The sequence below is a fragment of the Melanotaenia boesemani genome, chromosome 24 (genome assembly GCF_017639745.1).
Source record: "Melanotaenia boesemani isolate fMelBoe1 chromosome 24, fMelBoe1.pri, whole genome shotgun sequence".
Lineage (NCBI taxonomy): Eukaryota > Metazoa > Chordata > Actinopteri > Atheriniformes > Melanotaeniidae > Melanotaenia > Melanotaenia boesemani.
Window position 1 is genome coordinate 17,823,335 of NC_055705.1, and position 140,703 is coordinate 17,964,037.

The 140,703-nt window shown below is 37.8% G+C and overlaps 1 protein-coding gene across 3 annotated transcripts; it reads left to right on the forward strand.

Annotated features, from left to right (window-relative positions):
- Nucleotides 1-3,566: 3,566 nt before the first annotated feature.
- LOC121635201 (rho GTPase-activating protein 6-like) lies at nt 3,567-102,001 on the forward strand. Of its 3 annotated transcripts, none has more exons than XM_041978287.1 (14): nt 3,567-4,227; nt 81,819-81,978; nt 85,956-86,027; nt 90,422-90,570; nt 91,154-91,282; nt 91,398-91,593; nt 91,684-91,739; nt 93,445-93,595; nt 93,688-93,836; nt 96,612-96,791; nt 97,542-97,633; nt 97,716-97,966; nt 98,092-98,163; nt 98,501-102,001. In XM_041978287.1, the coding sequence occupies exons 1-14, from the start codon at nt 3,736-3,738 to the stop codon at nt 99,052-99,054; spliced, it is 2,703 nt and encodes a 900-aa protein (XP_041834221.1). In that variant the 5' UTR covers nt 3,567-3,735; the 3' UTR covers nt 99,055-102,001. The 3 variants fall into 3 exon arrangements, with proteins under 3 accessions (XP_041834221.1, XP_041834222.1, XP_041834223.1); XM_041978289.1 differs by lacking the exon at nt 3,567-4,227 and adding an exon at nt 50,665-50,993; XM_041978288.1 differs by lacking the exon at nt 98,092-98,163.
- Nucleotides 102,002-140,703: the final 38,702 nt, after the last annotated feature.

The following is a 140,703-nucleotide window of genomic DNA, read 5'->3' on the forward strand; positions in this document are numbered from 1 at the left end:
ACAAAAGCGACTTTGTGAAGTACAAAGATTTTAAAATTTTCCACACATCACAAACCTGAAAGCACCATGACAAGCACAATTATAGGTAAATAGAAATGGCCTTTCACGGATACCGTAATAGTGCAATATTAAACATGAGCCAATAGATGTCAGGATAATCAAATGGAGTTGACATAAAACCCTAGTTAATGCTAAATCACTTATCTGGTTCATTTTGTTTAATTCATTTTCATTCAACCTGAAAAGTTAAATATCATGTTATAGTACTGTGCCACACTAAAACAATATATAACTTGAAATTAATGGCACAGTATGCCTGTATGGATCACATAGCTTATTTATATACATTTTTGCTTTGGTTAACTGATTCTAGTAATACATTTACCGTCTTCCCTTAAAAAGCCAAAACTACATGTGTTTATCTCTGGTTCTATTATACAAAAAGACAAAAAGTGCAAACAGCTCGAGCTATAACTTTTAGCACTTTTTACTCGATATCTGCACATTAAATAACCTGGGGATTATGTATCCTGTAGCTCAGAGGCTCAAACACATTGTGTTGATATTCACAACTATGGGAAAGTCCTTTTCCTTAAGGCAAAGTAAAGTGAAAAAAAAAATTCACCATGTCTCAACTATCTAATCTTTGCCTATTTGAACAATATGGTGACCACATAGTGCAGCATGGGGATGCAGTTAGACAGATACATTGCTGAGGGGTAAATAAAAATTCCAAATGGATGTAAAGCCTCGCATGCATTTGTAGACATTTTCCTTTAATCTTATAATTTAATCTCTTAAAGGGATCAAATTTGTTTGCAGAAGTAAGAAAGCTGGACATATATTCTGTTTTCAATATTAAAAGGTTGAGTGTTCTTCACAGATAAAAATAGACCGTCACTTTTGTGTTGTTTACAAGTCCAGGTGTGGGCTTTCGAGTGATTTAATTTCTTTTGTTCTTGGCCTTGCAACCTTTTCATTTCGGCCTGTATTTGTCTGACAGGCTTGAACAATGAAATGCACACTGATCCCCAGCAGGAAACTACATCTCTGCAGCTGAAGTTGAATCTGGACTCATTTTGCTTAAAATGGTTTAAGGCACCCCTGCTCTACTATTGTATACCAAATATGGACAGTGTGTAAATAACCCTGAACATGACTGGCTAAAGAGTAGCTCTGTTGATTTACTCTCCTTCCATTTGACTCTGAATGAATCTTAGATGCTGTGACACTCATATCAAATTACTTTTGCTTTAAACATTTTTCTAATCATTCTTTTCAAATGTGACTATTTAGGTATTATATCTTCAAGGATGCATTAACCACTGTTGCTTTTGGCTTTTTCCTCAGATTTCAAAGAAGCGTGTGCTTAGCTAAAGGCATTAATTCCTCAGTTGCAAAGTGCAATGTTTGCTTATGTTGTGGCTTTTGTATTCCACCTTTCTCCTCTCATTCTCTCCCCCCTCAGACTGTTTTTAGAAGGGTCAAATCTATCTCAGCTGTTATCAGTGTCGTGTCATGCTGTGTTGTTTGTGTGAGAGTGTGTCATGCAGTGCAGCTTCATAAACTCCTTTATAAGCCAACCAGTACCCCTCTCTCCGGGATCCTGCTGTTTCTTTTCATTTTTACCATGCGTTCGCACACGAGACCACACGTGCTTCTGCTTTGTCTTCTGTCTCAGTGTCTCTCTCGCTCACATGTGCTCTTTCCAACAAATTCATAGTGCTGGACTCCTTGACTGCGAGAGCATCTGTGTAAACTTATGTCTGGCTCACAGCCTTGCAGACAGGTGTATAAAGAAAAGTCAGAGCTATTAATCCTATGGCACACTTATTGTTTGGCTAAAAATAGAGCACAGCGGGCAGCACTGATAGGCCGATCCCAGGCAGACAGGTGGATTAATGGGAGAGGAGGATTAATATGACTCTTTTCATCCATTGCTAACTCATTCCTGTCTATGGGCATGGCCTACTGTTGGTCTGATTATTATATCTGTCCTTGGCTAATAAGCCCTATATAAATGTTATTAGCTGCAGAAATCTAAAGCATTTTGAGGAGTTAAGTTTTTAATATGGTGACCTTGAAGTTAAAGACACAACAGAGAAAACATAAAAAAAAAATTAAAAAAAAAATACACACACACACACACACACAAAATACAATGACATTTTATGGAAAAAAGGTAGCTACACTAGTTTTTGTTTTGGCCTAAACCACCTCAAGTAAAAACCATGCGACTTAAGAGTGATCAAATCTGCACTTATTCAACAAAGTTTGTAATTTTGTAAAACTTTTATTCTGTTAAAGTACAAAAAAGTCAACCAGTCAAAATATTGTGGGTTTTCATTCAGTCTGGTCTCAAGTGCTCTGTAATCCAAGAAACAACAACAACAAAAAAGGGATTCAGAGATTCCTTTTTGGGTAGATTTTGAGAGTGCGTATCAGGGGCAGAGTCAGAGGGGTGAACAGGGTGGCACTGACCTCTAAAATCTGATTGGACACCCTGGATGCCACTTCAGTGTGATTGACAGGTCACTGAAGGAGGAGGGTAGAAATGTCTTTCCAAACACACATGGATCACCAGTGTCACACAAGTCTAAAGTAAATGTAGTCATCCAAAAATATTTACATTTAGACTCACATTTCTAGAGGAGATTTTGTTCCTGTGTAAGGATAACTACCTGACCTGCTGTTAGCATGAAGCTACATAGCAGTGCTAATCTAGTTGTATGGTAGCATTAGATTAGTTTTAAGAAACCAAGTCAGTATTCAAGGACTACACATCAACTCAAATTAATCAAGATTTTTTGTTGGAGCTGAAAAGAATGCTCAACAAGTCCTTCACTATTCAAGTTACTTAGCACGAACTAAGCTAGATCTACGTGATCCAGTTTAGTTTGAACAGGACGCTAGCAAGATTGCTAGTTGATTTTAAAGTTGCTACATCATGAAAAATGTGAAGAAATATTGATATCATTGTGGTTAGACACACCACCACTACCAGAGAGTAAACCAGAACTAAGGGGAGAAGCCATTGATCCCCTTAGCACAACTTCAAGAGCCACATACTGAACCTCAACACATTTAACTTATCTTTCTGGTACTTTCTGAGCTTGTTGCAAATATTAGCACATGGTTATACAGATTATTGATGTAGTCTAAAGATGTTTCATTTACCATCTCTTTAATGTGACCACAGTTATCACAACACTATGTGAGTGTGTGTCTTAGAGTGGAACACAATCATTTCCTTTTTTCGTATATGGCCCCCCTGCTGCCCCCCATGTTCAAAAGTCTAGCTGTGCCACTGGTGGGGCCCACTAATGATAATCTTCACACAAAAAAAGTCTTGGACATTTAATGCAAGTGTATGCTTGAGCTTAAATAAATTAGCATCACACTAAATTGGCTATTAAACAAACAAATAAAAAAGTCCTTTTCTGAACCCCCACCCCTTTAAAACACAAGTGCGCGCACACGAACGCGCTCACTTCCTCACACCTCTCCTTGCTCCACACCAGTATGGGATTGATCAACATGCAGAAGCAGAGAGAGGACTAGGAGGATTTGAGGCGTCCCAACTTTACGCAACGTCTCCAGATTTTCACCAGCTTATATTTAGAGGATTCGTTTCCTTTTTAATGGGGCATCCTTAAACTCAGGCGTTCTTATCCGTTTGGAGGAGATTTAGACCGAAGTTTTGAGCGGAGCTGATGTGAGATCCAAAAAGGAGACATGTCAGCCGCACAAGGACTTCTCAACAGCGTGTTCTCTTGCTCATCTCCTGCCTCCAAAGCCATAGCCAAGCGGCGGCTGCGCCAGACCCGCAGTCTGGACCCTGCTATCATTAGACACTGCGGCACCGGTACCGATGGCGTGAGTGGCGCACAATTTTTAGCGGCAGCAGCGGCGGCGGAGGACGCAGGTGCGTCTCCGGAGCGCTTAGCTGTAAAACCAGCTTTACGCACCAAGATCCCGACGCTTAAGGAACCCATTACGCCTTCAATCTCCACTCCTTCCATACCATTGGATGTCTCTCCATCCTCCAACTTCCACTTTGACTATGATATAGTGAAACATGCTAAAAGGAATACCGCCGGGGATTTACCGTTTATGGTGAGGGGAGCAGCGTCCGGAAGCACCGGCACGCTCTTTTCTCCACGGAGATGGCTCCAGAGGAAAGTGCAACCAACCTGCCCTCACGCTTACGTTGTTTGGAAATCAGAGGTAAATTCTGATTGTAATTCAGTTACATTATCTGGAACCATGTCACCGTAATGCACTAAAAAGACGTCTAGATGCCCAAAATTATGATTATTTTCTTTAATAAGATTCTTACTAATTAACTGTCTGGTCCAAGAACACGTTTAATTAAGTGGGCACTGAGATAGGAAGCAGCTTTTATTAACTTCTGCCATCTGGGATTTTATTCCTGTCTGGTTCACCCCTCAATTGTGGGAAACAAAAGAAAATCTTAGAGCTTTTAAGGATTAAATACCAACAAAAGGTGCAATGAAGTGCAGATTCCCCCCCTGTGCAGCCATCACTGGCTTGATTGGACTTTTGCCTTCATATAAACTTCAAACCAAGTGTGAACTAGGAGCAGGCAAGTATGAAATCCCAACCAAAACATACTTGGGAGACTTATTTTAAGTGGAGGAGGAAGAGAGGGGTGCATTATAGGCTGCATACTTGGCATGAGTCCACATGCACTGGTGGAAAGGTATGATAATTTTCCAGCTTCTTTTGAGGAATTAGTCTCTTTCTCTGCTTATGTTTTTATTATTCTTGTGCTGAGTGTGAGGGTGCATGGGTATACGTGCAGCAGCCCATGTGTGTGCAGATGCAAAGGTCTTAAGGACATATGGCTGTGGAGTCAGTTCTCACGACTGGGAGCGGTCACAGGGTCAAAACCACACGGCCCCCGAACAGCTCTCCCATCATTTCCCATTAGAAAGAACAGCTCCAGCTTTTTCTTTTTCTTTTTCACTTTTTTTGCAGTGTGTCTCTCTTTCCTTCTTACATGCACACAGGAACAAAACCATATTTTCTGTTCTTCCATTCTAAGATCTCTACAAGCTCTCTCTCTCTAAGCAGAGTTTCCCACAGCTTTAACTTTAGTTTCCATGCAGTTTTTTTCCCCGTGATAAGGCCTGCTGAGTCTAGCATGAGGCCATCAGTCTGGAGTCATTAGCACAATCTGGACCGTGAAGTTATTGCACCTCCGAGTCTTTGTAAAAAGACAGAGCCAAACTGTGTTGTTGGCGTGCTGGGTGTTGTCTCCCACAGCTGGGTGTGAAGTAGAACCCAGAAATTTAGAATGAAAAAAGACAAAATCAGGCAGGGAATTAGGAAATGAAGGAAAAGTTGAAGCTGACTTGATGTATTTCTACATACAACCTTTTTTTTTCTCTTTTTTTTTTTTTTTTTTGCTCATTTTCTGTCAGAAAAAGAACATCCTCTCATTCAGCTGTAACAGGAGCTGTCAAAAATAACTCCGTCTTGATGAAGGTTCATTTTGTTAAAACTCTTATACACCAAACTGATTTCATGTGCCCCCAAGTTGTTGGCATCAGGGAGAAAAAACATTTGAACACACTGCAAAGAGCATACAACCTAGGATGTACAGTATGGTCTAGCTGGGAGTCAAACTAACAAATGGATTGTTTCATACATTTATCAAATACCACTTTAATGTATTGACTTTATTCATAACACTAAGTGGACTCTGAGGGTGCTGATACTATTAAAACATGTTCATTTAGATTCCGTAAGTTAGATTGGATGAAAAAGGGGGAAAAAAACAAAACAAAACGAAATACAGAGTGACTCCAAAATGACTTTTAAAGACTAAAAAAAGACATTCACTGATGTTTCTGATGTTCCTGACAACTAGCTGTTGGCTTGATGTCTTAGTGCGATTATATGTGCTTGGTTTTAATTATATGAATGCACATTTATAATGGCTGCCTTGCGTATGTTGCATGTGTTTCAAGTGTTGTTTATATATGCAAGCTGCAATATGCAAATAACTGCTAGAGGCAGTAGAGACCATTGTACTGGATGTAAGATCTGAGGATTAAAATGACAGAAAGCTACGAAGACAAGACATGTGTGCGTTTTAACATATTTATCATTTAACATCATATACTTGCCTTCTCTAATGTTGCCATGTTTGTTTGTTTTTTCATTTTGTTTTCACTTTACAAATTAAGGCTAGTTTTTTGCGGTATGTGTATATGCCTACATTTGTTTTCGCATGGCTGTTATGCACCTCATCCACTAGAGGGCAGTGCAGAGTTCAAAATTCACTTCCAAGTTGTCAGATTTTAGCGGAGGACATGATGATGTTGTACATTCTCATAAAGACGTAAAAAGAGGCAGCACAATAGATGTTGGTGGCGGTCATTTATTTATTTATTTATTTGTGTATTTGTTTTGAGTTAGTCTACTACTATACACCCAGTGGTTTTCTATGTTTGTACATTAAACATTGAAGGCTAGCCATTCTCCTAACTATAACAAAGTAGTTTAAAGTGACTAAACCTAACCAAACAACAATTATAAGCTGAGGTAAACAGTGGAAAAGCAAAGAAGCCAAGTTTCAAACTGACGTCATAGGAAGCAAGTTTACTACAGCTTTCCCGTCGTGTACACCACCGAGTGTTTATACACGTGTGTGTGGGGCAACCCGCTCAAATTGATATCTTGCTATGCCTTTTTAAGGATGGAAACATGGATAGAGAGGTAGAGACAAATAATAGAAAGCAGAAACAAAGAGATGTGTGGACAGTTTTACTGGCTATGACTGCTTAAAGTCTGCTGTTTTTTTTTTTTTTTTTAAGACCAGTGATTTGGGAACTCATTAGAAAAGGACCGCTTGTGTAATCACAGTAGATGAGTAAAGGACTGGATTTGGCTGTTATGAAGGGGGTTTGCTCTAAATCTGGACATCGTATCAACACTTACAAAATACAATGAAATTAAAAATGGCATGAGTTTTTTTTTTACAAGGACTTTGACATAACAGAATTCATAACTTAAGTCTGTGAAGGATAAACTGAACTTGTAAAGTGCTTCTGACTTCTTAACAATACTTTGCTAAGATACGCACATGCAGGCTCAGCAAGGAAACAGTTGTCACCTAATTTGACCCTGGTTGTTTATGGACTACCACAATGTTGACATTATACTCCTATTTTTAGATCCACTTATCCTAATGCTTTAGTGGAATGACTAAGCGATGAAAATGATCCCAAAAAGAGATCTCACCCATTTTGAAAACTGCTACTGAAGGATTGATAACAGAGTTTTTTAAAAAAATCAACAGCATGGGTCTTTTTGGGTGAATGCTTCCTGGTGTGTGCATACGTTTACAGCCACTTAATAAATGTTAACTGAGCTGTTGGCATCCTGTACAAAAGTGGAATAGTGTTTCATCTAATGAAAGAAGATGATATTTATCGTACGAGGGTGAAAAATGGGTTGTTAGCTTTCAAAAAGTGATTTTAACATGAATAAATGGTTAAATTCAAACTTATATTCACTGCTAAACTAAACATTCATGACAACTTGCAGATAATTTTGAGGAATTTTGAGAAAAATGGAAACAGGCTTTTCAGATTTTTTTAAGAGATACTCAAAACAATCCAGAATATTGCACATAGTTTCATTATTTATCAATGTGCCACTTTATTTAAACCCTTGATCTTCTACTGGAAACAACATTTAAAGTTATGCTTGCCTACATGCTGATTTATGTTTATGCACCATTGCTGAACCTACGTCAAGGTACTTAGTGCTCAGAGAAGCAGCAGAGGGACACTTTGAAAAAGTTCAAACAGTTGATTGCTGCTTTCTAAATGTCAGTTTATGTTTTCTTCTCTTCTCTATTTATTACCTTGAAGCTATAGCTTTATATTATGTGGCTTCCTCAGGTAGTCAACCACATTGGTCCAGATGGATTCGTCTAAACAGCAGATGGTAAAGTTTTGTGCAGACGTTCCACATTGTCTGATCGTGGTTTATTTGTCCCAATCCTTTAAATGCTACAGAGATCTAATATACAGGGTTACATTTCATAAAGGACCAGACAATTTCCACTATAGTAAACGTATACATTGGAACAATAGAGTCAAACAGTCTCTCAGATTAATTTTTATATTCTGTTGAGTTGGGGCTTTTGCCTTAAAACATTTAGCACGTTTTGAGTTATTTGGACCCAAACAAGCCAAACACACCTCCACAGTGAGGTTCAGAGGTTAAATATCTCGCACATATATACTCAGCTAGACTCAAATGGACCTGCCTAAACAGCAAAGCTGTAAAGTCCATAGTAAATGTTTAAAAAACACCAGCAACTGACTGTAAGACTTAGTGTCAACATCCCTCTGCTTTAATGAAATCCTGATTTTAAAACAGAAGCTTTATCTGACAAAATTAGCTTTTAGCTAATTAAAGGCAACATCTATCCAATAACGTATGTGTGCAAGTTAGAAGTGGCAGAATAGCTTAAACCCCTTTGTTGTCCCATCCATCCACCCCAACCTCTTCTATATGCAACCTTCCTGGCACAATAACTAAACGTAGCACAAAAAGCAATTACATTTGTGTTTGGAAGGTTATTTCTCCCCTTTAATTACACCAATCGATGTATTATTATACATTGTTGGAAAGCCTGATGCTTAAAATACATATTAGTTTGCAGTTCTTAACTTACTCAAGTTTATGATAGAATATGTTTCGTCGTGTGGCAGAATTACCATATAAAGAGGACTTTTCAAGATAGAATTAATTGAACTTTTTGTAACAAACAGGTAGAAGGGTGATGACATTATTTCCTTTAATGGTAACATTCACGAATGGTAATCTTTAGACCCAACTATCACCAGAAGCCCAAACCTACTTGAGAAAGCTTGTTGGCTTCGATGAAAGGAAGATTTTCCTGTTTATTGTTACTACATTATGATTTAAACTAACCCCCCATGAGGTATGTAAAATATCTAATGAAAAGCCTTTTTGCTGCTTGCTTTCTGAAGTGTTCTGAGGTTGAATCGCTACACATGTTTGCCATTGCTTATGCTGTGAACCATACAGACTGGGGAGTTGACCTGGGCCATGGCTCTGTGCCAGGAACCTGCAGTGGTACTTTCTCCTCCCCTGAAAGTGGTTCACATTGAAATGTTTATAATAATAATAATAAGCCATCTAAAAATCAACGGCTTTATACAGGAACAAAATAAGAGATTTAACCTTTTTCTTTTACCTTATAGGTGCAAACTGCCTGAAAGCTAAAGACTGTAGGAAGACCAGACTATCCATAATCCTAAAACAAATACTCAACCAAAGACATTTGGAGTACAAAAACATTCATGGAGGACGGCAGCTCAGTTCACCTTGGATACATAATCAAAACCACATTTTCTAGGAAAGATTCCAAGGAAAATACCCTATGTCATAATAAGTAGCTGTGTCATCAATCAAACTTTCACAATTCTGGATCATGTAAATTAGACCAACAACCAAGATGAAAATGTAAACCGAAACTACGCTGAGGGTACATTTACAAGCCGTTGATCCTCAGACATGCCCTAGGAAACAGAAATGCTTGAACTTGTGAACCTAACTGCCATCTATTTTGCCTTTCCTCCCTTATTTCCTCCCTATGTTCCCTAGAAATGATGAGGCTGCGTTGGAGGAACAAGAACTTCATGGGTTGACATCTTTGGAATGTGTGTTACAAAAATACACTTAAAAGAAAAATCACACAACTTCTGGGTAGTTCAGCCAAGTTTCGAAAAGCCTCACAAATCTGGAGGTGCAAATTTTTATGGTTTAAAGGCTTTTTATGATATCACTAAAAGAGCTATTAGATCATAATCTAGATCAGGGAGTTACATATGGGATGTCATCATGCTGTTGCAAGAACCCCCCCCCCCCCCCCCATCAAAATTTTGACAATGTGATGAAATAAAGGTTGATTTTCTTGGCTTGGAGTTGTGGGTTGTGGAACTGCTCACAGATGTCTCAAGGTTGGATCCCAAATCGGGTTTAAATAAATCCCATGTGACTATTAATGTCTATGCAGGATTTAAAGTTCATTTATTTTAAAGAGCTGAAGAATGAGATAACAATATAAATGTGGTCATACACAAGACAGTGGGTCTCAATAGCTACACAGCTAATTTCTTAAAAGATTTGCAGGAGAATACAGTTACACTCAGGGGTTAAATTGGGCCGGGGATGTCCGAGGTTGAGCCCTGGCACATAAACTGATGCTCCATCATGGACAATAATCCTCTCAGGATGTTTCGTTCTGAATAATTAAAACAATATTCTTAGCAATTAAAACAAACTTCTTTTTGGTTCTTTTTCTGCTGTGAAATAGCTGATATCAGGAAGTAGGAACTAAATAAAGGCTTGATCCATCAAACACTAACTTAATATAAGGTTAACGTTAAAGAGGTTAAGGTTAACATTACAGCAAGCTCTGTATCACACTGAAAACCAACCAGCTTTTGTCTTTATCTGCTGAAACCAGTGGCAGGTCGAGACTTTTCATGAAGGGGCGCAAACTGGGAAAAAGGGTGGCACATAAATTAGTTAATAAAACAAGGTCTAAATTATGGGAAATAATAAGCTGATTATTACAACAAAAGGGGTCATCTAATGTTAAAAGTAGGGCTTAGAATTTGATTTATTATGATTAATCAACCTTTGGAAAGTTCTGTGGCTGAAATATGGCAGTTTATACTGTACTGTACTAACAGAAAGAGAAAGCCACTCTTTTAAGCCTTACATTTAAAATTTTTTATCATCTGGTGGCCAGAAACAAAATTATTAATGGTGCTATTTCAAAAATCTGAATTTGGCTACTGCTCGTTGAGAGAAGCTGATTTCAGTCGTGTCGGCATCTTGTTACAGTACTGAACAGAATCCACCAAAAACCACTTTATCCTCCAAAGATGCTTCGTCTCTGAGTCCAGAGGTCCTCAGTTGGAACATCACAGACAGCTACCTCCGATAGTTGGCTTGTGTGTTTCATTCCCTGACTGCTAAGTTTCTTTGTGCTGCTATGACGCCATGGTTTATGTGCTGTGGTCATTGCAGTGACTGCAAAGCTAATGTTTGATTGGTGAAAACACAGCAAGTGCAACAATGTGATTAAAAGGTGAGAAAAACGCACTAAGATGCCCCCAGATGCCAACATTGATGTCAAGTAGGGTGCCACAATATACACAATAGCTAGCCTCTGGCTGGTACAGATTGAAAGTTAAACAGTGTTTTTAAATGTTAGATAAAACCACATACTTCTACATTTGAACTTCTTTTCTTAATTCTAAAAGCCGCTCCTGAGCACTTAGATGAAACTTGAGATGCGCCCCGCCATAACTCATCCCTCCCCCTCCCTCATAGCGCAGGCTAGCTCTGAGGGTACCTCAACTGCTTCGGTGAAAGAAAAACTCCTTGCAGATTGTGCAAATCACTTTTTGTCTATAGGTTGTTCCAATAATGTTCTTTTTATGTTCAAATCCATCCATAGGGCCAGCCTATATGAGGGCCAACACCCTCTGTGGGTCTTGTTTTGTTTATGCTAATTGCTATGATTTTGTATTGCAGGTCATAGTTTTGATAGCAGATCGGGTCTGGCGTTTTGTTTTGTTAAGAGTTATGTTGTTTCAGTTCTGTAATAATTTATGTTTTATGTAAATTCCCTCGAGTCTTCCCTTATTTGCTATGATCCACGAGTCAACTATAATATTATGCATTTTCAGTGTTGTAACTAGCTAAGTTGTTATAGTAATAAATAGTCTGTAAATTGTAATTACTCTACATATGAAGCCCCCACATACCAAATCCCAATTTCATACCTGCTCAGACTAATGAATAAGTTTTAAGGTAGATGTTATTTTTGCCTCTGAATGATTTACAGTTTGTGAAAATATGCTATCCATTTGAAGTCATGTCCTGCTAAATCAACAGCTTTGAAAGAATATTTCTTTTTGCCAAACATTTCTCTTTAGATGACCTCTGCAGAATCTGCCTGTACAGTTCCCCTCCTGGGAGAAGATCTGGATGTATGCGTGCGGGTCTGCAAGGGGCTGTAGTTTGATTATAGTGCTTATTAGGTTAAATGGGCCCTGTTGTAAACATGGCCCTGATGAACAGGAAGGTGGTCTGTAGTTGTTAGAGGTCACAGAAAGCTGGACAATATTTAACATTTCACTTTTGTGGGCTCTGTCTTTTTGTTGTATAATTACTAAATGATCGGTCTGGTTACTCTACTTAGATTTAGAATTTTGTTACGAATGACTAAAACCCTTCTGTCAAATCAACTTTGTTTTAAAATGCTGCAGGTTTAGTGAATCAAAGTAGCTGATTCCAATCTTCACGTATGAGTCTAAACAAACAAAGCATGAGATCTTATTTTCTCATTGACTGGTTACATTTGAAAACACTTGACACATTAACACCTCTGCTCACCAGGACAGAATTTCTTTTTTCTGTTTGTGGTTTTAACAATAAATCTTAGCCAACCACTTAGTCAGATAGCTGAGTGACAGAAAACTTGTTAAATGTAGAAAGATATACATGGTAATACCAGTATGTAAAATGTTTATATCTGTCTTAAACACAGTTTAGACTTTACTAAATTAAACTGCCAATTAGATAAAACAGAAAGGAGAGTTGTGACACCCTGTTTTATTTTAAACCTGTCAAAAATGTCCGTTAGTGTGTTGTGGAACCTCTGCTGGATGCGGATAAGTCGTTTGCAAATGTGATCTTGGGCCTGTCTTGTGTAATGTCTTGTTTCCTTGATTTCCCGTAAGCTCCTTCTCTCTCCAAACCATCACCACTTTATTTTGTTCTGGTTTTCTAGGGGTTTATGTGCAATGAACCCACTCCAGCATGAATGAAATATGGGGTCTCAGTTCAGGCAATTTTGGTAGCATATCGTTAATAAAGTTGGAGAGTGATTGTTTCCCCTCTGCTCCCTCTCATATGTCAGTGATGTTTAAGTTCTTCCTTCTTACCTGGTTCTCCATGTCATCCGTTTTAGCCTCGAAAAGAGTTTTAACTTCACAGCTGAATCCAGAGTTTCCGTCGTTTGTAGTGTCTTGGTAATGCAAGCTTTGGCTTCTTCGATGTGGGCTGCATGGGTCAATACAATACCCTGATCCCTTTACTTTCCAGTGCATCCATTGTATTTGTCATTCCTGCCAGTTGTATGTTGATTTTATCCTACTTTACTCTAAAGACAGACTGGAGTGATTTTATCTCGCTCAGCACTTCAGCTATGCTACTCATTTTAGCATCTGTGTTACTCGACGGGCTCAGCAGACTTCAAATTAGCCCTCTTTTGTTAAGGTTAAGATCTTTTTAAAATATTGAACTGATAATTACAACTGTGGTTGTCTAATGTAATGTAAAGCCAGTGATTTATTTTATTTATTTATTTTTTATTAATAAATGTGTACTTTGGGTGATGCTGCGTTGTAGGACTTTTATCACTGCTGCACAAAAACGTACACTTCAGTGATAAAAAAGGAACTTTTTTTAAAGCCACAACATCAGTTTTATCAGTTTCTTCATAAATATTTACTGTTTAACTTCAGTCGTCACATCTGGTGATTTTATAGATGTTATCACCATGGAGACGGTTGGTGAAATGATGCTGTATGAGTACCGCATTATGATCTGGAACATGACAGAGATGATGCTGAACAATTTATAGAACTACATTACATGCTGCATTTACTGACCCTTGGACATCTGATGTTTACCCAGAGGGAGGTCATTTAACAATAAATAATTGTAGGCATTGCCTCTTTCTGTAGATACAATACAGTAAAAACAGGCAGATTTAAGGCATAATTACTAATGGCGATTAATCATGATTAACTGATTTGTAAACCGTGATTAATTCAATAAATTTTTTAATAACTTGACAGCCTTATAAACAATGTGTCCTTAATGATGCTAACAGCTGAAATAAGAATTAGTGTCGAAAAAACTGTAGTTTTAGGAGCTTCCCTACTACGCTGCCATCTTGGAGATAGTTGGATTTTTAGATACACACAGGCATTTAGACAATTATATATATATATATATATATATATATATATATATATATATATATATATATATATATACTAATTTACCCCCTAGCTGGTAGTTTTATCTTACAGTGCAAAGTCAAATTTAGTCATTTCACAAGTGGCAAGGGCCAAATATAGCCTTGCTTCCACCAGTGGGGGTTGGCGTGGGGTGGGTGAAGGAGCATTTTTTTGCATTTCCACACGTGGAAACAGGGAATGAGGAAGGGTACACTAATACCCAACCTGTCCTACTTTTTTGTTCAGAAATGTCCAGTATCTGATTCATTATTACCCAGTTTAGTCTCATTCATTATGAGTGTGTTCATAGTATGACTAAGGAAATAAGTGTTTGTCGCAGTGAGTGAATATGAATATGGTCAAGGCAGTGGATGATTGCAAGGGTAATATCTTTTAAGCTAACTATAAAAAAACAATTTTGGTGTATGCACCAGATATATGGTACAAATACACTTTAGTCAAGCAATTATTCTGCCTTATAGACTACACTAGCCTCAATATGAGGCTGAGACACAAAGTTGAGCTCAGTATTCTCTTATGATAAAACAATATCTTTTACCTATGCGCCATAAACAAATCAGACAAATTAAATAGCACAGCACTCAGTATGAAATCCAGGTTAGAGGCCATAAAGGAAATTACATTATCTAGTACCTAAGAAAGAGTCTCAACATCTTTTATAAAGTTTGTGAAACTATGTTTCTGTCTTGTCTCATTTGTGTACGGAAACATGATACCTCACACGGCAATTTTTTGACAAGTTTCCATGAAATGCTGTTAAAAAGAACCATATGAAACAGCGGGGTTTGTTTGGCACTGTTTTGGTTTAGCAATCTCACATCTCCTTTGGGATGTTTTCTCAACAATGAGGGAAAAGAGAGCAGCTTGAAATAGAGACGGCTGAAAGGTAAACATTAATTTCCGTAGTCAGAATCTCTGTCTGTTGCAGATTAAACTGCTCCTTCAGTGAGAAAGCAGCAGCGTTGAGTTACTTGTTGTGTAGACGAATGTATGTTGGTATTTGTAGGAGAGAATCCAAAAACCAATAAATGGATGATCTAATTGTGCACTTTCTTGTTTAAAGGCAAAAAATGGTCATCCCCCTTGTGTATTACACTGATTCCAATGTTCACTAATGTTCACTGTAATGTGGTTTTTCATGGGCCAGAAAGGAAGCCCAGATAAGATCCGCTCAGATATGCTACAGTGTGTTAAGTTTACAACTTCCCATTTATGATGTCGTCCCAGTTGGAGTATAAACTCTTGTGATGTGATCGTCACAGCGGGAGAAGATGTTTCACAACAACTCAATACACACTTAGTCTCATCTTGAAACAGTTAAAGAAGATAGACACACAAAAAATGGTTAAAAATTTTAGTCAAGCAACAACTATTGCGTTTACTATATTCCTTATGGAAACTTTTAAGGAGTTACTTTATGATCTTTCATGAGCAAATGTAAAGCAAATCTGAGACTGGAGCTTACCTCTGCTAATATACACTCATCTGCCACTTTATTGACTTGCTGAAGTTCAAACCTAGTGTCAGAATGAGGAAGAACGGGGATTCAAGTGACTTGGTTGTTGGTGTCAGACTTTTTACACACACAAAAAAAAGAAAAATCCAGTTGGTAACAGCTGTCTGGTTGAAAACACGTTGATGTCATAGGGCAGAGAAAGGCAACAGGAACTCAAATAACCACTGGTTCTTGCCAAGTTATATAGAATAGTATCTCTGACAGTATGTCCACCCTTGAAGCAGATGGGTTACAGCACCAGAAGACCACACCAGGTGCCACTCCTGTTAGCTTGAAACAGGGAACTAAGCTACAATTTACTCAAAGTTAAACAAAATTGGACAACAGAAGATTGAAAAAACATTATCTGGTGTGATGAGTCTCCATTTCAGCTGCAACATTCAGATGGCAGGGTCAAAAACTGGTGGAAACACGAAAGCAGGGATCCAGCTTGCCTTGGATCAATGGCCTGGTTTAACCACCACAGCCTACCTGATTACCGTTGCTGACCATGTCCATCCCTTTATAACCACAGTGTACCATCTTATCATTGCTACTTCCAGCAGGATAATGCACCATGTCACGAAGCTCAGATCATCTTCAACTGGTTTCTTGAACATAATGAGTTCACTGTACAGTCACCAGATCTCTATCTAATAGCTTTGGGATGTGGTGGAACAGGAGATTCTCAGCAGCAGCCAACAAATCTACAAAAACTGTGTGTTGCTATCATGTCACTATGGAGCAAAATCTCTGAGGAACATTTCCAACATTTTGTTGAAATGAAGGTAGTTCTGAAAGCAACAGGGATTCCAACTAAATACTAACAAGGTGAACCTGAGTGTACAGCCTATTCCAGTATTGATAATTGTTGTGGTGGAGGCATGGTCAAAGCTATGACTATAATGCTCCACTTTTTTTCTTTTTACTTTTTTCATTACCAGCAGTCTGATGCATGTCTTCCTTCATCAAATAGCGAATCGCCATGTTTATGTCATACTTTGAATGTGTCTTTCAGTAGGTGTGTGTGTGCATCAATATTAAAGGTATATCAAAACAATACTATGTTCATATCCTGTCCTGTTACTAAGAAACAAGCCCAGAAGAATGGAATACAAGTATTGTTGTTTTGGTATTATTAAGCTCTGTATTTTATTTTTTAATTATTTATTTTATTTTATTTATTTATTTTTTTTATAAAAAAAAAAGCTGATTGTTAATTGTCAATTTGAAATTTGAGTAAAGAGAAAGACATCTTGCTCACAGCCCACATATTGTGTTAGTGGTCAGTCTGTTTTACCCACAGCGATATCCCATTGACTCTTCTAATCTACCTTCAGTGCATTTTAATTACTTCTATGTTCTGCAGAGCTTTTGACCCCAGTGTCATGGCTCCCTTTGCATCCCTGTTTATTAATGAATACAGCAGATTCATGCTGTGTTTGGTAAGGATCAACTGAAAGCTCCTGCTCAGTTGATGACTGAGCTTTTAGAGTCGATACCTATCCATGTGGTTGACTTTATCTTGCAGACTTATCAAGTGCTAAACAAATCAAATACTTCAAAAACTAGTTTAAATAAGCCAAACGTTTGGAAAAATGGGTAGTTTTAATTGGCATATTCCCTTCCGCTATGTGTATGAGTGTGACTGAGCTTTTTCTAGTTTGGTGTCAGGGAGGGGGTCGAGTTAGGGAATTATTTATTTGGAATTCCAGGTTAGAGTTATATGCTGATGCCTCAGGCCTGGCTACTGACTGAGTGACCCCCAGCTTCCTCTCCTCCCCTCTGTTCTTCGCCTGGTTTCATTTTTCCTCTACTGAATCTCACTCTTTCTGCTTCACTTTATTGACATACTTTTATAGACACGCTGGCAAACCTTGCCTTTTGTAGTCTGCAGCTAATGAAAAATGCAGCAACAGAAGCTAAAAATAAAATACTTTATAAGTAAACATTCAAAGTCACATATTTCAGTTACACAAATAAAGCATGCATGTTAGGTTTTTGCACGGTAGGGAACAAATGATCCACCACTAACTCTGGCACTTGATTTTTGTTTTCGTGATTTCACCAACAAAATGTGTTTGAGAGGGTAAATTCACTCTTTAGCTTCCCAAAAGATCCAGAGATCTTGGATTATTGGAAGTAGTTGGTTTTTCCTGGCTAGCAACACAGTCATAAAACAATTTTAATTTGCTTGCTGTGCTTCAATGACAACTGTTTAATTAACCACGCTAAGCGCTACATTGATCTTGCAACTCACGGCTGCTCCAACAGCAAAAGTTTGAACCTTGCATGCTTGGTCAATTTTGTTTCAGTGTCTGTGTTGACATTACCATGAAAACATGGCTTTATGAAGTGTGTTCCAGCTCAGAACAGAAGCCGATTTACAGCCCTGCAACACACACTAGCAACTAGATATCAACACACTGGCCACTGACACGCACGATAGTTAATTCAACAAAGAAATCCAAGAGGACATTATTGAAGAAGTAAGGAAACAAGAGAGAAAGTGACAGAGCAAGAAATAAGACAAGAATTAACATCGGACTGGCTTTCACTTGCTAGAGAAGGAGCTCAGAGAAGAGACAGGATGCAAGACAGATTCTGATTTAGCCTTTGTTAAGGGCAAACATCTGTCAAAGTTAAGTTGTACCACTTTAATGTGGGAGTACATGAAAAAATTTACATATACAGCCAGGAACTAAAAGAAAATTATGCTTGCAAAAGTTTTCCTTTCTTTTGAGAATTACTGCAGCATGCTGATTGGTAACTTGAGTAGTGCAAGTTCACAAGTTATTATTGCCCTCTCCCTGCCTTCTGTCAAATCCCTAGGAATTCAGCCAGGCAAAAAAAGTTACTACATATTTTTCTCATTCTTTGTAAATTAATGGGTACAAAGCTAATCTAGAAAGTATGCAAGATTGAGAAACAACTGTAATGATCATGCCATGTGGATTTAAAAAAAACATGCAGGGTTCAGATAGGAAATAAATCTTGACTTCCCCACCACGCCTTACAGCTTTCTAACATCCATCTGCAACAGGTTTCTTTTAAGGGTCAGTAGGTCAGTAATGTATTTGGATAAGACGTGATGTCATATTATGGGAAATACTCTAGAGAACTTACGCAGCCACTACTCACTAATGAATCAGTCATAAACTAAACATTTCTGTTGTCTCATCAGCCTCTATGAGTACAAATTCTTGTCATTCAAGGATCCAAATCAACACATTTTCAGTTTCTGAAAGGCAAAGTGATTTAAGCTGGAGCACCTTCACTGACCCCTCTCAACCCTCCTGCCACCCCCACAAATCTGTCAGACACTAAGGAAGCAAAACAGAATGAGACAAGCGTTTTGGAGATAGCCTGAGCTCAGTGGCTATATATAGAAAATAGCTCAGCAGAGTTATGGGTCCTCACGCTCAAGTTCCAGGAGCAGAGCAAACTGGTTGTAGGTGTGTCTGAGTGTGTTGGGGAAAGGACAATTTAGTCACAAACTAACATATAGTGAACAGTATATGTCCCACAATAACTGTGCGGTGGGTTCACACTGTCAGGAAAATTCTATAGTACAAAGTGAGGAACCATTACTGCATCAGAAAATCAGTAGCAAAGATGACTGGGAAACAGAATCAGGGTAATCTAGTGCCATCTAGTGGACAGAGTATTCCATATTATTCCATATTATTATTATTCTGTCAATCATATGTTATGCAGGGCGATGGCTGGCAACTTTTTGTGTTGCAGCTACTTGAAGAAGCCTCTGACTGAACATGGATGTTACTTACTTAGTTGTGTAGAGGGTGTGAAGAATTGTCCATTATGTTCAGCAGCTTGTGTAGCATTCTTCTCCAGATAATCAGCTCCAGATCAGTCCCCAGTACAGAACTTGCCTTCGTGAGCTTGATTTTGATTCTCGAAAGACAATATGGGCAAAAACTTGAGAGCTAACAGTTCAGCGTCCCACTTGTAGATCTTTTCCTATACCGGGACATGTCCAAGTTGAAAAGCACTGCAGGTTGTCCTTTTAGCTTTTTGCTAAAGTGTTTGCCTCCTTCCTAATTTCTTATTTTTTTTCAAGTTTGCCACACTTAAATGTTTCAGATCATCAAATAAATTTAAATATTTGTAAAAAAAAAAAAAAAAAAAAAAAAGAAGTAAACACAAAAAGCAGTTTTCTCACTTTTTGTACAGGGGGTGCTTTTTTAAACAGTTTGGAGTTTTTGTTTAATATATTTGTACATATGTTTGCCACAAATTTTTTTGTTTGCCTAATATACTTATGTTTGCTGTGCACTCTTATTAAAATTAAAAAAAAAAAAAAAATAGAAACCTTATGCACCTTTTTATTATTTGCTAGAATTACAATATCTGACACAGGAACACCTTACAAAAATTTTTAAAATGGACTAGTACAGCCAAACTTTCAAGGAAAGTCAACAAAGGACAAAAATCACTGATCACTTGCAAGGATTTTGCTGTCTTCTGCACCGTGAATGAGCATAACCTAACAATGAGGCATTTCATTTTTCAGAATTGAATTTTATTACACCAAAATATTAAAGGATAATAATTAATATGTTTGGGATTTTTGTTGTGCACTGAGCAATTCTATTCAGTGTTTTGTGGCAATTTCAGTGCAATCTGCCTTGTTAGGTGATGGCATGCTGGCAAGAAACTCTTTCCTTGTTTGTCTGAAAGAAGTCTTTAAAGAACTCCCGAAGAGCAATGCCATCAGGGGTTGACCAAGCATTGGTGACATGTGAGGGTCTAAAAGGTCCGTGTCTCCATCCACTGCCCGTCTTTATTATTCCGGAGTGGTTAGAAGATGTTTTAATTTCCTTCTCTTTTCTCTCAGCTTTGCATCCTCTTCAACATCTGTGGGACTTTGTGTTATTTTGCTCATTAATTTGGTTTTGGACAGCTTAATCAGTTGATCCCACTAGTAAACAAGTTTTCTATTGTCACATTATTACAGATCCTGAAAAAGTCCAATGTTTGTGGAGAAATTCCTTTAGCACTAAAGCCTCAGAGCCAGCGTGAATAAATCTCTTTTAAAAGTAGCTTGATAGTGGATTGTCTTAAAAAAGCAAACCCTATTTAGAAAATTAAAAAAGGTTTGATCAGATCCACTACAAGATCCAAGATAGGGTGTCAACTATTCACATATTTAAGAATGCAACCAATCTGATACCTTTCTCCCCCTTTTAAAAGAACTATTGTAGCTCAAGATTCAAGATTAAATCAAAAGTATATAAAAGCAACAGTTATCCTTTTGTTTATAAGTAAGTGTTATTATGTTTTAGACATTGAAGTCAATCACTGGTAAACCATTTGTGTATTTTGATTGGAAAAGTAAATGGAATGAACTTATTGGGTCAGCAGAGGGCAGCAGAGAGCTTCTACTAAACTTTACAGTGGGGGGACAAACTTTGGGAGTATTCAGGGGTATTCTGCCTCTCTCTCTCTCTCTCACACCCACACACACACACACACACACACACACACACACACACACAAACATTAAGACTCAAATGATGAATCACAGGAATATGTGGGTGGGCTTCATTGTGGCCAGTCACAGCTGTACACATCTGTCTTCTCAGCCTCTCTATGTCATAAGTATCTTCCAAAAACATTACAATAGCTGATACCAGCAGCAGTACGAGCATATTTTACATCACCACGGCCAAATAAAACTGTATAAAATGCAGTGGACAAGGAGCAAAACCTACCTTTTGATCTTTGTTCCTGAAGCATATTAACTTCACACACACACACACACACACACACACACACGCACACACACTAACTGTTAAAGTTATTTAACCAAAAAAAAAAAATCCTCTTGTAAATGTGGGTATGTATTGTTATGGTACACAGTTGCTTCACGTTCTCATGATGTCAGCTCCTGTAGAGCAACCCTGTTTGTACTGTCACCAGCTGACAGATATTCACACACATGCACACACACACACACACAAACATAACAATGTCTGTTTGTACTGCTTAGCAGGGAACAGCATCACTTCCAAGCAAAGATCATATTCCCTCCTGCAGCGTACCTTCCCAGAACATTTAGGTGTGTGTGTGAGTGTATATTTATTTTACTCCCATGATGGGGACCTAGCTGACTGTACATCTACTTATGGGGACTTGTGAAATTATGGGGACTACAAATAATTACAAAGTGATTTTTGAGAGTTAAGACTTGATTTTGAGGTTGGGGTTAGATTAAGTTCTGTTTAGAATCACAGCAAATGGATTTTGGAATGAGTCAATAAAAAATCCTCTTGTGCAATGTCAACCAGACATGAGTATGTGCTCATAAGATGAAAGTCTTTTCAGATGTAGTGAATATGTCTTGGAAAAAACATGCCACTTACTCAGGAAGTGCATTTGAAGCTTTAAGAAGCAGCAACAGTTATTTGTTTGCACTAAACAAAAGAAGAAGCAGGCAAGTTGGGCAAACCAAGCTCATATTCCCATTTTATAAGCCTGTTGTCATTGTGCATCATCTTTCTGCCTTATTCAGGTACTCAGCTAAATAGAACACTGAAGATAAAAGCTTCGAAGTGTGTGACAAGACTGTGCTTAATAAGACAAACAGTGAGGTGTGTCAGTGTGGTGTCCCACTGAGCGCTGCAATTTGCTTTTATTTAAACTAACTGGAGGAGGTTTTGCTGCCAGTTTTAAATAAGAGTGTGGGAAAAGGAGACTTTACCTGGGGCTTGGCTATTAAGAAGAAAGACATCAAGAGGGGTAAATACTTAAAAAAGGAAAGTGGGAAGAAAGAGAGAGGCCAAGAAAATAAGGGGACGGTGGGGGAATGAGTGGAAAACACCCACTAACACACACCTGGTTTGGATTAGTTCTGGCTAGCAGGGAGGCTGCGTGTTAATGGAGATTTAATAAGCTCTGAAATTACTCACTGCAGTCATACAGTGTGTGTTTGACAATGTGTGTGCTTAAATGTGTATTTTTATTTTACATTTCCATGCATGATTTTTGGATTCATGAAGTTATTTTGCTCTGTGATGACAGTCAGCTATTGAAAGGCCAACATGAACTCAGTTTGGTCTCTCTTTGTCAGACTGAAGGACACTGGAATACTATAAGTAAAGAGTAGAGCTGAAAGTGATGCTAGTATCTTTGTATTTGAGTTTTAAAAATGGTTTGAAAAACAAAAACATATCTGAATATTTTCCGAACAGGCTGGTTGGAGAGAATTTATTCCAAAATCTGAAGAGCATCAATTGAAAATTGACTGTGTTGAATGAAACCACTGAGCAAAAAGTTGTACAAAATATACTAAAACATGATTAATTGACCTCAGGAAAATTCAGAGGAGACAAAATTAAAGTTAAAAAAATTGGTTTTGGATGTTGTATTGACTTTAGTGAAAAATCAAATAAAAACCAATCGATTGATGTTGGGTTCACTTTCATGCATGACAGTTTTATGACCTCAAAGTAACAATTTGGGATCAATTTGTCTCAGGATCTTGATCAAGACAGGATTTGAAATTGCAACTTAAAGATTAAACCAAAGTCATACTGTTTGCAGGACAGAAATTAAATCTACATCCTGAACTAAAGCCAGTTGCCTGAAATCACACACTTCTAAGCTTACAGTGCATCCGGAAAGTATTCACAGCGCTTCACTTTTTCCACATTTTATTATGTTACAGCTTCATTCCAAATTATATTAAATTAAGTTCTTACCTCAAAATTCTACACACAATACCTCATTATGACAAGGTGAAAAAAGTTTTTTTTTTTTCAGTTTTTGAATTTATAAAAAATGGAAAACGAAGAAATCACATTTACATAAGTATTCACAGCCTTTGCTTAATACTTTGTTGATCCACCTTTGGCAGCAATTACAGCCTCAAGTCTTTTTGGATATGATGCTACAAGCTTAGCACACCTATCTTTAGGCAGTTTCGCCCATTCTTTTTTGCAGTACTTCTCAAGCTCCTTCAGGTTGGATGGGAGACGTCTATGCACAGCCATTTTCAGATCTCTCCAGAGATGTTCAATCGGATTCAAGTCTGGACTCTGGCTGGGCCACTCCAGGACATTCACAGAGTGGTTCTGAAGCCACTCCTTTGAGATCTTGGCTGTGTGCTTTGGGTCATTGTCCTGCTGAAAAATAAACCGTCGCCCCAGTCTGAGATCTCGAGCGCTCTGGAACAGGTTTTCATCCAGGATCTCTCTGTATATTTCTGCAGTCATCTTTCCTTCTATCCTGACTAGTCTGCCAGTTCCTGCTGCTGAAAAACATCCCCATAGCATGATGCTGCCACTACCATGCTTCACTGTAGGCATGGTATTGGCCTGGAGATGAGCGGTGCCTGGTTTCCTCCAAACATGACGCCTGGCATTCACACCAAAGAGTTCAAGCTTTGTCTCATCAGACCAGAGAATTTTGTTTCTCATGGTCTGAGAGTCATTCAGGTGCCTTTTGGCAAACTCAAGACGGGCTGCCATGTGCCTTTTACTAAGGAGTGGCTTTCGTCTTGCCACTCTACCATACAGTCCTGATTGGTGGATTGCTGCAGAGATGGTGGTCCTTCTGGAAGGTTCTCCTCTCTCCACAGAGGAACGCTGGAGCTCTGCCAGAGTGACCATCGGGTTCTTGGTCACCTCCCTGACTAAGGCCCTTCTCCCCCGATTGCTCAGTGTAGACGGCCGGCCAGCTCTAGGAAGAGTCCTGGTGGTTCCAAACATCTTCCATATACGAATGATGGAGGCCACTGTGCTCATTGGGACCTTCAAAGCAGCAGAAATTTTTCTGTATCCTTCCCCAGATTTGTGCCTCAAGACAATCCTGTCTCGGAGGTCTACAGACAATTCCTTCGACTTCATGCTTGGTGTTTGTGCTCTGACATGCATGCTCAACTGTGGGACCTTATATAGACAGGTGTGTGCCTTTCCAAATCATGTCCAATCAACTGAATTTACCACAGGTGGACTCCAATTAAGCTGTAGAAACATCTCAAGGCTTATCAGTGGAAAACAGGATGCATCTGAGCTCAATTTTGAGCTCCATGGCAAAGGCTGTGAATACTTATGTAAATGTGATTTCTTCGTTTTCCATTTTTAATAAATTCAATAAATCTCAAAAAAAAACTTTTTTCACCTTGTCATAATGAGGTATTGTGTGTAGAATTTTAAGGTAAGAGCTTAATTTAATATAATTTGGAATGAAGCTGTAACATAATAAAGTGTGGAAAAAGTGAAGCGCTGTGAATACTTTCCGGATTCACTGTATATCCTTGGAAAAAACAGTAGCATGTATGCATACGAGTTGTAGTGAATTACACCAAATGGCATTTTCAAAAGGAAAGGTTTACAAGGTTTGAAAACAGTGACCCCGAGGAAAAGACAAGAGGCAGAACTGCAGGAAGCAGAGACTAAAATGTTGAGGTTTTCTTTGGAAGTGACAAGGATGGACAGGATCAGGATTAAATACATCAGAGGGACAGCACATGTTAGATGTTTTGGAGACAAAATGAGGCCAGACTAAGATGGTTTTGGCAAGTGCCCATTGTGGATAGTGACTATATCAGTAGAAGGACGCTGAGGTTGAAACTACCAGGCAAGAAGCCAAGAGGAAGACCAAAAAAGTTAATGGATGCAGTGAAAAAGGCAATTAGGTTAGTTGTTGTAATAGAAGAGGATAAAGAGAATAAGGTTAGATGGAGGCAGATGATTTGCTGTGGCAGGAAAAGCCAAAAAGATAAAGATGAAGAAGACATCAATGTCACCTTAATCCATGGTTGTTATATCTTGATATTATGGATCTGCACAAACTAAAAACATTTGGATGGTTGATCAAAGAACCAATGCAAAGACTGTAAATTCAGTTTGAATGTTGATCAGTCAACATGGCAACAGAGTGAATTTGTTGAGTGTTTTAAATAGTTTTTAGGAATAAGATTGAAATGACAAAACGACTTGGTTCAAAACCCTCAAGAATCCCCAAAGACCTTTTGGGATTCTTACAGCAAACAGTGATAATCACTGTCTAAACTGATAACATGAGTCATTTTCTTTACTAATGTTTCTAAACCATAGTGCATAGATATGTACACAAGTACTAATTGTACATATTAGACTACATTCACACTGCAGGTCTTAATTTTAAAATCCGATTTTTTATTTATTTATTTATTTTTTTTTGCATGGTTGTTCATGTTATCATTTCAATGCAACCTTCATCACACTGAAATATGAACACTATGTGGTCCTAAAGTAAATGCATGCGCTGTGGATAACAAGTCACGTATGGTGTAGTATTTACAGATGTCATGGATGCTTTACGTCTGTTTATTTTGGATGTACTTGCCCACTGTGAGCTGATAAAATTTTGCCTAAATGATGAATTAAAGAAGAAGACTGAAAAAAAAGAAGAGCAGAAGTGTTACCAATGGCTTTTTGTGAAACAGTGGCTCCTACTTATGTCCAGAGGCATGAACAGACAATGTAGCCGAGTTCGAATTTGTGCAGAGTCCAGCACGGGTTCAATTTTACCAACCTGCACCCGCCCGAACCCATTAGAATGATTACCAAACCCGACCGGTGTATATCTTCTGGATACGACCTGATGATGTAGGATAATAAAATGTGATCCGACCTGCACATTAACACATTCTGATTGTAAATAAACCCCTGTCCTTCCTTTCATTGCATTACTTTTCTTAATTTGTTCATATATTTAAAGTGATGGTGTTCAATAAATAAAAAAAAAGGGAAACAACAACAACACAGTAAATATTGTGAAAAAGCAGAATTATGATGTTTGCCTGACATCTGTGACTTTAAAGTCGGATGAAATTTGACATGACCGTTCCGACTGAGCTCGCTTCCACACAGGTCTAGGGCCACATATGAAAGTGGCCTGGGTCGGATATAAGAGAAAAACAAAAAAGATTTACCTTTACCTGCATGGAATGTGCACAGTGCAGTGTTTTCATGTGCAAACTGGAATGCAAATGAAAAGGATAATGAGTTAAATTTTTATTTGCACATAAAAAAGTTTCCAATGTTGCTGGATTCTGTTCAGTTTCAGGCTCACAGTCCCAAGTTCTGCGATCACCATTGGTACCACTGTTGCCTTCACTTCCCATGTATTTTTAGCTTCCCCGGTTAGGCCTCGCGATTATAGTTAGATCAGGTGTTCACCATAACTGCTGATCCCATTCCAACTGTTGACCTTCTCTTTAACATATATTTTATTGTCAAAGAAAACCCATCTCAGAAGAAGTGGAAAAAAAGTGGTATAAAATAGTGCTGCACCAAAGTACAAAAAGAGACAAAACATCTGGTCCTAGCTAGGTCTTATGTAAGATGAATACAATTTCAAATAAGCACCAACATATAACCTGTTGGTCCATATATGTGAAAAAAAAATTAAGCTTGTGTGAAAAAGTAAGTACATCCATACTGCTTCTGTAAGAAGTAAGAGGGTAAGTAGCAGCCACTAACATTCAGGTGCACTAATGCAATACTATGGAGGAAAGATATCAGTAACCATCTTTGTTCTTCCTTTTACAATGGAAGTTTATTCACAAGTGGAAAAGATTCAAGGCAGTTGAACATCCCAACAAGTTCAGCCCAAGATCAATGCAATGCTCAGAGAAATCACAGAAAAGTCTAAAAGTTACATCTTAGTCTTTATAAGCTTCTGGTAGCATTTTCGTGTTAAAAATCATGACAATAAGAAAAACAATGCATGCATGTCTTTTTGGTTTAAAGCCTCTTCTCCATAAAAAGGAAAATGACAGCACAGCTTAGGTTTCCCAAGTTGCATCTGAATAAACCACATGACTTCTGAAACAAAGTCCTTTGGAGAGATGAGACCAAAGTGGAGATGTCTGGTAATAATTCACAGTACAAAGTGTAGAGAAAACCACACAACAAACCTCTTACCAACTGTCAAGCACAGTGGTGGGTCATTTGTGCTTGTTTTGATTCCATGGGACCTGGACACCTTGCAGCCATTGAGTCAACCATGAACTCTTCTGTATTCCAAAGTATTCTAGAAACAGATGTGGGGCCAACAATCCCAAATCCACTAGCAAATCTACAACAGGTTAGAATTGTACCCAGTCACACACAACACACCCTCATCACACTAATAATATTCAGAAAATAATTTCCTAAGTTATTGCAGCTAAAGGTGGTTATTTAAACTATTAAATCATAGGTGTCTCTTAGTTTTTTACACTTCTACATTTTGTTGAAAAAAGATGGGAAAAAAATGCTTATTTGAGGTTTTATTGACCTAATTCTAAGACCTCAAAAACCCTGCATTTGGTCCTCATATGTAAAACCCTACAATTCGTTTACTTTCAAATTCTTGCTTGTTATATTTTCTTCTGTACAGCAACATCAACAGAATATGCTTCTCCTTTGCTTTTAATTTAGCTTTCCATGTATTTCTAAATCTAAGTCTGCAGCCTCTCATGATGGTGAGGCTGTGTCTGTTGCCATAGCAACAACTCAGAGATGTAAACACTGCTGCTGACCCTGACTGCAGGCGTGAGAACAAAGAAAGCATCTTTTCTTAAATGTAAGAATTAAGAGACAGTTTATAAGTGGAAAGGGTCGGACGCAGTCAGTGACAAAGGTCAAGGCATGAAGAAGTTCAATTATATTAACACGTCATTTACTACACCTTGAACATCTTTCATACCTAAACTGAGATTATAGCAGCAAAATGTTTTACATAGGAGTGATTGAGGTCTGTACTTAAAGGAAACATTTACATTTCTGTGTAACTTAGCAGCACAGCTGCAGTTTCTATGCAAAATGTTATCCATGCAACTCAAAATAGACTGTTATGTGCTACTGTAAAAGAAAAAGAAACTAAATAGTCTGATTATTGCTTTTTTTCATATTTTGTTTACCTTTATATGACTGTATGCAAAAAGTGCTGCAAAGGTGAGAAACTAAATTAAATATATTTAAAAAATATATAAAAAAAAAACAACTATGTTATGTTATACTGAATAGATTTTAAAATTTAAACTTTAAAATCTGCCATTTTTGTTTAAGATTTTTGTTTGGGTCATAAATAAAAGACTGATGGCTTAACAGAGCTTCTATTTATGACAGCTAAAGCATCTAGCTATACATCCAACACCTTGCTAGCTAACTATAAGTCCTTTGTCCCCTAAATGCATCTTCCAAGAATGTCGGTATCGATATATTAACTTGAATTTGTTAAAATTCCTACAAAGCCATTATGAGACAGAGAAAAACCTCAATAAAAAGTCAGTTTTTATTTTATCCACCAATATTTTAACCCACATGCTACAGTTTTAAATAAAGTTAAATACCAAGTCAGTGGACTAGTGGATTCCAACTTTCACATTGACTTGTGCAGCTGTTTTCTTCCATGATGCTCATCTCTGTAGCAGCTGGGTTTTTTTTCTCTTCTTTTTTTAAATACCTCTTTTTAAATCTTTGTATGTTTAAATAAGAACTTCTCACTCAAGTGGGGTGAAATAACTAACATGCTTTTTTGTCAGCAGTTCTTATGGTGAATCCAGGTATCGGAGCTCTATTGATGATGGCTTTTTATTGAGTTTCATAACTCTGGGTAAAGATACTCAGACTTGATTGAACAAACTCAAAGCAGTTGTTCTGGAACGAAGAACTCAAGAGTTGCTCAGCTCAGGGTAAACTATTTCTGAGTTTCTTTTTAGGCTCAGAGTTAGATGAACCTCCTTTATGGAATAGGCCGGATATTCAAGAAACAACAGCAACAACAACAAAAATACCATTGGTAAGCTAGCGGTTAGCATGCACAAACAGACTAAAGTCAAAAATATTCTCTGTGTTTGCTTACAAATTGACTAGAATACTTACAGGCTGCTGCTTTCTGGCCATAAAGGAGAACATGAAAAACATCTTTACTTACTCTGGCTGAACTGACTACAGCGAGGGGACAAAACACACTGTTTTACCGCAAGAAATTCTGATAACAATGTCCTATTATACTAATGTTCAATGGAAAAATAAAATTCAATACTGAAGTTGAAAATAACACAATTGTTTACATGTTTATGTTTGTCAATATCAGGACATTCGGATTGATTTCTAAAAAAATTATAAATGAATAGAGTTCATAATTATCTGACTGACTGCATTCACTGATGAAGTAAGTAGCAATGTGCAGAAACAGAGAAAACTGAGGATAGAACACAGTGATGCATCGCTAAATCGAATCGAATCGATGTGAAGATAATCGTAATCGAATCGAATTCCGAGGCCAGTAAAGATGCACAGCCCTGAAATTTATACATGGAAACTTTCCATATATTCTCTGCAGTCTTGCAGCTCTAAAGTACAAATATGAGTGGGATATAAAGCTATATTGTTCACTGAATGCTTTAACAAATACTGGGATGCTTGAATTTAAGGTCCAAAATATTATAAATATCTTTTGCTAAGACCAATGCCCTATCTTTTATTTTTAAATAAAATCTTATACTTTTTGCCATTCTCCATGTTACACCTCACCTTTAAGTTTTGTGTTTTCATTTTGGTCTTGTAGTTCCAGACAATCAAACCAAAAGTGAGCAAATTTTACATGCTTCTGTCTCACTCTCGCATTAACTTAAATCAGCTGGACAGGTTAGAACGAAAAGTCACTCATTTCATGGCTAAAATGACCTAAATGCAGAACACACATGAGCAATGTGTTCATGTTAGGGTACTGCAGTATGATGTGATGTGCTGGGCATGTGGGTGGAGCCAACAGGGGAGGTGATCTTAGATTCCAGCTGCATTCCACAGACAGAAAAAGAGATGGGATGGATCTGTCAACCTCCTCCCCCTGTCCTCCTTCCACTTCTTTCTTCTCCATCCTGCTCCTCCACCCAAATACTGAGGTCTGAGTGCTAAAGCTCATGTTCAACCCCACGACAATACTGTCTGGGAAATTAAAAACCGTTTAGGAACATAAAACCTTGCTGTGCATTTATGTGAGTGTGCAAATAAAAGTGTTAAGTTTACTTAACATCAATACTGTAATAAATTCAGTCTACCATATTGAAAACTTTAACAACAATATGCTATAAAGGTTAAATGCTGATACGTTGTCCATGTGTAATGTAATCTGTGCAAAGGGGCTTTTTGTTGTGGCAACTGGTCCTTTCATGTGTGCAAGTTAGTGTTAGTGTGCTAAATGTGTGCTGTTAAAAAAAAAAAAAAAAAAAAAAAGTTAAATAATTTTTTTTGTTTTTTTTTTTATATTATTTCACAGTGTTTACCTGTAACTTTTAAGTATGGGGGAATACCAATAAGATTAGAAAAACAGATTGTATAATTAAATTTTACATAAAGACATCATTTATTTTCACATTTTTCATAATTTCACTATGTTAATCACTATTTTCATTTTTCAAATTTGAAAAATGACAAATATACACATTGTATATGATATTTGCAATATGATATACAAAGCTATACATTATTTAAATTGAAATCTACTTTGTTTTTATTAGATTTTTATTTCACAGTAATTTACAGTGTAAATAAACCATAGATAAATGGGGTTAATCATGTCATTTTATAATTCTTCTTTACCAAGATAATAGGCTAATATATTTAGTTGTTTAGAACTCAAAGTTAATTTTCTGTAAGCCATAAACAGTGGGATGGATAAAAGAGCACCTACTGGTTGAAGTTTAGTTTGTAAACTCTCATCTGTACTTAGTGCAGCAAACAGAATTCAATATGATTCCATAGATTACAAAGATTTGTGTAATTTGATTGTAAATTCTGCAAAGAAAAATTATCAAATGCTGATACTGAGCAGCTCGATCTCACTATCAAATGTACCATGATTAGAAAGAAAGAAAGAAATAAATGTGCCATAAAATAGTCTTTAGTTTATTGGCTGTTACTTTATTAATTATAATTAAAACAATGTCAGTGGCAGAGGGAATGATAAATTCCTCTGCTACAGTGTGAGACGTTTTAAACCAGGAAACTGCAAACTACTTTACGTGCGTTAAACATTTGATGAGACAGATGCTGATTTAGTTAAACAACTATTTAAACAGGCTTTTCTTTGTGTTCAGGATGAGACGTCGTAAAGCAGCGATGTAACTTGTTTAGCCTCACACTGTCAGATGCTGATATTTTGAGACATGGTCTCTTCATTACCCACCATTGAAGTGAAGATGTTTCTTTGAAAGAGTTGCATATGAGTCTTTGTGCCAGTATATTGCCAAAAATTAATTTATCCAAATGTACAGAATCAGATCTGTTGCAAATTTGAATAATTTAAGAAATTTGTCTTCTTATTAGGACAGTAATAAAAGCATCGATGTCTTAGCATTCCTAGATGGCCGCTGTGTTTATACTGCTGAATAAATATTTATCCCAACAGCTGAGAAGAACTTTAGCTGCTCATTTTGACTTTGGTGAAGGTTTGATAGGTTTCAGGCAAGGAGACTAACATGCAGCACATATAACACACATCCTGCTTATGCTGTGTGTACAGCTGCACAAACATACACTGCATAGTGTATCTGAAGGTTCTGTGGGTGCACAAACTCATGTAGGCATGCATACATATATAGTTGTAAAAAAGCAAATATTGGAAAAATCTGAGGAATCCAAATAGACAGAAATGCTTACACTCGCATAAACAAAAAGGAAGAGTATGTCCAAACAATGACATCTGTATGAATTTGTTTTTCTTATACCAGTTCAGCTAAGTTCGCATTTTGTTGGAGGACTGACCAAAAAATTAAGAATTTGTACTATTACTTTGCAACAAGTATATTAGACCAAATAAATGGAAACAAATTATTAATAAAATATCTGCATTCATGGAACTCACTCATGAATGATAAATTAAAAAACGGAATTAAAAATAGGTGAAGTGAGGTGAAACAGGGTTGTGTAAGGGCTTCCAAAAGCATAAAAATGTACTAAAAAATAGATACAAAAGAATGAACAGATTTAGATGTTGTACAAAGGAAGAAAGAAGAAGGTGTGGCAGAGAAAGAGATATCACTCAAGGGACAAAGCAATAAAGGACGGAACGCTCCGATCTTGTATTTCTGAATAATACCTTTTTTTTAATAAATGGTTCATGTAAAAAACAGCTGCGCAAATGCACTGTGGACAACAGCCTACATTGTAGTTCATATTAGCATCTAGAAACACCTAAAAATTCATGAGATGAGCTGATTTGCATGGGAAATAAGAGCAACTGTGGTCAGACTGAGCTGATTACAATAGAAAACAGGCAGAATAATACAAGCAGTTGAACCCATTCAGTTCCATGTCATCTTCATGTTCTTTTTTATTCATTTATTCATAACTATAAAAGGCTACAAAATACAGTTTGCCTGCAAGAAAGTGCTTCTACACACACCATCATTTATGGAAAATGAATTAGTCGCCATAAATTCAGGAGTGCTCTAATTGATCACAGTTTTATTTCAGGAATTGGGATTATTTAGATTTAAACAAATCATCTGCAGCTCCCATATTGTTTTTCAGTTGTGATGCATCTGTAGTTGGGAGAAGATGACCCAAACAGAGTTCCCACAGGCAGGTAGATGGAAAGAAAATAAAAGGAGAACATAGAATAAAACTTCCTACAAAAACAAAGCAAACCTGCTGCAGCACAGGAACATGAATATACTAAAAAAAAAAAACTGGAAAATAACAAGGGAGCAGGACTGAAAATAAATCTGTCAAAATGAAGTCACAAAGAACATATAAAACCAGGAAGTTGACACAAAACAGGAGAGTAGCAGTCTGATCAGAAACCTGGGCTGTGTTTATATTGTTTACTCATTCATTATATAATCCACTATACAGTGAGTCAGCCATTTTTATATTCAAAATATCCTCTGAAACTATTCACTATAGCATCATGTTTTTTCTTTAGTATATTTATGTTCCTGTGCAGCAGCAGGTTTGCATAGCAGGAGCTGTAGCCTATATTGGTCAAAGACCATCATAAATTGTGATCTGGAACCAGAAGCAGAAGCTATGGAGCAGACAGAGCATGCTAACAACAGCTACTGTTTGCTAGCTAATGCTAACTATGTCAGCAGGTTAAAAATGCACTACAGAATTTTTGCAAGTTTTTTCAGTGACACGCCTCCTATTAGCTAATTCAGCATCCACTTTGCATCCTACCTGTATGATGAAATCTCTCCAGCTAGTAAAATATGGGGGGTGTGCTGCTCATACTGGATAGTTTCTTGTAAAAATGTAAAATGTGTAAGTGTGTAAGTGTAGAATGTTCTTCATGGTATGTGGTCACTTCATGCAATACCTCTTCAAAGAAGTAGTATTTGTAACTGTGTAACATTGTCCAGGTGTTTTGGGCCCCTTGAGTAAAGTTCAGTCTCAAACCAAATAAAGGTGCAACATTTCTCAGCATTTCCTGCTCAAATCGAACAAAGTCCCCAAACTATTCTGATATGAATACAGCTTAAGGTCACATTCACGCCTAATAGTTTCTTGACTTGGTAAATTAGGAGACTCAGTTCTTCCTGTCCAAGTTTGCTTCCACACTGCACTTGGTCCAAAAAACTGAACCTTCTGAATGATACATTCCTTTCCTTTCCAGAGGCAGAAATGCATAAAAACAAATGACTGGGGGGGAATGAGATAAACAACGAACAAGAAAACTTGCTCATCTGTTAGTTAATGCAGAACAATTTCTGTTTCTTCCTGCATTTGGTTCACTTAAAGCAAACAGAGACCTACATATTTAGTGGAGCTCCTTGTAATCACATCACAGTTCAGTTGTGAATTAATCCTTTCCTTCCCCCAGTTGAACCAGACTTTCCAAGCAAATTAACTAGGATTTGATTCAGAGATTAAAGATTAAAACAAAATTAGCTTCTTATTTTTCTAACTTTATATTAAATTTGATCAAAGTCAGTTCAAATGTCATAAATGGATCCCAAACATTCCCATTGGTAGATTTATACGAACACACACACACACACACAGAGAAAGTCTCTTTAAAGTTTTTTTTTTGTTTTGTTTTAACTGTATCAGTGAAAAAGGAAAACTTTTGTTTTGGGGGATTTCTTGAAATATTGTTGTAGATGTGGAATTGAGATTTTTTTTTTACATGGCTTTCACTGAAACAGAACAAAAACTTACATTTTCAGGAAAACAAAAGATTAAATATGTACAACTGAATATGTGAAATGAGTTTCTTGTGTGAAATTTGATGCTTTTAAGAAATAATAAATACCCCACATCTTAGCTCATGATGAACACACATCATTTTTCTAGTTTCCCAGAATGACTCAGTTTTACTGTGGTACTATGGCAACAAGGACAGGCTATTTTCTGCTTTCCTGCCACCAGAAAATGCATCACAGGGCAGAAGAAAAATGCACAAATGTCAGTAATTATTTTCCCACGGTAGTTTGCAATGTTTTTTCAACAGATTAGCTTAATGTGGCAAAATGTCAAGGTACATTTATTCAAAGTACAGTTATCATCATCATCCTTAAGCATGAGAAAAGAAAAAAAAAACTTGTGGTTTAAGAGGATTTATAACACCTTAGCCTATTAGGTTTAAAATATACCACTGAAATAAAAATGTTGACATGTGGCTACGTTAACATATACACACAGACGCTATCATTGAGATGCACACATCCTTGGTATTGTGCTGTCCAGCACAGCGGGCGGGCTGAAACACCATGGCAACTGTTGTAGCAGAAACATTAAGAAGGCTTGGGAGGGGGAGGACAGTAGGTAGTGTGTATGTGTGCATATGTGCATCAAGATGGGGGAGCTTTCAGCTGAAAGACAAGGTATCTGATGGGGGGAAAAACATTAGACTTTATTACACTGAAAATTATTCAAAAATCAGTCACACATGAGATCCATATGAACTGCAGCATTTCTAAATATATTGATGAAAACAAATCAAAATTGTTTTTTTTAAAAAACAGCTTCATAATATAAAAAGGTACCCAAAATGTTATCAGAAGCACAAATGTCCAAAAGATTGTACTTTTTTAAAAAAGAATCAATAAATGTATTAATGGCTTCATATATATCTTTACATAACATAAGTTATTATGTTGAATCAGTATATTTATAATTTTTATTTAGTGAATTAGCTTTATACCAATAGTAAAATTTAAATAACTACATCTGGAAACTGCTAAGAATATTTTTTTATTTATGTTTTTTAATCTGTTTAAATATTGTATTTGCAATTTTCGTTGTGTCTGGGAAAAAGTGCTAATGATAAATCATAAATCATAAATCATCTGCTAATCATAAATGCAGCAAGCAGGGCTGTAGCCAGGGTTTTAGAAATACCGAGGCCCACCACCCATTATGGTCCCCACATCTCAAGAGATGAAAATTTAATCTCATTTCCTGTTTCTTTTCTCCATCTATTATGTCCTCTTCTCTTTGCTCTCTACTTCCTTCAGAACATCCTGTCTCCTTCCACATCTCTTTTGCCAAAGTGCATCAAAAACATTTAAAGTTATCTACACCTTCTTTAGTTAGTCTTTATCTGGAATAATACAATGCATCTCTTGAGGAACGTCATGGTAGGTCTGTGGAGGCTCAATGCGCACCTTTTCCAGACCTGACATGCACCTCTGCTTGCATCACGGTTATGCAGGTGTACTCCATTGTAATTGGTAGGTTTGGGATTAAGTACTTTCAGATTTTTGGAGCTTTTCGCTGAATTTCTTTGGTAACTGCAGAAGATAAATTGCAACACAACACTGTAACCATAGGCTCGAGTGTGAGAGCACATTTCACCAGTGTCAACTACGCTAGCCCTACTGTACGCAGACGCTGCTTGATTATAAATCGAGCTTAAGATTTCACCGAATCCTTTAATAATCATGTCAAGACCTTGTAAATGAGCATATTGCTTAATATAAGCCTTACTTAGCAATTCAGAAAACTTGCTACACTGTTTATAGTCTTATTTCACTTGTATTGTTCAGTATGGTGCAAATACAGCTGATAGATTCTTACAGATGACAAAATTTCAATTTGCATTCTTCCCTTTTGAGATCTTAAATCTCACAACTACAGAGGACTGATTAACGACACTTAACTTCACTCAGGCCCAGATTCGTGTGGAACGGTTTGTGGAAGAGAACTAAATCGTTATCCTCTGGGAGTTAAATGGTAAATGGACTGTACTTATATAACGCTTTTATCTAAAGCACTTTACATATTTACACACTGATGGCGGAAGCTGCCATGCAATGCTCGCAACCACGACCCATCAGGAGCAAGAAGGGGTTCAGTGTCTTGCTCAGGGACACCTCGACATAAGCTCTCCGGGCCGGGATTGAACCGGCAACCCTTGGGTTACAGGACAACCACACTATCCACTGAGCCATGCCATCCAGTCTAGATGTGTTTGTGGACTTCGAGAAGGCCTTCCTCTGGAGGTTTTTCAGGGATATCCAAATGAGAGGATACTCCAGGGCAGCCCCAGTTGACACAGGAAGGATTATTATATATCCCTCCTGGTCTGGGATCTCCTAGTGGGGGATCCAGGCAGGAGCTGAAGGGTGTTGTTGGGGAGAGGGATGTCCAAATTTTCCCTTCAAGACCCAATCTCTGATAAAAGCACGGAAATGCATTGATAGATTCAACAGCTGAATTCCAGTGGAATTAATTTGAAGTCCTGATAGACATGTCTGTACTTTTAAAGATTACAGTAATACAAGCTTCTTGTTTATGCTGCATTTATATCTTTAAAACATCACCCTCATGTGGAAAACTTACCCAGCATTACTAATGGATTCTCAGGAAGAAAGCCAGCCAGCCAAGCAAACAAGCTGACATGGTAGCATGCAGAAAGATGGATGTATGGGTAGAAGGATGGAAGGTCAGATCAACAGATCTGTACATCAGCAGATAAACAGATGACTGATGCAGATGTCAGGCATTGCATTTGCCTTGTAATAGAAAATGTTTGAGGTGTTAGCTTACACTTGCATTGCATTTTCAAAAGGACACAGTCTATTCCCCATGCATGGACATTAGCTTGAAGTTCCTTCTTGAATCTTTATGTAACTGCTATTTGAATTGCTACCCTCACATCAGTCTAAGAGGTTGTTAGACGTGAAGCACTTCATTCAGTCCACTTAGCAGGTGACAGAGTCAGCAATACTAGTTTCTAACTGAAAGTGTTTCAACTGGAACTGAACCAAGGACTCATTTATTGTCCGCAGTTCCTTGAAAAATATTTATATATATTTCTATGTTCTAATAAAGACAGCTGTTCTCTTGCTGTCACTGCTGCTTTCTCATGCAGTGCCAGGCATGTTTGGATCTTTTTTTTTTTTGTAATTCCCTTTTAATGTGCTGTTTGCCAAACTCAGTGCAGGACATGACCCAAAAAAGAAACAAAAGCATTTGTATAAGGAGAGTGAATGTTGACATGTGATAGCAAGAGGTTCATCGTGTTCAGAGGGTTTGGCGCAACAAAAAGAGCTTTACGTAAAAGAAAGTTGGGACAGCAATAAATTATACAGAGAGCTGAAGAATGTTTGAAAACCCTACATCTGAGCCTGTCAGCTAATTTACATCCATGTTGGATTACATGTTCTTCATGTGAAATCCAACTGTCACTGCTTTATCATCACAATGACATGACCTCTAAGTGCATCTAAGATCCATCAGGGATGGAACGAAACTGTATACAATTACTCCTGTACTGTTACTGAAAACTGTTTTATCACTTGAATATTTCAGTTATAAAGAGATTTTAAAGATACAATCCCAGAAGTCACATCTAACTGCTTTAAAAAAGAAGCTAAAAATGAAAAGAAATAAATTCCATAAAAATCATTAGGAGAGCCAGTCTGTTCCCCCACTGACCTAATGGTTTACATGTTCCACCTTCATGACTTTAATTTCATTTTCCAAAATTGTGCTGTGCAATAGTAAATGAATTCAATCTGGAATGTTTTTCCCTATTATTACATGAAGAGCTGCATAACATTTTTAGTGACAAAGGAATTCTTTGTTCAGTTGCAGGAGTCATTGAACAGTATTTTGCTAGGTTGATGATAGCTAAAGCTCACTTGCTAAGCTCAGTTCAAGACCATTCCAATTGCACTGGAAACCACAAACCCTATATACAAATACAATAACCAGCTATCCATTCTAAGTTTTCATTTGCACTGAAAAAATATAAACAAGGAAAGGTAATTGGAAACAGCAAAAACTGAAGGGGAAAAAAAACTTCCACCAATATATTTAAAACAAACAAACAAACATTAATACAGTAGCTTAAGGAGTTTTTTTTTTTACCTCTTTGGACAAAAACTTGAAATGGAAACAACTTTGTGAAACACATCTGACCAAAGACAAACTAACTGATCTTCTTGTGGATGTCCATCAGGGTTGTTTTTGTTTTTAATCCCCCTCAATATTAGTGTTTATTTAAGACAACTACTTCTTTTACTGAATCTTTTTTAGTTTTTTGTACTTTATGTAGCTGACATCTGGAGGTGTTGGAGTGGTCCAGTTTGCTGAACTCAGGATCTTGTCTCTACTTTTTGCAGATGATGTGCTGCTGTTTGCTTCATCAGGTTGTGATGTTAAACTCAGTGTGTGAAACGGCTGGGGTAAAAATCAGCACCTCCAAATCTGAGACTATGGTCCTCAGCTGGAAAACGGTGGAATGCTCTCTCTGAGTTGGGAATGAGATCCTGCCCCAGGTATAAAAGTTAAAGTATCTTGGGGATTGGTTCACAAATGTGGGAAGAATGGAGCAGGAGATCAAAAGTGGATTGGCGGGATGTCTGCAAAGATCCAGTCAATCCAGGTTCCTATTGTCATGTATAGTCAAGAGCTGTAGTAGTGACTAAAAGAATGAGATTGCAGATACATACTGCCAAAATGAATTTCTTCCACAGGGTATTTGGGCTCAACCTTAGAGATAGAGTGAGAAGCTTGGAGATCCAGGAGGGACTCAAAGTAGAGCTACTGCTCCTCTGCACTGAGGTGATCCAGATGAGGTGGCTCAGACATCTGGTTAGGATCCCCCTTGGATGCCTTGCTGGTGAGATGTTCCAGACACATACCACTAGGAGTAGGCCTTGGGGGAGACCAAGGACAGTCTGGAAGGACTTCATCTCTCGGCTGGCCTAAGAACATCTTGAGATCCCCCTGGATGATCTGGAAGAAGTGGCCAGGGTGAGGGAAGGCTTCCTACTTCAGCTACTTCCTCCACGTCCTGTCACTGGATATGAGGTAGAAAATGAGTAGTTGAATAGTTGTAGTAGATTTGTCACTCTTCTATATACCAGGTGGGTTTCCAATATATAGAGCACAAATCTGTTGTTATAAAGCCCTAGGAGTTAAATATTCCCCCCCTAATGGCGCTCCAACTATGTGATATCACATTTCATGTAGCATTTCATGTTGCAATGGAGGCAGTAAAAAGATGATAGCCACACAGAAATGCATAGCTAGTCCCTTGAAATCCTTACATCCCTGCCTGCTCCATTTCCCCCCTTTTCTCCGTCTATTGGCCTTCAGGACTCAGTATAGAGATTTAAGACAAGCGGGCTGGCCTGTTGATAGAAGCATCCAGATTGAATCCAGACCCATGCCGTCGTCACTTTGTGTGTCTGTAAGTGTGTATGTCTTGTATTTGGGGGATGCTGATTGATTGGTTTCTCCAAAGAAAACATCTTTTTCTGCCAGCTGAGGGTCATCTCTTAAATGTTATTGTGGTCTAAGACTCTAAAGAAGACATGATTGGTTGGTCATGTTTGTTTATACGTCCACAGTACCCTCCACAGTGCTAGGGTGAGCGTATGTTGCAGTCTTTTTTTTTCTTTCATAAACACACAGAGGCACACGCACACATTCCCCAGTTCTGAGGTCATCCCCCAGAGCTGCTTTGTGCAGCTCCTGCTGTAAATTTGTTTATGTGTGCCTCGTTTTTACCACCGACCCCCTCACTCTCTTCCCTCCATCTCATTTTTTTCTTCTTGTACACTCATTTATATGACTGTATTGTGAAACCAAGGTCAATGTTCAACATCAGAAAGAAAGACTGAAAAGACAACAAGCAAATAAGCAGGCAGATGCAAGGAATGAATGGGGTTTTTGTTTTTGCTAATCAGCATAACAAATTAATAAATTCCCACACTGAAAAGAACAGGCAACAAATATGAAAAGAAAAAAAAAATAACCCTCTATACTGTCCTCAGAATTATTCTGCATGTAGGATTTCTGTTAAACATTTGAATATTGGGATTTTGCTTGTGTTGTTTCTCCTGTTTGTTTCGATCATTGATAATCTCAGACAGGTTTGTTATTTGGTGAGTTTAATTAAAAGGAAACTAATTAAGAAGCTTGTTGCATCCCATAGAGTAAGACACACTTTCCATGCAGTCTGGGGGAAACGATGGATCTTTCTGTTAATGAAAAGACTTAAATAGTAAAATGCTTTGTGAAAGTAAAAGTCTCTATTTCAAATGGACATTCTGGATAGTTGATGGCTGACCACCATGTCCCAACAAGGTTGCGACATCAGTAAGGTGGAGGTAAAGTGATGTTTTGAGCTGGAATAGTGGGGAGTGAAATGGCGCACCACCTTTATGGTGCTTGAGGGTGTCAATAGCCCCGTTTCCACCAAGGTGTTGGGTCTGAGACAGGGACAGTTTGGTAGTGTAAATCCTGATCTGTTGCACTTCCACAGCCGACCGTGCTCCCTCCTGGTTGGCTGTGTATAAGCCAGATTGCGATAGATGCATCAGCTACATATTAGTGTGACATCATAGTGGCGCAACACCTTCCTTAAATTATAACAATGAGGTGTGAGGCTTCAAACAACAACAAATCCACAGTATACTTAAACATGATGCTGATCCCACTGGGTTCTTAGTGCCAACTCATGTACGAAGTAACGATTCTTTTGGCCAGTCAACGGATACAATGTGCCAAACTCCACCATTTAGAATTGGTAAAATTGGCATCCCAACTGAAGGGTCCCATAAAAGTAGGACCAAACAGCAACTTTGGGAGAAAATGCTGATATCTTTAAACTATCCATGGACTTCTAAGTTCAATGGAGAGAGCTGTTAAGGTGATATTAAAGAAGGACTCTAATGTAAACAGAACTGGATCAATGTTTGATTTGATTTTAGAAAAATTATCCCCTACATAATGTTAACATTTTTACAACCTATTGCAAATGGTTAAGTGCAGAATAATTTGTATTTTGAGTGATTCTTCAAAAAAGCTTTTTTTACAATAAGTGGGTTTGTTAAAAAAAAAATCCAGATTTTAATATAATGCAATATAATTTTTGATGATTATAAAGTCATATTCAGTGTAATTTACTTAAGTCATTTAGGAGAAAATAACAAAAAAGGCAAAATTTGCTTATAGAAAGTAACAAAAAGTATGAGAGCTTCACCCGTCCTCCAAACTCTCCATTTACCAATCTGATGGGATTAGTTGAGTCTGTATAAAATCAAACCCAAGCCACAAAGACCTCACCCCACAATCGTGTTCTGCTCTGTGTATTTCACATCACTACATCACTATAACCTGCAGTAAATCAACAACTACAAGATTTTAACCACAAGAAAAACAAGGGTTTCAGCAGCTAGATGCTTCATTTGTTTGGTCTGTATGCCTCAAAGAGAAACAATCATGGCTTAACAAGGACATTTTTTTGTGTTAATGTAGCTCGGCAGCTGTAGAAAAAGAGCTTGTAAAGGACTGTTTGCACAAATAATTTAAGAATTTCGTAAAATAGAAAAATATAATTAGCATATTTCACCATCTATGTCACATACTATTAATTTCTTTTGGTAAAAAAATGGATTTTGGTCATTTTAACACATCAGGGAGAGTTACATTAAATATCTATAGACTTTATTCTTTAGTGGAATTCATTGCATAGTCATTGTCAGTGAATCTTACATCAAGCAAAACTAAGAAAGCTTTGTTCAAACTTTACCAAGTTTTATCCTCACTTCCTAAACACTTAGTGTCATAAACCCAGCATCCTCTCAGGCAAGGCAAGGCAAAGCAGTGTGTATGAATGATGCACAGACTTGCAATGTTAATTTTGGAAGTGCTTAAGAAACTGATCAAAGACTTTAGCAGATTCTTCTGTCATTTTCTGGATTGTCTTAAAGTAATTTAACTAAATACTTTCCACTTGATGGAGTGACTACACAACTCAGGCATTTGGCTTTTGAAAGGAGGACGCTGCGCCTCCCTAGTAAATTATGTAAACATTAGCATTTTGCAGCTTATAAAAACCATATACCATGCTGGGCTGACCTCATGTGTTCCCTGTTATTAATGGAAATCTCAAAAGTATCTGTTTAAAAAAAGAAATGATTACAGCAGTATAGGCCACAACTATTAATATTTTGATGCATTTTGTTTGAGAATGTGTATAATACTATAAGCTAGTTAAGAGTACAGATAAGAGAGATTTAAATCTAGAGATCCAAATCTCTGAAAATACTCAACCTTCTTACTTCTCTTTACCCCGGTTCAGAATAGTAAGGAGGGGATGTGGGACTTAGCGATACTTATTTTAGTATCTATCGGTTTCAAGATGATCATAATGATCTTATCAAGAGCTGTGCTGAGTCAAGTATTGCTGTCTTTAACAAATAATTTAATCTTGTTCTGAGTAGTTTTGTCCCTGCTAAATGAAACATGCTGTCATCATACATTAACTCCCCATTTCTCAATGTTTTCTGTTTCTTTCTTGGAGTCTCTTTCTTTATCTTAAGCTCAGTTAACAAGTGTATGCAAGGTGACATATTTTGCCCATATCTGAAAGAAAAAACAATCATCTATTTCTCTGCATTTCATCCGGACACACTGGAACAAATTCCACTTTTAAACACCATCTTGTGGTGAGATGTGTTCAAACTGCCCAGGTTGCTAAAACAGTCCTGGCGACGAGTGAAAATCAATGATAGTGTTTTTTTTTAAAATATTGCTAGTTAATGTAGCCAATTTATATGATTCCAGTTTTATTCTCCTGAAAGTAATAAAAGACAAACAGTTTACTTCAAAATAGACCATAAAAAATATATATAAAAGGAGGTAAAAATGTTTACCATCTATCGGATGAGTGGCTAGATTAGCTTTAAAAAAATGATTTAAATACAGTTTTAAATAAAGCAAATAAACAGCATCTACAAGTTGTTTTTTTCTTTCATTCAAACCTCATTTAACTAGTGAAATTAGACTCTTGAGATTCAAGATATTATTTGTAATCGTACTCTGGCAAACAACTCAATCAGGCAAACAGATGTTCAGCTGAAGACAAGGTTCAGTTCACAAAAATAAATTCAGCTCATAAGTTTAGAGCTGGCAGTAAGCAATTGTCATGCAAGACCCTGAAGTGCTTTGTAGCAGCAAGGATGGGGTGGATATAATGCAGAGTCTAAGTAGTTGATGGACATCAGGTGTGCAGGCTGATTGGTAAAGGCCACAACATTCACAATTACAGACATAAATAAAGGGAGAAAATCAAGAGTAGAAGATGCAACACTGCCAAAATCACTGATTCAGATTTAAACCCAAATAATTTTTTCTCTTAATTCTAGCCAAATAGCCTAAAATTCACCAAACAAACAGCAAATAAAACTAAAATTTAATTCAATATAAAGCGAATTAAAGTAATGGTTTCATACTGGTTTTCATCCATACATAGTGGATGAAAGGTTCAGACATGGTCCACTTTTACCCTTGTATGTTGTTTATAAATGCATTTTGGAGCTTGGCAGCTGGTACCAATGTGTTGGTTTTGCTTCTTGCTCATGATCGCTCCTGCTTTGGAGAATATTCTCTCACAAGGGACTGATGCGGCTGGGATGGAAAGATATTAGTAGTAGTAGTATTCTTTATTGCGGACTCATGGTCCATAGTAAAAAAAGAAACAACAGACAGACAAACAAATAACATGTACAACATGGGCATAATACGATAAAAGGTTCCTCAATCTTTTAAAAGGCAATTATACGTTTTGGCCAACTGAAAGATGAGGGAATATGGTGGCATGTTGAGTCCAGTAATCTAGAGGTTCATTGGATGAATTTTCTGAAGATACAAAAGCCAGAACTTTGAATCGTGGATCCAGAAGGAGTTGACACCATAAGGATCCTTATAGGCTCCACCCCACATCATTCTCTCAAGTTCCTCTGAAGATTGATGCCTAACTGAGAGGCAGGTGGACTAGTTAATCTCAAACCTTCCTCATGAATCTTGTTATGAATCAGTCGGACCAATTGAATTATTTTTGAAGCAGAACCTTTTTTCTCAGATGACAATTCCACAGTTGCTTCATCGAAGGCAGCTTGGTCAGCACTGTTAAAATGGTTCAAACTGGTGTTTAGGGAGGACAAGGCTGCTGCCACAGCTTCATGCTGCTCCAGCAGATGTCGAAACATTAAATAAATGCTGTTCCATCTTGTTTCAACTTCCTGGATGAGTTTCATCTCAGGTTTTCCCCATTTGCACCTGAATGTCTGACAGCTTTTGCTTTGCTGTGGCACTAGACTTAAAGAAGCCTACTATCTGCCTTGACTGCAGACGTAATGCATGCAGCTCAGGGGTTTGCTCAATGGCTTTTTTCACTATCAAATTCAGTATGTGTGCAAAACAATGTCGTACATGTAACATCTGTGCACAGGCAGTTATATTAGGTGCATTATCAGTGATTAACCAAGTGACCTTTTTCTGTATTCCCCATGAATGCAGAACTCTTGGCCTCCTTCAGATGCTCAGCTGTGTGTGACATAGGAAATTTGGACATTTTAACAACAATGGTGGCAAGTTTGTTGCTTTCATTAACAAAGTGGCATGTCACGGCCACTTTGGTAGGCATCCATGTTAATTGAGGTCCACATATTTTTTTACTTTTTCACCTCAACCATTGCTTTGTCCTTGCTCTCAACATACCTGGACAGCATTGTTTTCAATGTATTTCTGGATGGGAGAACGAAATCAGGGTCAAGTTTCTTCACATATGTCCTGAAACTATCATCTTCCACAGTTGAAAAGGTCACAATCAGGTCAACCAGTACTTCGTCCAATTCCTGTTGTCGCCCTGTCAAGCAACAACAAAAACAGTGAGTGAGGAGGAGTGTTGACGGCGTGGCTCAGCAAGGTAGAGCGGTCGTCTTGTAACCCGAGGGTTCCCGGTTCGATCCTCGAGTTCATGCTCATGTTGGACAAGATGCCAAACCCCTAACTGCTCCTGATGGGTCGTGGTTGAGTGCCTTGCATGGCAGCTTCCGCCATCAGTGTGTGAATGTGTGTGTGAATGTGATGTATGATGTGAAGCGTTTTGGGTATCAATCCAGGTACATAAAAGCGCTATATAAATACGGACCATTTACCATTTGATATGCAACATTTGCTTTGTATTGTCACTAGTAGAATTAATCATATATGTGTGTGAACATATGTACGGCAGATGTTTAACAAATGTGCCTTTTTTTGCTCTGGGTAAATAGTAAATAGTAGGCCTAATTAAAGTCAAATGTGCACTAAAATATCATGAATTAACAGTCGCCAAGTATTTCTGATTCTGAATATATTTAACATACATACAATAAACAAAGCACTGGTTTTATTCAGCACTGGATTGTGTTGCACTGGGACTGATAGAGACATCAGTATGTTTAGTCCGTAGGTGTCTCCACTTTGTTTTGGTTTTAATGTAAAAGTCTAAATGTTAAATGCAAATGCATACATTTAACCCTTTTCTCATCAAGGAGCTTGAAGTGATCTCAGACAGCTGACCTGGGACGTTTTCTATTTCCATATAATGCAAACTTTCTAAAAGAATGCCCGGTAAAATACTCTCAGATAAATAAGGCAAGACTTCGCAAATTAAGGGCCATTAGGAGAAATTTTTTACACACATCAGGTGATTAATCAAGCAAAAGCATGAGGAATAATTAATAATATTAGAGTATTTTTACTTTGTGAAAATGTAGTAAACATTTTTCATTGTTCCATTTTGAAGGCAAGGTAAAAAGATGGCTTCACATTCAGGTGTATTTTACTGAATTTTAATTCTAAAATGGGGTGAAACAACTGTGAAGTTCTAGAAAGATTGTTGACGTAATAGGACGCGATCTGGAACAGTCAGGTGACATCCACGTCTTGATTCAGACCACGGGACATTGTTTTGCATCAAATCTTCCACATCAGCTTCAGTACAGACTGGAACACCGTTTCCATCTTCCCATCACTAATTTTTACAAATTCTGCCTGGATGCACTGGGGGGTAAAGAATCTGCGGCTTCTGTAAGAACAAAAATGTGTTTGCCTTTTATTTTAGACAAGTGGATTATGTTTCCCATTGGATGTAGTAGCCAATAAAATGGTTTGAGACTGATAGCAGACACTGCTTCACTCCACAACCTCCTTAGCTACATAACTGTATTGCTGTATGTTGCAATACTATGTCACTAAGATCATAAGCTATACATGAAACAAACCCTTTGAAGTTATCAGGAAATAAATAACTTGATGAAAATTAAACGAATCCTTATATGTTTGTGTACTAACGTTAGCAATAATGCTAAGACGACACATGTCCACCACCTGGTGAACTGCAGTATTTGCACTTCTCTCTTTGTTCATGGTATTTTCTCAGTCTAACCATGTGACACATAGAACTCAAGAGATTTTAATGTAATTAAAAATACCTTTACCTTTACTATGCATGACAAAAAAGTTATTTTTTAAGATATTTTAAAACCCATTGTATGAATTAATTAACAAAGTATGTCTTTAAAAATTCAATGTAAATCAACATAAACAACGAACCGGAATTTGAATGACTTAACATCCTAACCACAACTTCTAATGTAGTGACTTTATACCTCATTCAAACAAGATCTGATAAGCAGTAGCCTGTTCTGTTTAAAGACATGTGTGTCTTTACTGGTAACCTTATAACACTGTAGTATCTTGATGATGCCTGTATGAGATACACACAACAATACATTTCAGCGCTTGGTTTATGGCTGAGTCAGTCCTCAGGAGCCTGTCTGTTATCTCTAAGTTTCAAACTAAGCGTTCCTCTTAACTTCTCAGCATTCTTGAAATGGTTTCGGCACAATCTGATAAGCAGAGAAGAATCCAGTTCTTCTCACCCACTAACTCATTCGCACATTCTGCATATTAAATTAGAGAAAAAGAACCTGGTGTCTCGTTCAGAAGAAAAAAAGAAAGCAAAGCAGATGGTTTTTATTAACTCTGAGTGTGTGCATGTGTGTGTGTGAGGCCTTATTTCTCATCCACCATGCCCTTGATGAAACCAGGTTGTGATCTGTTTGTTTTGCTTTTTTGTAAGCGGAGTCTCTTGACACAGATTTTGCCAATGCTGATTCTACATTAAGTATTACACAAACTATGAAAGCTGCTTCCACGATTTGAATCTGTCAGTGGTTTACAGGCCATTTTAAGGGTTGTTAAAATGCTCCTTAACAAAAATGACTACTGATCTTCAGAAGAAGCATTTAACCACAGTTTCATCCTGTAATCCATGTGGTACACTCTCTCATCTATGATTTTCTTCCCCTGCAGCAGTTTGACTTACCGCATACTATTGGTTACTGTTGAAAGAAACCTTACACCACTGAAATATTCACTTCCACAACATTAGGATAAATGGATTTGTTTCTAGCTTGACTTGTGGATATTTTAAACGGGAAAAGTCCTCAAAACAGACTTTCAATCCTCTAATTTCTTCTGGAAATAAGATGAACATAATGCTCTTTTTCAGCCATTGTTAAACATGTAGTTTTAGGGCGTTGTGTTTTTCAGACTACCTGTTTTTCTTATTCAGTGAATAGGAAGGTAAATATGCTTATCTGCTCCAGCTAATATCTCTGGCCGCCACAAGATAACATTTCCTGTTTAATCAGAGTAAAGGCATCTTTATTCACCCTTACGTACATAAATAGGGACATTCGTTTCAAACATTGTCATATGTTCAAACATCCTCATACTTACATCTTTTGTGTTGCCATGGTTGTTAAATCAATTCCTCCCCAAGTGGGCAGTGCAAAGTTTAGAGTTTATTCCTGCGACCCAGTGTCAGTTTCAGACACCATTTGGTGGCGGTAATGCATCGCTATGAAGTTTTTCCAACTGCCCAAGATGCCCTAAACACTCGGATATAGTCTTTCTTCAAAAGCTCACACAATTTCTACACTTGTGCTCATCTTCGTTTTTCTGGTTTGTATCTTTTGCTAGTCGCATGTCAGCTGTTTTGCTCAGCATTGCCCCTGTGATTTCCGGTGGTATCGTCTTCTGCGTCAAGCGACGGCTTGTCAAAACTGACATAATTACATGCATAACAAATGCAGGAGATGGACGAAACTGTCCATCTGTCTGCGTATCCGTCTTTTGCATCGAGCATAAATGGGCCTAATCATTCTACCTTGTTTTAGAAGAGGAAGCTAACTTTTACAGAGCTATACAGTATCAGAATGCCAGCACATTCACATTTTTTTAGAAAAAAAATATTAGAAAGCCACTAGATAGCATCTAGGGTAGTTAACAGTTAAGCCTGGTTCCTAGATGCAACATTCACTTCTTGACTTTGCATTCACAGCTAGTCTTGCAATACACACTAACCTAGAAGCTAGGGTAGTATGCTTAACAAATGCTGGCTGTTATACATGCTGCAGCCACTAGCATTCACAGCTAGGCTTGCCATATGTAGATGATAGGTGGCTGCTAGCAGTCGCTACCAGGTCTAAAGCCATAGATGCTAACTGCCATAGCTATTTCACAAGCTAGCTAGCTAAGTAGCAGGCAACTGGCAAGTGTCAGGCTGTAGCTATGGCTTCTGATTGCTGTTATTTTATTTGATTAATGAGTAGCAATGAATTTCTAACACTGACAGTAACATAAAGTAAATACACAACCTTCTGACACCAACATTTTCATGTCATTGAGTATTGTTTTGTGTTTACAGTCAATGATTTAGCAGCTAGGAATGCTAGTGGCATGGACTAGATCACACTGTTCTCAAGTTCCTTTATCAGCTCCTCATGTACTTTATGTCTATAAGCTGTAAAGCTCCACTGCTAGAATGAAAAATGAGTTGTTAGATATGTGCTGTGACTTAGAAGAAACTCTATGCACACATCAGTAATGTTAAAAATCATTATTTATTAAAGTAGGACTGAGCGTTTTAATACCACGTATAACATGACAGAAACATTATGATAAGCAGGATTGTGTCAGTCCTCCTGCTGTTCCCCCCTCCCCTCCTGCAGTAACAGTTACTGCTCTGCACCATAAACTATCCACAAACTAAATAATCTCCCTGTATAGAGTTTCTCCAGTCAAATCTTATCAAGTGTGGAGCCCCATTTGTGGGTCACTGACATGAAAACATTCGAGCAGCTCTGCTGCTGATAATCAAAAGCTTCTTCCACTGCTGGTCCTCCTCCTTCTTCAGTGCCCCGCCCATCCTTCGCTCCTTCTCTCCGCTTTTTTTTTTTTTTTTTTTGCTTTGTCAAAAGCCGATAAACACGTTAAATAAAACCGGAAGTAGATGACCGTTCCTTCAAAATAAATTAACCAACGCTTCAATTGTATAATATCTAAGACTCTTATGCATATATCTTGCATACATAATAGGTAGGTAAGATTTGAACCAGCAAATGTGCGTGATTGAAGGCGCATAAGTATGGTTTTGCCACTGGGATTAATCTATTCACTGATATTTTGTGTTGAGTAAAAGCATTAACCGTGGCTTCTATATAATTTTCAAACCCATATGCATAAGTAATAGATTAAGGGGAATAGTGTTCTAAATTTTCTTAACTAGATTATTAGCTTTGCTCATTTATAGTAGTTTGCTTAGCTGGGGTTTCTATTGTCTTTTTAAACTCTGAACCGGAAGTTGCCCTTACATCAACAGTAACTTGACGGTGGTATCTCTGTCTCCTTGCTTCGGTTCAGCATCTATCTTCACCAGAGTCCACGGGGCGCGCAGTATGGATCCGTTACGCATTGCGCACTATGGTGTGCATTTTGGCACGGCTGGTTTCCTGGCATGCGTTTCTTAGTGCTGTTAAGGCTTCAGCTCTTTAAAGAGATTCCGCAGTTAAAAAGAAAAGAGAGAAGAAAAAACTCCGGAGGTTTCGTCTTGTTTTTATTGTCCAAAACGGGAGAAGGAGACATTTACTCCGCGCGCACACACTTTTCTGGACTTCTATAATTTATTCAGCTCTGTTTTTGAAGGTGTATACTGTATGTGGATAATTATACAGGACGATGGGAGACTCCGTGTTCCTGGACAGGAACAATTCGTATCTTGTAAGTAACCCATTTAATTTTGGACTCGAATGGGCGCTTCTGAATTATGAGGGATTACATCCACTGTTCTCTGAAGAGGTCGTACGCGCGCATGCAGTGTTTTTGAGCTGGGGGGTGTGTGACAGAGAAAAGTTAACTGAACTTTTACACATTGACAAACGCTTGAGCACACAGGCTCTGATGCCTCTCTGTGTGCATTAAAAGTGCCTCTAAAATAAAATAAAATAAAAATCTGTATTTGGCCTACAGTCAAAAGCCAGTGCATCAACAGGCAATCATAACCTTATTTGCACATTTTATATATTAAGATATGCAAGAGATAGATTTCCTGCTTCTTCTACAAGAAGCAGAAATGAGAAACCAAGAAGACCAAACAGGGTTCAGCCTACAAAAACATCCTGTGATGGAACTTTCTAAGTGACATGTGGTGCACAGAACACAAACACATTCAGACACACAAGACCACACATGTTTCCTGGTTTGACAAGGAGAAAAAAAGAAAAAAAAACAGCTTAGTAAAGAAGCAGGAACCTGTGGCTGGATTGCTGCTGAGAGACACAGGTGTTATGATAGCCTGCACCTCAAGGCTTGGTGGCCAGATGAAGGCAAAACACACAGATATGGGCCAAGGCCTTGAGGACTGATGAGGGTGCTTGTGAGAACTGCAGCTTTAAAATGAAACCCTCAGCGTTTTGCAGCTTATATTTGACTTTTTGGTATATTTCTTACAAAGATGAGGAAGTTCTTGAGAAACAGGTTGCTTGCAGGGCAGGTTCACTTAAATGACAACATCTCATTTGCTTACTGCTCCAGTTCTTCCATGGCTGGAAACCCTCATAAAACTTCCAAACATTGATTAGAAAGCAACACAATTTTCTTTGGCACTTCTGGCACTGTGATGTGGTTTGATTCAGGGCTTTGCAACATAGCTGTTTGATGAAGAAGCTGTTGCCACATTACCCACAGTAATGTGTCCAAAATTTCATCCAAAGCACAAGCGTGTTCTTGCTGTAATTGTCAGCTACGCTGCATGTCACCATCCCAGAAAACTGTTTGCGGACCACTGTTTGAGATTCTGGACTGCTTTTCTAAACCTTGTATTACATGGTAAACCAAATAAATCCTCAGAATAACTGGTGTGATTAGAAGCAAAAGTAATGGGATTTGATTGTGTTAAAGCCACAATATGAAGAAATCCCATAAGATTATAGCATCTTTTAAAAAATTATGACGGTGTATGTTTTTATATGGATTAAAAGATGAATCCAAAAACAGTTTGGACTTGAATAGTTTACCTTTAAGATTCATGTCATTAAGCAGACATGTGGGAAGACCAGTGACAGCTGAGATAGTATCAAACACTGAATGTAAGTATTCTAGCTGGTAGGAAACCCCATTTCAGAGCACTAATAGTGCTTATGGGACTACAGAGAAATTGTTATTGCTGATCCAACTCCACCTATTGGTTTATTTTTTATTTTGGGAATCCCCAGCATTCAATAGTTGAATGAAGTGGTTCAATAAATGGGAACTGCTTTCCTTTGCCTGCAGCCACTATGGTCCAGAGCCAAATAAATAGCTGAAAATCAACAAGTAAGCTAAGCTGCATCACGGCTAATGCTGAGCTAGGATTGTGCAAAAGTTTTGGTCACCCCTAATTTTCTAAAATTTGCTTCTAAGGAGCCAAATGTTTTTTTCTTTGGACATTAACCGCTTTGCCACTTGTTTACTTTTTAGTCCTCATACCTGACCATTTTCAAAGGAATGTTTTTTATTCATTGGTTTTTAAGCTACTTAACCTATGAACCATTCAAGCATTAAAAAAAGGCGGTTTCCCCAAGGGATATAGTAGTGTTTTGACCACACAACAGACATGTTTTTAAAAGACCGATTTTAAACTGGACATATCCCAGCATTGTCTGCACGGTGTCCTGAAGATTTTGAGGAAACTGGACAAGCTGAGGACAAATGAAGAAGTGTCAGACCTGAAAATAATTCTCTACAGCACATCAACAGTTTCTAAAAGGGATGTCTTAAGAAATAAGAAATTAAAATCTCCAGAAAAGACCTGACCCAAGACCAGAGAAATGCATCTGCACCTTCAAGTTAATCTGTCTATGGTTCATTGAAGCCACATTGGAGATAGTTTCTACAGAAGGGTGACTGTCAAGAAGCCATTGTTAAGGAAGGAAAACAGGGAAAAAAGGCTGAGGTATGCCAAATGACACAGCAACAGGACCTTCAAGCTTGTTAGAATTGCACAATCTTGCCTATTTTAGCCCTACTGTATTGCTCAGTTCATATTTGCACATTTAAACAAATGATTGCCTTTACAGAATTTCCTGTTTTACTGGCAACTTGGTAACCCTTTATTGGGCAAGTGATCACTGTGTTACCTTTAATTTTCAGCATGACACAATTTTTTTTAAATGTAACAACAGATTGTAGGTCTTATTACATACCAGAATTAAAACTTAGAGTTAAAAATTTTCATTTCAAAGTGTTTCAATGAGTGCCCCATAAAGGATTAAGAAATTAGATGGGGGTTGAAGATTTTTGCACAAAATCAGGCAAAGCAACGTGAAATAAATAAGTTATTTGTTATTTATGTCATTTTTGCACCAGAGATTGATCTTTTTCAGCCATGACTTAATTATTTTGTTGCATAATGAGTAAATCATTTGGTCAAAATGTCAGAAAGGAGTAAGAATCTGCATAAAACAATTTCCAAAGAGGGTTATGTAACCAAGTTGAACCCAAAATAGCTCAATTATCCAAAAAACAGCAACAACTGCTTGTTTTGTTACAGTAATTTGAAGCTGAAATGTAATTTAGTTTGATTTGGATTGTCCTTAAACTTGGGTGATTTTCTATAGTTTGTGTTGGGGTAGTGACTTCATTGTTTCTCAGTCCAACCTATGGAGTGGGTGGGCTGGCTGTGGTCATATGGACACATCTGGCAAAGTTGTTCTTGATTCTTTACACATGGGGACAAGTAGTAAAAATCTACTTAAATAACCTGACATGGTTATTCTAAAGCATGGCAAAACAATTTTTAGTTCACATTCAAAACTATGTCTAGACAGATATTATCTTTTTTGTGAAGGGTTTTACTGTATAAGGTAAGAAATTCATCCAGACAATATTTGTTATTTTAAACATATTAAACTGTTCCTCAAGAAACCTCAAACCAAAAATGTTATTACAAAAGCAGGCAGTACAGGCAAAAGAATTATGTCCTGACAGTACATCATAATCAAATACAAGTGCATTTCTTCCAGGTTGCTGACTCATAAATCCTTAAAATGTAGTTGAACTTGGTAAAAGAAATGCCTTTAAAATATGACAAAGTAAGAGCATCCAAATGAAAGTGCGTTTGTGTTAATGAATGCTGTTCCAAGCCGCTCTTCATCTGATGATGATAAATGTGCAGGTTTTTGTCATTCCTGCAATGGTAGACAAATATTTCAGATTCTGGGTTAACCAGACTGGAGACACACAGGGATGGGGAAGATTTAAAGAGCCAGAAAGCAGGTGAGAGAGATTTTTAACAGCGATTCATGGTTGCCATTGCGTAAATGTTTAACCCCACCCCCCAAAAAAAACACAGCAGCTCATTTGTTCCATTCGTTTTGGTGTATGTACGATGCATTGTGTCTTTGGCATGAAGGCTTTTGTGCTACTAACAGAATACCAACAGGGATAACAGTCTGGATCGATTACTCAGCTCATGTGCATTGGAAGGAATTTTCTCCCCACTCTTGCTGGATAAAGGTTTATGTGGTATTATGAGGATTATAAGAATGATACAAGACGACTTTTAGTCAACATAATCACGGTAATGGCTAAAAAATGACAAAAGGAACAAATCACAAGTATAATGATTGCTTTCCATTAAAAGTGGCAGACGGTGGTAGAAATTCAGATACTTTGGTTTTGATTTTGTTATGTCATAACAAGGCCAACTCATTGCTTAACTTTTGCCTGCCAATGTGTTTAACATTTGCGAGCGGTAAATAGCTGGTGTTATATATCACCCATTAAGCGGCATCTACCATATACAAGTTAAACTAGTTATTTGGAGGGCATTTATGACATGAATAGCACCATTAGTGTTGACAGTAAATATCAGGGAAACTGTAGAAGACTTTATATCTCTTATTCTTAATTTGATAAAACCAGAGGTTCCATAAATAAAAACAGATGGGACCACAAGTGCCTTAAAAAAATCACCATTTTGGGGGTTTGAGGGATATTTATATTCATCCTTTTTTCCATTTGTTCTATGTGCTATCTTCATTTGTTCCTTACTAGGAACACATGTACTGCTATTGCACATCGTAACAGTTTCAAATTTCCCTTCGTATGACGTCATACAAAGGGAAGGTTGTGCAATTTTCAAAAAGAGGCCTAAAAAATAGACACAGGGCACCAAGAGATGTACACCATTTTGGAGGATATGGTAAACAGGAGGACTACCATCAAATTTTTAGAAGAGATTAGATATTATTAGTGCAGAAGCTTTGCCAATGCTAACTAGCTAGCTAACTATTTGTTTTAGCTAGCTAGCTAGTTAGTATTTTTAACAGCAGATTATTTTAGCTAATGGCTAATTGTTTCCAAACACCGACATCACGTGTTGTGGTGTTGTTTTTCATTTATTTTGTATGTACTGATGTTAAGTCGCTGTTTCTATGTGATAATAAATGTCAGTCAGCTAACTATGGCAAACAGTAAAAAGTTGTAAACATCATCTTTTGTAAATGCAAAGCATAGTGTGTTTGATTTGATAAAACATTGACCAGTCAAGGTTTAAATGTTACAATAGTCCACAGAGAATAATAAATGTCCACATATTTAGTAAAAAAAAGTGTAAAATGAAACGCAGTGTTAGATCTAGCAGCTATATGCTATTTGGAGTTCTAAGCTAAATGAAAATATCAGCAAGTTAATATATTCTGACTGTCTTCAAATATTAGAATGCTGTCATAATTTTCACAGACTGCAAATAAAAGCTGGACATGGCCAACTGGCATGAAATATGACGCAAATTAGTATGTCATACATGTGCAATACCGCTAGCATGTGCAAGAAGCTAAGACATCTTCCACGACAAGGATGGACTTGACATTAACTAGACTCACTCCTGATTAATGAGGTAAAAAATAAGATAAAACCTGATTGTACAAAATGATTTTACAATCAATCCCTAGTTCCATCTGCCTTTTCCAAATATGATCACTTATAGTTCTAAAACTATCATGATGGCAACAACTAAATCCTGAAATTGAGGCTTAAAAAAAGGCAACAAATCTTCCCTTTTCACATACATCTAGTTTAATGTATTGTTATCATCAGGAGATGAGCTATTAAGTAGTTTATTCTACAACTGAACAAATTTAGATTGATCTCAGGAATCTGGGCAGGAAATGTAAGTCATGTACACCACATAAGAGGAGTATCAGTTGATCCAAACAGCAGTAATCACATTGGACTCTTTGAAGAAGGTTGCGTATTTAACCTATTACTAGAAATTTTGTTCCATGAAATTGGATTTTGCCTCACCAGCAACAGCAACAGTGGGTTTTACTGATTAGCATTCTTGAGTCAAAGTTTAAGCCGTGGTTCATGTGCGCCCAGAGACATTATGATGCCTGGATGTCAAATCGTGACAAAGCAATGAATGAACAAGGACGTTTCAGAACGTTAGTTTTGATCGAGCTAATCCTGGAGAGTAGCCAGCCAGTGTTGTTGCTTCGCCAGTCATCAGATAAAGATCGCCTTTGTCTCGAAGCCTTGTTTTGTGTTTACAAGTCCATGCTTTTGCAGATTGTAAGACCTGCAATGACTGAAATTTGTGTCTCAAGAAGTTTAGCATGAAATCACTTGAACTGCAATTAATTTTCTTTTAATCAGCTTAAACAATACAGGAGGGAAAGAGGTGCTGTTGTTGACACAAAGGACTAACAGGGTAAAACACCAAGGAAGTATTAATGAAATGATTGGTTATCTGTCAACCTGAGAGCAAATACATGTTTAGACAAGGCCCACTCCAGACCCCTTTCTTTGTCTTCAACTTTTCTCTACTTTCCCATTTTCTTCATCATTGTTTTCAGAAACTTTAAACTTGTTCCTTTGGGTCCTCCTAGTTGCCTGCTGTAATTCAGTAATGCTGAGAGCAAACACTTAGCAGCACGTTGTCCTCTTCTTACCTGCTGATGTGTGACCTTGCTCTATTTCAGAAGGAGTGTTTGTTTTACTCCCGGCCACTCCTAATACAAACAGCACAGGCGGAAAAAGCCACAAAGCAGTGACTCATAGGACTAATTGAAAGCAGGTTTAACAGAAAGGGTTATGCAAAAGGTAATATCTGCAAATATCTATCCTTGGATGGTGCATATGTTGTTGTCCTGATCAGCTGAGTCTCTGTGTGGATGGCATCATCCAGTGATGCAGCTCCTTGGTCATCAGTACAGCGGGTTTATTTATATTGATCACAAGTTTTCCAAAGCACGCCCTGACCCAGGAGGAGACTTAATAGTATTTGCAATTAAAATGAAAGCCTACAAGTTTTAATGTGAAACAACCTTGAGTTTTCCAACAAAATCCCACTTGACCACTTATGTCACGTGTGCATGCTCCACATATGTTCTTTTACAGTCATTAACCCATTACTTGAAAGGATTCCTGTTCTGGTATTGCTTGTAGAGAACTCTTATAGCAAGGCAGGCAGAAGAAAGAAACCACGAAGGCAAAAAAACGCCTCTGCGCGTTCCACAGCCGTCACTTTTGGCTCGTCATGACAACACTGTCCGTCCCTCGTTTTTCACCCTGTCAGGGTAAGGCACTTGTTTTATTATCAACAGCGAAAGAAAAGTCCGCCCTTCTCAAGACTTGTCTTTTTATGGAGACGATTGAAGGCTGAGGGGAAAACAGAGCAAGGGGAAATGCAGAAGAGAAAGTTCTAGCGAGATATGATCCACTGTGTCTGGAGGCAGATGTGCTTGCAAGCAGCAGGGGTCTGTCTCTGAGCCATAGCAAAATATGCGCTCTAGATGTTTTCAGAAGTTTGATTTACAGCCGATGCTCTTGTCATGCTTTCGACATTAGTTCGCCCAAAGGTGTCTTTTCATAGGATTTCTTTTATTCTACCCTCATGTAAATTTAAGAGTTGGTGAGCAGGCTTAACAGTGGGGTTGGGTGTGTTTCATGGCTGTTTGTGCAAGAGCTATAAGGGCATGATGTCATTTAACATGTCACTGTCTGAACCATTACGTCACAGTTCGGGAATTCTTTGGACTTGACAGCTTGTTTTCATTGATTTACTTGTGCTGCAAAAATGATTTAATGAACTGGAGTCAAGGGAGAGCTATGCATCCAAAATTTTAAGCAGAACTAGATGCTAAATATGAAGAACAGATTGTGCTGTCCCATGTAGAAACGCTTCAGACAGTTGTTTCTCTCTGCATGACCTTAGCAATGCAGCTATGCCAAAACTGGCAGAAGCTCTCAAATCTGTTTTCTCCACTTTCATCCCATAGAAATCTGATTTGAAGCTGCATTGAAAGAGAGACAAATAAAAAATAAATAAACCCTTGCTCTTGTAAATAAATAAACCCTTGCTCTTGTGTTGGGTCAAACATTTCCTCATAAAAAAATCCAACAAGTCATAAAGGTCGAGCTGGGGGTCTCTGTGGAATCACAACATCAAGCATAAAGTCATCTGTTGCTACTTCAGTGTGTCTTTAGAGGTCAAAGAGCATCAGCCAACGTGTGTCTCGGAGTGTTTTTCACTCTAACAAGGCACATGTGTTGTTCTATAACAACATATTCTGTGCAGTACACTTTAATACTGATTAGTGGATGTTTTTGCATCAAATAACAAAATAATCTCAGGGCAGACTTGCAGTACATTTATAAACAGGATCTAATCATCATTCACATGATAAAGATGTGGTTCAAGATCATATTTATAGACGTGAGCCAAAGTCCTGCTCTTTTTGTCCCTGGAAGCTAAAATGTTTCTTTGAGGGTTTTGAGAAATACTGCTTTTGTGATTGAACATATACCCGGAACATTCGGGATTCGTAAACAGTTTGTGTGCATAAATACGGGACATATTAATTACATTTTCCCAGTTCACTTACTTATAATATCAATTACCAGCACCTCTGTTGGCATCGCTCCACACAGTTGCATTCAGATACCTAAGATGCTGATGAAATAGATCGGATGAATAAGAAGCTTCTAAGCTTAACTCTGAAGCTTTTATTCCTATAATAGTGCCCTTTTTATGGTATATAATAGATAAATAGGAATGTAATACAGGATGCCAATTATAGCAAGATGTTGAAAAAAGCCATGTCTGTTAGCAAAGAAAACCTTTGAATATTTGCAATCTAATTTCAGGAAACCCTAGAACAATCAAAAAATGTTATTTAGAACGGTCCCTATAAACTACCATTTTCTTAGTTTGTAAAAAATTTCTGGACAGTAGATTTAGTACAATTACCCTAAACTGACAATAGATCTGATTTGTCTTCACAGCAACACAAAGCTGCAGAAATCTCTCAATACTAAAGTAAAACAAATACCATTGTTGAAGAGTTACTCTCCATTTTTCCCCAACTAGCTCTGCTGGAGCTCTGTGCTTAAGTTAAAAGGTTGAGACATGGTAGAAAAAGGGACGTAGCAGTCCAACAATTAGAATTTATATTGCATAATCACAACATTCAACAGTAAAGACAGTATTTAGAATTAAATATGTTGAGTAATGACGGAAAATCTGCATTCGTCATTGCAGTTTGGAAAAATTCCAGGCTATTTCTGATGATTATAGCCAGCAGATCCAACAGCTGGAAGAGGGACCTTGTCTTTCTGGCCTTCCACCTGACAGAATGACATCCGATAATCCACCAATATGTACAGTTACGCTCATCTAAAATGAGGCAGCAATATATAGTGAAGTTCTTCTTGATAACACAACAAGCAAATGCAGTTTGAGACATGATATTATAAACCATTTAAACAAGTAGCCTCAAGATATAAAGTGGTATAGGTGGCCTAACTGTCAGATTGTAATGATGGTGATAGCTGTCTGTCAGGGATAATCTGAGATTATTGTAGGCATGTCTACGTGACCTGCTCTAATGTGCTCACTGGAATCGTCATCATGCACATAGAGCAGAATGAAAAACTCACAGACCTACAGGAGTCAGATGGAGTGATAGATCAGATTTGCTGACAGACAGGAAGTTGGAAGTCAAATTTCCAGCCTGGTAACATGTCTGAAAGCCTCACTAAAGGAAATATTCAGATAAGAAGCAACACAGATGGTCGCAGCAGTAACACAGATATCTGTGACAGGAATAGCCCAGCCATTTGGTGCAGCAGGGATACCATGCGCATGCTTGTAGTGGGTGTGTACATCTATGTTGTATTTGGTATGCAGATGTGTGCAAGCAGGGCAAACTTGCGCAACACTTACATGCCTATACATTTGCATCTTGTGTGACGACTGGTAAAAACCGTGACCTGGGAGTTCAAAGGGTCTTTTCCTAAGACTGGATTAGCTGCTGTCAAGGCTGGCGCTGGAATGTAAGGATCAACAAGTCTGTTGTTGCAGTGCACGTTCAAACACACGCTTATTCACTCCTGGCACACTCACTATTTACCTACCAACCTATCATTCTCTATTAATATGCCCCCGTTCCTCCTTTGCTATTTCCTGTCTCTTTTCTCACTGGGATTATACCTGGAATTGGATTTCAGGAGAGTAGTGGCACAAGGAAATGCATGCACATTTTTCTCATTTACATCAGCGTATGGCTTTGTATGGATGTAAATGAAGATTAATTGACGTTTTGCATGACTACTAGTCCTGCAGAGTGTAAAGAGATCCATGTGTACATCTATAAACCTTAAAAAAAAAGAAAAGTATGCTGTTTCCATGAGAAGAGGGATAGCCTTACATCTTGACCCTCTCACCATAAAAATACACAAGAGAACTAGAAGACTTATAGATAGATGGAGAAAAACCACAGTCCTCTTCTTCCATATAAATTCAGTACAAAGCGCTTTTTTTTTTTAAACAAAATTAATTTACTTTTATTGATAATGATTGTTTGTGGTTTAAATGTAAAAAAACAGACGCAAACAGACAAACAAAGCAAAATAAAAAAGAAAACATGGACATTTTGTCAAAATTGTCTTTTCCATATAGAGAATACTTAGTTTTTCACTTTTCACTAAATTCCAGCACCTGAATCTGGATTTACATGAAACACAAAAGACTAACTCTGTAACATCTGGCTAACATGTTGCTGTGACATCCATGTCATGGTTGTGGAAAACTTGATTCCAGTGTAAATTGTTTTGCTACATGGCTGGTTAGGGGTTGGAGCAGTGGTCGGATAATCAATTTCTCCAGCCGACATAATGTGTTTATTGTTGTGAGTGTGTGATTTATAGAGAAACTATTAGCTGGATTGTGGTATGTTAGGTTTTTTGTTTAAGGATGGAGTATAAAGCAGATTTTAATAGACACTGATTTTATAAAAAGCTACCTAATAGTTTCTTCTTTTGTTCTATATAAAATGTTACAATGTTTGTCAAAGCATTGCAAGAAACTCTCTCAGCATTAAACAGAACCAGACAGAAACAAGCTTCAGACACGTTTAAACGGCTCTCACAGAACACTGCCAGTTGGAAAGTGATAAGTAGTTTACTGTGTTCATTAAAAGACCTCATTAGCACTTATCATTCTCTGCTTAAAGCGTTCACCACCTGGCTGTAATGTTCAACACTTTCCAGCCTGCCTTTCTGGCACACAGTCACACAAACCCACATGTTGGTCAATGGAAGTTGGCTGGTGTGGGAAAGGACATCAACAGTGCAGAGCTGTGTTCATTCTCACTCTGTCCGGATATCAATAATAGACCAGCTGACCTGACTATGACCCATGTTGCACGCACCCGTGCACATGTAAACACGCATGGTCACAGCTACTGTGCAGGAAGGACAAAGCATCGCTGGGCTGTGACGGGTGTGGCATGAGTCTCCAGGAAGTTACACTTGGTTAAAACTTCCTGAACTGAAACAAGACTGCAGTTTTTAAATAGCTGATTTAATTACTTCTAAAGCATTTTCTCCCATAATACATTATGTTTACAGTAAATGATAGGCTTATTGATTGATGTAATTCGAGATTTTGTGACTGATGTGATTTATTTATATTTAGTTATTTTCTTTTTATTTCGTTTTAAAGGGAATCATCATCATTTAATCAAATGATAGATTTTATTACAGCCTGTTCTCTCAAAAATCAGAATCTGAAATTAGGAAAATAAGGTAAAAACAGTTTGTTAAAATTATCCTGTATCACAGAAGGCTACAGGTTTCCCTTCCTTGCCCAAACCTGGCCAAGAGATTTTGATGCCTAAACTAACCATAGAGTTTTTTTACTGTTGTATTTACTTATTTATTGTTTTACCTGAACCTAACCAAAAACAGAATGAAAGAGGATGTAAAAATCATTAACTTAGACCTGTAATTAAAAAAGTAGAACCATTAGCTTACAAAACACACAAAAAAATAATAATAAAAACAAAGAAAAAAAAAATAAAGAAAATCGACGCTCTGCCATTTTGGAACTTTCTGCCTTCTTTTTTTTTTTGTGGGTCTTTACAATAAAATTAAAAAAAAACTAAATTGTTGTTTCATTGAGACAATTAATGTGTCTACTTATAACCTGGGTGTACACAGAAGAAAATCTTTATTTGACTTTGACTCTTGTCTCACTGTGAGCCTTCACATAATTGCAAGACATGTAATGCAGTGTTAGGTTAGTTTATCCTCCCTTTAAATACATATTTTGGTATGTCCAGGTCAAACGGTGTCAAACATCACTTCTCACATACTCCCATGCGTCCTTTACACAGGCATAGTTGTTGGGCAGTACATCCTCTAGGGGGCAGTGCAGAGTTTGGATTTCACCAGGAAAAGTTCCAATGTCAGTTTCAGACAATAGCAAACATGGAGATGGTGTAAAAAATCATAAAAAGAGGTATGTGCTGGCATTAAATATGTTTATTTTTCTTCTTTGTTGTTCATTTTACAGTTTGCAGGTTAGCTGTACTGTGCAACACTGCCCCCACAGTTTTCAGTGGTACTGCTTAGTTTGCCATGTCTGACTACGCATTCAAAAGGTCCCTGAAAAAGACCAAAATATGCACTTAAAGACAGCACAAAACAGATAGAAGGCTCAGACTGCATGCATGCATTTTTAGTGTAGAAAATAAATAGATTTTTACAGATCATCAATCATTTCTGTAAGATCAAGTTGAAATTTGTGGTGCTCTGTGAGTTTGATCTGCAAGACCAACAGATTTTAAAATGAACAATATCTTCTGAAAAAACTAAAAACAGAGCAGTTTTCTGAGATATCCAAAGAAAACAAGTGTAGTTTCATCGTAGGTAGTACATACAGCATATTGCTTATGATGCTGTTCCATACAAAACAAACATTTTTGATAAGTATTTATAGCACATGCAGAAAGCACATCTGAAAAACATACAATATACAGTATTTTTATTGAATTGCAATTATGCAAAAATGCTTATGGTGCATTTTGGTACCCATGCATGCTAGTTAGTTGCAAACAAAAGCCTTAAATGATAGACATTAATTTTTCTATTTCAAGGTAAAAGGTTGTTGCATTATTGAGATTGGCTTTGTAATACTGATTATGTTGTTGATACTATGATTACCATAAATGTTTCGTATATGATGCAGCTGTGATCTGGTTGTAAAGTTACATTTTTGGAGACATTTTACCTGCATTTGAAATTATATTATAGTGTGTGGAAAAATGTAAATTTAGCAATATACATGCAACTTGTGACAAAGTTTCAGGACAATTTCAAAGATCTACAAGAGTCAAGTATGATGAAAATGTTTTCTTGTTGTTCAGCTTTCAGTGGCCCAAGGGGCTGAAATCTGCTTAGTCTCAGTCTAGTCATACATTCCAGTCCATTCAGTGAAGACTCCTTGTCTCCATTGGACAACTCCAAAGTGAGCTCAGGCTCCACTTCTAACTTAAAGAAGAGCCCTGGGGGCATACGAAAGAGTCCTTGATATATTTCAGGTCAAAGTTAATGTGGAACACATTAATCAAATTGTCATATGTCAATGAACAAATAAAATCAAACTAAAACCAGTAAAAAAAAAAAAAAAAAGCATTTTTTCTTTCTTTTTACACACATCGCTTACATGTGGAAACATGTGTGACCTCATACCCAAATTGTGCACATGCATTTCTTTAAAGCAACTTGTAAATGCTGCCATGTGCCTCATAAAGCGACCACTGCTCTGGTTTTACTGTCATCTTCATCACAAACATCATCCGGATCCTGAGAAGTAGACCAACATTTTATAATCCCTGCTCTTGAGCTACCTCGTGGGATTAACAGGCAACCACATGGAAAACTAGAGTCTTAAGAAGACTTCATTCTGATCCTCCTAAATGGATTGGGTGGAAGAAACAAGGAAAACCAAGAGAATGTGTTATACCCGTATTGGCTCACATTCCCACCAGTGTTGTGAAAAATAAATACTTCCTTTAGAGGTTTAATGTATAATCTTACATCCATTAAAAAGCACAAAGGCTTGGGTGTACTTTAAAATTATTTGTGTGGACAGAAAAGGAAGGACTTGCATTAGAGCTAGTTACCAAACTAGGTATGCTTTTTCAAAACAGTTCAGAAAGAAGTCAGACTAAATGACAGTTGGAACCCCACTTCCTCAAACAAAACCAAAACAAAAAAACACAAGATACATGTTTAAGATTTTTGGCTTGGAGGTCTTGAGTGAGGAAATCTTTTTAGGCAAAGAGGAGGTCTGGTCTGTGGTTGCAAAACAACCCTTCAACTGATACAGCGAGACAGTGTGAAATCAAGTTTGTCGTGAATCTTGACAGAGAGAAATGTCAGCCTCCTGGGGAGAAAAAAAATGTTTGGAAGATGGCAGCTGTTACAGAAATGACAAACGACCAAAAGTAGCTTCTTAGCATGAGAAATTAATTTTCCCAATTTGCTCTGTGCTTAAGGACATGCCTTAAGACCTCTGAAAGACATAACTTTGGGTGTGTCCTTGTCATCCTTTATTGCAGCAACATGTCTTGACAGCAGGAAGTAATGCAAAAAAGACATGCATTGGAGATATGTGTCCATGCACATTTCTGCTTTTCACTAGAGTAGGTCAACAGCTGACTGTCAGAATGTCCTTATCAGCCAACAAGGTTGTGAAACCTGAGTAACCATGACTGTAGTTTGAATTCTCCTGGCTTGCTGGATTTCACCATATACAGGCATGGCAAAAAAGATAAGGCTGCGTGTTTGGATTCCTCCTTTACATCTGTGGACCACCACATTATGGATTTTTGGCATTCATTCTGCTTCTAATCTCTGAAACCAATTTTTCAGAACATTCCAGGATTGATGGAGGGACAGTGCTTCTGTTGGAGTGATCTCTGAGCTCTATATATGCATGTGCATGCATGTGTGTGGGAGATCCTGTTCTCACGGTGCCAGCATATCAGAACACTCAAACTGCAAGGAGTTGATGGGAACATAATACCCGTGGGGCCATTTGGACTGATTGACGGATAAAATCTGCTCAAACATCAAGGCAGGTTTTTTTTTCAGTATAGTTTTAATGCTTGTGTCATTGGAGGCACACAAAATGTACTCGGAAGGCATTTTCAGTCACAGACACGTTTAATAATTTGTTTTGCATTGGGTTTTCTCAGGGGATAACATTTGCTTGAAAGCTGCAGGGCCTTTTTTGCTTTGCTGACCTCTTGGTTTCAGTGCTGTAAGTGTATGTCATACACACCCACTTCTATAAAATATTGTGAGACTGTAAAATTTTAATTATTTGCATTGATGCTGATGATATAAACTATATTTATTTAATTTAAAAAGTATTAAGACAATATATAAAATATAGAAATTTCTTTCTAGGATTGCAAGTTTTATTTTAAGTATTGGGATGAAAAATATAAAAATAAATACATGATTCAATGATTTTACACAAAAACAGAAGATTCTTCTTTCACAATCACTACAGCTGCTGCTACTAAGAATAATAATATTAATGTCATGAAATTGAAATGCATTCCCTTGCTTCTGACTTCTTCAAATTGACACCCAGTGGCCAGCTTATCAGAAAATTCATGGATGCATTGTTATCAAGGCATCCTGACAATATTTTGTTACCAAAGTGTTTTGACCAAGCTGTAAAAACCAAATCAAAGACGAAGCAAAACCACTGGTCGTAGACAGAGACGAGTTTAGGTGTATCTGCTAATGTTTTTATTTGGATGTTTTGTCCATATGCAAGTGTTTTGGGAACTTATTGTTAAACCGGGTCCCAAAGTGATTAAATCTAAAAACGTCACTGTTTAATTTCTGTGTTCCTTGTGCAACTTTCAAGAAATGATGTCATAGCTCCACCACTCTCTTAACCCGCATGCACAAAGCGGCAAACTGCGACAACAATGGTAGATTACAGTGTTGCGTTCATACTGCAGAAGCTACTGATCATGGTACGGCTTTTACAGTAAAATCTTCTGTCACCTTTTTAATATGATACTCCGCCATCTTCTTATGTATCTTTGTTTTTGTATATTGCACAGTTTTGCGCACATGCTTTATGACTTATTCTCTGTTTTTGGTGTATTTTGGTTTCAGCATTACTCTTAAATATCTTGCTTATTGCTACAGCATTTTCAGTGGTTTTCTGTGGACATGTTTCTTGGAACAAATCCATTTAACTTTGTTAAAATTAATTTGGCTCTGTCTCCATGGGGAAGTAGCATTAGTCTTTAAATTAGTGCTTTCCCCAATGTCCTAGTGCAACAACCCCCCTCCAAAAGATAAATAATAAATAAATAAAAAAGAAAAAAACAATATTTACCTTTATAATTATTTTACAAATTGGGAAACTTGGACAACCTTTTTCTTTATAGTCTTCTAATCTTTTGCTAAAAAAGTCTTGAGTTAAATATTTCAACGTACTTATTTTTGATTATTTAAAATATTAAAATATATGTAGCAAGCTGAATATTTTTTCTTCAAATAATTTTGAATGAATGAATAATTCTGTTAAAATTGATCCCATGTTATACAACAATCCCTTCTACTGCTTTCCTTAAAACTTCACACACCATTTCCTTTTTGAAAATTTGCATTTTATGAAGTGTTACAGAGGTTGCATGAGTTTGCAATATTCTAGTTATGAAGTGAAACTTTCCTGATTGCTTCATTGTTTTTGCCAGAGATTTACAATATGCACCAAGTATTGAGCATTATTTTCAACCCAGGCTAAAGATATTATGTAAACACACATCTGCACAGCTGGGAAGGCTGTTAGGAATGTTTTTGTCACTTAACTTGTATCCGTTTAGTGAAAGCATCTGCAAAGTGGGATGATGGAATCTGGAGGGAGAAACCTTTTTTTTAGATATTGTTTCTTGACAGCGGAGGACAATTTTCCAATATCAGTAAAGACTGATTAAAGCCATTAACATACCCATACCATCAAGTTTTTATAACAAAATGAAAATCAATAAACTTTTTTTTTCTTTCCTATGAGTCAGTTTTGGCTGGTTAAAAGCCTGCACTTGTTATTGGCTCCATCTGTTTGTCAGTGTTTAAGTTATTGCTGAGTTGTGGCTTAAATTTGAGTCTCACGTCACTCCGCAGCACACACGAAAGCTGGGAGGAACTCACGCAAAATCACACATCCACGCATGCAGGTCAAAAAGTAAACACTGATTGCTCAGACCGTTTCTGATGCCATTGTGCTAGTCACTTAGTCTCACTTCAGTTATAGCGATGCAGCAGTGCATCCCCCCACCTTTCCCTTATGCCCACACACACACAGCTGAAAATGTTCTATTTTCCACACCAAATTAGTAATGATTAACCAGCTTTAATAGCTCAGCTGTTGTGTATGGTCACAGAGAGAAGAAGAGGATTTACTGACTTATACAGTTGAGATGACACACATTCCTTTGACAGGACTCCATTTGTGTGTGTATTTGTATGTGTGTCTTTCAAGAATAAGGGAATAAAATGGCGGCAGATAACATTTGAAGTGAAAAATAACACTTAAAAGTTGAAGAAGGCAGGGTGCGCAGATAAAGATTTTTTTGACATAGTGCTCTTCCAGGTTTTTTCCATATCAGTTATCTTCTTCGCTTCATTTTGCCCTTTTGCATCAAAGGCAAAGGCTAGATTTTTAGGAGGTAAGTTTTTTAAAAGAACCATTTCCATACAGTTCATCCCACAAGCATTCAGTTACAATAAGGCAGGTTAATCCAAAATGTTGTTCGCTGCAGGTAATCACAAAAAGACACATGCTGTGTTGAATTTGCCTGCTCATTTGCTATGTAGTGAACAGTATAGTGAGTCAGCCATTTTGTTCTGTTATTCAAAACTTAAACTGAAATTTCACATGCACTATAAGCTACGATGTGCTACGTTTCTATGGCAATGTACACAAAATGTTATGTAAGTACGTAAGTAGAAACAGATCACGCATTGTGTCCTGAAGCCAGGAGCTAATGGAGCATGCTAACGCTAGCTGCTACTGGCTGTTGCTAACATTTACCGCTAAATATTATGATTTTCTCACCCTGCCTGGTAAAGTAATAGTTCTTAAAGGGTGCAACCAAGAAGTAGCTTGTCTCTATTTCTGCCAGAGACATAAGACTTGAGAAATTAATGATAAAATATGTCATTTGTAACAAGTTCTGTGAGCTGCAATACCACTTTGGAGTAAGTGGTAATGCTGCTTATATTTTATATAGTGGTGTGCGAGCCACAGCATTACAAACACTTTGGCTCTAAAAATATTTAATTTTAAACAATGATAAATATTATAATAAATTGTTAATGCTTTTTTTTATCTATATTGATACAGTGCAATTAAAAATGATTGCAAGTGTGCAAAGTTTCTTGGTGTCACATAGCTTTACGTTATTATCAAATATGTCAATTACAACATGCAACAAAAAAATAATAATAATTTTCAGATTTAGCATAGATGTGTTGTTACTGTTTGTTTACACTACACATATCGTAACTGTTAATCCACAGCCCATAAATAGGAAGTACCACTGTATTCAAGAAGTTATCAAAATGCATCAGTAGCTTTCAGTAGTATTCAGACCACTGCAGTGATGGAGTGAACTTTTTAAATGTAGAGTTCATAGAGAAAATGACAGTATTCACCCTGCTTCTCGCTTTGTAACTGCTGGGTTATGCCTGTATAAAAAAATGGATGTATGGATGAATGGATGGATGGAGTCAGGACCCAAGGACAGAGTCTCAGGTCATGTCTTTCCTTATGAAAAAGTGTTAGTAAATACTATACAGACTAAATCTACAGAGACAAAAAAAAGTAGTAGTTTCAAACCCTCAGTTCTCGATAATGTTTGGTTGGATGGAGAGTAGAATACTACAGTGAAATCACCACTTGTTCATAGTATGGCTCTTGGACTGTCTCAAGCAATTTGGAAATTTTCCAAAAGGCTTTGCAAGCAAATGAATGTTTTGCAAGGCAAAAGAGGCACGAGGACCAGTTCTCCTCTTCTTGTCTTAACTTACTTAAGTGTAGAAACACAACACAGGACAAAGCATTTATCCAAAGACACAACAGTTTTGTATTTATTCATAAGGCAAATGTACAGATTTTTAAATTTGTTTCTCTATTTAGGGAAAAGCATCTAATGTCTCCAACATAACCCAGTCTGACACTGACAGCTGATAGAGGAAAACCCTGACATATTAAGTATGCAGTCTGTGGTTGGTCTGCCATCCTCTGATAATTTTAAGCCAATATCATACACATAAACACAGACAGTCCCCCACATTACCTTTACTTCTCCTTCCACTATCAGCTGTGTTGTTGATACAGTACCTGATTTCCTTTGCAGCTTATATAATCATTAAACAAGACATTCAAGTCCTTAAGGTCAAGCTTCATTATTACTGAAGGCCTTTCATATCATTCTGTCTGTTCTTTAAAATGTTTGAAGTTTGCCTGAGGCTTTAGATGTTCTTGCCAACCAATGATTTGAGAGGTGGTGGTGGGGTATGTGGAGCAAGCACTTCAAGTTGCTCATTCTTGTCACTGAGCCAGCAAGAGCTCATTAAAAGTGAGGGCAGACAAACAACAGTGTGCTGTGAAAGTTGATACCTACACTTTAAGCATCCCCAACCTAATTTTTTAATCTTGTATTTTTACACTAATGTGTGGTAGTTTATCACAGCCATGAAAACCAGTCATTCCCCACCAATCATAACTTGAAAAGCACATTAAACTATGATATTCACAAAGGTCCATTTAAAATTTAAACTAAATAAAGCTGTGCATGATTATTTAAAAAAAGAAACAAAACATTTTGTATCCATTACATGAGACCATGAGCACTTCGTATATGTTACACAGGACCCTCAGGAGACAAGAGCAGGTTAACAGATTTATTGAGAACCAGAACTCAGAGGAATGAATCATACAGATACCAATGCTGGAAGTGGTACTGGGGGTGCTGAAGCCAGGAACGGAGTGGGAGTGCGTCCTTCATGAGTAAGTTAAGGTCCGACAATGAGTGACTGAAGGGCTGGTGTTTATGTAGGACTGGGGAACAGAGGAACACAGGTGTGGCAGGTTGACTGGATTGTAATGAGTGGATCAGGAACAGGTGTGGAGGATGAGGGAGGTGAGGAGTGAATGGAGGAGCAGAAGACCAGGGAGTGCTGTAGGATCAGGGGAGTGGCCGGACAGATTGTAACAGTATAGATGTTACACTGCCGAATTTAACCATTTTGTTTCCTTTCAGAAAAGATAAAGACTCAGAAGCAAACATCGCATACAAAATGCACGTCTCAGAGGACAATGTTGGATGGAGTTTCTCACCCTGCATGCTGAAAAGAACAAAACATAGTTAAAGTTATGCATCTTTGCATGTTTAAGTGCATGTTGTTCTTTGCCAGGGTTTATGGAGGCACATTATACGACAACAGTACATCAATTAGCTTATGTATGAATCGAATGCTGAAATACTTGAAAGAGAAAATTAAGAAAAGTATATCTCAATGAGAAATATTTCCTTCACAAGTTACACATTCATTGTATTAGGTCCATTTGTCATTTATTAGGCTGGTTTTAATCTAAAGTTTAGCAAATCACATTGGTTCCTCTCTAAAGTAATTGAAGACCATCCTCTGTTAAAACAGGGATGGTCTATCTGCATTCTCTGCTACTACATACAGTTTGTTCAGTCAGAGGCTTCTTCAGCTCTGTTGCAAGAAGGTCTAGTATAAGGGTAATTTCTGCCAAAATAACTTTATAAATTAAGCTATTCACAACCTGATGTGATGGAATGGATGGTATGATAATCTAATTTATAACCATTACAGGCTATTTCAATCACATACACAACTCTATCTGCCTGACCTCTTTTACTGGAGGCTGATATGAGAAACCTGATAGTGGATTACGTAATGTTTTTTAAAATGGAAAACCAGGATCTATAATTTGTGATTGTTTTCCCTCAGGCTGTCAAACGTCGTTGTATGACCTATACATGTACAAACATCCCCACACACACACTATCAGGACTGACTAACAAATGAGGGTAGTCAGTAATTACAAGCATATGTGAACCTTTGGGAGGTTCCAGGTCAGTGAAAGCAATGTATTATTATTGTATTGTTCCAATCCACGAAAGACAGAAGAAGAGAAGCAATGTTGAAATATACTTGTGCATTCCTCTAGTTCAGTGTTGTGGCACCAAATCTCTGCTCAGGGGTCATTTAAAAGCAGCTGCAGCATTAAACGGGGACGAAAACAAACCAAAAGTACAATGTGAAATATTTTCAAGTGTTCTCTCCATGTGTTTGTGTTCACTGTAGGTGAACTCCCCGAGTATCACTACACATCATCCCTGACAAACAGTAGTTTATACAGAGAATTTATACAACTGGGTGTGCAAGAAAATACAGATTTAGATCTCAGAACTGTAGCTTTGTGTGTGAAAGCTCACCAGATAAAAATGCAGAAAAGTACAAAGTAAAATTTGACATTTGATCCTGTTTTTGTACATATTTATTTCTCATAACTTATGAGGTCACCGCTGTTGCACTTTTATAGCAAAAGGTACACAAACTCAAAGTCAATGAGATGGTTTTGGAAGCAGAAATTAGGAAAAAACCTGATATCTAAAGCATTATCACCACCAAAATACCTTTTCTATACAGTTTTATCACTGGTATTATATATAAAAAAAGTATTGCAGTCATCAGCTACTTTTCCTTACATATAATAAACTGCTGACTTTTAGTACAAAAGTACAAAAATAGATAAATAAATGAGTGACTTAACATGGCGGTTATGCTCTAACTCGGACCTTGCAAGATTTTCATCCTGTTAATTTGTCAGAACAGTAGATTAAAGGCTTTGTAACACATGGAAGAAAATTCCCTGCTGTTTTTGTTTACTGTTGGAGTGCTAATGTAGGTAAGGAAGTGGGGCTTAATGGATTGGAAATATGTAAAAAGGTTGCATGTTTTAAACCTAAAACCTCAGACATAAAGCTTACAAAATTAAATAGGATAGAAATCTTAATCCTTGTTATAAAAAAATTCTGCAGTATAATAAATCTATGTGATATAAAATAAATTAATTTAAAATTACATTATAATTTTCTTTTAGAATTTGATGTGAAGCCCTGTTGCAGCACTTACAACTTAATGTTTCCAATAACTGTTGATTAGCCATGCCCAGGACATTTAGCCCACTAGTTAATATATAAAAGGGTTTCTTTACACAAACCAGTCATTTTATGTCCTCCCACAGACTTTTACTTGGTTGTTTCAAAACCGCTTAATTCATCTTTGGTGGTTGGATTACTGAATAAAACAACAGAAGCTGTGTTTTCATTACCCCTAGAACTGTGCAAAACCTAAATATCACAATTTAAAAAAAGCTGGTAAAGGAAACATCTACATTTAAAAAAAATAAAGAAGTCAAATATCGCTAAAGCGTTTTTATCGCTAAAACCACTCATAAAGTGGTTTTTCAGACCTGTCGATATAGGAATATATCGCAAAAGTGTAATGGAACCACTTTTTTTGCAATTACATGCCACCGGACATGACGTTGGGGGTCACATGACCAGTTCATTTTAAGTAATGATGGTGCCGTATGTATAGATGGAGGAGGAGACGGAAATCTGTGGAGTCTCGTGGGGCTAGATTTTGCGAGAATCACAACTTATGTGGTAAACACAATTCAGTGGGAACACGTGCAAATCACAATTGTACTTTGTCGAAGTTTTAGCAATATCGCTTTTATTTTATGAAAATCTATAATGGAAGTGCAGCTACTCACAGATTGTCCTGTAATGTGCCTTTGAAAAGATCCCATGTCCTGATACAGCCACTGCCATGTTTTACAATGGAATGATGCATTTTATAGTGCAACCAAAAATTCCTACTTTACTGTCAAAATTTCTTTAAAAAAGCCTTTTGGCTTTTTTGTGTTCTCTTGGTTGGTCAACCACTCTTGGGGATGGTAACGGTGCTCTTGAATTTCCTCCATTTGAGCACATTTGAGCAACATTAGTAATTGGTTTGATACCTTTTTCCACCATGACGGGTCTGAACAAGTCTTTTAAGATTTTCAGAAATCTCATTTGTCTGTGAAATAATACACTTCTATGCATACAAAACTGATGAAATAATTATAATTAAGTATTGGGATCATTGCCATGCTGTTAGATGACTGACATAACCCAGAGAAAACAGCCATTAAATGCCATTTTTAGGTATATAGAGTACTTTTCCACATGTACAGTTAAATATGAATACATAACTTTAAGGACATATATCATTAACACTCTTTTTAAATAAACCTTTCAAAGGCTGTCAGCTGTGTCCAGTCATGGTCACGCAGTTTGATGATTTACTCAGGGCATCATAGCAACAAGTGTCCAACTGCTTATGAGTGCATCTCTTCCAAGTGCGTTACCATAGAAATATTTTTCTCACTTCCTGGCTCTTTTGATTTCTGTTTATGTGTTGCTATGGAAACTTTTCTTTTCCTTCATCCCTTTTTTTTGTGCCATTTGTCCCCTTGTCTGAAATAGAACGAGAAACCACATGCTGTGCTTGCGCTGTACATTATGTCCAGATGGCATTAGTCATCTAACTGCATGGTGCGAGCGCAGTCGGCACAGTCATTAATCTTTCCAATGAAATGTCTGTCAGATGTGAGCACAAAATAACAGCAACAATGACAACTTAATATGTGCTGAAATCAAGCCTTTTGTGAAAGATTTATATTAAGGTCTTAGATAATATTTTACATTGTTCTGGTACACTTATGGAACTTTGTAAAGAAAGTCTGGTGGAATCATAAAGTTTGTTTTTAGCGGCCACAATCATCCCTAGTGACCACTTAGTAGCTGGAAAGAAATCCCATGTTCCATGTGTTACCCTTTTCTTTCTTACTTTCTTTAAAAGCATGTTTACATTTTTTACAGTGTATTATTTATACTTAAGAACTTTAAAATGGCAATTTTTTTATTTTTTTTATTTATATGGCTAGTTCTTCTTATTTATTCCTGCAAAGACCATCAGTTTGGGGTGCAACAACCACAGAAATAACAGACTCCAAGATTATAGCACCAGCTGAATGGCAGATTTGTCTTTGTGCAGGCTACCCAAACAGTGAGTTTACATGTCATCGTGATTTCTGAGGTAATGGATGCTTTTGGAGTCATTCTGTGTGATGGTCCACCGTGGTTTGACATTTGCAGAATAAGCAGTGTGTAAATTAATGAATGAATGTATTAGGTTAAGCTATGATTTGTGGTTCAGAAGCATGATCAAATTAACTTTAATGGGTCTGAGTATAATGTTGGGAAATTGGTTATGATGTTATCGTGTATGTGTGTATTCCAGCTCCACTGATACAGACGGAGACAAATTACAGTGTACTCTGTGTAATGTGTATATAATAGTGTCTGGCTATCATTATGACAAGAGTGAGAAAATTGAGCTCTTTATTAGTTTAGTTACTGAATGAAACAAAACAAATATGTGATGCAACCTATGAGTTACTGTGAGTTTTGGACTGGTGTATATCCAAAATTTTGTTTTATTTATTTATTTACTTACATGACTAATTATGAGATTTTGCCTAAAACAGGAATCAATATCAAAGTGTCCATGATCAAATTACAGATGAAATAAATATATTATAGAAAAAGACTTTTTTCTTTTGGGTTCAGTTTGGTTTGTGGTAGTCTGAGAGTGGTCTGCTGCGTGTGCTAGCGTGAGATCCTGCAGAAGAGAAGGGTGGAATGGAGTCAAATGGTTCACTTTACACCCTTAAACTAGCTGGTCTGAATAGAAGTGTACACTCGGGCAACAAAGGAGCCGATTTTATTACCCCAGCCTTACAGCAAGAAGGTCGCTGGTTTGAGCCTTTGCTGGGATAAGGTTCAAACGGAGTTTGCATGTTCTCCCTGTGTATGTGTGGGTTCTCTCCAGGTTGTACGGCTTCCCCCCACCGTTCAAAGACATGCATGTTAGGTTAATTGGTCACTCTAAATTCTCCCTAGGAGTGAGTGTGTGTGTGAATGGTTGTTTGTCTCTTTCTGTGTTGGCCCTGCGATGGACTGGTGACCTGTCCAGGGTGTATCCTGCCTCTCACCTGTTAAATGCTGGGATAGGCTCCAGCTTACCCGTGATCCTTAATGGACTAAGCAGTACAGAGAATGAATGAACATTATCATGAGTGTAGTGTGTTAGACTCAAATTCCCTGTTATTTGTAAAAAATCCTGTTCTCTTCTATCGTGGTAACCCCTATGGTTTTTTAACAAATGCCTGCTGTCCGCTTATATTGTGACTACATCCCTTTTGTTCTATGATTTTTTCTTACAGATGCACAGCTGTAAAAGAATGAAATGTATCGCATTGACGATTATACATGCACAAAGATATCAGAGTATTAGAGAGTAATTTCAGGGTTCTCTTTCATAGCATTCGTTTCGTGTCTCACTATGGGGAACGCCTCCTGCGTGACCTTGTCAGAAGCTCATGTGATGTCTTAACTGAGTGGCTGGCACTGCTGACGTACGTCTATGTCTGAGTATAGCTTTGCAGCCAGGATACAGTTGTCGTAAGGCTTCTGTGAGAAGCGAGAAGAGGTTTTTGAATGAAGACTGACGCTATGTCAGCCCTATATATAGAGGCTTGGAGCTTCTCCAGACATAGACGTACGTCACCAGTGCCAGCCACTCAAGGCTGAAAAATCAGTTTTTTCGTCATTGTCGTCATTTCTGAGGTGTATTACTGCTTAAAATGGACGTCTTGCATTCACCTTCCAAGCCTTAATAATTTTAAACTTGCTTGCTAGCTAGCTAGCTGCATACGCCATGCTTCTTTCCCGTCTCCCATGAAACAACAACGCACATGTGTGCAGGAGAGTTTTCTGGATGGGCAGGGGAGTGAGGTGTCTGTCTGCTGTGAGTGAGAGAAGCTCGACTACGAAGTAAACAAGATGTAGACACTTGCTACCAAGTCAGTTTGTACCTAATGTCTGTGAATAAGTCATTTTATACATCTCATGTAAAACTAGGGATACATCGAGTATATCCGATCACCCACCCCTACTAGAGAATATAGAAATCTTATGTGTTTGGTTACTAAGAGAGACAAATGTACAAGCTATAATGAAATTTTATATAAAAACAAACATCATTATATAGACATTAGTTGCAGATTAAAAGCATGTTTCTGACTCCAACACATTCATTTTATTCACAACAAATCACATAGTATACAACAATAGCACCATTATTTGGTAGTTAAATCATGAAATGAAATGAAATGAAAATACTTTATACTTTATTAATCCCTTTGCAGGGAAATTCATACAGGGTAACTTAGGTGCATGTGGGTTTGTAAATTTGAATGTTCCTGCAGGTCACGCAGGCATTCACTTTATTGTTGCAGGATTTCAGCAGCGATACTCGGATTTAGTCCTCCTCCTTCTCTTACTGTCAGCATTCCAGAGGTTTCATAGAAGCTCATCCATCCCCGTCAGACATCCTGCTGGGAAGAAGCAGCCCAAGCAAAGAGAGGCCTCCTATTTGACTTTTCCAACTGGTTGTCTTTTCTTCTTTGCTACAGACTTGAGGGTGCGTACAGGCATGTCCATCTGTGTGCCCCATCAAGCTGTGAGTGAGGTCATGCGGTAGAGAAAAGGGTTTCCTAAGTCAGCGATAAGGAATTGCATACAGAGGCGTATAAACACAACTGTGGTGGATGAAACACTTTGACCGACTCATGACCGGTTAATTCATTCACATGCAGACTCAGGTGGTTCTACAGGTTACATTTATGTTAATGATGGCTGGATGAGTATTGTTGCTGAGAACTTGATTTGAAATAATTGCCGGGGCGGCGTGGCTCACTGGGTAGAGTGGTCGTCCTGTAGCCCAAGGGTTGCCAGTTTGATCCCTGCCTGGAGAGCCCATGTCGAGGTGTCCCTGAGCAAGACACTGAACCCCAAATTGCTCCTGATGGGTTGCGGTTAGCGCCTTGCATGGCAGCTTCCGCCATCAGTGTGTGTGAATGGGTGAATGTGACGTATATGTAAAGCGCTTTGGATAAAATCGCTATATAAGTACAGACCATTTAGCATTTACCAATTCATGGCAGAGCAAAAAATATCACATAAAGACAGACACATTAGGGCGTATTCGTAAGCCCTCTGTCTGAATAAGGCATTAAATCTTTTCCCTTTCTCTCCCCCTCTCTTTACCTCTCCCTTCTTTTGACCTCAGTAGACACTGAGGAATGCATGACCAGAGATTTAGATGACTCAAATGTTCATCAAAGCCGAAGATGTCTCGGGGTTTCCAGCAATTTCGTTACTATTCACTTGAGTTCAGTCTCACCTTGATCACAGACTAAGCTGGAAAGCAAATCTGTCTGTTGTTGAAAAATGAGTGGGAGGCTCTTTTCTATACCCTCTGGCCCTCCACCACAAAAACACTTACCAACCCCCCCTCCCTCCTCATATCCGGCACGTCCTTAGTATTTGCTTGTATTTATTCTTGCAATGCATATTTCACATCCATCAAGGTACTTTAGAAGATGCCCTCTATTGAGATTTTCATTTCTTTGCTCATTCATCATAAGCATGCATTTTTGCATGTAAAAGGGGAATACTACGAACACAAACATATTATTTCCAAAACTAACATTTGTTGGAAAAAGAAAGAGAAGATCTGATGTGATTAAAGTTCAGATCTGATTAAAGAAAAAAAAAATGTAGTAGATATTTATAAAAACATAGCTAAATGTTGGTTACAAATACATACATTCTTAGATATGCCATCTTCCTCCAACTGGTTGAGGCAGATGACCCCCTTCCTGGGTTCTGCTGGTATTTTTCCTTCATATAAAAAGGAAGTTTTTCCCTCTCCACTGTCGCCCACCACCACATGCCCAGAATGGGGGATTGTATCAAGGACAAGGGTCAATGCAGTCCATTGAGCTCCTTAGGTAGGCAATTATTATAAATTGGCTAATCTGAACATGGGTATTATAAATAGGACTGATGCGGATGGTATAATAGATTTATTTTAATTGAATTATGATTGGACAATACATTGGGTTGAATTTGACCACCTGTAAATTGGTATTGAGATGACTTTTGATTAAGCTGAGTATCATTTGTACCTAGTTTCCACCCCCCCACTCCCACCCCCAACTGACTGCAACTGAGAATGAAGTACAAAAGCAAAAAGATGAGGATAGAAACTGTAACAGTTTGCAGTTAGACACCAACATCCCTCCCCCCATATAAGCGTTTTGAAACTTCTTACACTTTCCTCTTACGTGACAGTTTTTAGGTAATGTACACGCTTGTGCTACACTTCAAACAGGAAAATGTAGCCTCTTTTCGACTACTACTTACTTGTTCTACTTTAATTGGTCTCAGTCTTTTTCTGTAACAATTAAGTACCACCTCAATGTGGGTAGTGTCACCATAGCAAGGTGACCGTTAAGCCCTTTGACATCATTTGTATGTGACACAAATATGACAACAAAAGAGGACATTGAGGCGATGGTATAGCTGCTGCTCTATTTATTGCTTTTTGCCAGACTCAAAGTAAACAAAGAAAGCGGGGAGATGAAACACTTGGCGGTGTTCTTGGGAAAAATTCACTCTTATGGCAAATCCAGCGTTGTCGCTCCCTGGCCAACCAATGGCCTTCAGTCATGTAGATATCACATTTTCAGCTCCAGTGAGGTTGCTTGGAATTGGTGCTTGAAAAAGTACCTGGGACCAGGTGCTACTATTGCTGTGCTGACTGTGTCTTCTGCTGTGTTTGAACATTTTGAACCTGCGACTATCTGTCAGATATCTGAAATAGTTCAACATCTGAGGCCTGCATACTGTCCTGGTGATTCTATTCCACCTAGACTCCTAAAGGAGGTATTGTGTGTCATAGGTCCCTGGATTGTTAATTTTCTTAATTTCTCTTTTATTTTGGGTTGTGTTCCAGCTGCTTTGAAACATGCTACTGTGCAACCCCTTCTTAAAAAGAATAACCAGGATCCTATCATTTTTTTCCAATTTTAGGCCAATTTCCAAGCTTCCTTTTCTCTCCAAAATTTTAGACAAAGTTGTTTACGATCAGTTACAGGATCATCTGAAACTTTATGACCTTTATGAAAAACTCCAGTCTGGTTTTAGGCCGTGTCATAGCACTGAAACAGCCCTTCTTAGGGTGTGCAATGATTTATTTTTAGCTGCTGATTCTGGAGCCTCTGCTGTTTTAATTCTTCTCGACCTCACTGCGGCCTTTGATACGGTGGATCATGACATTCTATTAATGCGCCTCCAACAGTCTGTAGGAATTAATGGTATAGTACTCAAATGGTTTGAGACCTATTTAAGAAAGAGAAGCTTTTCAGTCCATCTTGGGCATTTCTCCTCTTCTGCAGCCCCACTTAATTATGGGGTACCTCAAGGCTCCATCCTGGGCCCTATCTTGTTTTCATTATACTTACTTCCTCTGGGGTCCATTGTTAAAAAATATAGCGTCTCTTTTCACTGTTATGCCGACGACATCCAGATCTATGTCTTTTAAATCTGCAAAAGATCATTGCGTTAAAAATCTTCAAAAGTGTTTGCAGGATGTTAAAATTTGGATGGAGAGGAATTTCCTGTGTATAAATAGCAATAAAACAGAGGTCATTATTTTTGGTAAATCTGACCTGCTGACAGGATGCAGCAGTGTTTTTGGATTCCTGGACTCATTTACTCGTCCTTTTATTAAAAACCTTGGTGTTTTATTTGATTTTTACCTCAAATTTGACAGGCAGGTTTGTGCAGTAATCCAGTCTAGTTTTTATTATCTGAGGCTTATCAGTAGAATTAAGCCTTACCTTCCCTGTGATGCCCTAGAAACTGTCATTCACACTTTTATTTTCTCTAGACTGGACTACTGTAATTCCCTTTATTCTGGGATTGATCAATCTCTCCTTCGCCGTCTACAGCTGATTAAGAACTCAGCTGCCTGCCTATTAACGGGGACCAGATGGCGGGAGCACATTATGCCAGTGCTGCGATCCCTTCACTGGCTGCCTGTCGCTTTTAGAATTTCTTTTAAAGTGTTACTTCTGACATTTGAATGTTTACATGGTCTGGCACTTTGGGTACCTTAGGGTATGAGAAGGTGCTATATAAATAAAGGTTGATTGATTGATTGATTGATTGATTGCAGATCAGCGGAGCTATTAAATATCCTGGTGTGAGACTGTGTTAGTGAGTTTATGATCCATAAACTATTATCTCATCCAGTCAGTTACTGTATGATGGTCAATGTTCAGGTATCATCAACATAAATTTGTGAACTTTGTCTTGTAAATTTACAAGAAAGGCGGAGATGAAAAGAACGAGAGAAAGTGACAGAGCAAGAGATAGGACTAGGGCTAGCATTGGACTGATTTTTACTCACTGGAAAGAGCTCAGAGAAGAAACAGGATGCTAGACTGATGCTGAATTAGCCTTTGCTAAATCTTCCAAAGTTTAATAGAGATACTTTAATCATATTAATTTTTGCCTTTTTCTTCTTAAAAGGGGGGCAATAAAATTTTATTTTAGCTCTGTAATTCTATTTGTTTTAATATTGCTTTTACTTACAAAGGCCCTAATACAGGGATCTCTGATACTTGGGGGATTGTTATGTTTTGATGTATGTAAAGGCTAGTTTTATTTTTAATATGCATAAGTGTTTTTAATCATGCAAAGCTCTTTGTGTTGCCTGTGGCATGATTTGATTTGATTTGATTTGATTTGATTTGATTTGAATTAGGTGTGTTGTAGCAGGGAAACATCAAAAACCTGCAGGACAGGATTGGGTACCCTGTCCTAATATGTTGATTTAGGAACCTTTTGCGTTATTAAAGCCATTGATTTTATTTAATTATTTTACTGATTTTCAAACGTTTTGCACTAAATCCAAAACAACAATAATTTTAAACAAATTTAAGGGTCTAAAATGAATGTAAAATGAAATGGCTGCAGCAGCAGAATGTGAAAAGGTTCATTGAAGGTTCCTTACATGACATAAAAATGCAATATACTGTATATCCCAGCAAGCTGGTCTCTGATCTCACATTCTTATCTTGCTCTTTGTTTTAACTCTGGCCTTGCTTTTGCCTTTCAGGGTGATTTCACCTGGAGCAGCCTGTCGGGGCGGAGCGTTCGTCTGACGCCAGTTGCCATCCAGAGCCTGTCAGAGCTGGAGAGGGCCAGGCTGCAGGAAGTGGCCTACACCCGTTTACTCCAGGACTATGACCTTGGATGTCAGATAACGATGCCAAAAGGTGGAAGCATGTGTGGTTTTCACTCAAACTTTAGTCATAAATTGTATAGTGTCATAAAGTTTTTGTTTGGTGGGATGTACAGACATAATCAACCTAACATTTATTTGACTGTTTACTGTTATTGAATCTGAAACTCTCTTACACTGCATGCATTTGTCATTCTATATGCTTAACTTAAGTTTACTGTAAAAACTTGTGCAGATACTTTCAAGTGTCCCATAAAGTAAAGCCAACGCTCGAGCCTCCAACCACATTCCCTCATCATTCGTCAAGCATACTATAAGGGAAGTCATGTATGGGCTATGCTTAGGGAAGTTTTGAAAACACATGAATTTAGATGTAAACCACACTTCACAGAGGAATCGGGTACTTCCTGTTTGACATGGTATCTTTTGACCCTCCTCATAATGACACGCGACTCCGTTTCCGCTGTAACTGAGGCTGGGTGTAGTCACTTAGTAGTACACAGAAAGACTTGTGTTATGAAAAAAATGGTTATATTTGTTCTTGTGGGCTTATCTTACAGCTTAAAAAGTTTGTTTTGCTCTTAAACCAAGTGGTTAAGTTAATATGTTTTGGAAAGTAACAAAATTAGACAAATTTATCCAAATGTAGCACACAGAGACAGAGCAGTTCAGTAAAAAAAAAACAGCCCAATGGTTTATTAACATGCAACACAAGATATAAAATGTATCCCACTCAGTTTAAAGCAACGACTCAGGGCACAAAGTAGTGAATAAAAGCCTTTGCAAAGTAGGTGAGTGAATGCTAAATAATATTTCTGATATACACAGGATATCAAAAAATGGGACGTAACCGATTCGTACAATATAGGTAATTTATTTGCAAAGATAGAATTATCTCAAGTTGGCTTCAAATGCATTTTACTCTTCATTCTCCATGAGGCAGCTCAAAGCCATTTTCATTAAAGTGCCCATATTATCACCATGTCTGTATTAGCCCCTGTATCTTTAAAGCTAATTTACTGGAAGACCGAGTCAGCTCAAAAAATGGCCAGTGAAGTGTTAACGGCTGCTCATTCTTTGATTGTGTGGTAAGGAAAGCACTTGGAAGTCATTTAGCAAATGTGTTTTATTGTTTTGTACGCATACCCAGATAAAGCACTACCACTGGCAGCAGTGTTGAACAGTATAGTCTAATTCCATGTCCATGCCTCTTTCCAAGAGACATTAAATTATGACACCCTCCACCATCGCCATGTTTGTTGTTGTACACTGCTATTGAAAATAAAGTTAGTTCAAGTGCAATACCACCAATTCGGGCCAGGCTCTAGCTCCAAAACATCTGGCTCCAACAGACTTGCTAAGTCAATACATATTTTTCCACAACTCATTATGCTTTGCTTATTTATATATCTGACGTTCTGATCAGTGTGTTGTTGGACCTTAAAAATAATTTTATGGTTTCAGTTCACCAGTGAAGCAAATCTGAAGTGATCCTTTTGTAAAGCAAAAAAAGAAAGATGTTTTTATTAATTGGCTTGGCGCAAATAAACTAGACTGTGTTGTGTCTCCTTAGTTTATTTTTTCCACCCAATCAGCTCTGTCTTTTTGTCCAATTATGCTCACTTCTGGCTCCAGAAAGATCATAAATGCAGCAACCATACCTTGAACTTGAGACAGTCCAATAGGTATGGAGGGACCACCCATTCAGTTATGTAAAATCTTTGGTTGATTTCCTTTATCAGAAACCTCTTTTTGGTTTGTTACAAGGTCTGTTAATATTTATAAATTCCAAAAATTCTCTAGGGCCTCCTGGTTAGATCTGAACTCTATGTTGGGAGCCACTGGTTTGAATACACTGACAAACATTTGGTCTTGTTTACACTCTTTGATGGTTTGAACACGGTCTTGATCCATCTGACTTTAAGAATGGTAAACCAATGGTAAAACATCTGGTAATTATTTAGCATCCCAAGAATTATCTAGCGACTCCATGATGGCAGCCACTGGTTTGGATACATCGATGAGCATTTGGGCTTGTTTAATCTGTCATTTTATAAAAACTTGCTTGATGCCTTAGACTTTACCAGATGTTTTACCATTTCCATACCATCCCAAGGATTCTGTAGGGACTGTTTGTTGAATCTGAACATCATGTTGGTGGCCATTGATTGGGATACATTGAAGAACATTTAGGCTCGCTTACAATTTATGATTGTGTGAACATTTACCAGATGTTTTACCATTGCACTCCTTTCTGTGCTTCTAAGTACAGTATGCCTCTGAGGAAATAACACACATTTTAGAACAGAAACAGAATAGGACTCATTTAAATTACATTTTGTCTTTTTGAAGATTGCATCTTATTATTGGATCAGTCAGTCCATGCTCACTCTGATGCACATCAAGTACAGTGTGGGCAGTGTTTGTACTACGGTGTTTAGCAGTGGAGTGGGTGCCATAGCAGCAGTGTAGTTCAGCCAATGGATTATCCAGGGCCTTGCATTCCAGCTGAAGGTTAAAGCTCTCCCCACCATGATTTAATACATACTTGTCTGTGTTGCTTATGAATTCCAGAGGCCCTGACGGCCGCCATGTGCAAAGAAGCTAAATATTTCAAATGTGTAAGAGTGCATGTGCGTGTCTTGGTGCTATTTCAGTAGCGCTAATGCATGTTTTTTAGTCTGAATCAAAAAATAAATAAATAAATTAAAATAAAAACAAGGAAAAGTATTCATCCAAGCATAAAGGGTCAGGTTTCTGGCATTTCTTCAGAGTGAAAAGTAGATGAAAGAAAGAGAGATGAGAGAGATAAGGGGGGATGGGGAGAGGTTGGGATGGGATATAAACATAGCAAAGTTTCATCAGATGGTGTCACAAACTGGTCTGGAGTTGAACTGGGGAGTGTGAAGGTTTGGGGGATTTCAGCACGGCTTTGGGAGCCATCTGTCAAAAATCCAAAGCATTTCCTATCCCTGCTTCTCCCTTCCCTCTCTCTCCCTCACTTTCCATGGTAACATCTGCTTTTCTTTCTCCCTCTATCTTGTAGTTCATCTTCCTCATTTTTCCTCCTATTTGTCTCTCATGCACCCCTAAGATTTTTACTGAAGCTCAGATTTTTACAGCTTGTAGACAAAGTTTTGAATTTGAATGACTGATGGAAGCAATCATAAAATAATTGCAGAACAGCAGCGAATGAAACTGAACCTGCTTGCTGACGTAAGCTGTTAACACTAACTGGGAGCATGTTGTGGGAGCTGGATAAAATTTCCTCAGCCCCATGAGTGACTCATTCGATTCGAGCTGACGAGAACATCTGGGGTTCAAACTGAGGTTGCAAAATGATTTAAGGCAAACACACAAGTCCAAAAAAGAACAGAGGTGTACAAGAGATGGCTTTGGATAGCAAAGAAACAGATAGCTGAGTGACAAAATGATAACACTAGGAGTTGCTAAGGTCTCCACAAGCTGAGATCCTTGCAAAAGATGAAAATTTCGAGGACTTGAAAGTTGCGTGTGCCACAATTTCCAGAGTTTCCTGATTGTTAATCAGCAGATCCAAGAGTCATTCATCATGCTGAGAGCTGACAAACTAGCTTCCTCTCATGTGTACACAAATGAACTCATGTGATTGCAATAACTCAGCTGTTTTTTTTTTTTTTTTAATTTTAAGCAACAAGGTTTTCAAGTCTGTCCAATTACTGCCTTACATTTGTTTTGGTCACTTTTAATCAGTCGGTGTAATGGGAAGATGTAAAGTTTAAGAAAATAAACAATGTCACGCAACCTAATAATTACCATGTAATGGCAGGTGTAATACATAGAAGATTTAAATTAACAAGAAATGTGAGTAATGTCTTTTCCTGGTAATTTGTTCTTAAACAGAGAACTTTCCTCCTGTTAATTTACATCTGCAACCCCGACACAAGCACATTAAATATAATAACCGTGATAAAATGTAGAAGTTATAGAAACCATAATGATTAATTACTATTTTTTTCTCCTCTGGCACAGATGGACAGAAGAGGAAAAAGTCACTGAGAAGGAAGCTGGACTCCTTGGCAAAAGAGAAGAGTAAGGACAAAGGTAGGACAAAGTTCATTCAATAATCAGAAATTCCCTTTCAGCCTTTTTATTGTGAGAAAGACGAGGCAGTATGTGCTCTCCACCTCATACTCAGTTGAACAATAGGGTAATAAAAAAGTGTCCATTTACTGGTTCATCAGTTATTTAGCTTAAATGGAGGTACTTGTTGTCAGAAGAGGGGTTCTGAAAAGCAGCCATAGTGCTGTGATGAGCACTCTTTATATTTGGCAAAAGGGGAAACTATTTTAGTTGCCTCATATTATATTATGCTGTTCCCACTTTCTTCTCTTTTTGCTGAGTTGCATTGGAAGTGACGATTCTTTTGACCAATCAGTGGATTGCAGATCAGTACGACAAAGACCCCAATGGAAGGGTTCCCAAAAAGTAGGATGCTTGGATTGGATATTCTGTAGAGATGTGACATTCATGAATGAACCGATTTTTTTGAATGGCTCTTTTAAATGAACGATGGGAACCAAGTCAGAGCTGTGAGTTGTTCATTTTTGAGCCATTCTTTTTATATACAAATTTTCCACACTGCATTCATCACATTTGTGACATATTGTTTAGAAACAAATATGAGTTCTATGCAAAACATTTATTAGAATTTGCACTGACTGCTCAGGTTTATCCTTTTTTATCTATATTTTTCTATAATTTTTTTTATCTTGTATAGTCGATTTTATATAGGTACATATTTTGATTGTTTGTCATTCTTATATATTGTAAAAATTTGTAAGATATTGTAAGAATGAGCCAGTCTTTTAAATGGCTCATTCTTTCAATAGTGTTCAGTCTCAAGCCAAACCTGCAAATCTTAACATCATACAGAAAGACATTCCTTTAAATTATTACTAATAAACATGGTTCTACCAGCTACTTAATCATAAGCTGCATGTAGTTTTGCTTCAGCATTTTCATTTAGTTTTTTTTTTATGAATAAAAACATTGTCATGTAATTTATTTAGGTTGAATTTTCCCAATTTTAAGCTTCATTTTAGCTCCTTGTTCTAGGTCCTTCTTAGGCCATTCTTCCAAAAATGTCCAGCCTGATCTTATTGTTAAAAAAAAAAAAAAATGGCCTCATGTCAAGCAGCTGCTCATTCTTTGTTTAAGGCATCTTGAATTAGCCACTTGGCAAGTATTATACAACTGTGGTTCATCGTAATGTCAGTAAGTAAGAAAGACAAAGGAAAGAGAGAACTCCTTTTCATTTAGTAAAAGCTAGAAGACACAGAAAGGGGGGTGTCGGTAATAGATGTAGGTCTTATGAGTTTTTCTTTTTTCCCTTCATTAAGATTGCATTGATCCAACTTTATCTTAATGATGAGCTAAATAATTATTTAGTTAATTTCAGTAATTTTATTTTTAAAATTAAGCTTTTTGTCAGCCATGACTATATTGATGATGAGGCCTCTTTGTTCCAGCTGTGTAAATACATTGTGAAGTTACACATGAGCTCATGCTGATGAGAAGAAAATAAAGAAAATCAGGTTATTCACTTATGTCTGTGAGAGTCATTTCAGGATAAAACTGTGAGTGTAAACTTAGTATAGGTGGAGTTTTTTTCCTTCACTATAATGCCTGACTTCCCCTCCAGAGCTCAGAAGGCTCACATGTACCTGTGCTCTAAACGGCAAAGGGATTCCAAGTTTAATTTTCTCCTGGGGTCCCCAAATACCAGCCCTATATTTCACTTTGAAGTGGGCTCAGTCTTTTCACTGCAAGACGGAGGGAAAATGCCATTTATGCTGATGCTCCTGCAGTAATCCCAGCTCTAGACATTGTTGTGATCTTGCAACTTTGTTTGCAGCTATGGATTCATTGCTGGTTTGTTTGTTGCGAAAGGTTGTATTTCTGCCAACTAACCTACAGTTTTACAAATTTTTGGCAAATTTTCTTAAGTTTGGCTGTGATCTCCACCCATCTTTATGCATTTAAAAACAAGATCCACATCATGCACCACTTTCCTGAAGCTGAGATGATTACTGCAGTCCAGTGAATATATAAACACATTGCATAGACATGTCCAAAGATGCAAGATGCAAGTCTGTATAAAGTAGATTTCTAAAAAAAAATTGACAGCTTGATGAATGCAACTTGGCTGTGGACTGTTGCGTTGACAAAGCCTTGCCCATCATGTGTATTAGATTGAGCATTAAAATGCATGCCTCTGTGTGTGTGTGGTTATGTAAGTCCTAACACTGCAGAGCAAATTCGTTGTGTCACAGTGTTAGCGGTCATGTTGTTCGCAAACCGCAGCCCTCCACTTGTGGTTGTGGAATGCACTTTGCTTTCCCTCTCTCCCATTCTCTCTCTCTCTCTCTCTCTCTCACACACACACACACACACACACTGCACAGCTGGATGTTTTCTCAACTGTTGGCTCAGGCTCTGGGATTGTGTACCATGGAATATATCTTGTGATAGCTCAGTATGACACCATTTCGCTTCCAAGGAAGCCAAGAGCATAATTTGACTCCTGGCTGTGTGCGAACTCCAGATTTAACCAAGATTCTGAAATTGATCAAAGTTTTTGCTTAAGCTGACTTTTGTATAAACTTTTATTTTTCAGCCGGGGTTATTTCTCTGTTTTTGCCATTGTGCCTCGTTCTCATAGTTAAAAAATTAAACAGGGGGCGTACAAAGAAACTCTCATTGATAATGCAAGCTTTCAGGAGTGGCCCGGTCCTTCTGGGTATTGGGTGGAGCCTCTGCCAAGGGGTGGCTTGATCTCGTGGGCCCTTGGGTTTGGTCTTCTATTAAAATGTTCTACATTGTCGAAACATCCTAGTGCAGGCTGAATTCATAGGTATCTGTCAATCTGTTTTACTCAATGAGAAAAGAGTACCGTGTATATTATTCACACAATTTACAATTTTGGGTTATCAAAACGTAGCAATATTATTACATATATTTATGCAGGTAGGATGCCTCAACTTTATAAATGACCCCATCAAAGTGTGCTACCTTATATTTTTGTGCAGGATGATTCAACAGTGTATATTATGTATCTATTCATATATTATATAATAATGACAAACTAAAAACAGTTTAATGATTTATAAAATACAATTCCTATGACCATAAAAATGTATACTATATGGCTTTAAGCTGGGGCCTTCCTCTGGTGTCCTCTGCGGGGGTGTGTTGTTAACCCTATGGTGGGATGGTTAGGTACCCTGATGGCTGCTGGTTGGCTAGGCCTTGGGGCCCTCTTTTTTTGGCTTCTGAACCTTGAAAGGAGTGAAGTTGCCTTTGCATGATGACTCATCATTGAACACATCCCATTCCCTTAATTCTGCACTCATCTCACTTATACACGCAGCAGCTGTATTTATTTTTTGAAAGTCATATTTCGTCGTCTCAATAGTAATAATGGATTAGGTTTATATTGTGCTATTCTGCTGACAGCACTCAAAGCGCTTACACCATTACCAATTTACTCCACATTCTTAAGCTACATGTGTAGCTACAGATGTCCTGGAGGAGTCGGAAACATGGCAGCCAATGTGCACCAATGACTACCACCAAACATTCATACAGTGTCTTACACTGTACGAATGCTGACACTGAGGGTGTCCTATTGAAAGACAGATTGAGTAGTATTAATCAGGAATCAAACCACCAACCCTCCAGTTATTAGATGATCTGCTTTACCAGCTGAGCCACTGTTTGTGTTGTTGTTATTCGTGTTTTTCTTAGTTTGTCCTCTTACAGGTGCTCTTGATGATTGTCTTCTTTGTTTTATCATGGAGGCTGTAAAGTTTCTCTACAGCTGTTTTTTTTATTTTATTAAATTTTTTTTTAGGTTGCCTTTTAATTGTCTGTCTACATTTTTTTTCCTCTCTCCTCTTCTACTCACACTCCTTCCATTGTTTTCCCTTGTCAGGTCTGTCATTAAAAGGTAATTTAACAATATCCAAAATAAAGAACAATACTCAAGAATCATCCATTAGGCTGCTCTTGGAAAAGTAACTTTATTAAGCACAAGACAGCTAGACCACCTTTCTGCTGTCATGATGTTAGACAAGATAAGTTAAAAGAAAAATTACAAGCTTCTAAAAATGGTGCACATAAAGAGCCTTACATTACTTGTAGCTGGGGAGCATCAAAGTGGGGTTATTTAGCATTTTATTGGCAGTCGTAGCCAGATATCTTTTGACTTTTCCTCTGTGATGCTATATTGGAAAACAGAAGTCGCTTTTTTAACTGCGCGGTGAGAGATTTAACCAACGCTGTAAAGATGCTTTGTGATGTTTTTATTAGATTTGTGTAAAAGCAAAGCTTTTTCTCTCTTAGCGGCTAACTTTGGTCATTAACCATTCTTTAATCAGCTTCCTTCCTAGATTTTACATCCTTCCGCCTTTCCTATGTCTTCTTTTATCCCACAGAATGCATACCGCAAGCCTTCAGCATAACCCTCTCCCAGGTCATTGCTAATGACAGAACACACAGGCAGCGTCAGGATGGTTATCGTCAAGACCATCTGCAGCGGGAGGAGCACAAAGACTCCTCCGATCTTGTTTCATCCATTTTACAGGTATGTCAACTCCTCTGTTTGCCTGCCTTGAAATTTTCCATACGGTCCTGTGAAAAAGTCTTAAGCAACCACTCATTTCTACACATACTGCCAGGTGGATTTATGGCTGTAGATATCTATTATTGAAACATACAAACATATATGGAAGTACTATATATAAAAATGAAAAAAAAAAAAAAATAATTAAACAAAGTTTGTGCAAGTCTAATAAGCTTGAAAATTAATATTTGATCTGAGCAACTTAATTCTTCCTGTACAATTTGAGTTGTCTTTATCAATCTTTCTTTTAAATTCTTTAAGAAGTCTTCAAGAATAATTTCTTAGGCTTCTTGAAGGAAATTTCAAAAGCTTGTTGAGACCTGTTGCCATTTTCAGTCTAATTCTTATGTCATTTGGCATACCTCAGCCTTTTCTCCCTGTTTCCCTTTCTTAAGAATGGCTTTTTAACATTAGAGACCATGAAGGCCATTTCTGACGATGCTTCATCCAACAGTAGATAAATCAACTGAAGGTCCAGATGCATCTCGTAGATCCTGCCAGGTTTTTGATTTCTTTTTTGTATTTCTTACTCTGTGTCCTGCAGTTTGCCACAAAGCGGCCATCCAACAAGGAGTTATCCAGCAGTAACTCCTCACTGAGTTCCACATCAGAGACAGCCAATGAGTCGACATCCCCAAACACTCCTGAATCTGCACCACGAGCCCGCAGGAGGGTGAGGCAACCACTTTAAAATTCATCCCAGAATCACAAACGGACTTCAAGTGTTTATCTGTTTTTACATCGCTCAATTTAGTTTAAATCAAATGCATGATCCCCCCCCCCCACAGGGAGGCATGTCAGTGGACTCCATCACAGACCTGGACGACAACCAGTCTCGTCTTCTTGAGGCACTACAGCTCTCCCTGCCGACTGAAACGCCCAACAAAAAGGAAAAGCACAGGGACAAACGGCTGAGCCTGAATCCCATCTACCGTCAGGTACCCCGGGTGGTCGACAGTTGCTGTCAGCATATCGAGAAATATGGTGAGCTATTACTCAGCTGCTGGGACCGTTATGCAAGCACATCCAGTTCTGACACTAAAATTACAGAGTTTGTTCCCGTTTTTCACTCAGGTTTGCAGACTGTGGGGATATTTAGAGTGGGAAGCTCGAAGAAAAGAGTCCGACAGGTGAGAATTCCTGTTCTTCCTAATTTGTATACGAATAATGAAGAAAGAATCTTTTTGGGGTTCTGATTAGAAAGAGTAGACCTTAATGTTTTTGTTATTCCAACAAGAGAAATTATTGTATTAACATCCACAACCTTTAAGTAGGTTAAAGCGGTGTAATCAGTGTGACCACGCTCATTTCCATCTATTTTTGCCAAATGATTTTATAATCCTTTTAAACTTGAGCCACTCTTCAGTTCCTGATTTTTGCTTCTAAGGAGCCAGATACACAATTTATTTCCAAGTTTTTAGTTGCTTTATCCTTTTCCTGTTTTCATAAAGAAAGGGAGGGGTGGTTCAAGAATTTGGCACAGTACTTAATATTGAGCACAAGTATAATACAATAATAGATCATGAAACTCCTTCAGTCCAGGCAGTAACCTAATTATATGATCCCTGCTTCTTAATTGTACAGTTATCTAATAAGGAAAAGGTGTCCTTTTAAATACAGACATTACCTATTAGTAGCGGTTTTTTCAATTAGCTTGTATTAGACAGTGTATAAGCTAACCTTTTTTATATATATATTTGGTTCTGAATTTGTTTAAATGTACTTGAAGGACTTTGTATCAATCAGTAACTATAAATCTACTCTAAGATGACATGCAGAGTTCCCTATGGCTCCATTTTGGGCCCTTGTTCAGCCTCTACATGCTTCCACTAACACAGATCATGGAAAAAAAACAAAATGTCTTATCATAATTATGCTGATGACACTCAGCTGTATATTACTGCTTCACCAAGGGACTCTGGTTCTTCCCACCTTCCCTCCCTTCATCCATCCATCCATCCATCCATCCATCCATCCATCCATCCATTCATTAACCCCCCCTCCCCCCTAAAATGTTTGGTTAATTTGTCTGAATGCAGTGTGAAAGCTGATTTGGACCTGATGAATTTTGTATCTCTCAACCGAACCCCAGTAGTACCAAGTCTAGGAGACTTTTAGGTGTGATTTCTCCCTAAATGCCTGTCAAGTCAATACTTTGATTTGGCCAGGGTTTTCTTCAGCTAAACAATAATAAATCTGAAATAATTTACTTTGGAAACCAAGATGAGCGTCTAAAGAGTCGTCCCCAACTTCAGTCAGCTATGTTACAAACACCAAATCGTGCAAGAAATCTTGGTTTCATTTTGGATTCTGAGCCTATTTTTACTGTAACCAAATCAGCTTTAAACATTATCAATTTCTGTCAAAAACGATGTCCACTGACAATTCGTGGAGCATGGATGGGCAGTTTTAAAGGAGGGGCTGCAGTCTGGGGGAGAGCCAAATCGTTTCATCACAGTAATTTATTAGTTCAAAGTCACCAACTTTTTAATTTATTAGAAGAAATCCAAGTCAAGCCCACAATAAGTATGTCTGTCTGTTTCCTTTAAAATAATAATAATGATAATAAACTATCATCTTGCCCTGGAATAAAAGTTATATAATTCCCTGGAAGTCCTCCAGAAGGTCAGATGGTCAAGATTACAGCCTATGCTGGTATTAGTAGTTGGTAATTAGAATCCAGCAAGTCACTTGGCAGACTAAAAGGAAGGGATTCTAGCAGGGTGTGTGCACTGCAAAGAATATAACGTCCATTGTTATGTCCAAAGGATGTTTCTAAATCCCCCCTTCTTCCTCTCTTTCTCCTTCACTGTTGCATTTCTTTGTGACTCTCAGTTGCGTGAGGAGTTTGATCGTGGTGTTGACGTCCAACTGGACGAGGAGCATAGCGTTCATGATGTGGCAGCTCTGCTGAAGGAGTTCCTCAGGGACATGCCTGACCCTCTTCTGACCAAGGAGCTCTACACAGCCTTTATTAACACCACACGTGAGCATCCTATTAGAGTTCTCTGTATATATTTAAAATATATGCCACAGCTTCTCTCTTTCTCACTTATTTCACCCTGATCTGTGCTACAGTGTTGCACTCCGATGAGCAGCAGAGTGTCACTCAGCTTCTGGTCTACCTGCTCCCAGCATGCAACAGTGACACTCTCCACCGCCTTCTGGAGTTCCTGTCCACTGTGGCTGACCACGCCCATGACCAGCAAGACAAAGACGGACATGAGGTGAGAACAAAACATGACTGAGAAGAAAAAAAATAAAGAAAGGAGAACCAAAATGCATCTGTTAGCCTGCAAACTGGTCCAAACAGCTTATGGGTAGCTTACTTGCAGTTTGTTTCCACCTCATTGGGTAGAAATAACCAGAAAAAAGTGATAAGAAGCAGTTTGTGTGACTCGATTGCATACAGTTTTCAGAGTCTGAGAGAACACATGCACAGCACAAACACTGATATAAGATTACTAAGCAGTTCTGAAGTGATTATGTGAATGGCTGTGTTTACTCCCAAATCTGCTCTCCAGACGACTAGACTGCCTGTCATTCTGCTACTACTGGTTGTAAAACCTACAAGGGATTATACTCACACCTCCCATCTGGGAAAACAACAACAAAAAAAAAATCCTCTTTGTTCCCAAATATCTACAAATAGAGGTATATTTGAATTGTTTTGCTTTTAAATTAAACTGGTAGCACCGGATCTTAATTTATGCACAGGCAATGAAATTCTTATGCACATGCTATTTTTAGCTTTTTGGTTTTCACAAATTTAAACTATTTTCTTTAAGTTAATGACTTATAAACCCTAAACTAATCCACTCAAATTACAGGTTGCAATGCAACAAAACAGGCAAAACCTGGGAAGGGAAAATGTTTTCAGGTGCTGTATTTAGATTATTTCAAAATAAATCCCCAAAGCACTGACTCATACATGTGTGTGTGTCAACAAATGAATTTCAGTGTCTCTAAAATTGACCTGTATGTACTGTGTTTGCATGATTCACCGATTTACGGCAACAGTATCTAGGACTGTGACAGGAAGTCCGACTGGTTTAAGCTCATCTGGGAGAGCTCTTCTTTGCTTCTTGGCTGCTTATGGTTCCCATCTTTCTGCTGGGACTGGGAGTGGAAAGGGAGTAAACTAAACAAGATATAATTTCATTTAGTTTTTCCAAACATTAGTTGCTAAATGTGTCACAAGATTGCTTCATTACTCAACCCCAGTCGAAGGAAAGCTAGCTGTTGTACTCTCCAACACTTGCTCAAGTTGACAAAAAACAGAGAAGGGGATGTGGGTAAGAAGTACAAAATTTGTAACGGAGGAATGAGAAAATTTATTTAAAACCATGTAAGAAGGAAGTGGAGGGAAAAGCAGAGTAAGGAAGTGTCTGCAGAGAGAGCAAATGACTCAAAGATTGTGAAATTACAGTAAAACGCTGATTTAAGTTTTCCAAACATTTTAAAATGTTCTTCTTAATGGAAGAACAATTCTTTTCTCATATTGTTGTAGAGTGTAAACTATGGATAGAAAATTATTTTCAGTTTCCTGAGCTTTTTGCAAGTATGCTCTAGTTTTTACTTTTGCTAAATTAAATCAAATCATCAAATCAATTTTATTTATAAAGCATTTCTCCTACCAAATGCAACACAAAGTGCTTCACATGATAAAAACTATTTATGCATATAAAATAAAACAAGCCTTCACACATTACACAAAGTAGCATCATTATCTCTCTCACACAAAGTCACACAGACATCCACACACATGCAGACGGAGCAGTTAACCCCCCATTCTAGCAAAAAGAAAAAAAGTATATATATATATACATATGTATGTACATGTGTACATAATTAAAACTAAAAAATATTAAAAGTAATAAATTAAAAAAAGAATAAATATAAATATCTAAATATCTGGCTTGATGCTGCTGTAAGGATCCAATCACACCAGGAGCCAGCCCACCTATATCCACAGTCACCCGCCACCACAACCACCCAGACAAGGGCGGGCCACAGGCCACAGTCCGCAGCACAGCTGTAGGCTGCAGTGCAGGACCCCAGACACCCGGTCAAAGGCAATCACTGCAGCAACAACCCCTAGTTCCGCGATGGTTCATAATTTAAAACAAGGTCCAATAAATAAGAAGGTCCAAGACTATGAAGACATTTAGAAATTATTAAAAGAACCTTAAAATCAATCCTGAAACGCACGGGGAGCCAGTGGAGCGATTTTAAAACTAGTGTAATGTGTTCCTGCTCTCTGGTCCTCGTCAGAACATGTGCCGCTGAGTTCTGGAGTAGCTGTAGGTTGGAAATAAACTTTTTGGGAAGGCCAGAGAGCAGGGCATTACAGTAATCTAATCTAATAGATAAAAAAGCATGCACCATTGTCTCTGTGCTGACAAGAGAGAAATGGGCGGACTGTGGTGATGTTTTTAAGATGGTAAAATCCAGTCTTTGTGACATTTCTGATGTGTGGAATAAAATCCAGCTCAAAATCAAAAAGAACACCTATCCATGACTTGCTAAGTGCTAATTTGACAATTCTATGATCAAAAACACAAAAATGAAGGTAGTAATTGTTGACTTGCTTTGTAGCAACAAGTCATCGGTGCAAGAAAAGGAATGCTAGCATGCTAATGGCAAAGCTAACAGAGCTGATAACATCGCTCACCTGTGGTTCAAATATGTCTGTGACTATGTATTGGTTGTTTGAATTGTAGGGTTACAACTTAACACAATTCTGACCCTGAATAGTAAGAAATATCTTTTTCAGATTCCATGGTTTTGAAATGGTGCAAAGGCTTTAGGGTATAGCAATTTTTACGGGCCTATATTTAGTTGTAAACAAGGAACAGGAACACGTGCTAAAGTGCCCCTTTAGTTGTGTTTTTTTTTTTCTTCTCATGTGTTGGAAATACCTACATATGAAAACTGGAGGAATAAGTCTGAAGAGGAACTTGACAGTGATGTATGTTTATGTGTCTCGATTCTAATTTCAGATCACAGGGAACAAGATGACGTCTTTAAACCTTGCTACCATCTTCGGGCCCAACCTGCTCCACAAGCAGAAGAGTTCGGACAAGGAGTTCAGCGTCCAGAGCTCAGCCAGGGCGGAAGAGAGCACAGCTGTCATTGCTGTCCTGCAAAGGATGATTGCTAGCTACCAAATGCTCTTCATGGTCAGTGACTTGGCTTGATACATAATCCCACATTCATTCATGCTATGTAGATTTAAAGTAAGAAAATCATTTGTGGTATATAAGACTGTCTATAGTTTAGTGGGCACAACAAGCTGAGAAATACCTCCATCATAGAATTTTTTTTTTATGAAAATCAGAATGAACAATGGTAAATAAATGAGAAATGATTATGTTTAAGATCACTCATGAAACATTTGTCAAGCTAGTTAGCTGACAACAACATCGAGAACTTGTTCCCTCAAGCAAGAAATACTATTTGTTGTCAAAAAAGGTCACAACTTTGCAAAGAACACCACCTTATAATTTTAATAATAACATAATTAACTGGATCTGACGTTGCTGACTCAAAAAGATTTGTAGGTATCTCAAGTTCCATGAATGACATGAAAGCTGTTTTGTAACCTGCTTATGTCAGGGTTTGTTAGGGATCTGGCAACTTTTGCTTTTGAAGAATTTCGGAATGGAAGCCAACAACTTTGGGTTTTTGAACTGTCTTCATTTAATTCTACTTCGGATTATGAATGTACTGGACATGTGGATAGAAAAGGTGTCCAACTTTTTCAACTTTTCTTCACTTAGTATTGACTCTTATCTTCCAACTAGCAAGGATCTTAGCTTGTTTTAAAAAACTGAACTTGTTTGAAAGGTAAATGTTAACCCAGGGTAAATGATTGATTTATTTAAAGCAAAAAGGTTTTTTTAATCACTTAAGCAGTTGGTGTTGTTTAGGTGCCCCCTGATCTGCAAAATGAAGTTTTGATGAGCCTCCTGGAGACTGATCCAGATGTGGTTGATTACCTCCTGAGGAGAAAAGCATCGCAGTGAGTTATACTCATGTGCTAGCACAAGTCTTCAGTTTGTCTGTCGCTTTCTGTTCTTCATCCTTATTTTAATTTTTTGCAGGAGTCCAGACCTGTTGCAATCAGAGGAGCCCTTCAACCTAAATGAGCACCATTCATCCAGCGATTCCAACAAGGTGTCCAGTGGTGAAGTATCACCTTATGACAACAACTCCCCTGTCCTGAACGAGCGCAGAGGGGAACCAGGGAGCCCGGGTGGTGATCAGAACTTCCGTGTCCCAGAGCAGTACTCTGTGGTGGGACAGGTGGCTGGCTGGAGCAGAGAGTCTGGAGCCGATACCTGGGGTTCCAAAGGTGAGCTATACAATGGCTACAGTGTGTACGATAGATAGTCAAAATAGGTTATCATTAAAAGGACATCAACAATTAGCTTTTCTCTCTTATATATTTAAGTAATGTTAGGAATTTGCTTTTTTCAGAGGACCATGCTAACATTTGGGGTACGTGGCACAGTACTCTCAAACCAGCACTAAAGAACCAACCATTTACAGGTAACCTATTTTAAGTCAGCCCAAACCTTTTACAAATTGGTTTCCAAGACGTTAATGAGCCTGAGCTGGATTTACATTTTTCCATCTGTTAAACATGGTGGAAGGAGTATCATGGTTTAGGCTAGTTCTGTGTCATCTGAACAGGTAGTCCTCATTAATGGAATTCTAAGACATACCAGTAGATACTTAGATACTAAGATGTCCAGAGATCTGTGTGTAAATTGAGTCTTAAGAAGAATTAGGCATGCAGCAATGATACGAAAAGGGTGAATGTTTGGGAACAGTCCACAATTGAACAATACCCAATTTCTCTAAAGTGGTGATAATGTGTTTCTAGGTTCCCATGGCAACATGTCAGAGGGAAGCTCCCGCAGCTCACAGGAAGGTCTTGATGGACCCCATGGTGATATCAAGCAGCAGACAATAGTTCAACGGACTCAGACAGCGCCTGGCATTGCTGAGTACAGACCCCACCCACCGGTCACCCGGGTGTGCACTAGTCCTAACGTGAAGACGAGGCTACCTCGGCTGCAGCTGAACATCAACCCCTCCGTGTCTTCACACCTCAACAGCACACAGGGGCTCCAGCGACCAAGCGGACAAGAAGTTAACTCGACCTCCAGACTTCAAGGTGGGGCAAAAAATGCCAGTGAAAGTCCCCGCTCTCCTCCCCCATACAACGCCCAGCACCGATTGGCTAGCTCACAAAGTTCTCCTCAGCTTGTGACATCTCAGAAGCCGAGCGCGGTGCAGAGTAACTCAGGCTCAGCCAGGGAGCCTCAAATGGTGCCACAGGGTCCAGAGTGGCAGGACTGGCAGAGGGAACGGTGGCAGATCTGGCAACTGCTATCATCAGACAATGCTGACACACTGCCTGAAACACTGGTGTGATCTCAGACTACAAACTCTCTCTGAGTTCCTCTGGAGCCTCTACCCCAGAAGCCAACCATTGGCATGATCAAACCCCTCTAATGACAATCACTTGTTCTTATCATTTTGTTTCCTTTGACTTGCCTTTCCTGACATCTCCTTTTCTAAAACCCTCTGTCCTGTCCTGCATCTTAACACCATGGCATTGTTGTTTACGTGTGCAGCTGCTGCCTCAAACAGACTTTCACATTCAAGAGCCACTAGCATTTCTCTTGTATAGATGCTAAGAAGTAGCTTCTGGCCCATATGTTTTGTCCATCATGTCTTTGTAACTTAGGAGCATTAAAGAAATGCTCACCAGAAATACCTCAAAAAAAATCCTTTCAGAGCATCACCACATTTTTTTTGTTCCGAATGAGTTCAGCATTCTCAGTGTAGAAGAAAATAATTGATTCTTTTTATAATATTTGCATTATTCCCCTTACAGACACTAAGATGTACACATTAGTATTTGCTGCTAAATGTAGACTTTTTATGTGCATACTATTAATGTAAATTTGCCACGTCTTTCTAAAAAGATCAAATGCTGAATGACCTTTCAGTGTCAGATTATGTTGGACTGTAAATATATGTGCATACACTAACTGTTGACAAACACGCATGAAAATTACATGTAAATTGATATGTAAAATCAATAATTCGCCTCTAAGTATCTACCTAAAAACAAGTCAGACACGTAACCGCCAGTTTTTGTCTTTAACAATAAATGTAAAACCATTCATTTGTAGCTTAAACATAATTATAAAGCACTCAGCTGTGATGTTGGTCATGTGTGCTCCTGCCACCTGCTGCATAGCAAGAACAATGTGCCAAAGCCTGTTTTCTCCTCACACCAGGATGTTTGTCATGCATTTTTTATGTTTGTTTCAGGCTTGATAAAAGTGCAGCATTTCGTCAAGAATCTGAAAAAAGGAAGATTTCTTCATTATTTCAAATGATTACAATACAGCAATTTTTAAACGTAAAAGTTTAGATGTACATCAATTGGTCGCCTGAATGCCTTTGTAATAATTATTCATGTCTGAGCATATTTAAATATACCAGGACAGTAAGAAAGTATCTAACAGTTCTTAAAATGAAGTGAAGACAACCTCATCAGATGTATTTTGCTGTCTCATTATTTATTTAGCAAAAACTAAGCCAACATGCAGGAGCAGTGTGTGGTAAACTAAGTATTCGCCATGATTCAGTAACATGTAGAACCACTAGCTGCAGTAATGGAATAATAGATTTGTGTAGGATGTTTTTAGTATCCTAAATCATTGTGGAGGAATTTTGGAGTCATTTTGGCTAGTTTGAGCCAAGATTTAGCTATCAGATAGCCTCATGTTTGAATCAAGTATACTTTGGTATACAGAAAAGTTCATGGTCAACTCAGTGACTGCAAGTTATCCAGATCCTGTGGCTGTAAAACAAGCCCAAATCCTCATTCATCCACCTGCCCAGTTTTTTGCAGTTTCGCTGAGCATTGACAGGTCTGACCTTGTGGTGAGCTTACCGGGATGTTGATCCTGACAGCTGTCTGAAGTGTTTTCTACTTCTGAATAATCATTTTCACACTAGAATAATGAACTCCAAATTGTTTTACAATGAGAACCCTGAGAACCCTTCCCATAATGGGCACAGACAACTGCTTCTCTAAGACACCTGAATGCTCCAGACCAAGCTACAACGTACCCTTTTATTCTTATGGATTCAGTGTGGACATTTTTAGTTTTCTTAGGTTTTGTTAAAAAAACAAAAACAGACTACCAATGTGTTTTTGAGGTTGCATTTATCTAATTTTAAGACTTATTATGACCTGATTTTTTATTATTATATCCTCACGTAAAACATGAACGTCCCCCTTTTCAGTTGACAGCATGACAAATTCTATTTTTATACTTAGCTGTTTAAAAAGATGTAAACAATAGATTTCACTACAGAAAGTGTTTGCTAACATTGAGGAGCAAATTATTTTCTTACCAAAAAAGGAGACTTATTCTCTCATGGCCACATTTGTTTAAATAACACATAGATACAGCATCCTGTTGCTGCTTAGCTGATATTAAATTGATTATCCAAAGTAGGATTCATTTCCTAAGAGGCTTGTTTAATTGTATTTTTATAGGGCTTTTTATGGAATATTTTAAGTAATTTTGTATTACTAAAATTAGGTGAAATCTCACTTTCTCACTCCAGCTCCTCTAAAATGTCAGATCAAAGTGGGTATTTGCTGGCAAATATGTCACATTTTCTCTAGTTTAGGTGTAATATTTGCTCATTTGCAGCATCAAATGTGTTAACGCATGATTTGACATTTTAGGGAGTCAAGAGCCTCATGTGTGCAAGGATTGGGACGGTGATGGCAATGCTTATGGCGCCATCTATCGCCAGACTGTGCGCACCAGCACATTGCTGCTTACGGTTGTCATCTGTTTCCATGGTAATCCACCCAACAATCTGCACCCAGCTTAGAGTCAAGGCATGTGATTACAAGCACCTTTTTGTGAAAATGTGCAAATCTGTGTGAAAAATAAAAGTGCCGTAACTCCTGTCCATTAATGTTGCATCTCCTTGCAATGCTTAAGTTTCATGTTTGATGTTTTTTGTATTGCTTGTTGTGTCTGGAGTGTTGTAATGTATAAATAAAATAAAACATCCATTTTTATTCAAGAAGAAGAAGAAGAAAAAATTAATCCTCATGGTCCTAGTTTTCCTCAAATCATGTTGATGTTTGTCTTGTTGACTTCACCCTGGAACTACCAGTATTATTGTTTGTTTTGGTTTTTTGTAATTTTTTTCTTAATTTTTTTTAATATTTTGGTGGGTTTAACTGGGTCCAAATTGTACTTAAATGTTCGTTAACTGCTTTTGTACTGCGTGTCATCATCAACTTATGCTACAGTGGAATTAAATATAAAGTTTACACCTGGGTTTGCCTGAATACTTTCTGCATACCAAAACATTACATGATGATAAATCAGTAGCATTGCTAAATGCAACACATCTTTACACCTGTGTATTTTATTAATTGCATGCTATTATACCATATTGCTTTAAGAAATGCACCCTCAGGCTACTCTTTTAGGTCTACCTGTTCAATTTCTTGTTGAAACAAATAGCTAACCCACCATTCACATGCCCACAACTGCTTGAGTTCAAACTGAGTGAGAAAGGGAAATAATTGACTTTAAACATGTCATGGTTGTTTGTGCTGGATGGGCCAGTTTGAGTATTTCAGAAACTGCTGATCTACTGGGATCTTCACACACAACCTCTAGGGTTTACATAAAATGGTCTGAAGAAGAGAAAATATCCAGAGAGCAGCTGTTGTCTGGATGAAAACACCTTGTTGATGTCAGAGGTTAGAGGAGAATGGGCAGGCTGGTTACAGATAATACCATGTAGGGGACATTTTCTTAACATTTTGGACCCATTGATACCAACTTAGCATGGTTTAACTCCACAATCTACCTATTGTTGCTGACCATGTCAACTGCAACATCTTCTTGAGCATCGCAATGAGTTCACTGGACTGCAACGGCCTCCACAGTCACCAGATCTCAGTCCAGTAGAGCAGCTTTGGGATGTGGTGGAGCGGGAGATTCTCGTCATGGATGTGCAGCAACTGTGTGACGCTATCATGTCAATATGGAACAAAATATCCTCAGAGAAATGTTTCCTTATTCAATTTATGCCACACAGAATTAAAAAAAAGCTCTGAAGGCAAAGGGGAGTTGAACTCAGTACTAGAAGGGTGAACTTACTATAATGGCTAGTGAGTGTACATGCAATTACTTTGCCAAATCAAAAGCAAGTTTGGACTTTACTAAGAATGATTCTTAATTCCTTTGGCTTGGGCTGAAATTTCTGTATGCCACCATTATTTAATTTCAACCCTGAAACGATGCATTTAAGACAGCAAGACAGGGAGGAATTTCTGAGACTTTTGGTGGGGTTTAAGTGTTTGGTTGGTCAACCTCTGTTCCTCAGAGCTACACTTCAGCCAGTAGATTCCAGCAGCTACAACAACAGCTGCAATTGTGTTCATTGGTTGATCAGCACAATGTTGTTCAATGGTTGATCGTTGGTCTTTTAAAAGCCTTTCAATCTTCTGTTAATGACTTTTTGTAATGCCACTTTTTAAAGTTCATATTTCGTATGAATATTCTTTGAAATCTGTAAAGATTTTTGACATTGGAAAGGGTTTCCAGGCTCCCAAGAATTGCTTCCATGTATTTCCTTCCTGATTTTAACCAAAGTTAACAGTGATCCTGCTGGTAGTTGTAGTTTGTGATATCTATTAAATGGACACCCCAATAAAAATGTGCTGGATACGCCCCTGCTAAAAACTGTCCTATTTATATATATATATATATATATATATATATATGTGTGTGTGTGTGTGTGTGTGTGTGTGCGTGTGTGTGTGTGTGTGTGTGCCAATGATTTTCAGTCATAGTTTATTTTCATTTGGGAAACGGGAATGATTTTCTGCTGGAGTCCAAATTTTTGTTTTCTTTTCAATATTTATACAGTACGTACCATATGAAGTCCTTTGTTTATATTCTCTGGAAAGTTACCATCAAAATTAGGTACCACCACTTCTGGGTGTGTGTGGTTGAGGGGAAAGTACAAAAAAGCAAACATGGTTTAAGCAAAGCTGGAAATTTTCTGTGAGTGGTCGGCTCACCAGCATTGTGTGTGCGTGGCTGCTGCAGTGTAATTTTTCTTTTAGTGGACCTCTCAAAGATGCACAGAACTCCCTCTCTCTGCACAAAGTGCACTTCCTAATCAGGTTTTGCTTTCATGAAAGATTAATAGAACTTATCTTCTTGAAATGGTTTTCATCATGCATTGTTTCAATCTTGAAAAATGTAAAACTTTCTTAGGGTAGGTCTGGCTTTTAATTTAAAACTCAGAAGAAAACACTGCTCCTGGTTGCAAGTCTGAGTTGTGCTCTGAAAGGAAAAAGGAAAAAACTCAGGATATAAAGTATAGCGCCTCAGTGCATCAGCCTTATCTGCATTATTGTGGCAGCTTTTAGCTCCAACAGATCAAAGCGACCTGGAGGATCCAGATTTCAAGGCGCAATGAGATTGAAAGGCCATGAAAGCTCTTCAAGCAGCTGGCAGAGCAGCGACAAAAGCATTGTGAAGCCAGAAGGTCTTAGAAAGATGTCATCCTCATCCAGTTTATCTTTGACAACTATGCCTCTCATTTAAAAGGACAAACAGGAGAGAAGGGAAAAAAAGAGAGGGGGCAACTAAACTAAAAATGTCAGACTGAGGCGTCATTTTAAAACACTTGCGAGCATCAATCCTACATGACACTTCAGAAAAGGTGTCTGAGGTGTGAATAATGAAGGGAAGCAGTTGGATGAGTTCTCTCCAAAGCTTTGCTACAAAGGTGTTCATAAATCAGCAGATTTCTGCATTTCTTTTTGTGCTGAGTTGGCATTTTCCATGACCATCATAAGTTCAACAGTAAGTTTGGTTGAAAAATGGTGTCATAATCCTGAGGAGCAACTCTAGATATTCCAAACCATGGCCTAATGTGTGCACTTGAATCCCCATGACTGCAGAACGTTATTTTAATCCAGGTAATATTCATGTTTTCTTCTGAGTGCAGCCAGTGAGTTTGATGTCGTTCTTCTCCTTGCCACTAGAGGTCAGCCAAGAACCTTCACTAAAGCAGCTGCCCAACATCTCTCATAGCCATGCTATCAATATTCTCCTTCGTGATTCATCACAAAATTACAGATGATATCTAATAAAATTATACAAGCTGGTTTTACAATATGACAAATGGCAGAAGGTCTGAGCTGAAAGAAGCTAAGAACAGGAATAAATGTAGCAACAGGAAAGAAACGGAGAAAAATTGGAAAGAAAACGAGGAGATTAAAAAGATTTCAAGGCCAATTTTCTTCACCCTGGCCTCACAGTATATTGGATCACCTTATAGACCTCCAAAAAGAAGTGAAATTAACTACTTGAAGACCATTAGACATATTGGAAAACGTTAATGGAAGAAGATTTGGGTGTTTAAATGGTGTGTGTGACTGATAGATGGGTAAGCTAATAACTGCAATAGAGACCATGTTCAGTATGAAGACTGAGTTTCTCTCACTCCTCTTAATTGGCTCAGGAATAATGAGAATAAAGTCTGTTTCTCTGGGGAGGACTTTCTAGCGAAATAAAGCTTTGAGGTGCAAACTTTTAATTTATCTTTAATTTTGTGTTGTGTCTTTCTTATCTGAAGTTTTGAGTTGAAAAAAAAAACTCTGGAAACTTTGCAGCTCGCCATCAGATTACTCTTCCTGACCATTCCTGGGATATCTCCACACTGTCAGCAACATCTTTCTACTTGCTCCCCTATTCATCAGAGGAAATGCAGCCTCATTACGGCACAAATAAAAGCCAACGTTGTGGACTGTGTGAAATTGATGTTTGAAACGAGCATGTCAAGTTCTGCTCAAGGAGGTTCTGATTAATTGAGATCAGTGTAGGCACAGAAGCAGTTTGTTTCAGATACTGCGCTTTGAGTGCGCTTCTTCTGTTTTCTTTTGTCCTCTTTTCTGTTAGTTTCTGGAAGGGAGCCGGATTTTAAATAGAATTTTGTGGACCATGACAACAAAACAAAGCTGCTTTATTTTAGCGGCTAATGACTTGGCCCATAGTAACGTTATCCAGTTGGCCGAGCTGAAAAACAATTTGCAGGAAAAATACACACTCACAAATAGGTATGCATGAACTCATCCTCATGGAGACACTTGTAATTGCAAGTGCAAGGGCTCAGCCCTGAAGGGAGTTAAGAATTCACATTTCTTGCTAAGACAAATGTGGTTTTTTTGCTTTGTTTAATCATGTTTTTAAAAGGGCATGTGAGGTAATCCATATTTGTGAGTACAGCAGTTTGGGCAAAGCTCTTTTCCTTTGCTTACATGTGCAGAAACACATGGTCACACACACACATCCTGAAAGGAATGTGTACCCACAAGGTCCTCATTAGCAGGCACAGTCAGTTTATTCGCATCATGTGTTGCTTTGTATGGTCCTAAAACTGGCCTGAAGATAAAAAATGTTCCTGACCTGATTAAACCCATCTGCAAATCCCCACTGAATAAAAATCTCATTGAAATACTAAACATCAAGAATCATTGTTTACAATCTCATGAAGACCAATAAAAAAAGGCTGAATAGCAAAATCAGTCTTAACTGGAGATGCAGTGAAAGGTACAATGTAAAAATCTGTTAAATGTGCTAGTTTTCTTTACTTTGGGTGCTGTGGTTCATGAGAAGGTTATAGTGATGTCTATTAAAAGCAGACTCCTACTTCCACTGCATTCCTCAGGCTCACTGATGTTGCATATTGGGCTGACATTCCCATCTCTTGACATCTGGTTGAAACTCTGGACTTTAATCTATCTCATGGCTTTGCCTGAAATGCTTTTGCAGATGACTTGTGACCATCTGCACAACTGGTGCATGGTCACCAGTAGGTCAGTCCATGCCTCCTGGTTGTTAATAGATGGACTATGCCATAACAGGAACTGCACATATTTCTAAATGACTATATTCAGCTCAGCATGCCTGCAGTTGTTCTGAATGTCTTAGCAAAGTATTGTCAGCTTTTTATTTTTTTACATTTAAAACATACTGTAAATAGTAACATATGAAAAAGGAAGCAGACATATAACTTCATTACTCAACATCAGAGGTGACTATAGCTGAAGTACAAGTAGCAGACTACTAACCGAGGGCTGGGTACATCAGTTCCCAGCTTCCCCTGACTATGTTGACACACACTGAATCCTACATTCAGTGTTTTACACCTCAGGGTACAAATACTGTGTGATAGTTAAAGCATTTAGTATAAAACCATAGAAGGGCTGTATGAATGTGTAAGTGGGTGAAAACATTCAATACATTTTATTTATCATTTGATATGTTGGGGTGTAAATCACAACACAATGTATTATCACTTTAGTGGATAAAGATTCAACATTTGCTGATGGTACAAATTCTGCCACAAAATGATTGTGATCCACTTTAGAAGCCAGTGATTGATATCATGCTTTATCAACAAATCAATATAATCACATTGATTTAACACAACAATCTTATCACATTACAAAAAGCAACATCTAAGTATAATTTCATTCTTGAGCTCAGTCAAATAAAAAAAATCTGTTATTTTAACACAATCAGACTGTATCATATTCTGTATACTGAGGTTTAAATATTTGCACAATGCCGAGAAAAAAAAAAACTGAAACAAAAAGATGCCTAAATATACATGCAGACTGAGCCTTCTATTTGTTTTCTGCCTCCTTTAAGTGTGTATTTTGGTCTGTTTTTAGAGAGCCTGTAGTGCCACACTGGCCACCTCTTGAATCTGTTTGGACACTCCAGGTGCTCCCTCAATGTGACTGACAGGTAACTGGAGGGGGAAGGCAAAAACATCTTTTCAGCATGCATGTCTCACCAGTGTCACTACCAGTTTGAAGTCCGTATTTTCCTCATTACTCATAATTTGAAAATATTGACATGTGTCTGCACATTTCTAGAAGATATTTTGTCCCTGTATCAGTACAACTACTGGTATGTAAGGCTATTAACCTGATGTTAGCATGAGGCTACATAGTGCTAATCTAGTTATATGGTAACAGCACATAGTTTCAAGAAACCATGTTATATCTAGTTTCAATAAGGTATTAGAAAGATTTTTACATTAGGGCCGAAATGAAGTACAGTATAAATAATGCTTAGGAAGTACCTCTATAAGTTACTAAGTGCTGACTAAGCTAAAGCTACATGACCCAAGAGGAGGCTAGCAAGGCTGCTAGATGATTTTAAAGAAGCTATAGCATAAAAATGTGGAGAAATATGACTTATAACCAGCCTTATTTTGTATAAGAAGCTATAAGAATGAAGAGAAACAAAGATGTTTTTTTTTATTTTTTGTAAAGAGGAAGGACACAGACAGCCAACAGCCTGACAGCCTGACAGCTAACAGTGTGGAGCTAGTGACACAAATGTGGTCAGAAACAAGGATTCAGTCTACCACCAGACAGCGATGAAAGAAATGAAAAATTACTTTATTAATCCCAAAAGGCAATTTCAATCCAAAGGGAAATGGCTAATTGTGATCCAAAAAAATAAAAATAAATAAAAGATCCAGAACTGCAAAGCAGTGGTGGGGAACCTTGGTCCTCACATCAGATTGAAATTTAATTGAGCCAACAGCCAGATTCTTCACTTCCACTGTGAGTCAAAATAATAGTTCAACAGTCTTAGTTTTGCTTTAAGAACACCATAGAAATGATTACGTATCATTATTTGATTGATATTCTCAATTAGGATTGACTCTTCTGGTTTGTTGATCCAAACATTAAAGCACTGATATATCTCAACATACTGCCACATCCCTTAAACGAGATAAGATGATTGGTTTTCATTATCAATCAGTTTAGCTTGGATGTATTGCAATTATTGTTACAGACTTAAATTTACAGATAATTAAATTTTGTAATAACCACTTTATGAGTAATTAGGAGCTAGTTGATGCTGATGCTTCTGGAGTAACTCCAAAAGTAAACAAATGACTCAATTCAACTTTTTTATAGATCACACAAGCAACCCAAAGTGCTTTACAAAGCAAAAAAATATAAAAGACAAATAAAAATAAACAATAAAACCATAAAAATAGGAGTAACAGGATAAAGGATACAATACAATAATAATATGGGAAATAATAAAGCAAGGATATTAATAAAATAAGATTAAATAAACTAAAAGGTGTACCATGTGTCACAATACCAGAGGCCAAAATAGGTTAACAATATATTCCCTTAAGTATTAGATGTGCTATATAAATACATTTCCCTTGCAATAAATGCTGCATCCAGATCAGTTACACAGTCATGTGCCACACAGCGAACCTCTGAAAATGATGGACTGTATTTTTATTTACCAACAGGTCCAGATCTCGATACTTTATAGAGTTGTTTAAAGGAAAAGCTAGTTTCTCTGTGTCAGTTCAGACAAAACAATGCAGACACCAGGAAGATGCAGCACAATTTTCAGTCTCTGCAAGCCACAGTTGTGAGTCATAAAGACCATACCCTGTACAGGTGATCTATACAGGTTCTGTATTTCATGGATATTGAAACACCCTCAACCTTTTTAAAATCTGAGGTCCCTCAGCTGGGGGACTGAGAACAGACGTGCCAAAATGACCATTTTGGAAACCTCACCTAAACTGTCAGTAGTAAAACCTGTAATTTTGGTTGTGATTTGATAACGGCTCAGAGCTACAGCTGCATCACTCCAAAGAGATAACTATATTTATCCTCTCTGTTTTTCTTTTTTTCATTGGTGCTATGTGCCATCTTCATTTGTTCTAACATATAGTTTACTGATACACATCTTAGCAAATCTTCTTTTATTATGACAAACATATTTAAATATGCCTTGTGGTTGTGTGATGTACTCATTTCATTACTGGTATGTTATTTTCAAGCAGAGGCCAAAACATAGGCACAGGCCTCAAAGGGTTAAGGAAAGATAAGTGACTAGATGTGAAGGGGTGGTGTATGGATCCAAGGAGTGAAGCTTATGGAGAATGATAAAGAACAGTTTATTGAATGTGCAGAGGAGATTGCAGGGTTCACTGAACGGACGGGCTGGAGCAGGCAGACAGGACTTTCCGGGATGCAGGCGAGGTACGGACAGGTTCTTGGGAGAGAGATGTCAACAGGTTAGTATCAGTTTAACACGACAGGATCAGTTAACGTGCACGACTGGTTACCACGATGAGTAGTATAATCCAGCGATGACTGGATGTCCGAGTGGTGGTTATATGGAGGTGAGGTGATGATCTGATGTCCTCCAGCTGCGCCGTCCTAACAGCAGTGTTAATTGGCAGTCCGAATATAGGCAACAGGAAGCACTGATTGAAGATGAGCATGGGCCATGACACTAGAAAATTCAAGTCATTTTTGCATTTATTCTGACAAAAATAATAAAATATCTATTATGAAGTGCAGCAGAAGCATGACATGCTGTATTTGTGTTTCCCTCACAAGCAACAACCTCAGGAGCTTTCAACTGCTTTCAACAGTGGAGTGAAGCTAGGTCCCTGCTCGGCTGGTACGCTTATTAAACGGTGTGCAAACTCCATTTATTCTGGCATAGTGATGGTACAAGTCTAATTTGATATTTAACTATGACTTTACAGTCTGCATACTCACATAATTATAATTTTAAAGTAAAATCTGGTTTTTATTCAGACTAGTTAATCTTAGCACTCCTTCTTATTATAATCCTATTCTTTCCAATTACCTTAACTCCTAAATGTTAAGTGTTTCATTGCCTGTTGAAGCAGAGTTATAAATGTATTGGTTTACATATTACCTCACAAAATATGAGCCATCCCTAGAAGAAGCTGAAAAAGCATTAGCTGTCATGATTCTGAACAAAAGACACAAACAGAAAAGAAACAGATGTGACGTCTCTTGCATTAGCTGCATGTTTAACACTGTTTGAATTGAGCCACTGGATATTAATTCAAATTTCATCCATCAATTTTCACATTCGCTTATTCTGAAAAGAATCAGGACACCTAGTTTTGTGTGTAAATGCATTAAAACAGCAGCCACAATTAATAAATTGGGATTGAGCCGAGATTAAAAATGACAAATTCCCTAAAAAGACCCTGTCCTAATTTTATGAGACAAACACTAAAGTGCTATTGGACCATTTGCCCATAAGTGCAGATGAGTCAACGTGACTATGATGACAGCTTGTGCAAAAATGTCAAATCAGTTTGGAAAATAGCAGAATAATAAAATTTAAGCAAAGCTTTAAACCCCTTGTGGCTATGGCTGAGCTTTTCTAAGGCACAGTAGAAATGTGATTATCAGCATGTGCTATCGTGAGTGTGACCATTGTAGCCATGTGACAGGGGAGTACTGTCCATCCATCCACAAAATTGATTTGCCCCAAGAGGCAATGCACAGGCATGTTGTACACATGTTCTCACTACCACTTTAACATCCCCAGACAATCTTTCTCAGCAGCATGTACTTGTAGTGCATTGATTATGGTGTCAGTTTAAAAGAATAGAAATGCCACAGATTTTTTCAAACCCCCATTCAACTGGATATTTAATTAACTTGCCTCATTGTTTTCTGTGCTTGCATTTAAAGAACATGTATCTGAGAAAAGGGGCACAACCTAAATAAACAAACCTGAAAAACAATAGAATTTCGACAAATCAATCAAATTTGGTGTTTATTAAATAACATTGAAATAAACTAAATTTACATGCATGATGTTATTTTAAAATAATTTAAATAGTAAGGTTGTTTATCATTTAGGCAGCTGGTTCCTGCACACACTGGTGGTCGTGCTGTTCAATAAGTCTTGTTGTGTGGTATGGTTTTTACAAACTTAATCAATCAATACTCAATTTTTTTTCTTTCAAATGAGCTTTCAAGTACAAATAAAACTTAAAAAATGCTGGATTCATCAATGATTACATGTAATCTTCTCAAATCAGCTATGCTCTGTGCAGCAACAGTCATTTGACTTAGAGTAACAGATGCTAGCTTGTTTTAGCTAATGTAGCTAACTTGAAAAAGGTTTTACAAGGTAATGTTTTTCTAAATGTATAACTCTACAGGGATGAACCAAAGAATTTTTACATTTTTTATCATGAGACTGATGTGAAAGAAAGCAACCTGATCTCACAGAAATATGTGAAATGATCACGAATAACAACAATGTCTTAACACTTATTTATGTTTTCCCAGCAGGTAATTGTTAATGGCTGAGTGAATCAAAAATAATCTGAAATTTTCAGACTGTCGAGCCCTGCAATGTTGCCAATAATTGATTTTTTAGGGTGCAACCTTGGATGACTCTTGAGTGAATACAGTTTTGGTCTAGAAAAAATAGCAGTTTCTCCAAATCATGTTGAATTACTTTGTTTTTTAAACAATCTTTACAAAAGGACATTATACAATAGCAAACAAAATGTGCTTGAGGATAGCGAAAGTATAAGAGGATGAGTAAAAAAATGACAATAATCATAGTGCTTACATGTGGCTTTGAGATTCATAGCTTTAGAATTAATGCACAGTTATAAAAGTCAAGATAACAGCTCAGATATAAGCCCTGAACAAAGTAAGATTGGGTTTCTGTTTTGCATTTTTACCAGAATGTATATGAAACATAGCTAGTTAAATAAAAAAGTTAACATATATTTTTCCAGGAATTTGAACATTAAAGTTCAGTATTACATGTAACAAGGACATCCGATCTTCTGTTGAAGAAAAGATTAATTTCACACTGAAAGGTCAAGTACAATCCTTAAATAAGTGTTAGTGTTTCACTTTCAAGGTGACAGAAAGAACAAAGTGGGTTGATATTTGGAACACATTTGCAATGACTGAATTAACCAAGTAACATCTATGTAATACTTTACTACACAAAAGCATTCTCTGCAACAACCAGATCTGTTCCCAATCAGTACCCGAGTACAGGTTGTTTTAAAAGAACACAGAAGCACATCCACTAACACTATGCTAGTAAACCAGTATGTTAGTAGTAGTACCTAAATGTTTATTTAGTGTTTAAGTACTCAGAAAATTATCCTGAAATAAATTATTTCCCATAAATAACTCCGGCAGCCAATTTTTACTGAAGAAAATATCTACCTACATTGGACATCAATATTTTCAAACCTGCCGGGATAGCATCAAACACAACAGTAAATTTGTGGTGATGTTATATTAATATCTTATATCTAAGTATGAAAGTCTAAGACACTGAAACCACCTGAGCAGAGCTTGTTAATCATCAAATTCTTCCTAATAAAATGTGATTTGTTTGCCATATAAAATTAAATAGTACTTTTTTGTACAAAGGCTGTTAGGGACTTCAAAAGCTGCGCTTGCATAAACAAGATGAGCTCAACTGTCAGTTTGGAAAGGAAAAACCTGACCTGTTGTGGTCAAGTCTCTGCAACCACTAATGAAATCTCTGCTGCAAATTGGGGATAAGTGAATAAAAGTTTTCAGTGATTCCCATAGTCTGATCTTTATCATAGTAGGTATTCAACAGCAAACAGAGGAATTCCTGACACAGACAATTCAAAGTTGTTTTAACTGGGAGAAGTTCACATGTTGATAAGTTCAGTCTTTGGTAATGTGCAAGCTCCGGCACTATCTTTTAAAGCAGATCTTTTTTTTTTCTTCAGCCTTGCTGACTCTTCACTATGGTATGTAAGAAACCTTTGACATCTTGTATGTGGGCAGAAAGAAAGTTGATGGAAAATTTCAAATCTTGAAAGTTCCCGATGTATGTGTCTTACTCCTGGAAAGCCAGCTTTAGCACAGCTACAGTGTTGTTTGCCGTAGCTTGTTCCGTTTTTCCTTTTATGGTAAAAGGTGACTTTATATGGTTGACTGGTAGGTGATCTTAAGTTTTGCATTTCTTTATAGGAACATTTCAGGACTTTTGTTACGTTGAAATAGTGAAAAAACGTGGGAGGGAAGTTCAAAATAGCATCTAGTGCACAGCCGCTAACTTGGCCCCTCCCATATTAGATTAGTGCTCAACTAACTCTCAATCTTTAATTGTGATGTCAAGATTTATATCTGATAACTTTAGATTTATTTTGGTTAGTTGACCTTTGGGATAAAGCTTTCAAGATCAACTCAATAAATGGGTGGGTTGAGATAATTTTGTAAAATTAATAACTTTTCTGCACATATGTAGCTTATCATCATCTACATCTTAAAAAGTAGAGTAGTCATAGAGCATTGACAAAATTTCAATAAAGCCAGAATTTCAACACAATAGTTTGCTAGTAAAGCTTGAAATCATTCCATAATCATTGCAGCATAACAACATCAGCATTGCACATGCTGTACTTTGGAGATGGACATCAGTGCAACTTCACTCCACTTCCTGGAAGTCTGTACAGAAAGAGCTTTATATTGTAATGAGTGTGTGAGATAAAACAACAAGAGTGAACTTTGTTAGTTATTTGTAAAGTTACTTAAATAAATTATAGTAACTCAATTATATTTTTGCATAGAAATTACAGATGAAGAGTTCACTTTAGGAGTTGCTAAATTAATCAACCAGGCCAGGGTACAGTAAGCATTCAGTGGTGTAAATATTCAACATAATGCTGCTGCGTAATCCTCACTGTGTAGATGCCATTTATAGTATGGGCAAAAACCTGACTGATGTGTGCATTTGATAGGCTACTGTGGCAAGACGATGTGTGAGCATGGGAAGAATAAATCCATTTTCATTTGGTATGGGAAAAAACACAATTTATTTGGCCATTCTGCACACCAAACAAACTTCACCCCTCTGGGCAGTCCAACCAGTCTGCTTGGCAGCACTTCCTATTTATTGCCCAAGGCCCCACCCTCTCAATTCCAACAGACCTATCACAGCAGACTTCTGAAAAATAAGGTAACAAGCTGATAAACAAACATCATGATCCTGAAACATATTCTTATGTGCTCATGAGCTTAATTCTGCAGTATACACATTAACAATTCAGAACAGAATTTTAGAAAATCAAACATATTTAGTACCATCCTTTCCCTTCAACTTCTCATTACTTCCATTCAATCATTCAATTAAGACTGAGAACGCACCCACACACATACAATCTGTAAGGAAATTCCATGGTAGACAGGCCTCCTCATTGAACAATGACAAATCCTTCACTTAGAAGAACAATACTTTGACAGGAAATGATTGATACAAACAAGCGAAAAACAGTGAATGTTAGGTGCCCATGATTCACCTTTGCACACAAGAATAACAAAATGCAGAAGGGAGCTAGTGCTTCCTAACAGCTACTGCTATTCTTTTCTCCCATTTTAATCTGCAGAAAACATGTTCTTCAGTTGGACATTTTGAGTAAAAAATCTTCCAAAGGATATTTTCATCACCCAGTTACAGTATTGTCAGAGGAGTCTCTTAGTGCAGCTACCAGCTGGTTTTTGTTGAGTCCTCCTTAGCGCTGGGCATCATGTAGTGCAGTGATAATAAGATATTGTTTAGACCATTTGGTTTCCATTTGACTTTGATTCATATGTTATCCTCTGATGTGATTTTCCAAGCAAAACTCTGACATCATGCAACTTCGCTCTCACCTGGTAGCATATAAAACATGATGCAGTCATAATAAAAGGAAGCAAGGAGTGATTGCATGATGGCTTAGAATCCTAAGCTGAAGTACTGATGAGATTTCTAGAATATATTCTAAATAAATAAATAAATGAATGAATAAATAAATAAATAAAAATAATAAACTGTAAACAAAGAAAAAACTAAATAAAAAAGTACATTTTCAGGATAAAATGTCAATCAAATAATTAACTCTCTGAATAAATTTAAATTGGACTGCAAACAAACACATAATCCAATCAATAAACCTAATATGATGCCCCAATAGAAAATAAACAATATATTAGATACTAAAACACACATTTTACCAGTTCATGGAAAAAAATTACTCATTTAGATTTGATGGCAGCAACACATCTCTAAAAAGTTGGAAAAGGGGCAACAAAAGCCTGGAAAAGTAACTGGTGCAAACACAACAACTGGAGGAGCATTTGACAACTAACTTTTTTCTTGTATCTAAAACGGTCAAATTTGTGTTGAGAACATTTTCTGAAATTGGTCCACTAACATTTTTAAGTTCACACCACCTATATTATAAAAATTCAAGATCTTTCTTTTTCATAAATACTTTTTGGGTTCTAGTGGCCTTTGTTTGACATCAGAGTGACAGGAACGGCATGGAAGAGAGGAGCGAATGACATTCTGCGATTTGAACCTGGACCAGCTGTGATAAGAAGCAGAAGTCTGTAATCAGATGAGTCAAAATCTTAAAATCCTTCTCCAACCCAGTCCTGTGAACTACAGAAGAAAGAGAACATTGAGCTTGTCATCAATAAACAGTTCAAAAGCCTGCATCTGTGATGGTATGGGGTCTGATGGTATTAGTGCCTGTGTGTGCAGCTTTCACACATCCATCAATGCTGAAAAGTATATAAAGGTTTTAAAGCAACATCTGCTCCCATCCAGACAACTTTCAGGGAAGGCCTTGCATATTCCATATTCCAGCAAGACAATGCTAAACCACATACTGCATTCATCACGACAGCCAATAGAAAATGTGTGCATCATGAAATGAAAAACCTGGCAACAAAGGCCCAGGCTGCTGATAAACATGCATCAGACCAGAATGGAACATTTTCCTCCTAAAACTCCAGCTACTGGTCTCCTCACTGCCCAGACATTAACAGTTGTTAAATATAGAGGGGGATCTACACAATGCTAAACATCACCATGTTCAAACTTTTTAGAGATGTGCTGCTGCCATCAAATTCAAAATAAGCTAATATTTTCTATAAACTGGTAAAATGTCTCAGGTTCATCAGCTGATATTTGAGATTTGCAAATCATTACATTCTATTCTATTTTTATGTACATTCTACAGATCATGCCAACTGTTTGGATTTGGGGTTGTAATTAATAAACAATTAAAGCAAGAATAAAAGAATTATACCTTGCCAAGAGTAGTCTCATGGTGATAAGATAGCAGTATTGACAGTTTGAGCTGATAGCTCCACTCTTTGTATTGGCCAAATGAGGCTTCAAAAGAAACACCTGAGAGGATAATACTAGGGAAAAGACAGCGAAAAGACAGCAATAAAATAAAGCTTAAAGGGAAGTAAACATCTTATATATTTGAAAAGCATGGGGGTGGTTCTATCATGCTTGGGGACTGGTCTTGTTGACTGTTATTAATGAGTTAATGCATCAAAGGTTTCAGGCAGTGATGACATCAGGAGTATTACAAAAGTATTTTAAGGCAAAATGTGTTACATAGTTTCAGAAAAGTAGAGACAGACATGTAGGTGTAAAATACATCCTGACGTATGTATCCATTTACAAAATCCTGCACAACGGTCTGCTCTACGTGATCTTTAAAGTCACTTTGGGTATAGTGATTGACATCCACTGCCCTCATTTTCTTCTAATCAATGAGCAATCAGCCCCACGTCTAATTCAAAGGCTATTAAGGAGCCAGCTTCAGTAATAGTCCAAGGCAGAGATAATACACTGATTGAGGCTGAGTGATCCTCATCTCCTGTTAGGAACCTTTGCACACACACATTATTTAAAGTCTACGCCCAATTACACATTATGAGAAGACAGTAGGGAGAAAACCTACTAAAAGCCACGAAGCATTAAATGTCAAGTTCATTAAAAATCTTCTCCGTGTATTTGAGCCTTTTTGTAAAAAACAGTGTGCGTCAAAGTTGAATTAGATGGTAATGGGAACATTTCTAAATATAGATGTGTGTTTTATGTTACATATTTATGATGGGCTTTCATATTAGCTGGAGGTTTTCTTCTAAAATCAAAATAACTGAGCTGAGATTATGATCAGTTTTATCTGCTTTACTTATTGACATTGTGTCAGAAAAAAGGGCCTCAGGCACAGTGATACAGCGATGCATTATTCAACGTGGTTAGCGTTATAGTATCAGGGATGGTACGAAGCAAACTCAAAATACCACATGCATTTGAGGATGGAGGCACAGATTTTTTTGAAAAGGTTCTCTTATCTTAAGTTTAGTTCAGGAAAGTTAAATCTCTTGTGAGTCAGAGTCAGAGAGGATTGAATGAGTGAGAGATGAATAATGCAGGTCAGGATACCATTGTTTGGAGATGGCCCTTTGCAGCCCACGGCACAGCACAGGAGACTTGTGAAATATTAATTCACTACTTAATAGTTATTGTTGGAATGTTGTCTGACTTTTAGGACAAGAATAGAGATATTTGTTGGTTGTTTTCCCTTTGTTTATTCTTATATGTTCTGTTGAAGGCATATTCCAAATAAAGTGAGCATGCTGATTACGTTTGCTCAAAATGTGACAAAAATCTATATTTAACTGAGGCATTAGATATTTTAAACATAAGAAAAAAAAATTGCTTGCAGATGGGCTTTCACAGTGTAACAGAAATGATCAGACCATACCATGACGGTGGCAGAACCACATCATTATCATTGGAAGAATATTAGCATAATGATATATCTTAACTAATGAGAACACTAACGCTTCACAGACCCTTTTTAAGTTTTCAAATAGCATCATACACAATTTGGGTGAATTTATCTTTATAAAACAAAGTCAGTGTTTTAGCTTCTCTTTTAGTTTTAATTTATTTCAATATCCACCCAACTGGAGCAGTTGTGTATGACAAAATAGAGATCTTCTGCAGCCTGTAGATGGACCAAAGGTGCTGGGGTTGCTAGCATGAGAGTGTTTCCCATGGGTTAGCACAAATGTCAAGTGGCTCAGATCTCACCTGAAGGAGCAGGCAAAGGCAAAAATTAAAGCTGACAGGGTTGGAGGCAAGAAAATGTGTGTTATGAGGGAAAGGAAGTGTGAGGGTTACGGGGTTAAAAGTAGGAATGGCAGGACAGGAGGTTAGGAGAGGGGATGTAATGGTAGAGCTGTAATTATAGGAAATGAGAACCTGCGGTAACTTGTCTCTTTTATTGTAGTAATTATGCTTTTCATTATTGTGATCAGACTCTCTGCTCCTAAATTTAATGCTGCACAGTTTCGCAGGTCTTGCTTCTATGTCTTGCTTTTCAATGTTTAAGATAATATTTGCTTTTAAAACTCTGTAAAATGATCAGAAGTCATTTCAACATACAAACAAGCATAAGGACAAGCTGTTTTCATGCTTATTCATCTATTTCTGTAACTGAATATCATCCTTCTCCAGTTTACTTTATTCACATCTGCCAGTTTCACCCACTCTGTGTCCAACATATAAGAAATGTCAAGAGCCAAAGAAACATTGAATGTTTTAGCTCATAGCTGCCAAATTCGCTCCAAGTTTCAAAGAGGAAGTGTCTGCTTTGATTTTTCTCCTTAAAGAAGACATTTTTCTGGCTGTACAGCTGGCCTGGCTTGAGTAAGTGACATCTAAGGAAACATCATGAACTATGAGAATGGTTGATTTACTTTATAACAGAAAATCAGAAGTTATCCATGCGCCGCACAGTGGACATAGTAATGTTTCATAGCTCAGCAGTGAGATTTCTCTATGTTTTTCAAGAGTTTTACTACAAGCCTTTTCAATTTTTGTTTCTTCATAATCTTGAAACAATTTTCCCACTTTAGAGGATTCCCTAATCTGCAGTCTTTTGGTTATGGCAAGACTAACATATGCTGGCATTTTCACTTATTATTATTATTGTTATTATTTATTTATTTACTTTTTCTTTTTGGAAATGGTACTGTCAGTGGGTATATGTGTTAATTGGACATCAATATCTGTATGCTTCAACAGCTATAAGAATGTAATTGAAATTAAATACAGATATTCCTGATCCCAAGAGGATGAACCATCAAGACTTTTAATTTTCCAGTTAGCCCTCAAAATTGTTAAATTATAGTACCAGCATACCACTATTAGCTGCATGCTAATCAAGTTAAATCAAAATATAACAGAGTGCTAGAGGAGAGTCAAGGTTGACGATATCTATCCATCCAATCTGGTTATGTGCAGCATAAATACTCACAACACACACAAACAGGTTTCATGTTGTGACTGTAAACATAATACGTTTATTTATTTAGAAGTGACACAACCCAAAACAAAATATATCACTTTCCACCTTGGATGTACCCACTGGCAATAAAACCAAAGCAAACCAAAATATGCATGATAACACAATTTATTAGAATGAGCTGTCACAGCACATTAGTGAATAAGTGTCGTTCACACACACACACACACACACACACACACACACACACACACACACACACACACACACACACACACACATATATATACCATTTTAGAGGACTCATGTCAGGTTGACTTCTTTATAAACATTTTCCCCTTATTTCAAAGAACATTAGATCATATAAATACTGAACATTGTCTGTCATATATACTATTTTTGGGTTAAAGAGCATTAACAAGGATAACAGATAAAATAAAAGACTGGTAGTAGATTCATAAGGACAAGATCACATATGATAACTCTAAAATCAGCTGGTAGATGAGTGCAACTGAAATCCTTCTGTTTACCATTTGTAGGGAAAAATAAAATAAAAAATCCAGTTTATCATTTCTAGAAGACAAATGACTGTGTCCATGTGTTCCTGCAAGCCAGAATTAATGGCTTGATATTAAATTGTTATACACAGCAGTATTACAATGAAAATTTATGTGGGCAGTTCTGTTGAGTGAATGAGAAAACTATTGCAACAGTAAACAGAGGGAGCTGGGCTTCCTCTGGGCTATTTTGTACTTTGGTTTGGTGTGGATATTAGATCTCAAAAACAACATGCAGCTGTGCTTAAATCACAGTCTTAAGACCTTTAAAGTGTGTTCAAGACCACTTGAGGGTGATTTAATGCTGTATTTCTAGTTAGTTTGCAAATATATTCTTGTGGACAACATTTTGTTATGATAAATGACACATCCTGAAATCATGCCAAATTTCCTCAACATACATATAGTAGAAATAAGTTTCTTCTTTGAAAACGAAGCTATAAATACCTTAAAAATGTTCTTCAAATGCTCTAAACTCCTTTGAGTATGAGTGGAAATAGTTTGATCACTGTTGAGGGAGACAGAGAGAAAAAAAAAAAAGAAAAACTGGCCTACTTGTTCTGTTTTGCCTGAAGTAGTCCAGTTAAAATTCTTCATGTCCTCAGTGAGTGGAAATATCCACCATGTGGTTTGAGAAGGGTGTGCCGGTCCACATCTGTGGTCTCTCAGCAAGTCAAAAGTGACTGCATCAGCATTCAGTCTTTTCCAATTCTCTGACAAAAAGCAACCATCTTATTGTTTTCAGCCCAGCCACAGCCATATAACAGCTACAGCTCTAAATATGTCAAACATTTGCTCTGTCAATTGTTGATGGAAATCAAAAGTGATCATTTGGTCGGGTTCTAAATAGCAAACCCAACAATTTCAAGTCACATCTGCTATTAATTTGTGTCCAAAATACTTTTCTTTCCCAGGACCTGAGCTTGCTGTGTCACTATGTATAAGGCATGAACAAAGGCTGAGAAATTATCCTAATGGACTCCTTCAAAATGTACAATTTCATGCAAATTTATGTTGTTTTTACTGTGGGGGGTTAACGTTTTTGCTTAGAAAAATTGTACATTCTGAGGAAAACCATGTTGGGTAGAATTACAGTGAAGGGTATTCTGTTTTTGAGGTCAATCGCCATGCAGCTGACTGAAGGTACAAAAGTCAACACCTAACACCTTACAACACTTAACATGACATAGTAGCAGTACTAGATTAAATCTAAGGCTCAAGTAGCTAGTTGGGATGGATACCATGTGACTGAGAGTGCACCAGACAAATCCACCCCCAACACAACACTTCAACCTGAAAATACCACCTGCCATCACCTCCATGCCTCCCCTATACTATGTCAGAACTTGTCATTGTTATGCATTAAAACAGAGTCCAGTGTACAGCTTATGCCCACACTGGGGAGGAGATCCACCCAGCCAGAGGACATCCTGCTTCTAATTGACTCTCCTGAACATTGGTGTTATGGTCCTGAAATGTTTATAAAACTCAGCAGGGGAGCTGTCAGGACCTGGTGCTCCATTATTGTTGGATATGAGTTTGAGCAGACATTTAAACAGCCTTGACCCATGAAAACCTTATTGTGTCCTCATCCAGAAACTATTGTGAGGTTGAAAAGACAATAAATATCTATTTAGAGCATAAGAATGCGAGCATTGCCACAGTAATCATCTCAAGGAGGTTTAGCATCGCTCTTAAATGAACCTTTATATCGGTACTACTCACTCCTGTCATGTTTTTGCATTCCATGCTGATGTGCATGGTTGGTTTTCTCATGTACATGTTCTAAAAACTTTATATGTATGTATATATATGGCATATATATGGCATGTGTAAATGTGACCTTAAAGACTTTAGGGAATAATAAACTGATTATTACAACTAAAGGGGTCATCTAATGTTAAAAGTAAATTTTGTTAAAGCAAACAAAGATATTTTTCCATCAACAGTTGCTTATTGAGGATGATCCTGCTTTGTACGAAATAAATCACTGCTGCAAAACGACTCATTTTTAATTGATAACAAGCAAAACTTTGAGCCAGATTGCATGTTTTATTAGTGTTTCTTCAACATCATTGGCTGTTTAGCTTAAGTTGTTTTATAAAGTGGGTTTCGGACTTTTACATCCCCATCATGACACTTTGCAAAGAGAAATATTATTACCATGTGAGTTGATAAAATGATACTGTATAAATGCTGCATGATCCAGAACATGGTAGTGTTGATGCAGAACACTTGCACTTGGGCATCTGAGGTTTTTCAAAAGAAAGAAACAGTCACAAGAAATAAACATTAATTTTAAATTAATAGGTTATCCTCTTTTTCCAGTGTTGTAACTGCAGCTAAATTGTTATTATATTAAATAATTCCCCTCTCCTCACCAACCCCCACCCAATCATAGCCCCACGCCCATCACCACATAGCAAATGGCAGTTTAACCCCTGCCCAAACCTATTTGTTTTAGGTACATAAACCTTACAAAATCTTGAAAATTTCACAAAACTAAAGTCAAGTTTCAGAAACCGGATTAGACCGGTTGATGGGCTTGTGTTTCCTAAATATTCCCCAGCCTTTAATTATTTACTTATTCAACTGTTAAAACTTTTTATACAAAATGCCATGTGAGCTTATCCTAATACTGTTCTTGTCAAAATATGAATAAAAAAAGAAATTCTTGTCCAAGAACATGAATCAATAAATTAAATTATGTCATTTTGACAAACTGCCACAGGACTGTGTTGCAACTTTGCTGCTAAATATCTGCTTTCCCATCATGAGGTTTACAAGGAAGACGTGCAGAAATATGACAGCGATGCCAAAAAACGGACATGTCATAGTTAGTCATGTACCACCTCATGTTTTAAACTCTACGTTTACTGCTGGAGGCTTATGGAAAGTTTGAGCATGGCTCCTGGAGACTGAGTGGAAAAAGTGACTGGTGTGGTGTGTTTATACTCAAGTCATGCCCAAAGAACCTCAGATATCAATCCCATTTTAGGATCTGTTTCAAAAGGGATTACATCCTCCTGACCATCAGTGTCTAAACTAATTTCTAATGATGGTTTTGCTGAAATATTTTGACTTAAAGTTTTCTTTTTCCTAATTAGCTGACATTTTCTGCTGATAGAAAGGTTTTCTATTTGAGGGCATGAGAGGAAAAAAGGCTTACCGTGCAATCCTCTGTGTTGTGGATCCATATGCTTCAAGGATTTTGCTAGTTAGTTGAACAAACAGATGTTTTGCCACTTTGCAAACATCTGAAAATTAATTCCACATTTACTGAAGTGATGTATTCACTTCCACACCAGTTTTCTTAAAAACATACTCTGGTGGTGTATACAGGGCTTTTATGCCCAAAGAAACTACTGAACAGCATGTTGAGTAGGTGCACCATCTTCCAGGGACATCTCTATATTGAAGACATTGGCAAAAAATCATTAGACATAGACATGCAAAGAGACACAGAAAAAAAAATACTCACGTTCATCAGCAAACAAATACACACTTTGGTTTAATCAGTGATACTTTGTGGACACAAGACTGTCCATGTGTTTCTAATACACTTTTCATTTATAGGGTAATATGTATGCACCAATGCTAAGGAAACTGCTGACCACACCTTTTATATTTGTGGCTTAGGTGGTAAAGACAAGGCATGTTGTCAGCACAACTGAAACACAAACACAGTCACATGGCTGAGATAAAGTCTTGAGTCACTGCTTATTATATTTTTGTCCAAGCGTCAAGATTTTTCAGTCTTTTAAAGCGGCACTACTTAACTTAGATTTTCACACATTGGCGCCCCTTATAGAAGGCTAATTCAGAGTCAGTCCCTCCTCTTTTACTCTGTCACTTTCTCTCTCTGTTTTCCCCATAATTCTTCCAATTATATCCTCTTGGGTTTCTTTGTTCAATAAGCCCTGGTGCGCATCTAAAAACAATCAGTGTGTTATTATCTAGTCACACAATGCCCCAGGCTGGAACACAAAGTTGTGAAGTGAAGTTTCTCAGTCCCAGGATGCTGTAGGACAATGACAGCTCCAGGAATGTGCATAATGAATGTCACTGTGCCATCAAAGCAAGTCAGAAGCAGAAAGTTTTAAGGTCAGATACTTATGTAGTGTCCCTTTAAAGTGGTTTTGAACAACAGTTCTCCAGGCTTCCTGGAGGTCTACTTTTTTCACATGACAATTTTCAAAGGAAGATGCATTTTTGTTTGTTAATAAGCCACGTTAACACTAAAATGACACTGAACCTGAGGGATAAATGAATAGTTTCTAGACATAAAAAACAACAAATAATAATTAAAAAATTAAATTAAAGGTTGATTTGTTTCATAGATGTGGCTAAAAGGATGGAAACAAATTATGTTAGCCATGCTAAGATATGCTAGAAATATGGAATATCTTAGCATGGCATGCAAAGTAACTAATAAAAAGCCTAAAAGCAGAAAAAGTGGAGAAGAGGTGGCAGAATATCTGAACATTAAATCATTTTTGTTAAACAGTGCATTCATAAAACATGTTAGAAGGCAGAGAACTGTAAGCTACTATGTGATAACTTAGCACCATGAGGAAGGACATAAAGGCTGATCTTCAGACAAAAAAACAAAAAAGGTTTATTTATAAAAAAAAAAATAAAAAAAAAGTATAGTAGATGAAGGCAAAGTCCAAAAATACAGGTGACCAGAGTGAGCTCAATGAAAGCTACCAAAGGGAGAGTTGTCACAACAGACTGGTGAAGAGTGACGGGAGAAACCATGTTTTTAAACTGCAGAGTTTGACGGGGTGATGAGGGACAGGTGAGCAACAGTCCTGTTAAGTGCAGCTGCAGGGATAGAGGGAGGAGAAAGCGAGCAACACCAGAAAGCACAGGGGATGCCTGAGAGACAGGGCATGGCAGATTGTTTAACTATTTATCACTTTTCTGTTTCTGTTCAGTATTTTTAAGGGAAGTTTAAAATCCCAAGTTCATGACTCAGAGTGAATTGTGTTCATAAGGTGAGCAAAACTTAAAAAAAAGAAAACATATTGCTAATTCTGAAACAACATAACTAGATCTGATGATGCATTAGACTTGGAATTAATATGTCCTCACCAAATACCAGGATTTGCCGAATTTTATATAATAAGTTTGTGCAGAATGAAGCCAAAATGCGGCACCACCAAAGACCTGGCAACACATCAACAGAGCCAGTATCTATTTTATAAAAAGCTGCCGTAACAAAACACCACCTTCTGCTTCTACCTTTACAATCTAAAGCCTGGTACACATATACCGTTTTTTTAATTTTAGAAGATTTTTTATCTGGTCGAGACCTCACACGTGAAGATAAAAAAATCAGTTTTGATCGGACTGTGTGTGGTGTGCTCCGAAAATGTAATCACAGAACAACACACATGACGATGCTGTCCCACAACTCGTCTACAATCTAGTCCTCTGAACTGGACAAATGTTGAAACGTAGAAGAACCATAGCAACAACTGGCAAAAAACGAAGAAGAACCATAGCAACAACTGGCAAAAAACGAAGAAGAAACATAGCAACAAGTGGAAAACACAACACACAGCATGGAAGAGGATATATAGGACGAGGGAATGATGGTGGTCTTGGGATCATTGTTAACAGACAAATACAGAACTGAAAAAAATAACAGACTGGAGACGGCGTGAACACGGACTTTGTTTTTTCCTTGTTCCCCAGCCAGCTCGCTCTCTGATTGGCTACATTCTGGCTCATGTCACCATCCATGCAGTCGGGATGCACGGGTTGTCGGCGTTCCTCACAAATCGGCTCTGAAATAATATTCCTGATTGTCAGCTACAACCTGTTTCAGAGCAGATTATCTGGACAAATCAGCTTGTAACACACCACAGACCAAATAATAATTGGACAGGGAAATCTCACGATGATCGGACGTTTGCCATACGAGGTCGGGAAGAGACAAAATTGGAACAAAAACAGCCCAAAAATTGTTATGTGTGTACCAGGCTTTACTGAAAACAGCTGAGATAAAGTGATTCACCTATACACCGCTGCAACCCACAAACTGAGTTTCTCGTTAGCCTGCTGCCATGCTCGCTCTGCACCGATTGCATGGCATACCTGGCATAAGAGTTTATATAACAATTTTCGTAACTTACTGCACGGCTGTACCTTTGGGATTTTACATCAAGAAAGTTTGCTTTGGTTTAAATGAGCTCCACTCTGCTGTGTTTCATTTGAGCTGATCTGTTTGTCAAGATCAAGTCAAGATTTGTCCCCAGCCTTTCCAGATAAGCACTGCTTTCTTTTTCTTGGCCTTTTGAGACCTAATTTAATGTGATTGTTATAATAATTCTGACACAGAATGAGAGATGCGTTTGGACTTTCAGGTGAGCCATCTACTGTTCACTGAAGCCAGTTTAAAAAAGATCTTCATATCAAGAATCTGTCAAGAAGTCATTCTTAAGGAAGGAAAACAGAAAGAATTGGCTGTGGTTTGCCAAAGGCTACAAGAATTGGACTGAAAATCAGTGGCAACAGGTCTGATGGAGGGATGCATCCTCCTCACGGCCTGGATCTTAACATGACTGAAGATGTGTGGAATCATACTGACAACTAACACTCAAAGAAAGCTTTAAAATGTCCTTTAAGGAGCCTGGAGAACTATTCCTGACAATTATTTAAAGAAGTAACGAGAAAGCTTGTCTATGAGGATTTAAAATGTTCCAAAGAGAAAAGCTGCTCATTGTTTTTTTAATCTCATTAGAACTGTCCCAACGCTATTTTGCCTTACATACTGTATTTCAATATAAAATTCCAGACTTGGTCTTAGAAAAACCTTACAATGAAGATAAATGAGAAAATATGTTCATTTCACTGGCTTTATTTTAGCTGACTTTACTCTTTAGACGTAGCTAAACGATTAATTAGCATAACTTTAAAGAAAACCTCAAGGGTAAAAATTAATATTTGGCATGCAGCTACTTGAAGAGTATCATGATAAATTCAAGGTTAGATTAGGGTTAATTTAATGAAAATATAAGCTCTTAATTCTTTCGTTTTTCCATTTAGAATAGTCAATAACAAAGAGTCTAAATATGAACATTACAATGCAAAATATTAGTCATACTCACCCCAAACTTACACTGTAAAAAGCAGTAAGAAAGGAAATTTATGCTAAATCATGTCCGAGTATGAGAGATTTTTATCTCTGTAATTTAGTTTCACCCATGACTTTATTATGTGTAAGCAAACCTTTATTGAAAGAAAAACAGTTTGCAACAGTTGAACTTCTATTAAATACTTAAATTTACAATTTTTTTGTTTCATCTGTTTTACAGTACACATTTCTCACTTGGAGAGAAAACAAGGCAAACAAGCTCCTGCCAAAAAAAAATAAAAAATAAAATAGATAAATAAATAAATGCTGTAGATCCTCTGAGTGATACCTTTACCAGCAGCACCAGCCAAATGAATACAGGGGAAAAAAGAAAAAAAAAGTGTTTAAGATTTCATGTGGCTTTTTGAGAGCTTTTCATTCCCTTTCAAACTGATTTTTCCGATTCATCTGACAGACCTTAATTCCTAGTAAGAGCCAAAGGCTGCATTGTTCAGAGGTAAAAGTAAAAATATAGACTCATACAGATGTAGAAATACAGTACGAAAATCAGAAAACATGAAGTATGCATGAAGGGAAGTGGCTACTGAGGTTTGCCTTTTCATTTGAAAAGCTCTCAACATGATCTCAAGTGGGAATTTAGATGCATTTGATATTGCAAAAATAGAAATTCTATTTTATGCCGCAATATAAGACAACACCTCCATGTAAGCCTGATGCTAAAACAAACAAATAGCAATTCCAAAAGGCTAACATTATAGAAGGGCTTTAATTTGATCACAATAGGTGAAAATGGGGGGAAATGAGTAAAAGATTATCAAAACAAACCTGAATTAGAGGTTAAATTAGATCCAGTTTACAAAGGTGACCTACTCGTGCACATTAAATGAAAATGACAGACATCCAGAAACACGTGCACGCAGTATATGGGCTGTACATTTGTAAAGCTGTCTGTATGCTAAAAGCAGGTGAGTCAATCTATAATTCAAGACACTCAGTGGAAAACAGATGTTAGTTTACTGTGAGGTTGGGAGACCAATAATCCTCTCAGCATGTCTTGCCCACGTGCAGCAAATAAACTCGTGCATGCAGAAAATGCGGTATGCAGATGAAACAACTAAAACTAACCACAAATGAAATTGTTTTTCTGAAATGGCTGCAGACATGTACATAAAAAAAAAAAAAAAACACCCACACTCATATACATACATGCAACAGTCTCTGTGAGTGCATGCTTTATCTGTGTTTGACCTTAAAACCTTTGCCGCTGTAGGGAACAGTTCTCTAGACACCAACCTTCTTCTAGGGAGTGCATGACCAGATCAGTGTATGCATGTCACCTGTGGACAGGGACGTCTAGCTTGGATTATGCTGACAAAATAAGCAGCACAGATTTCCCTCACTTTTGTGGACTAGTCTGCATGACTATGCTTGTGCGACTGCATTTCACTGCCATTTTGCATGTGACAGATAAACAATTTGAAAACTTGAAAACTATAATTTTGATGGATTTCTTTTTTCTTTTTCTTTTTTTTTTTTTAGAGCAGTGTTTGACTTTAAGAAGGCTTTAACTGCTCTTTTAATGTGATGTATGGGCTCATTTTATAGTCAGTATTAAACACCTTTCGGTCAAAACCAAGATATAGCAATAGTACCACTGGGAACTGTCTGTCTGTCTGTCTGTCTGTCTATCTGTCTATTTATCTATCTATGATTTTATATATAGTAGGAGGTGGTGGACGGTGGCATTACAAAGTGAGATACACCAAAGTCAAACCAGCTAGTTCTTTGATGTTCTGTGTGTAATTTATGCATCTTTTCTGTGGGTTCTGTGTTTTGGTGGATGTAACAGCCGATTGTGTTTTCTTTTAAGACTAGACTAGCCAAAATGTACTGGTTTTGGATGCAATGTTTATCAATTCTTTGTAATCAATAATATTATTATACTGTTTCACTTGTGCAATTTTTTGTCTTTAATCCTCACTGCATGACTCATAAAATATCCATTATTACTCAAAATTTCATTATGATTTTTTTCCTTTAGTTTATCACGATCATTGCTAATTAACCTTGTTACACTTTGAACTATCTTATGGGATCTCTGAGCCATCTATGAGCCACAGTCAGCCTGCTAATGACCCTCACAGAGAAATTCCTAAGAGGTCCGACCCTTTTGGAAGAAACGTCGTTCATTAAACGCTGACATTCAAGAGTGATAAGTTGATTCCTGGAGGACAATGCAAGTGAAAATCTGACACAGCAGCATTAACTTAAAAATGGTTTGTCATTGAGCCAAAAACTATAAATTACACAGGGGAACAGTGAAAACAACATGACTGGTTTTAATAAACCTTCAGTGTTTTAGTTTTTATTTTTAGCCTCTTGCTTCTAAATTATGCATTCACTTGTTTAATTTCCTAAAGGAAAACTTTTGTCAGGATTACATTAGGTTAATTCTTTATGTGCCATTTACTTTGTATGTAAAGTTTATGAATAATCAGAGGAGTGAGGCTAGATTTGACTTTCTAAATGCAAATCAAGTTAGGGGCCGTAAGGGCATTGTGCTGAGCCACTCAAATGAGAATATGGTAACAAAGAGTAGAACAGTCACCCATTTTGTTAATTGTGTTGGTTCTACCTACTTGCCCTTTAGAAAAATCAGTGGACTTGATTAAATTACTACTCATGCTCAGAGGAGAAAGCAGAAAGAATCTTATATCTTATAGAACTGAGCCTAGCATGCATTGAGTTCCTAATCTAATGAGGATAAGAGTCATTAGGATGCCCAAAGGTCCTCATAAGCCCTTAGAGTTCCTGGGTTACTACAATAATATCTGGATTTTAGTCGAGTACAGCATATTATCTGGCAGATAGCAAAAGTGCAACACAGTTATGGGCATGCTTTAGATAGGATCTGCTGTTCTACACATGACCTATGAACAGCAGCTCATATCAAACAAACACAATTGACTTTAAAGGGAAACTATATCGCCAATACTTAAAATCTCGCCAGTCCCTTTCCTATAACTCACCCTTTAAACCCTTCGGGCCTTTCAGAGTAGAAGAATTATTTTTCCAGGTCACCTCACTTGTTTGTGTCTCACAGCTGAGTCTCTCTGATTACTATTTGTACAGTGGATATAGGATAATTAAAGGCCATCCCCGGGTTGATGGAGTCAGGCAGGAAAAGCTGGCAAGGAAGAATAAGTGGTCATGACATTCCCGCCCTTCCCCCTATATGTTCCTCAGCCCAGAGGCATTGTCTGAGGTTATGAAGGCATAGGATAAAGGCAGATGCATACTAAGTAATATGGCACATGAAAGTCACAGAGGACTAGGCAAGGACAGGCAGAGTGGAAATGCCAGTTTGCGTTGTAGTGTCGCTTTAGAGTGGTGGAGCAGAAAAATGCATCGGATCACTATAACAGGATAGGTCAGGACTCAACACAACCACTGTTTGAACCATGGACTGTATAAAAAAGATGGAGTGATTCACTGTCAGATGCAAAGCCAATATAAAATGCTGTAAAGAGTGATTCCATTGGTTTCCATGAGACTTCTAAACTAACATCTATTGTAATCTAGTGAATCACATCATTCGCTCCTTCTGATTCATGTGTTGGCTGTTATTTAGAAAATAATTCCATAATCACATAGATATCACTTCCACACACATAATTTTGTCTAGTTAGACTTAATCATTCTCTAACTCAGCCACCCATCCCTTCCAGGAATAGTCACGTTTGCCACTATAAAACAAAAAACAGCAATGGTCAAATTAGCACAAGCTCATTCCCAAATCTTATGTGAGGGAAAGAGCTTGTTGCGCCTGTTTTCTACATGTTGGAAACACCTTAACAACCCCATTGACCAACATCAATCTACCTTCTTAAGAAGATTTGCACATGAAACTGCTCTATATCTTCATATTGTTAGTTTCCTTCCAGGAATTTTAAGAATTGATGGTTGGAAATGGTGAAGGAGAGACTTAACACCATAATATTGACTTATTAAAAATAAACACTGATTGTGTGAGGACATATTTATTTAAATTTCTTTCATTTCTATTGTACTAGTTGGTTAGCAATAGGCAATACGGACAGTTAAGATTAGGCATTGGAAATACTAAGCTTGGGACACCATTATGGTTAAGATTAAAATACACCATCAAATTCTGTTCTTGGAAGCGTTGCAAGCATTTTCCATGTGGTCTCACAACCATTTCATTAAAGAGTCATTACACTCTACATGAAAAGAGATACCTTCGGGAAACCCACTGCTTTGAAAACCAACAGACTCCTGACTAAGCCACTGTAAATGACAAGTTTAAACCGAAAACTGGTTACTTTAACAACTTAATAAAACGATTTAAAACAGTGGGTGGTGTCATGGTAGTTACATCCATCTCCTCTATAGTTTGTGGTGTGAATATGCTTCCCTACAAAGGATGTCCTGATGATTTAAATTTGATGGAACTAAAGAGGTCAGTCAGTTTAGACTTAGATGAAGATGTTAAAACAGACTACTGTACTGTACATAATTATGTTAATTAATTTGGCTGTTGCAACACATTTGAGTCAGAGTTGGTTGGCTGTTTAAGATAATCTTATCACATTTGAAGTATATTAAATATGGTCTGGGTTTACAAGGTTGTTATAAACTATAAATCCACAGGCCGTTTTCTACAACGGATTCACTGCTACATATTTATGATGATAAAAAAAGGTCATCCCCATGCGGTTATCCATTAAAAGCAAAATAACATTTTAAATATTTAACATGACTTATTTGGCCTGTGCAGCAATGATACACTTATAATGATTAGTCCCAGAGGACAAAGTGACTTCTGCACTTGCATCATCCCCCAGCTATCATAACATTACATGCCAGCTGATTCCTTTGAGTTATATAACAAGATCTCAAGTGGAAAAAGATGAATGTCTAAATGGTTCATCTGCCTTTTACAGAGCGTATAATGTGAAACAACCTCATCACTTTTCCAACAATTCAAGACAAATGCGTCACAAAACATTTCTTTCCACGTTGACCTCCTACGTTGTCAAGCAACAAACGGTAAATATGCTGTGATGGTAATTCAGTTTGCCAGGAAATAGTTCTTTAAAAAGATAATATAAAAATATAACATTGCTATTGTTTCACCTAATGCATCTTGTTGAATATTTACAAATATTTAATGGAAAATGACTCCATGAAAGACTGTATTTGTATATGATAATAACATTGAAAATAACTGAATAATAACCTTGCAGTGTGTCTATTTTAATTGTGGTAATATAATGTAATTTGGCAACAGAAAACCCCAAAATTTTCTTTGATTTTTGTATTTTATTCTACCACCACGTCACTATCTCCACAAATTTACACTGTGAAATCAAACAAGCTGGGTTTACTAAAACAAATTGTGCAAACGTATTTCCTCAAAAAGATGAAGTTTTGTGCAGAGATGAGATGCTCCTCACATTTATTTATTTTTTTTAACTTTCAATACACAAGATGATTTTTAAGTTCACCTTACAGTTAACCTCGATTGTTTGGTAACAGACTATATTAAACGTTTATTTACATGTGAGGGATGTAGACTTGACTAAATATTCTGAAAAACACTTATATGATATTGTAAATCTACTGTAAATTTACAAAAATACTTTACAGTGTATATTTAAGTATTGTTATATTCCAACTATTAGAGTAACACTGATCACGTAGTTTCCACCTGATACTCACATTTTCTATTTTTGTTATGTTTACGTTCATCTTTGGAGGAAAATTATGCTGTCCTGTTAAAAAGTGTGGTGTTTTTTGATGATATCCCCATGGCAGCTTCTTTGGCAGATAAAGTGGGACATGCTAGGATGTGTGACCTGTAAGAGCTATCTCCATCTCTTGTAACATATTTTCTGCTGTACAGATGGGCTAAAATGGGTCAACAGACGGTGCATATGTTTCAATGACTCCCCTCTGTTGCAGAGATGACCCCGTGGTTCCAGAGATTCAGCAGAGGAGAAAATTGCTGATATCAACTTACAAACAGCCTTGACCTGTTTGGTTAACTTTCAGGCTATATACAGTGCACACTGGGGATGAAGGCGCACACGGTGTGAACACTGAAATTAACTTGCAGTGTCTTACTTTGGAAAATATTGATCCCATTAATTATCCCCTTTGATGTTCTCTGGAGGTCCTAAATTAGTCCAAGCAGTCAGAAAGTTAGTTTGTATCTTGAGGCGACACCATGCAAGGCAAGTCAGGTTTATTTGTAGAGCACATTTCATGTACAAGACAACTCAAAGTGATTTACATAAAACATCAAAAGTATTACATTAAAAGCAATTTTCAATGCTCAAAGGAAACATTAAAAAGTACATTAAAAAGAGAAAAGTTAAAAAACTAAAATGAAAAAAAGTAATAAGAAACAGCGTACATACAGTGGGTTACATATGATGCAAGAACACAGAAAAAAATAACTAGAAATAGTGGAAAATTAACACAAGCTTGCTTTGTTTGCATACCATTCATTCCTTCATTAATTCATCCCTGTTAACATACATATGTGAGAAAATATGTGTTAAATAGAAAAACAAAAATAAGAACTTTTTTTTTTATCATAATTAAAAACAGAAATAAAATAAGAGTTTTCAGGCCTGATTTAAAAAAAACCCCCAAAAAAAACAAAAAACAAATTGGGTTTGGAGCAGACAAGCTAACATTTATGTTGCTGTGGTGCTAAGCTTCTTGCTAACATAGATGCTAATATTAAGCTTTCATATTACATGCGACTAAACTCTCCAGGTATGTTTTAAGGTGGATGAAGTTAGATGTGGTGGATCCAGCGTCCTGGACTTTTATACCATAGACATTAGAAACTTCAATCTTTTTTTTTGTTTTTTTTTTGGTAGTTTATTCCAGATATTAGGAGCAAAAAACCCAACTGATTCTCATTGTTTAGTCTTAACCATTGGGATGAAAATCAAACTTTCCTTCTGGATTAAAAAAGTTTATCTTATGTCAAACTTGACCCAGATGATCCCAGATGAGTTCTTTCACGCACAGTTGTAGTCTCTTCAAATCAAATCAAATCAGATCCAATCAAATGAAATTTTATTTATACAGCACTTTTCATACAAAAGCAGCACAAGGTGCTTTACATAATAACTATTACATAATAATAGCCGTGTCCGGCTATAAATAAATACAACAAAAGGTGTCCTAGGTGGGTACTTAACAAAACGTCAACCAGACAATTAACTTGCTGGGACTTCCACAATTAAACCAATAAAGAAACTAAATAATCACTAAATAACCAACATAAAGTCCTCCTCCTACTGAGGGTATCACAAAACCTAAATCTCTTATATCTATAAACCAAAAATGCTACACAGAAACGAGAGTGTCTTTTCTCTAAACCAGAAAATATGTTGCTGTCACAGAAAGCTCTTACAAACATTCACTTCAACCACCAAGAGATCCCAAACCGGCAAACTGTGTGCTCAAGGTACACAGCTGCCCAGAATGATAGTGATGCGAGTCTTTTATGGGCGAGGCTTCCTATCCGAGCAGTCCCTTCGGGTGTTTCCGGACCGTCAGGTGACCAATCCCGGCGGAGGTGGGCAGAGTCGAGGAGTAGCTCCTGCTGTTGATCACCCTCGAGACACTGGGACACAGCTGTTCCAAATAAGGCCTCAGGCTGACAGGCCAGGGGCCGTAACAAAGACAAGACATGACGTGCTTGTTTTAAGGGCCTTGCAATATCATAATTTTTCTGCCATGATCTTAAAATTAACCAAATATTAACATCCCTTTTAGTCATCAGTGTCTTTGGTTTATCATCTAGTTTAGACCGTACAAATTTGGAAACTGTATACAGTTTGAGTTTGCTAATCTGCCCCTTAGTGCAAGCCTTTGGAAACAATGTTGTACACAAGTAGGTAAACAATTATGATCAACACAGAGCCGGTTTTCTATGCGAATGGGAGTCTATGAGTCTCAGTCTAAGAGTTTGGCTTAGGGACATTACATTATCAGAAGCATTACAGGTTCAGTGCAAGAGTCACAGGCAACAAATTCCAGTGCAGAACATCGTAATTGTATTTGAAGTTGTTTTTTTAAGGGGGGGGGGGCATTTCTACAGGCAAAAACAGGGAATGGTGCCAGAATATCCAATTTGAAAAGTTCTACTATTTTGAGACTTTCTGTTGTTGTCCCAGTCTTACCAATCCAACCCTAAAGGGTGGAGCTTGACACACTGCAATCTGTTGATTGGCTAAATGTATCATCACTTCCATTGCAACTCAAAATAATACCAGAATGGAAACAGCACTATGTTTAAATACACCTTGAATTTTTGGTGTTTAAAGCCAGATGCAAAGAAGACAGAACACATACTGCTCGATATCCACCATTCTCTTTGTTTTTTTCTGTGTTGTGTTCTTCATTATTATTAAACGATGGCGTCATGCCACCACTGCATCACGCTACTATGTAGCTGATGTGTCTATCACTATCCAGCTTTCACAATGTCTATGACGTAGGGGTAATATTGGCTGTGGAAACAACAGAGGTCAGGATTTACCAAACCAAAACAAACTAAACCAAACTGTCCCATCCCAAGCCCCTCGCTGAAAACTGGTCTTTTAAAAAAAAAAAGCGTGTTGATACTCTGTATTTATTTATGTTTCTGGATCATCTCTTTCCCGTACAATGCTATGCCTGTGGACATTTTCACATCAACTGTTTTGGATGAAAAATACAGTTAATCTAGTGTCTCTAATCTAAATAAAAGCTGTTTGGAACATCAATGATAAAAAGACAGCAAGAGGCACAAACATCTACATTTAAATAACGAACCTTCAGAAGGCATTAAAAAGTAGAAGCTGGTGCAAAATATAAAAGGACCGAATTTGCTGCGCTCAGAGGAGAATTTAAGACAGCTGCAACCCACACAAATACAAAACCAAAACAGCTTTGAAATGTCTTTGAATGTTTCATGGGTTTTGCAATCAGAAAATGTTGAATATATTACTTTCCGAGAAAAATAAAAAAACAATGGATGCACATGCCTCTGACCTTCTCCTGGGTGGCTTGTACCCTACCACAAACACCCACATCACAAAATTATCTCCTTATGTGTCCACCGGTATGAGGAGGAGATTCTCAGTAATCATTATGGAGCATGAAATACTCATCACTCGATTGTGGCACATTTAATATTCATGTTAATCAGTTCTTTTTTTTTTCTTGCACTGAAGCAGACGATGATTAGGTGTGTCTGCCCTCAACAGCAGGACTTGTGCTCCCTGATGGCACTCAACACTCGACTTAGCTGCTGATCATGTTATTAAGGGCTTTAGGACTAGCTTAGGTCATTAAAAAAATCCTGTCCACTGTCAACAGGAAGGACCAAGCTGCTGTACCAGTTTGCAATTGGCAAATCATTTAATCTCTATTTCTTAGCCATATGGTTTCAACTCCAGCTCCAGAAATGTATTTGTGCTGGTTTTGCAGTGACTTCAGGTTTTCCAAATTGGAGGAAATGGTATTTTATGTATTTGTGTCGAATTTCTGTGGATAAATCTGGTGCCCAATGGATGTTCAGAATTAGATTTCTAGTTTTTTAAGAAATTAAAGGGAGGGCAGAGTGTGCCAGAGAAATGTTCTTAGATTTTGGCAGTTTTTAAGGTTGGACTCAGAGACATCCCTTCACACCATCTTTGCTGGTCAAATGCTCACCGTGGTATAAATAACACAGTTGAGTGTGATAGTCTGAGACATCTGTCAATCAGACAAATACGCCCACACATTTCTTCTCAAGCATTAACAATGTATTAGGCATCTGTGACATCCATGTAACAGAAAGTGACATTCATAAAGCTATGGATTGAAGTATTACTGAACAAGCTTGTAATGGAGCCCACATCCAGCTGTGACATCTGAGAAAGTTGTGTAAGAAAAGAAAATTGGAGTGGTGGATGACATCAATAAACCTGACAATGGAAACACTAGCCCAAACCTGGTCGTAGGACAGACAGCGAGTGAGTCAATGTCTAATCATAAAGACATTGTGGCATGTTCTAATAATACTCCTGCTTCCATATTTATAAAGATTGTTTTCACACCTAATAGTCTACTAGACTTGGTGTGACTGAGGACTACGTTAAATATGGGGTTGCAATATTTAGTTGGTCTTAGTTTGCTTTCATGCTGTGCTTTATCAGACAAACACGTTTTGAATAACGTATTCTCATTCTCCCCAAAGGCAGCGCTGTATCAAGAATCACTGAACGAGAAGTCAACCAAAGATCAAAAAACCTAATTTATTGGTTAATTTAGGTAAACTTCTGTTTCTGGTTCCCTTCTGCTATTTGGTTTCGTTCAAGCAAACTGTGACCTGTGTCTAGGCAGAGCAGAGTTTTGATCTTTGATGCACATCAGAATATTTTTCTATATTCACACCTTTCCAAACGAGTGTCTTTAATTTTTGAAAAAACAAATTAGGATTAATTTCAGAAGGTCTGCTGTGAATACACCTTTGAGTTCTAAGGCGATGCCACTTGTACTTTAGTGCTGCCTTATGTAAAATGGATTTTGCTACAGAAAAATCACATTAATTTAATGGCTGTACATCTTCTTCCCATCCAGTGTCTGCCCTCTTTTCTCCATTGTTCTGACTGTTGCCCTGTTTTTGTTAGTTCTTGACCTTTTGAGTCACCGTTTGAAATAAACACAGAAATGAAGTGTGATAAAGCCAGCTGTTCACTAGCTTTTAGAAAATTTTAATGCTTTTTAATGATTTTAATGCTCACATTAGCATGTACTTATGTAGCTGTAGTGTAAAAATTCAGTTCCCAAGTAGATCTCTAGCAACATTATTTGTAGTTCCAGTTTTAGTGCAGTTGTTTAATTGGCTGCATTATGAATTTAATTGTTCTATTAGCCTATTAGCCCTTTTTTCCAAGTCCAGATCAAATCTCATGTTTTTTTTACTTTAAATTAAAGTCAAATCTCAAGTCTTATGGCTCAAGTGCAAGTCAAGTCGCAAGTTACTTTTAGTTGTAATAATTAGTACGGTGGTGTGGTGGTTAGCACTGCACATGGGGGGCCTTTTCTAAACAGACCCAGTAAAACTGTGTTATGTAGTAGTTCTGATCCCAGTTTGGTCCCATTTTAACATTGCCATGGGAAAGTCAGCAAATTCTTTGGAAACTGTGTTTAGTAAATGTCTCATTCTTCTTCTGAACACATTCAGTGGAGCCAGGTTGATGGAGTTAACATTACTTTAGTACAAGGGTAGTAACAAGCTAACATTGATGTCAATGTGGTGCTAAGCTTGTTGCTAACATGGATGCTAACATTTAGCTTTCATATTACTAACATAGACTGGTTTAGCAAACTCCTATGCCCCCTCCAGGACCCTGAAGAGAGTGTAGAGCTGATCCACTGTTCCACAACCGGGATGAAAACCATACTGCTCCTCCTCAATCCGAGGTTCGACTATCCGACTGACCCTCCTCTCCAGCACCCCTGAATAGACCTTACCAGGGAGGCTGAGGAGTGTGATTCCCCCTGTAGTTGGAACACACCCTCCGGTCCACCTTTTTAAGAAGGGGACTACCCCCTTAGTCTGCCAGTCCAGGGGAACTTTCCCTGATGTACATGCGATGCTGCAAAGGCGTGTCAGCCAAGACATCCCTACAGCATCCAGAGCCTTAAGAAATTCTGGGCAGACCTCATCCATCCCCAGGGCCCTGCTACTGAGGAGCTTTTTAACCACCCCAGAAACCTCAGTCCCAGAGATGGGAAAGCCAACATCAGGGTCCCCAGACTCTGCTTCTTTATTGGAAGATGTGTTGGTGGGATTGAGAAGGTCTTCGAAGTATTCCCTCCACCGTCTCACAATGTCCCGAGTCGAGGTCAGCAGCCCCCCCATCCCCACCGTACACAGTGTTGATGGAGCACTGCTTCCCCCTTCTGAGTCACCAGATAGTGGACCAGAATCTCCTCGAAGCCATCTGAAAGTCATTTGCCATGGCCTCTCCAAACTCCTCCCATGCCCGGGTTTTTGCCTTAGTGACTGTCAAAGCTGTGTTCCGCTTAGCCTGCCGATAACCTTCAGATGCCTCTGGAGTCCCACAGGCCAAAAAGGCCCGATAGGACTCCTTCTTCAGCTTGACGGCATCCCTTACTGCTGGTGTCCACCAACGAGTTTGGGGGTTACAGCCATGACAGGCACCGACGGCCTTGCGGCCACAGCTGTGGCTGGCCACCACAACAATAGAAGTATGAAACACAGCCCATTCAGACTCAATCTCCCCTGCCTCACCCGGGACATGGTTAAAGCTCTGCTGGAGATGGGAGTTGAAACTCTTTCTGACAGGGGACTCCGCCAGATGTTCCAAGCAGACCCTCACAACACGCTTAGGTCTGCCAGGCCTGACCAGCATCCTTTCCCCTCATTTGAGCCAACTCACCACCAGGTGGTGATCAGTTGACAGCTCCGCCCCTCTCTTCACCTGAGTGTCCAAGACATGCGGCCACAAGTCTGATGATACAACTACAAAGTTGATCATCAAACTGCGACCTAGAGTGTCCGGGTGCCAAGTGCACATATGGACACTCTTAAGCCTGAATAAGGTGTTCTTTATGGACAATCCATGAGATTCAGATCGGGGGGCCATTCCTCCCAATAACGCCCTTCCAGGTCTCAGTGTCATGGCCCACGTGGGCATTGAAGTCCACCAGCAGGATGAGGGAGTCCCCGGAAGAGTGCTTTCCAACACCCCCTCCTAAGACTCCAAAAAGGGTGGGTACTCTGAACTGCTGTTTGGTGCATAAGCACAAACAACAGTCAGGACCCATCCCCCCACCTGAAGCCTGAGAGAGGCTACCCTTTTGTTCACCGGGGTAAACCCGAACGTACAGGCGCCAAGTCGGGGGGCAATGAGCATGACCACACCTGCTTGGCACCTCTCACCGGGTCCAACCCCTCTCAAGGACAGTGGTTCCAGAGCCCAAGGCATGTGTTGAGGTGAGTCCAACCATATTTAGCCAGAACCGCTCAACCTCGCGCAACAGCTCAGGCTGCTTTCCCACCAGAGAGGTAACATTCCACATCCCTAGAACTAACTTCTGCAGCCGAGGATCAGACCGCCAGTGAGTTGTCCCTTTTTATCAAGTTTTTAATAGCCAAAATTTACAGTGGTGCTGCATGACCAGATGTGTTCACTGGTGCTGCCGTTGTTTTGATTGATTGCGCATGCGGACGTTATGTTAGTGTTACATGTAGGGAAATGACAGCCCACAACTCAGTCAATA

Bases quoted from the DNA above. Each gene is read 5' to 3' on its own strand.
- LOC121635201 (XM_041978287.1), top strand. From the start codon at position 3,736: ATGTCAGCCGCACAAGGACTTCTCAACAGCGTGTTCTCTTGCTCATCT. The intron at 97,967-98,091 runs GTGAGCTATACA...TGCTTTTTTCAG, and splicing joins CGATACCTGGGGTTCCAAAG to AGGACCATGCTAACATTTGG. The intron at 98,164-98,500 runs GTAACCTATTTT...ATGTGTTTCTAG, and splicing joins AAAGAACCAACCATTTACAG to GTTCCCATGGCAACATGTCA.